Raw genomic sequence first — 144,179 nt, 5'->3', positions numbered from 1 at the left:
TAAAGTCCCAAGCTATTCAATCTCTCTCTGTAACTCAGCTTCTCAAGTCCCGCCAACATCCTTGTGAACCTTCTCTGCACTCTTTCAATCTTATTTACATCCTTCCTGTAACTAGGTGACCACAACTGTACACAATAATCCAAATTCGGCCTCACCAATGCCTTATTTAACCTTACCATAACACTCCAACTTTTATACTCGATACTCCGATTTATGAAGGCCAATGTACCAAAGGCACTCTTTACGACCCTATCCGCCTGTGACGTCACTTTTAGGGAATTCTGTACCTGTATTCCCAGATCCCTCTGTTCAACCGCACTCTTCAGAGTCCTACCATTTACCCTGTACGTTCTACTTTGGTTTGTCCTTCCAAAGTGCAATATCTCACACTTGTCTGCGTTAAATTCCATTTGCCATTTTTCAGCCCATTTTTCTAGTTGGTCCAAATCCCTCTGCAAGCTTTGAAAACCTTCCTCACTGTCCACTACACCTCCAATCTTTGTATCATCAGCAAACTTGCTGATCCAATTTACCACATTATCATCCAGATCTTTGATATAGATGACAAACAACAATCGACCCAACACCGATCCCTGCGGCACACCACTAGTAAGAAGTTGAACAACACCAGGTTAAAGTCGAACAGGTTTATTTGGTAGCAAAAGCCACACCTTGATGTCTGTGTCGATATGCGCGATCTTCTTGGAGATCCTCTCCACTTGGAGCCGGCAGTTTGCGGTGTCGATGGTAGTCATGATGTGGAGATGCCGGCGTTGGACTGGGGTAAACACAGTAAGAAGTTTAACAACACCAGGTTAAAGTCCAACAGGTTTATTTGGTAGCAAAAGCCACACCAAATAATCTCTCTCTGTAAGTCAGCTACCAAACTGAGCTACCAAATATACCTGTTGGACTTTAACCTGGTGTTGTTAAACTTCTTACTGTGTTTACCCCAGTCCAACGCCGGCATCTCCACATCATGCACACCACTAGTCACAGGCCTCCACTCAGAGATGCAATCCTCCACAACCACTCTCTGGCTTCTTCCATTGAGCCAGTATCTTATCCAATTTACTACCTCCCCATGTATACCTAGCGACTGAACCTTCCTAACTAACCTCCCATGAGGGACCTTGTCAAAGGCCTTGCTGAAATCCAGGTAGACAACTTCCACCGTCTTCCCTTCATCCACTTTCCTGGTAACCTCCTCGAAAAACTCTAATAGATTGGTCAAACATGACTTACCACGCACAAAGCCATGTTGACTCTCGCTAATAAGTCCCTGTCTATCCAAATATTTGTAGATCCTATCCCTTATCACATCTTCCAATAACTTGCCCACCACCGACGTCAAACTTACTGGCCGATAACATCCCGGATTTCTTTTGGAACCTTTTTTAAACAATGGAACAACATGAGCCACCCTCCAATCATCCGGCACCTCCCCCGTGAATACTGACATTTTAAATATGTCTGCCAGGGCCCCTGCAAGTTCAACACTAGCTTCCCTCAAGGTCCGTGGGAATACCCTGTCCGGTCCTGGGGATTTATCCACTCTGGTTTGCCTCAAGACAGCGAGCACCTCCTCCCCTTTAATCTGTAAAGGTTCCATGGCCTCCCTACCAGTTTGCCCTATTTCCGTAGACTCCATGCCCGTTTCGTCCGTAAATACGGATGCAAAAAAACCATTTAGTATCTCCCCCATCTCTTTTGGTTCCATACACAGTCCAACACTCTGGTCTTCAAGAGGACCAATTTTATCCCACACTATCCTTTTGCTCCGAACATACCTATAGAAGCTCTATAAAGTTTTTTTTTCCTGAAAATCCAGAATAACAACGTCTGTTACTTTTGTGGTTGTCAGTAAGTATGACATACCTGTTGTCCAACAATTTCAAATGCTAGAAGTTAGTTTTTTTTCATTTGTCTCTTTACATTTACCAATAACTTTAATCGTGATTGTGTGTCCTGCTTCAATCTTGTCAATATAACATCTAATATCTGTTGAGCACGTATCAGACTCTGTGGACTTCGAGGCACTCTCACAACGTTTATCATTCTCTCTCAATCCGCTTTTTTGTCTCTCACGTTCTGAAACTATTTCTCAATCTCTGCCACCTACCCGCCCCCCACCCCCACCCCACTGTAACCCTCTCACTCGTTGTGCCTGACTTCATTATTTTGCGCTGCTCCGTCTCTCAATATGATTCTCTCTCTTTCTCAATCCATTTTCTGCCCAACTCTCTCATCACGCACGCTTCGTCCTCATCATCAGCTCATAGAATGGCTACAATGGAGAAGGAGGCCATTTCCATTCCCACATCGCTGCCGTCTCTCTGCTGGACCAAATGCACTCTTCAACCCTGGCTCTGCGGATTTTGAATCTTGAGATAATGACCACCTTCACTTTCAATTACACCATGGAACCTGCCTCCTCTGTGCTTTCAGACAAATAATTCCAATTTATTTCTCGAATAAACCAAATATTTTCCTTGCTTTTGCTTATTCCTCTTTTGTCAATCCGCTTAATTGAAGATGCTTGCTCTTCTGCCCTCCTTTCCTCTCCTTCTCCACCCTTCTTTTATGATATCATATCCATCTTTCTCACTCTGTTAGATGCATGTGCGCAGAGGGTTACAAATTTCTCAGTTTAAGCTTTAGTTGCTTCATTAGTTATTTCCCTTTGTAAAGATTTGCCCTGACCGCAGTCACCAGGTTGTGATTCAGCAGGCAGTGCTTCTGGGTTTTAGTTGGATGTTCCGGGTACAAGCCCAACTCCAGGACAGATTATCCTTTAAATTCAGCTTCAGCTTAAACACGGATAAAACTGATTGATATTCAATTTGGTCATTCACTGGACTATCGGACACGATTCTCAAACGTAGGGAAATGGTTGTGTGAATATTTGGGAAAGAAATGGAAACTTGATGTGATTACCCATGGCAAGGTATGAGCAACGCAATGTCCCTGTTTGCTAAACATCATCACACTGAATGTCCTTACGGACAATATCTGTCATCAGTACTACTGCCTTCATGTTGTAACCAAGAGCTGCAAGCTTTTTCGAGATGCCATGAAGAAAGAATCGAATTGGTTTAAGATTGGCATCTCTGATGCTGTGGACTCCAGGTTGAAGCTGAAATGGATAATCTCGTTGGGAACTCCGGCTACAGACGAAACAAATGTTTTGGCCTTGACTTCCACACAGAGGAGGTGGGCACCACGTCATTGCTGATGGGGTTGAATGAGTAACCTTTATTTTTTGATTGGACACGACCACTAAAGTTGACCAGACTGCAGAACCTTGATCTGATCATTTTGCTGAGCTATCATGGATCTCCGCCTGCCACTTGCTGTTGAATTTAAATGCATTCCGTTATTCCGGCTTCATTCGCTTAGCACCTCATTTTTCCAGGCAAATCTGTGGCTGCTCCTGACTCCTTCTCCTGCACTTTTTATTAAACCGTGATTTATCACTTGACTTGGGGGTAATTGTTAAGTTAATGATGGCTTCACGGTGATGGCCCATTTTCAGACATGCTGGGCCTGCGGTTGCAGATACAAATTGAACAGAATTTTGGTGCTGATGTCCGACAGCATCATGATAATGTTTTGAGCTGCTGGACTTGTTCTAAATTAATCGCATTTTACACAGTATTATTGCCACAACACATAATTGAATGCAGGCACCGTGTAAAGTTGGGTCCTTGTCAACACAATGAGTCTGTGGTTATCACTTTTACGAATAATGGAATTGGGAGATGTTCAAGGGCAAACGTCACTGAGTACAGCAGACTTCTGCTGTGAACTGAATACAGCCGAGTTACCCCGGAAAAGTTTTCCCAGAAGATCCCACAGCTGCAGATGCGCTGCACAGACAATATGCACGAGAAATAAGAAAATGGAAGATTTGATAAACAAACGAGGACGTAGATAACATGGAAATTTGAATCATATAGCCATGAAGGCATACTGTTTTCATAACTGCATATGATCTTTGGACAAACAATAAGAGAATGTAACTGGTTAACTAAGCATGTAAACGTTGCAAAAGTGAAAAAAATCAACACTATTAACTGTAACTGTATAATCAATGAATTTGAACAATCGTTTACTGTTGATTAGTATGCCCAAATATATCGTATAATAAGTAATTCCTGATGCAATGTATCGATCAGGAAATCAACACATCCCAAATCTCACCAGGCTCCGGCACCTCCTATCTTTCAGAAAACACGTCACTATTTCCTTCATCCAGCCCACACCGCTATCCGTCCTGTGTTCCTGGCTGGCCTGCTGTTAATGTTCCCTCACTGCGCTCTAACTTATTGGACTGGATGGGCCGATCTGGATTCCTGTGTTGCAATGACATTGTGAATCTACATTTATTGGGACTTCAATTGCATCTCAGTTTTGGTTGGGCTGAACAACACTCATATGTACAGGAGTGGAATCAGTGTTGCTGTTCTTCAGAATGAAATATCTGTGTGTAAGAAATTCCATCCGGATCATTTGAGTTGTTATAAGCATTTGGTCATTTTGATCTGTTTCTCAGTTCGTTAAGTATTTTCCTGGGAAGTGGAACTGACTGAGGACCAGTTGCCATTCTGTCTGGCAGCCTTGAGCAATGTGTCAGAATCTGTCAGTAACTTATCAGCCCCAGCATAGTATCCAACATCTCACTGCCCGATTCTGCTGACAATACACAGTTTGCACCCAAATGTTGCTGGCTTCAATAAATAAACGCTGCTTTGTGGGTTACGGAATATGGGTGAAAGTGGACGTGAAAGACCAGGTCCTACGTTTGAGCCTATTTGATGATGAGCGTAATTTTAACTTACCTGGAGAGGTTAAAAGCGAAAGGTTTGCACATTTAACACTTACGAGCTGAATCGCCGCAATCTCCTTGTGGCAGTATGCGTGGACTGTGCACATACATTTCTTTTGAATGTGAGCACTTGGCAGGCTGGCAAACAGCAGCAGATCAGATTGTTCTCCACTCCAAGGAGAGGATAAACTAGCTGTCGGATAGGGCACTGGAGTTTCAGGTGGTAGAGGTTCAGAGAATGAGGGGTGCCCCATAATCACATGAATGAAATACCTCACCCTGTTGTTTGCCTCTTCCTCCAAAAAAGATATTGCCCTTCATGGCCTCACATCCCTTCCATTTCCTCCTAAAGAACAAAGGACATTTGAGTCCGACTTCAATGACTAATGTTTCCCTTCCCCCTGGAATATGCTGCAAAGGGACCAATCTGTTCGAGCTTTTTTTGTAATTACTATTATTCATTCATGGCATGTGGCTGTCGCTAGCTGGACCAACATTTATTATACATTGCTCTTTGGAAGCTGATGCTGAACAGCCTATTTGAACCACGGCAGACCATGTGGCGTACATGTACCTACAGTATTGATAGGCAGTGAATTCCTGCAATTGATCGAGCGACAGTGAAGTGAACGGCTTGATATTTTGCAGTGAGAAGGTTAATTCGCATGAAGGTGAATTGAAGCTGGCACCGGCCCCGTGTATGTCAGGACCTTTTCCTCGAACTGGCTTTGAAACGTGCAGTGTAAGGAGGCTGGATGACATCTTGCAGCTCATGTTGTAAATTTGATGTCACTGTGTTTCGGTCCTGGATGGTAGGATTTCTTGTGGCTGCGGTGTCACAGCCCTCACACTTTTCAAAGCTACAAACTTGAGTACATAATTTCAAACACTCTACCTAAAATTGGCTACACATTGAAAGATATAAAGGCCAATGTACTGCTCGACCTCCCGCCTAAGCCAAGGCAGAGCATCGTTCTCTCCAGAACACGTTGCCCAAATTTTAGTCGAGCGTTATTGATCGCAACTGGCTACAACTCATGGACTCACCAAAAGACTTGCGGGAGCAGACAGACTCAAGTTGTGAGCACAGTGCTGTTGTTAGATTGTAAAATGCGTGTAGCAGACATATGTCATGAATAATATATATTTGAGTGCATTGATAACCAGACGATCAGTTGGAAGATGTTCAGCCACACATGTATGTTGCACCATCCATTAAGCTTCAATGTATCCATGACCTGTCTCAACATAACGGTCTTTGTTCCATAATCCTCATTAACATTGAGTAGCAAATGTCTAATTATCTCAGCTTTCAAGTTTATCATCGACCTATGTTCATTGACATCTGGGAAGGTTTAACACTTCTAAAACTATGTCTCTGATAATGTTGTTTCCAATATGGCGCGACACTCCCGAGGCAGTAGAGATCATTCCAACCTATCCAACAATTCTCTAATATTTCGGAATATTGGCGATGCTTAAACAATGGGAAGAGTACGTTTGGCGTCCCGACATAAAACAATATTAGTTGGGCCCATTTTGCATAAATCTAACACCGAATGTCGAATTCTGGTTAATGCTAAGAGGTGGAGCACTAATATGTCCCAAATTCGCCCTTTGTTCCCTGCTGTGTTATTGTTCTTTCTCCATAAATCCACGTTACATCACTTTTACACTTAAATCAGTCGAAATGAACATCTGGACGACATTTTGAATATTTCATACATAGAAACATAGAACAATAGACAATAGGTGCAGGAGTTGGCCTTCGGCCCTTCAAGACTGCACCACCGTTCAATATGATCATGGATGATCATGCACTTTCAGTATCCCATCTCTGTGCTCTCTCCATTCTCCATGATCCCATTTAGCAATAAGGGACACGTCCAGCTCTTTCTTGGACATATTTAACGAAATGTCCCCAACAGCTTTCTGTAGTGGAGAATTCCACAGGTTCACAACTCTGAGGGCATACAAAGTTAATAATCATATAGATGAGCACCCGTTGGGTTAATCTTGGACACGTTGAAGGGGCAATCCATTAAAGGAGTCCAACATTAACTGGAATCAAGTCATTTTTAAAAAATAAATTTGGAGAGAAAGATCTTCGTAATGATTGATCTCGGGAAGGTTCACCAGCAGACTTTGTTGCATTTCAAATACGAATAAAACAAGGAAGGCACTAACCATTTTATCCATCTTCCTGCTTTCAAAATGTTATCAAGTTATCCTCACTTTCCTGCCATGTAAAAAGATCCTCCCCTCAATTAATAATCCAATACATCCTTTGAGGTGACGAGTGGATTTTTCCCCAATAACAATATAGGGAGCGTGTTCCAACTCACAACTCTGCAAAAAAAAACAAATCTTGCCATCTTCCATTTAATTCTTTAGACAATTTTGTACATCTGCACCTACTGGCTCGCTAATCTCCTGCTTCAGAACAACTTCAAGGGTCACTACTGGGCGAAGAGATCGGAAGCGCTCCCTGGTGTCCTTGGGCCAATAATGATCAATCTTCCAAGAAATCCTTTGCTATTTGTAGCACCTTACTCTGAGCAAATTAGTTGTCACATTTGCTATATTACAACACTGACATTCGTTAGACACAATATCACTAGATCAGATAACATTTTTAAGTTATGGTGAAATCTCGCTCTCATTCGTATTTATTTCTCTCTCTTGCAAATTTATATCTCAGTGGAAGAAGTAGAGACTGTCACTATGTTTTATGGTTAATTCAAATGTGCCTTGTGATTTGTACTGGAGTCTGTCTGCAAATAACACAGGGTGGTTTAACTGTAAACTGGTCTAAGGACGAGTCCAGTAATATGAATGTGAAGAATGATGCAGATATTTGCAATTGGTGACGAGGACATCAGACCCCAAAACACATGTTGACTTCAAGTTATAAAGAGCTGTACTGGAACCCAGCCCTTTATTTGTGAAATTGAAGACTGTTGTGATGAGAGATAGCACACACATATTTTCAATAATATAGACATTATGACAGTTCGGCCTGCATTTAAAACAGATGAATATTTGAGCATTTTATTCATCACACAACTTCGTCTGAGAGCTCGTGTTCATTTTGTACAGTGAACTCATTGCAGTATAGCATGTGGCTGCAGCATTCACCTGGCGGACCTTGAGGACGAAGGCCTAGGAAGGATCTCATTGTGGTTGATAAGATTGGGGAATAAACAGTGCAGATACTAAAACACTTGGGAGCTGCAGGTCACTTGCGGTTTTTTTTCTCAGGAGAAATGGATGTCCACTTAAGCTGCCGAATAGAATCATAGAATCCTACAGTGCCGAGAGGGACCATTCGGCCCATCGAGTCTGCACTGATCACAATCCCACCCAGGTCCTTTCCCTACAACCCTATGCATTTGTCCTCGCTAATCCCCCTGACACGCAGGGGGAATTTAGAATGACCAATCTACCTACCTATACACACACATCTTTGGGCTGTGGGAGGAAACCGGAGAACCCGGAGGAAACCCACGCAGACACGAGGAGAATGTGCAAACTCCACATAGACAGTGACCCGGCCGGAATTCGAACACGGATCCCTTGCGCTGTGAGACAGCCGTGTCGCCTTCCTGTCTGACGGAGGTTTCGACTCAGTAAGTAATGTTCCTGAATCTGAGCCTGAAGCTCGGCGTTCAAGACCCACACCAGGATATGTTATACTTGGATTCTGTTTATACTTGGACTTGCCAATATTATTTCAGACAGCCAAGATCGAGAAAGGTCGGGGTGTGTGTGTGTGTGCGCGCACGCACGGGGGGTGGACGTGGCTCTGAATTCTTGAAGTACAGCCAGGAGAACTTCTTGAGACAATGCATTGAAAGTGCCTCAAAATCCGGCATTGCAACGATATCAGCAAATGAAGCTGGCAGGTGATACATGTGCCAGATCGTCGATGTGAAACACAATATTGAAAAAAAATTGCAACAGTCCTAACCCAAAATAACGACTGGATGATCCATATTGGGCTCGTCTTGAAGTCTGTAGCATTAGAGATGAAGATCTACAGCCTAGTGGATTCATTCAACGAGTTATAATGATACAGCTGGGAGCTGGTGGAGACAGCCTGCAGGAAGCAGTAATGAAGAGGTAGATTGTCCCCACAGAGAGACAGTAAGATCGGTTTTCATATTCCGGGACAGCTCGTTCCTCATAGATTACAAAATAATTCCGCACGAGGTTTGTTCCATTCCTCACATTTGTACAGCCTTGTCCAACCACCTTTGGAAATATTACAGAGAGGATTTTCAACATGTTTGGGAGAAGTGCAATTTGAACCGGAATTACAGGGCTAATATGTCCTGGCGTGGGTCTTGAACACGGATGTTCAAGCTCTGATGCAGCAGCGCTACATACGTAACCAAGAACTCGGTTAGACAGAATGGCGAGTGGTGACAGGGCAGTACCGCTTCAGAGGGAAATAGTTAAAACAAAAACGGATTAAATGGTATTTATTTAATCCTCAGTCCAGAATAAGGCAGGGTGTGAGAAGCAGCGAAATATCGCATGACAAGAGAATGTGATGCTTAAGTTCATAGAAACTAAGGGCAGGAGTACATAATTCGTCCTTTCGATCCTGCTGTGCCATTGAATATGGTCATGGCTGATCGTCTATCTCAATGCGATAATCCAGCATTCTCCCCATTACCCATCATGTCATCAAACTCATTAAAAATATATAGGTTTGAATGCATTCGGTGACCTGGCCCCTACATTCTTTTGTGACAGTTAATTTCATAGATTCGTTACAATTTGAGGGAAGAAATATTTTTTCCTCAAATTTTAAATGGTCTGCCAGATATCCAGAGTCTGTGTACAGTCGTTTTAAATTCGACAGACAGAGAACGCATCTGGACTGCATTTAGTCTGGCTAAGCCTGTTAATGTTCTTTACTATACGTTTCAATCAGGCCTTCTGACGCCAGTCTAAACTTTAGTGAATGCCTGTCCGTTCGAAGAAATATCTCTTGATAGCACAGTCTGAACAAACACAAGTATCTGTCTTGTGAACTTCTGCTGCAGTCCACCTGTGGGAAGTAGATCATTTCTTAGGTAGAGTGACCAAATGTGGACGCAACACTCCAGCTGTGTTGTCATCAATATCCTGGATAACTGCAGTAAATCATCCGTATTCTGGACTCTTGCAATGAAGGCCAACTTACCATTTACCCACATAATACTGTGTGTTGCACCTGCGTCTCGACGTTTATTGAATGAGTCACATGGATAACCACATTGGTTTGCACAGCCGCAAACCACTCGATATCGCCATTTAAATAATGCTCTTCCTTTCTGTTTTTAAAACGGAAGTATAGGGGAAAGGATGGAGGAGCTGAGAGCTTCAATGTAAGGAGACGGGCACAAGCAGCAATTGCGATGGGCTCGGGGGGCGGGATGGTTGCTGAGAGGCTCTTTGCACAGGGTATATTTAAAATATGGAATGAGTTGTCTGAGGGACTGACAGCTGCTCTAGACATATTACAAGTTCCTTTACTCATTCGAAACAAATGAACGGCAGCGCCTATTCCAATTTGTCTGATGATCTATAGAGTCAAACTTTTATTTTCTGGATTGACTCAGCTTTCCATGTTTGTGAAACTGAGAATGTGCTATTTCATGTCATAACAGGCTCTCATCTTAGAAACAAAGGTACAGTTTCGGTAACAACTCTTTGTGACTTGATATTAACAATGTCTTTATGGGTCTTAGAAGATACAGGCTAATCTCGGTGTTTGCTTGGAAACAGATGACCCTGTCCCAAGTATAATTACATTCCTCCTTAATCACAGTGAATCAACATCAGTCATTCTTACAATTATTTGCATTAATAAAAGCGTGAATTATACCAGCGTGAATTATTCCAGGGTCTGGTATAATTGACACTCCCCAATTCCAATTACATTACATCGGAATTGCACTCCCAATCAGTAACACTCGTTCAAATCAAGAGAGAGAGAATCCGACAGATCAACAGAAAGACAGACGGGCAGACAGACAGGGGCAGAGGCAATAAGACAGGTTGATAAAATAAGGAAAGAGGGAATGAACGAAATGCCTATAATAGAGAGAATTACATCAAAGGAGGATGTATTTGTCGTAAAAACATTGAAACATGTTTCAGTGAAGTCAAAGGTCTGTTAGTGTAGAGACGAGAGTGCCTAGCAGGGAGTACGGTGAAACAGTAATGGCAGGAGTTGTTGGGGGTTATTCGGGACGCACAAAAGAAATTCATCCCAAGGAGGAGGAAACATGCTCAGGGGAGGACGAGGACAGCATGGAAGGAAATGAAAAAAGCATACAAAGTGGTGAGGATTTGTGGAAACCCAAAGGATTGGGAAGTCTTTAAAGGCGAGCAGAGGACAACTAAAAAGGTAATAAGGGTGTGAAGATAAAATATGAGTGTAAGCTAGCTGGTAATATAAAAGAAGAAAGGAAGAGTTTTTTCAATGTCGAAAAGGTAAGGGAGTGGCAAAAATGGAGAGTGGACCACTGGAAAATGAGGCTGGAGAAGAATTAATAGGAAACAAGGAAGTGGCAGAGCAACTGAATAGTTACTTTGCACCAGTCTTCACGGTGGAAGAAACCAGTGTGATGCCAGAGCTCCACGAGAATCAGAGGCCACAGTTGACTGTAGTGGCCATCACTAAAGTGAAGATTCTGGGGAAACTGAACGATCTGAACGTGTATATATCACCTGGACCGGATGGACTGCACCCTAGGTTTCTAAAAGTGATAGCTGAGGAAATGGTTGAGGCATTGGTGGTGATCTTTCAGGTATCACTGGAGTCAGGGTGGATCCCAGAGGACTGGACAGTAGCTAATTTAACTCCGCTGTTTAAGAAGAGAAGGAGGGAGCAGATGGGAAATTATGGACTGGTTAGCCTGACTTCGGTCATTTGCAAGATTTTAGAGTTCATTATTAAAGATGAGATCGTGGAGTACTTTGGAAGCGCATGACAAAACAGGACAGAGTCAAAACGGCTTCGTCAAGGGGTGGTCATGGCTGAGAAATCTGTTAGAGTTCCTTGAGGAGGTAACAAGGAAGTTAAATAAAGGCGAACCAGTGTACGAGATTTATTTAGATTTCCAGAAGTCCTCTGACAAGGTGCCATAGAGGAGACTGTTAAATAGGTTTAGCACCCATATTGTTAAGGGTAAGATCCTGGCATAAATATAGGATGGGCTGGCTGGCAAAAGGCAGAGGTTGGAGACAAAAGGGTCTTTTTCAGGATGACAAATGGCGACGAACCAGCCTCAGGAGTCGGTACTGGGACCGCAGATTTTTATAATGTACATTAAAAATCTGGGAGAAAGAACTGAAGGCACTGTTGCTAAGTTTGCAGATGATACAAAGATATATAGAGGGACAGATAGTATTGAGGAAGTGGAGGCGGGGGGGGGGGGGGTGGCGCGGGGCAGTGGGGGAGGTTGCAGAAGGACTTGGAAAGGCTAGGAGAATGGGTAAAGAACGGCAGATGGAATACAATGTGGAAAAGTGTGAGTATGCACATTGGAAAGACGAATGGAGGCACAGGCTATTTTCCAAATGGGGAAATCCTAAGGAAATCAGAAACACAAGGGGACTTGGGAATCCTTGTTCAAAATTCTCGTAAGGTTAACCTGCAGGTTCAGTCGGCAGTTCAGACGGCAAATGCATTGTTAGCATTCAAATTGAGAGGGCGAGAATAAAAGAGCAGGGTTGTAATTCTGAGGCGGTACAAGGCTCTGGTCGGACTCTATTTGGAGTATTGTGAGCAGTTTTGAGCTCCGTATCAAACAATATTTTGTACTTTGGGTACAAAATTGGCTTCTTGGATACAAAGTTGGCTTCTTGACAGAAGCCAGAGGATGGTTGTACAGAGTTGTTTTTCGAGAGGGGGGATTTAATAGTGGGAAATGAGGAAATGGCTGAAACTTAAAATAAGTTTTTTGTGTTGGTCTTCACGTTGGAAGACACAAATAGTTTACCAAATATTAACGATAGAGGGTTGGTAGGAGGAGAGGTACTCAATCCAGTTAAGGTTACCAGGCAGGCAGTGCTTGGTAGACTAACGTGACTGAAGGTGGACAAGTCCCCGGGCCCGGATGGAATGCATCCCAGGGTACTGAAAGAAATATCAGAGGTAATAGCGGATGCGTTAGTGGTTATTTATCAAAATTCGTTGGATTCTGGGGTAGTGCCGGCGGATTGGAAAACGGCTAATGTTACGCCGCTGTTTAAAAAAGGAAATAGACAAAAGGCGGGTAACTACAGGCCGGTTAGCTGAGCGTCTGTAGTTGGGAAAATGCTGGAATCCATCATTAAAGAAGAAATAGCAGGTCATCTGGATAAGAATGGTTCGATTAAGCAGACGCAGCATGGATTCATGAGGGGAACGTCGTGCTTGACGAACTTGTTGGATTATTATGAAGGTGTGACTAGTGCGGTTGACGGAGGGGAACCGGTGGATGCAGTGTTTTTGGATTTCCAAAAGGCCTTTGATAAGGTGCCTCACAAAAGGTTGCTGAAGAAGATTGGGTCACACGGAGTTGGGGGTAGGGTGTTAGCGTGGATTGGGGATTGGCTATCCGACAGGAAGCAGAGAGTTGGAATAAATGGGTGCTTTTCTGGTTGGCGGATGGTAACTAGTGGCGTGCCGCAGGGATCGGTACTGGGGCCTCAACTGTCTACCATTTACATAGACGATCTGGAGGAGGGGACTGAGTGCAGGGGAACAAAGTTTGCAGACAACACAAAGATAAGTCGAAAAGTAAATCGTGTGGAGGGCCGAGGTCTGCAGAGAGATTTGGACAGACTGAGTGAGTGGGCGAGGATCTGGTAGATGGAGTATAACCTTGACAAATGTGAGGTTATTCACTTTGGAGGAAATAATAGCAAATTGGATTATTATCTAAATGGAAAAAAATTACAACATGCTACTGTGCAAAGGGACCTGGGGGTCCTTGTGCATGAGACGCAAAAACCCACTCTGCAGGTGCAGCAGGTAATCAAGAAGGCAAATGGGATGTTGGCCTATATCGCAAGGGGGATAGAATATAAAAGCAGAGATGTCTTGCTGCATCTGTACAGGGCATTGGTGAGGCCGCAGCTGGAATACTGTGTGCAGTATTGGTCCCCTTATTTGAGGAAGGAAATATTGGCCTTGGAGGGAGTGCAGAGAATGTTCACCAGGTTGATACCAGAGATGAGGGGTGTTGATTATGAGGTGAGACTGAGCAGATTGGGTTTGGACTCGTTGGAATTCAGAAGGCTGAGGGGGGATCTGATAGAGACCTATAAGATAATGAAGTGGCTGGAAAGGGTAGAGGTGGAGAGATTAGAAACATAGAAAACTACAGCACAAAACAGGCCCTTCGGCCCCACAAGTTGTGACGAACATTTCCCTACCTTTTCGGCCCACCGATATCCCTCAATCCTATTAAGTCCCATGTACTCATCCAGGAGTCTCTTAAAATACCCTATTGAGTTTGCCTCCACCAGCACTGACGGCAGCCGATTCCACTCGCCCACCACCCTCTGTGTGAAAAACATCCCCCGAACATTTCCCCTATATCTACCCCCCAGCACCTTAAACCTGTGTCCTCTCGTAGCAGCCATTTCCACCCTAGGAAAAAGCCTCTGAGAGTCCACTCGATCTATGCCTCTCAACATCTTATCTACCTCTATTAGGTCTCCTCTCATCCTACGTCTCTCCAAGGAGAAAAGACCGAGCTCCCTCAGCCTATCCTCATAAGGCATGCCACTCAATCCAGGCAACCTCCTTGTGAATCTCCTCTGCACCCTTTCAATCTTTTCCACATCCTTCCTGTAATGAGGTGATCAGAACTGAGCATAGTACTCCAAGTGGGGTCTGACGAGGGTCTTATATAGCTGCACCATTATCCCCGGACTCCTAAACTCAATCCCTCGATTGATAAAGGCCAGCACACCATACGCCTTCTTAACCACCTCCTCCACCTGCGGGGTCGATTTTAGAGCTCTATGGACCCGGACCCCAAGGTCCTTCTGATCCTCTGCCGTACTAAGAGTCTTTCCCTTTATATCGTACTCCCCCAAAGGCCCCCCAACAGCCCAAGGGAAGTGGAAGAACGGATATGTCAGGAGATACAGGATAGTTGCAGGAAAAATAGGGTTGTTGTAGTGGGAGACTTCAATTTCCCTGGTATAGACTGTAAATCGCTGAGAGCAGGGACTCTGAATGGGGAGGAATTTGTAAAATGCGTACAGGAGGGTTCTTTGGAACAATATGTAGATAGCCCGACTAGAGAGGGGGCTATACTGGACCTCGTACTGGGCAATGGGCCCGGTCAGGTCTTCAAAGTTTCGGTAGGGGAACATGTGGCAAATAGTGACCACAATTCTGTTAGCTTTAGGATAGTGATGGAGAAGGATGAGTGGTGTCCCAAGGGTAAGGTGTTGGATTGGGGGAAGGCTAACTTTAGTGGGATTAGGCAGAAATTGGCAGCTCTTGATTGGGAGAGGCTGTTTGAGGGTAAATCCACATCTGGAATGTGGGAGTCTTTTAAGGAACAGTTGTTAGGGCTACAGGACAGGCATGTAAAAAAGAAGGGGAGGAAGGGTAGGATTCGAGAACCGTGGATAACCAGGGAAATTGAGGGATTGGTCAAAAAGAAAAGAGAGGCGTATGTTAGGTCCAGGCAGCTAAAAACGGAGGGAGCTCTGGAGGAGTACAAAGAAAGTAGGAAAGAACTGAAACGGGGAATTAGAAGGGCAAAAAGGGGTCACGAAATGTTCTTGGCAGACAGGTTCAAGGAGAATCCCAAGGCATTTTATTCATACGTTAGGAACAAAAGGGTTGTCAGGGAAAAAATCGGACCTCTCAGGGACCAAAGTGGGGAATTATGCTTGGAGCCCAAAGAAGTAGGGGAGATCCTAAATGAATACATTGCGACGGTATTCACAAAGGAGAGGGATGTGTTGACTGGGAGTGTCTCGGAGGGGAGTGTTGAACCGTTGGAGAAAATCTCCATTACAAAGGAGGAAGTGTTAGGTTTGTTAGAGAATATAAAGACTGACAAATCCCCAGGGCCTGATGGAATCTATCCAAGGCTGCTCAGGGAGACGAGAGATGAAATCGCTGGGCCTCTGACGCAAATCTTTGCCTCGTCACTGGACGCAGGTGAGGTCCCAGAGGATTGGAGGATAGCTAATGTGGTCCCGTTATTTAAGAAGGGTAGGAAGGATAACCCGGGTAATTATAGGCCAGTGAGCTTGACGTCTGTGGTGGGGAAGTTGTTGGAGAAGATTCTTAGAGATAGGATGTATGCACATTTAGAAAGGAATAAACTCATTAACGATAGTCAGCATGGTTTTGTGAGAGGGAGGTCATGCCTCACTAACCTGGTGGAGTTTTTTGAAGAAGTGACCAAAATGGTTGACGAGGGAAGGGCCGTGGATGTCGTCTATATGGACTTTAGTAAAGCGTTTGACAAAGTTCCTCATGGTCGGCTGGTGAAAAAGGTTGGATCTCATGGGAGAAAGGGGAAGGTGGCTAGATGGGTGGAGAACTGGCTTGGTCACAGAAGACAGAGGGTGGTAGTGGAAGGGTCTTTTCCGGCTGGAGACCTGTGACTAGTGGTGTTCCGCAGGGCTCTGTATTGGGACCTCTGCTGTTTGTGATTTATATAAATGATCTGGAAGAAGGTGCAACTGGGGTGATCAGTAAGTTTGCGGACGACACAAAATTGGCAGGACTTGCAGAAAGTGAGGAGCATTGTCAGAAGCTACAGAAGGATATAGATAGGCTGGAAATTTGGGCAAAGAAATGGCAGATGGAGTTCAATCCTGATAAATATGAAGTGATGCATTTTGGTAGAAATAATGTAGGGAGGAGCTATACGATAAATGGCAGAACCATAAAGGGTGTAGGTACGCAGAGGGACCTGGGTGTGCAAGTCCACAGATCCTTGAAAGTGACGTCACAGGTGGAGAAGGTGGTGAAGAAGGCAAATGGCATGCTTGCCTTTATAGGACGGGGCATAGAGTTTAAATGTTGGGGTCTGATGTTGCAGATGTATAGAACGTTGGTTCGGCCGCATTTGGAATACTGCGTCCAGTTCTGGTCGCCACACTACCAGAAGGACGTGGAGGCTTTCGAGAGAGTACAGAGGATGTTTACCAGGATGTTGCCTGGTATGGAGGGGCTTAGTTATGAGGAGAGATTGGGTAAACTGGGGTTGTTCTCCATGGAAAGACGGAGGATGAGGGGGGACTTAATAGAGGTGTTTAAAATTATGAAAGGCATAGATAGGGTGAACGGTGGGAAGCTTTTCCCCAGGTCGGTGGTGACGTTCACGAGGGGTCATAGGTTCAAGGTGAAGGGGGGAGGTTTAACACAGATATCAGGAGGACATATTTTACACAGAGGGTGGTGGGGGCCTGGAATGCGCTGCCAGGCAAGGTGGTGGAGGCGGACACACTGGGAACGTTTGAGACTTATCTAGACAGCCATATGAACGGAGTGGGAATGGAGGGATACAAAAGAATGGTCTAGTTTGGACCAGGGAGCGGCGCGGGCTTGGAGGGCCGAAGGGCCTGTTCCTGTGCTGTATTGTTCTTTGTTCTTTGTTCATCCCATTCGACTTGCCAAAATGGGCCACGAGGCATTTATCTGGGTTGAAGTCCATCTGCCACTTCTCCGCCCAGTCTTGCATCCTATCTATGTCCCTCTGTAACTTGTGACATCCCTCCAGACTATCCACAACCCCACCAACCTTCGTGTCGTCGGCAAACTTACCAACCCATCCCGCCACTTCCTCATCCAGGTCATTTATGAAAATGACAAACAGCAAGGGTCCCAGAACAGATCCCAGATCCCTGGGGCACACCACTGGTGACCGACCTCCAATTAGAAAAAGACCCATCTATACACACTCTCTGCCTCCTTTGGGCAAGCCAGTTCTGGATCCACAGGGTAGCAGCCCCTTGGATCCCATGCCCTCTCACTTTTTCGAGAAACCTTGCATGGGGGACCTTATCAAACGCCTTGCTACAATCCATATAAACCACATCTACTGCTTTCCCTTTGTCAATGTGTTTAGTCACATTTTCGAAGAACTCCACCAGGCTCGTAAGGCACGATCTGCCTTTGACAAAGCCATGCTTTCCACTTAGAGATGAAACTAGAACTCGAGGGCACAGCCTCAAAATAAAGGGGGGTCAGTTTAGGACAGAGTTGAGGAGGAACGTCTTCTCTCAGAGGGTGGTGAATCTCTGGAATTCTCTGCCCACTGAAGTGGTGGAGGCTACCTCGTTGAATATGTTTAAATCACGGATAGATGGATTCCTGATCGGTACGGGAATTAGGGGTTATGGGGATCAGGCGGGTAAGTGGAACTGATCCACTTCAGATCAGCCATCATCTTATTGAATGGCGGGGCAGGCTTGAGGGGCTAGATGGCCTACTCCTATTTCTTGAGTTCTTATGTTCTTAAAGTGCAGGCCTGTGACCAGCGGTGTGCTTCGGGGATCAGTGCTGGGCCCACTGTTATTTGTCATTTATATTAATGAATAGGTTGAAAATATCAGAGGCATGGTTAGGAAGTTTGCAGATGCCACCTGGATTCGTGGCAGTGAAGAAAGTTATCTTCAATTGCAAAGGGATCTTGATCAAATGGGCCAGTGGGCTGACGAATGGCAGATGGAGTTTAATTTAGACAAATGCAAGGTCATGCATTTTGGCAGATTGAACCACGGCAGGACTTACTCAGTAAATGGTAGGGCGTTGGGGAGAGTTACAGAACAAAGAGATGAAGGGGTGCATGTTCATAGCTCCTTGAAAGTGGATTCACAGGTGGACAGAGTGGTGAAGAAGGCATTCGACATGCTTGGTTTCATCGGTCAGAACATTGAATACAGGAGTTGGGATGTCTTGTTGCAGTTGTACAAGGCATTGGTAAGGCCACACTTGGAATACTGTGCGCAGTTCTGGTCACCCTATTATAGAAAGGATATTATTAAACTGGAAAGAGCGCAGAAACGATTTACCAGTATGCTACCGGGACTTGTTCGATTGAGTTATAAGGAGAGGCTGAATAGACTGCGACTTTTGTCTCTGGAGCATATGAGGCTGAGGGGTGAACTTATAGAGGTCTATAAAATAATGAGGAGCATAGACAAGGTAGATAGTCAATATCGTTTCCCAAAGGTAGTCAATATCTTTTCCCAAAGGTACTGCGAGGCTTGGAAAGAGTTCATGTGGACAGGATGTTTCCACTGATACGAAAAAAATAACGAGAACCAGAGGACAAAATCTCAGACTAAATCCTTTAGAACAGAGATGAGGCTGAATTTCTTCAGCCAGGCAGTGGCGAATCTGTGAAACTCTTTGCCGCAGAAGGCTGTGGAGGTCAGTTCATTGAGTGTCTTCAAGACGGAGATAAATATGTTCTTGATTAATAAGGGGATCATGGGGTTATGGGGAAAAGGCAGGAGAATGAGGATGAGAAATATATCAGCCATGATTGAATGGTGAAGCAGACTCGATGGGCCGAGTGGCCTAATTCTGCTCCGATGTCTTATGCCTTATGTGGGAAATGATACAGTCAATTGGCGCACAGCAGTCTGCCGCCAATAGGAATGTGATTCAGCTTCGGAAATCTGTGCTGGTTGTTTTGGAGAAGGGGTACACATTGCGCCATAACGTTAGGGTGAGCTCCACAACTCTTCTCCAAATAATGGCCTTTGGAGATTTTGGAAGGTGGGAGATTGGGGAACCAGTAGACACAGATCTTTTTCATTTTCAAAAGCAATAAATTGAAGGTAAACATGTTTGTTTTAACGAAAATATTTGCTTTTACCTCTGGGACTCCACTGCTGCAATGCCAATGAAAAAATAAATCATCAGTCTCTTTCAAATGCAGAATTTGATAATTTACGGAGGGCAGATTTGCCTGGCGAGGAATAACGGTCAAGGGGAATAGATGATAATTTTACAGCATTTTTAAAGAGTCACAATGGGCCCAATTACCTCTTATAACTCATGCAGTATTTTATTTTAAAATACAACTCAGTGTTCTGGTAAGGGTGTGTCAGACATCATTAGTATAACAACACCAGGTTAACGTCCAACAGGTTTATTTGGTAGCAAAAGCCACTAGCTTTCGGAACAGGCTGTCCCTTCGTCAGGTGGCTGGGAGTTCTGATCACAAACAGGGCACAAAGACACAAACTCACTTTACATGAATAATGATTGGAATGTGAGTCTTTACAGCTAATCAAGTCTTAAAGGTACAGACAGTGTGAGTGGAGGGAGCATAAAGCACAGGTTAAAGAGATGTGTATTGTCTCCAGACAGGACAGCTAGTGAGATTTTGCACATCCAGGCATGCTGTGGGGGGTACAGATAGTGTGACATGAACCCAATATCCCGGTTGAGGCTGTCCTCATGTGTGCGGAACCTGGCTATCAGTCTCTGCTCAGCGACTCTGCGCTGTCGTGTGTCGTGAAGGCCGCCATGGAGAATGCTTACCCGGAGATCAGAGGCTGAATGCCTGTGACGGCTGAAGTGCTCCCCAACAGGAAGAGAACAGCCTTGCCTGGTGATTGTCGAGCGGTGTTCACTCATCCGTTGTCGTAGCGTCTGCATGGTTTCCCCAATGTACCATGCCTGTTCCGAAAGCTAGTGGCTTTTGCTACCAAATAAACCTGTTGGACTTTAACCTAGTGTTGTGAGACTTCTTACTGTGTTTACCCCAGTCCAACGGCGGCATCTCCACATCAGACATCATTACTCAGACGTGTCCCACCAACTGATAAGTAACACAGTTGATACCAGTTAATTGTCGACTCAGTTACTGAAATGTCCTCACAACATTTACAAGTCGAAGACAAGCGGCGCCCTGTGTGTATGATTATTAACTACACAACACTCCCTACGTTCATAAAGAGAGCTCCGGTGTTCAGCTATCGCATTCTAATCCTGAGCTGATCATTGGAGAATGATAAAGCTGCTGCTTCTCGTAATAGCCTTCCTGGTGCTCATGCAGCCCATAGCTGCCGATGGAGGAGTGAGTGCATCACTTCGAATCGGAGGTTAGTCTATCACTCAGTGCAAAGTGTCTTTACATATTCAGATCGACACGAGATGGACATCAGCTGAGCAGCCCCGAGCTGACATTCAATTGGGTCACAGCTGCTAAGAATATGTGCGCTATCAGCTGACTTCTGTTATCAATGAAGTCTTGTTTTTATTTCCCAGGGCGCCGTTTGACATGTTCAGAAGCTGGAGCGAGATGCAGACTGAATGGCTGCAAAAGAAACGAGGTCCGATTGGAGGAAACATGCTTAAAGATATTGAAGTGCTGCAAGATTAAAGAGTGACCAAAACGAACAAGTCCCACAGCGACAGCCATCTGACACCGACTGTGATTTCTGTAATTTCTGGTTCTGTTACCTTATATAGTTCCCATGACCCACTGCTTTCTGAAACATGTGAATAAAACTAGCTTCATTGATCAAGGTCTCTTTTCCATGTCTCATTTCTGACTTGAATCGAAGCTTCAGCATATTGCCTGAGAGGGGAGGAAGGTCTGAAAGTGGCAAAGTAAATGAGACAACTTGTACTCCCAAAGTAATCACGATATATGATACATAATAGAAATTCAGTGCCACTGCACAGTTATGCACATTGCTTGAGTGTTGATCTCTCTCTCCCTTTCTCTCGCTCGTTCCCGTCCCACCACCACTCCTCTCGGTCTTTCTCTATCTCTCTCTATCTCTCTCTCCCTCTCTCCATTTTCTCTGAAAGAAGTCTCACAACGCCAGGCTCGAGTCCAAAAGCTGTGTTTGGAACCACGAGCTTTCAGAGTGCTGCTCCTTCATCTGTTCAGTGGAGGTTAATTCATCAACACGGCATGTGTAGGAAAATACACAATTTCAAGACAATCAGGCTGGATTGTGAACAGTGGTTGGGACGTGAGTCTTTACAGGCAATCGAATACATTCAGGTACAAAGAGTATGCGTGGAGAGAGGGAAAATCACAGGTTAAAGAGATGTGAATTGCCTCAAGCCTCGGGAGTTCGTAAGATTTTGCAAACCCAAGCAGTATGGTGGAGGTTACAAGTAGTTTGACAGGAATCCAAGATCCCGGTTGAGGCCATGCTCATTAAAGGCGGAATTTGTCGATCAGTTTCTGCTCAGTGATTCTGCGTTGTCATGTGTCTTGAAGGCCGTCTTGGAGAACACTTACCAGAAGATCGGAGGCTGAATGCCCTTGACTGCTGAAGTGCTCCCAGGCTGGAAGGGGACACTCCTATCTTGCAATTGCTTTGCAGCGTATGTTCGTCTGTTGTCCTCGCGTCTGCATGGTCTCGCCGAAGTACCACACATTGGGACCTGCCCTCCATTCTCTGTCTTCGTCACCCATAGTTTCTCTCTCCTATTTTATGTTGTTCCCCATTCCCCTCCCCTTTTTTCCCCCCTTCATGCGTCTATCTGTCTCTCTATTTCATTTGAATCTTGCTCTCCCTCCAGGCTCCATAACAATTTCTCCCCTACAAATAAATATTTCCTCAACTCTCCCTTACACACACGTCTCTTCCACACTCTCTCCTCTCTCCTACTTCCTCCCCACTCGTTATACACCCAACACTCTCCCTAACTCTCAAACCCTCCCCCTAACAAAGGTTAACGTTCGAAATCATTATTTTCCTTGTCCCTCGCATACCCTCCACTATCCCAATAATCGCTTTCATTCTGTCGAACAGTCCCTCGCGTATCTGTAACTCTGCCTTCCCTCTGCCTTACGTTTCCTTTTCCCTAAAGTTCCCGACTTTCTTTCTGTCACTCCACCTCCTGTTTCTAACACTCACTCGGATTTTTCTAATGCTTCTTTCCATCGCTTCAAACAATTGGTCACCTTTCTTAAACCCACCCTCCATTCTGCCCAGTGCCCTCTTACTAACACTTCCTCTCTTCTTCCTGACACTCCCTCAACTCTCTATAATACTGCCTCCTATCTCAGTAAAACTCACTCACCTCTCCCTAACGCACCTTCCCCTCTCGCTAACAGACCAGCGCTTATCATTGTGGCACAATTGCCGTCATCCATTACTTTTGAATGTTGCTATTTGAATGCAAGCATTTTCATTTTCTACGTCGGCTCAACGCCCCGTGGAATCTCAGAATAAGATCAAATGTGACACAGATAAAACTCCTGCTGCTTCACAGTAATCACCTTACTTTAGCTGATGAAAAAGCTGCAATTTTCCAACTAACACTGACTAGCTGATGCATTGAAGTTCAGCAATGCTTTTTAGAATAATTTGCAGTAACACCGGCACGAATTGCACATCGTATGGGAGAACGTCAATGCCCAAGTGTCACACTGGCTCGGTAACAACATTGATGACTAGCATGGCTCAGCTCTGAGAGAGAAAAAATTATATTAGACAGACTGGCCCAGCGCCAGGCTCTGAATAAATCCAGAAGAGGAGGAAACATCCATTTATTGTATTTTCCTTTCAAATCTCGCTTTTGCATCAATAATATGTCGATGATATTACTGCAAGTTGTGATTGGTACGGAGTATGTTCAGAGACAAAGTGTTGTCCGCACACTGAGGATATATTCTATCATGTTGTGTGATATTGCCATTGTGTCCAACAGAGTACAGTGGACATCCATGTGAGACCATGAGCCACATAAAGAAGCAACATTATTGCTTACAAATGCAAACTGTAATTTCATGCTCAGGCATATGGCTCGCACTCCAAATCCACTGTGAGTGTATATGCTCCAACTCTGGAATACAGGAAGATAGGTCACCAGCAATTTCTAGGGGACAGTTAACAATGTTCAAAATGTTGGGCCTAATAAGAGAGATGCACATTTTAGACAGGTATAAGGTATAAGCTGAATGTTTGCTGCTTGCACTGGGGTGATAAAACACAATTAAGACCTGTAAGTTGTAAAGGCCTCATGTGCAATATACGTGCACACACTGCCGAGTTGAACAAGCAACTGCTAACGTGAGGTTACAGTGGGAATATTGTGGTAACTTGCATATGTCAGAGTCACAAAGGATATTAAATGACGGCGATTCTGACATTGTGAAATTAGGAACGTCTGTAGATTTTTCTGGAGGTGAATATTTTGGTTTCGAAACATAACTCGCCTGACTGATATATCTCACGTACAACTTGTTACTCTGTCATGTTGCAAGCTGTCTGCAGGTGGCCACTTCTTATCAGTTCAATCAAACCTCTCGCAGAGAGAGTTAAATGGATATGATCATTACGCAAAGATAATTTAATGGAAGGGTCATTTATTTTTCTCTCACACAGGTTACCTACATTTTTTATATTCTGAACATTGGGTGATCGAACCTAACTAGTGAAAGGTAATTAACATTTTAGCATGATAGGAAGCACATCTGGCCGATTAGCCCCTGAATTAACGATTAGATTTGACCTGTGGTGAGAGATGGCTCTCGCTACAAAAAGCTGGAAGTAAAGCATGGTTCCTTGGAGATGAGAAATAGAGCATGTTAGGAAGCATCCGCAGGGATAGTTTCTTGACTGTGGAAAGTTAGGAACACGGAAGTATAGCATATAGACAAATAAATTGTTGTGACATTGGAGGGGGAATTTTTTAACCAGCTACTAAGGTTTAAGCAAAATATACAAGGCACTGACAATACTACCAGTAAAGAGTTAAATGATTCTTGAAGTGAATTTCAAAAGCTAATGAGACAAATGCTTTACACATGTATAAACGCAGTAATAGAATCAAACAAGTAATTACTTATTTTAAAACATTACTGAAATGCATTTTAAGTATTCTATGAATCATTGTTCATTTCAGCCAAGAGCAGGGTTCTGGCAAATGTGAAGCGTTCAGAACCAAAGGCCTTGGACTCCGAGCAGTTAGCAGAATTCTTAACAGAAATTTCTTGTGAGGAAACATATTTTTGCAATTTTATGAACAGGGACATTCATTGCCTAGGCATAGAATAGATACGTACCTGGAGCAGGAACACATGTCAATTGAAATTGGCAGTGAGCCGGTGGGAATTTTCACTTTTACCTCTATTATGAGAGCATATAGTTACTTAGCAATAGGGAAATGAGTTCAGCCAAGGCAGGAATTAGTGTCCAGGATGAATGGACAAATAAAATATCGTTATGCTGAATGATAAAATGCAATTGACTGTGGGATATGTCAGGTAATATTATTGAACAGTTTAGGCCTGTACCCTCAGGAAATAGAAGTACAAGGGGAGATCAAACTGAAGTATATGAGATGATGAAAGTTGTGGATAAAGTAGATGTGGAGCGAATGATTCCTCTTGAGGGAGATTCTGGGACAAGAGCTCATAGTCTTAGGATAAGGATAGCACATTTAAAACAGAGTTTAGGAGAAACCACTTCTCCCAAAGGCTTGTGAATCTGTCGAATTCGCTACCCCAACTTGCGGTGGATGCTGGGACAGTGAGTAAATTTAAGGATAAGTCAGATAGATTGTTAATTGGTAATGGGTTGAAGGGTTTTTCGGAGATTGCAGGATAAAGTGTATCATCAGCATATCAGCCATGATTGAATGGCGGAGCAGACTCGATGGGCCACAGGACCTAATGCTGCTCCTTTATCTTATGAACTTATGATATATGTAGACTGAATGTAATTGATTTAAAACTAATATGAGGTGTGAATGATCGATAAGAAAATCTATATATTATCAGTTTCTGGTTGTACACGTTAGGTTCATCGGAGAGGTTTTGCTGTTCAAATCCAGAACTTCTGAACCCTTTTGATGATCTCTACACGCAGCTGTCCATTATGCTTTCTTTTAAATAAATGTTACTTCTTCATGCAGTGATACTTGCCTGGCGAGCTTTGCATTATTTAAGTAAAACATAATTGGCCATCTCAAATTACCCCACAACAGAGATACAAAAATAACATTCCAACTATCATAGGTTCTTCAACATACACACAGCATCGGCAAAGTAGATTGGTAAAATGGTAGCCTGGGACTGTGAGCTAATTGAATATATTCGGGATAATTTCATTGCGCAAAGCAACCTCGAGCCAAACAGGGTGCTCCTCCATTCAAGGGACAGGAGCAGTTTCATCGCTCTCGCCGTAAATAATTCATCTGCACATCAGGTGTTACTGGACCAAAACTGGAAATGTGAAAAAATGTATGTTTCATTATAAGTTGTTGAGAAGTTACTCAGCAGATGCTCTGCTGCATTGTTTAATTCCAATGATACTGGCACTCTGTTTTCTGAATCATTCCAATAAAATAACATTCAACGCATTGAACACAGCCTTGCGTTGCACTTCTATGTCTTATTCTTCTACCACCATTTGTCATGGATGGAAGGGTGGTTGGAAAGCTTCAGGCCCATATTTGCATGTCGCAGCACCAGTATATCTCCCAAAAACAAACTGACATTCAATTTCCCAGCTTCATCGAGTAATACTCTGAGATTATCCTGAGAGACTGGCAGAACACATCCACCAGCCCTTGAGTGAATAGTGTCATGTAATGGTGCAGGACTGGCCCTGTGTCCCCTCAACCTTGACTCACGACCTATGATGCCTCAAGGCAGCTGATCTAACACAAGGAAGGAAAAGGCTTATTTGGCCTCAGCTATGACCAGCCCAGCTGATTCATACGTACTACATCCAAGCAATGTTAAATTGAGTTGGAGGAGCTACTTAAAGGAGCAGTACACAACGTGGGCACTGGTTGCCGCAGTTATACTCATCACCACGAGTGAATTGCCCACACAGACACCGACACACCCACAAAGTCATAAGACGTAGCAGCAGACGTTAGTCATTCGGTCCAGAGAATCTGTTCCAACATTCAGTGAGGTGGTATGATAAACATTAACTCCGCTATCCCGCCTTTTCCCCGTTTGATTCACTTACTAATTTTTTTTAAAAAACTGTCCATCTCTTGCTTGAAAATACTTAGCAATGTTAGTGGCAATGCATCCAGTAATATTTCCGCCTTTAATACCCTAGGATGCAGAGCATGAATCCCAGGGGATATATCGGCCGGTACGCATTTTGTTTTCCCCGAGTATTTTTTTTAGTCATGATGATTATTGTACAGAATTCCCTTCCCTCGTTTTATCCTTGAATATTTAATATATTTTTTGGAATGATATTCCTGTGTTGTTCCATGAACACAGAAAAAAATGTACTTATGTTGCTCCACTGCCATTGCCAATTGAGCACTTATTATTTCACCAGTGACATCCTGGAGTGTCCTTTGTCCTCCATGGAACTCTCATCCGTTTTATATATTCAGGTTCGGATACTCTTCCCTCTGGAGTGAGAGGCAACGTGAACATTTCAAGTTCCTTGTAGCTATTCTTCGGCACCTTAGATATATTTTGTTCGACTGAGAACAGCTTGTAAAATGTTCGACTGAGAACAGCTTGTAAAATGTTTCCCAGCCAAAGAGACACGTGTGAAGTGTAAGAACTGTTGCAAAGTAGGAAACATGGTCATGTTTAATTTTCTGTCGAAGTTGGAGAGTGCATTTCTGCTTGCAGCTCATGTAATATCGGAAGCAAATGCTTGTCACCCAACTCTTGTGACCTCTTTTCATGATCATGCAGATAGGTATCTCCCCACAGACCCCAGCATAAACAGTTCTATGATGCCCGCTGCCTGGACTATCCAAGGTCTCTGATCAGGTTCCATATGTACACCTTGAGCTTTCTATGACCTCAGTTGCGTTAAATGAGCGGCCCTAATTTAGGTGTATGGTGCAGAGTGTACGATCTGTAAATGCCTTGTTCCTGTTCCTCTGTTCCATCTCACTCGAATCCATGGCCGTGTCATCATCTGTCTAGATGCAAATGTCAGAAATCCCCTCACTGCGCCTCTGTGAATTTCACTCCTTCCAAAAATGCTGCATAAACTCCACTCGTTTGGAAAAACACTGGTCACCTTGCTCAATGTGCATGCATTTCATAACTCTCAATATTTATGAAAATGAGGTTCATGGAATCAGAAGGTCTGTATCAGCTCAAATAATATTTCTGACAACATTCTTCCAAATTATTTCACCTCCTTTCAGATGACTATTTATTTGAAATCAAAATCCGACAAACAAGACTACAGCTAAGTTTCAATACACGTTGAGCAATATTTCCCAATATTCCAATTATTTTGCAAATAATGACGAGTGCTTTGTTTTTTTTATTGTGGCAAACCTGTAGACAACAAAAGTAAGTGACTAATGTCTCACTGCAAAATCCGTTTTTTTCTTGCAACAAATTGAAACTTCCATATTAAATGAAATGGCCTTCCTTACCTTCCTACCTTAATATATGGCCTGATAAATTCCTGGAGTTAATCTAATTCAGTAATTACCGATGCATTTTACAAATTTTGTACTGCGCTCCTGTAATTTGTGGAGTCAACTATTGACTAATCTTACCGCGTTTGTGATTTCTACAAATTTAGAAATCTAAGCTTGTATCCACATTCCAAACCGTTGATGCAAGTTGTAAACAGAAAGGGATCCCAGCACTCGGTATACCAGGCTCAGATAGTGTGACGGCTAAGAGGAGAATACCTATATTTCCTAATGTATAACACCAATCCCCTGTCTATTGTCAGCTCAACACTCATGATTTCTTATTCTGGCCGTTTTACCTTTGCACTGTGAGCGTGTTTCCAAAAATCTCAACAAGAGCTTCAGGAACATTGGTCTCCATACACTCAACATAAACAACATCGTGGCTGCAGCCTTATTTTGCTTACCTTGTTTTCTTAATAAATGCTACATTTTTTCATCCTTAATTCCTATATTTTCTTCTTGGAATTCTCCTATCCTGTCATTCACACAGGATCTAGAAATACACTTTTTTTAATTCACTAGTTACACCTCTATTTGGATTTTGTATGGTGAAATCATTTTCCCATGAATGTGTCCGATCATGCACACGATTTCATACGTGTCATTTAGCTCATTCCTGCTCATATCCCGAATTTCACTTCTTCTAAGCTGATTACATTTCACATTTTCTGTGTACTGATGAGCGGTCACTGAACAGAATCTTTAACTCGCTTTCTAGTTCCTATTTCAGAGTTAAAGATTGGCTGTGTAAATCTTTTCTACTGCCTGCTATGAGGAGTTTTGGGCAATGCTTCTGTTTGGCTTAGTATTCTGCATTCCGTTGTGCAATGTTTTATACTCTAAAGGTCCGCACTAAAAACACACATCTGCCAGGTGTACCCTGCAGGCCGCAAACAGCAGCATTGTATCCCTGTATCAGGACTTCCTCTCCATGCAACATTTGGAGACTGATGTTTACTCTTTGTTCCTGCATAAACCTGGGATCAGGTAGACTTATAGTAATCAGGCGCACACAGAAGTGAACTACCTTAACTGGAACTGATGCCTTCTTCTTTGTGTGATGGCAGAAATCGAGTCTGGGACATACCACACGATAACATTTCTGTATGGTCATGCTTGACAACAATTTAACATCAGCAACCTTAAAGTACATTGTGTATCATTTCACAGCAATGCGTGAAATGCTTTCTGCTAAACCATTTCTGCCTCTATCAATTAAAGTAAGAAGTTTAACAACACCAGGTTAAAGTCCAACAGGTTTACTTGGTAGCAAAAGCCACACAAGCTTTCGGAGCTCCAAGCCCCTTCTTCGCCTGAATAAACCTGCTGGACTTTAACCTGGTGTTGTTAAACTTCTTACTGTGTTTACCCCAGTCCAACGCCGGCATCTCCACATCATGTCTATCAATTATGACAGTTGTACTACCATACAGCACTATGGGAAATATCTCAGTGTGAAGAGAGGGATTAAGGTTAACAAAGTCATTGTATGACCACACTTACAAATAATGCAGTGCAGCGAAGCATCTGCATTACTTACAAGTCTGTAAGCATCTGCCACAGACAGATTCTGGGGAATACATGATACAGTCCTCAGGAAGGATCAGCATTGGTCAGATACTCTCTGGACTCCTTCTAATAGACATGCAGGTCCTACAGCTAGAGTACATTCTGTGACCTGCTGCCTCCAATAATTCTTCCAACCGTGTTTCGAAAAAAACTGCAGATCAATTCATGGAGACTGGGTTGCATGATTTATTCAGCAAAAGTGGTCCATTCCTCTGAGATAAAGACAAAATATTTAGATGCTGAAATGTGAAACGAAAATGAAAAGATGCTTTAAAATCTCAGCAAGTCTGAGAGCATCTGTGCAGAGAGAATAGAGCCAGCATTCGGAGTCAGGAGGACTCTTCGTCAGAGCTGATGTCTATCCCTGTGTTTTCCCTCAGACGTTGGAGAATCATATAATCTGGACCCACTGTTCACACTGCAAATGAGCAACCTCTCCAAATTTTATGCAACTGTCGCATCACATATTTGCATGCCTATACTATCAGCGATTCAGCATTTTCTTATGAATGCCGATCAACAATTTTGGAATATTGGCTGTAAGGTATGATCATGTGATTTGGAAATAAAATGCGTTAATGCGGCCCTGCCGCTTTCTGGCATCCTTCACCCTCCAGTTTAAAATTGCGATGAAAAGAGCCAAAATGTAAATGCAACACAGAGCAGAGGTGATAAATGGAGCGAGTTTTATTGGCAAGATTGAGAATACAGATGGTCAGGGATAATTGGAAATTCAGAATCTAGCTGAGACTTAATTACACAGATTATAACCAGCATTCGTCTGTTCCTCAGACGTGGATAAGTCATGTCCATCTTCCATTTCTCTCTCATTCGGCCACGCACCACTTGAAAAATAACAAAACATTTCTGAGAAGTTTCAACTTCGTCTGATTCACATGGATGTCTTTGGCATATCGCACTTTCACCATCACAGTCTGGAAAAGCAAAATAATAACTATTATTGATGCTGTTGCACAGTACCCGCCACAGATCAAGACTGCTTTCACAGAATATATGGAATCTTGAAATGCTCACATTGCTCCAGGTTTGGTCTAACCAAGGCCTTAATTGAGCTTAACTGTTCATATTCCTTCAAGTGTGTGATCTAACCCTGGTAAATGGAAGACAAAGCAATGGATTGTACTCGTAATGCTGTCGTGCCCAGGAATATCGAGCCTAAAGAATAGAGTGTGTATCAGGATTTCCTTCAGCGATGTGTATTGAGCTCAAAACAGTGCTCAATGTATAATCTATTCTAAATATCTGGAGACCGGAACAGTGCACACTGCTTCCATATGGGCGGCACAGTGGCACAATGGTTAGCATTGCTGCCTCACAGCGACAGGGACCCGGGTTCGATTCCCGGCTCGGGTCACTGTCTGTGTGGGGTTCGCACGTTCTCCCCGTGTTTGCGTGGGTTTCCTCTGGGCGCTCCGGTTTCCTCCCAGACTCCAAAGATGTGGGGGTTAAGTGGACTGTCCATGCTAAATTGTCCGTTAGTGTCGGGGGGACTAGTTAGGATACATTTACGGGGATAGACTCTGGGTGGGATTGTGGATGGTGCAGACTCGACGGGCCAAATGACCTCCGTCTGCACTGTAGGTTTCTATGATTCTATGATATAGTTTACCTGAGATATCAGTATGCCAGGAATATGCAGCCTTCTTCTGTTGTATTCCAATGAAGCACGATGGGCACCAGAGCCATTTGGAATTGATACGGTGGTCTCAACATATGGGAACGGTACAAGTTGCCGTAAAGCAGTGTGATAAAAGCAAATACTCTGAGCTGGATAAACCCAAGTTGGGGACAGTTGAGTAATATTTGCTGAAAAAGATTGGTTTTGAAGTATGTATTACATGAGAAAGTGGACAGGTTTATCGATTGAATTCCCCCAATTTGGACACAGAGCAGAAGTGGTGGCAGCCACTGGTCGATTGGATAAACGCTTGGAATTTCTAGACCAGGATTGGAGGAGCACCGGTATCTCGAAGTGTTTTTGGGTTGGGAAAGTTAACAGTAGTAAGGCAAGGCCATGAAATAACTTGAAATCATGTTACACGATTACTACAATTTATAAATCTCGACGGAGTTTGGGGTAACTTACATCAAACGTGTAATGGTTTCAAGAAAGTTTGGAAACTGAGATTATGAGCTTGTCAATTGGAAATATTCAAAATGTTACTGAAACATGATGTGCAGAGAGGGATAACACACGCACCAATCCTGTTGTGATTAAATATTCGAACAGACTTGAAGGCATGAATGGTCTTCACCAGTTCCAATCGATGTTTCTGTGGATTGTTTACTGAGAACGGTATTGAACTCCGAATAAAAAAACTTGCACTGTCAACTCCATCGGCAGTGACGGGCTGCAGCAGCAACAGGATCCCCTGTAGCAACAAAAGAACTGCCTTCATTCTTTGCTGATCTCCCCAGTGAAATGATTGGCGCAAGGAGGCTCTTTAAGTGTCCGTACATATTTTTTACGTTAATCAGCACACACACAAAAGAGATTATTTGGAAACATTAATGGCGCCGTTTACTGAGATGAACAGACACTGGAAACAAAGTCTATAATTAATCCTCGGAGAGATTGAAGCGTGCAATAGTTGCCAAGTCAAGTTTAGAATAATTATCGACTATTCTGTCTGTTAGAATTATTCTGTAAAGAGAGCTGCAATAAAAGAGCCAAAGACATAGAGGCATAGAATGCAAAGAAATGTCCTTCAACCTTCCGGGTCTGCACATACAATAACGACCATTGAATTCACGCTAATCCCATTCTCCTGAAATTGTACCTTATTTTTGAATGGTGTATTTGAACTGCTTTACACTTGAGTTAAGAAAGCACACAAATGCCTCCACTGTCTCAGAAGTCGAAGGAGATTTGGCATGTCAGCTCCTGCTCTGCCCAAGACGGCAAGAAACGAAAAAAGTCGTGAATGTCGCCCAATCCTTTACACAAACCACCCTCCCATCCATCGATTCTGTCTACACTTCCCGCTGCCTCGGCAAAGCAACCAACATAATTATGGACCCCAAACACCCTGGACATACTCTCTTCACCTTCTTGCTATGGGAAAAAGATACAAAAGTCGAAGGTCACGTACCAACTGACTCAAGAACAGCTTCTTCCCTGCTGCCGTCAGACTTTTGAATGGACTTATCTTGCACTAATTTTATCTTTCTCTACACCCGAGGTATGACTGTAGCACTACATTCTGCACTTTCTCGTTTCCTTCTCTATCAACGGTATGCGTTGTCTGTATACTGTGCAGGAAACAACACGTTTCACTGTATGCTAATACACGTGACAATAAATCAAATCAAATCAAAAATCATGCAAATATGTTTCAAAGGTTGTAATGTTTCCAGACTCTCCACTATCTTCTCAGGCAGCTAATTCAAGATTCACAACACCTTGTAAGTGAAAAAGGGTTTTCTCAAATCTCCTCAGAAATTCCAGCACATTACCCCAAAAAGGATATGATTTCCAATTTGAACAAAGGACACTCAAAGAATGACACTGGTGACATAATAAGAATGCACTAGCAAATGACAGCGGAGAACAATTATTATTTTTCTTCTGTCTTCACGGGAGAGCACAAGAATATCAGTATGAAAATATTACATATTCAAGAAAGAAATGTGGGGCAGGAATTTAGTACAATAATGATCACTGGTGAAAAAAATGTACAGGGGTAAAACAAAAGAAACTATTTCAGGCAGATACATCCCCTGGCATGATGTTTTTCAAACTTGAATATTAAATGTGGAATCTGCAAATGTATTGATTGCACTGCCAGTAAGATCGCAAAGTATTTTTAAGCACGAGGTGGACTTTTTTAAATTAACAAGCAAATCGAATGGGGGAAAAGGCGGGATATTGTCCTTAATATTCATCATATCACATCGATCACCATCTCATTGAACGGCAGGATAAAATCCATGGAACGAATGAACAAAATTGGCTGCTACGTCTTATGGCCTTATGGGTTTCTTGGTGTCTGTGTGATTGATGCATTCGTGCTGATCAGCATATAACTGCAGCAACTGTGTACTGTTACTTTCAATATCCCTTCCAAATCATTTTAACATAACTTGGAAGTGGTACATGTGAATCAGCTGGGGTGGTGACAGCTGGGGCCAAGTACGCCTTCTCTTTTCTTGTGTTTGATCTGATGCTTCGAAGGATCATAGAGTCTGGGGTCAAAGCAGAGGGGACCCAGGATCCATCACGTACCATTAAATGTCACTGTTCACTCACCTGCTGGTCGCTCTATATTCTTGCTCGCAGGATAATCCCAGGAATAGTGCTCGAAGAACCTGGGAAATTGGTTGTAAGATTATTTTTGTTGGATATACTGCCGCTGCAACATGTCAATGCGGCTCTGACACATTCCAACTACCCTTCCATTCTTGACAAAATGGTGACAAAAAGATGTGACAAAATGCTGTGTTCAATGCTGTAACTTTTATTTTTTTGGACTAATTCAGAAAGCAGTGGGCCAGGTGACATTGAAACTGCACAACGTAGCGGAGTTTGCACTACACAACTTACAGATAGCGTCAGTCTGATTCTCAGACGGGTTCCGCAGAGGGCGCATTGCATATGCATATCTCATTCACCTTTGCAACATTTCCCTGGTACCCTCGACCTCATCATCCTGACATCAGCCTCTTCTGCAAATCCCTCCATTCTTGCCATATCCTGGAAAGAGTGAAACAAGTAATGTTCATTGATGCCACTCGTCAGTGCCCTCGAGATACCAGGTCTGCTTCGAATAAGAATATGAAGAATTGGGTTGTGCCCGATGTTCTCAATGTCGCCAACCGAGTCTTATAGACAGCTTCACAGTTTAAAGTTCTTAAAGTGTATTCTAAGCGAAGTAAATAGATCATGATCACCGGTCTTATGTCGTCTAACTTCGGAACACAATACACTGAACTATTCAACGTTTACTCAATGAATCCAAAAGAAATCAGAGCGAAATGTTATTTTTCACACTTTCTAATTATGGCCCAGCAACGCCTGATACGCAGAAGAACTGTTTACAACGATAATGATGAAACTGATACTGTGCTTTGAAGGGAGAAGAGTGGCCTGGAAGAAAAATACACTGAGTTACATGAGCCAATTTTCCAGATAGGTGACCAAATCGTTCTGAAAGAGTTTGCTATCAAAGACCATCTTGAAGTATAAGCAAGAGGAAGTGGTGAGCTTTGTGGAGGAAATTAAACAGTTGCAAATTGTAGATTTGTCAAACTCTTAGATTGCAAGGGAGGCTAGATTGTTGGGAACAAAAATATTTCGATTGAATTTTGGGCTGGATGTGATTAAAGAATTAAGGCAAGGCCATGGAGGGAATAGCAAATATGAGCTATGATTGACAGAATATATTAAGGCGCTGGGAGTGTCGGAAAAAATATTAAACATTCGAGTGAGGATTCGTGGAAACAGTCATTAAAGTTGAAGAGCCAAGATCGGTGGATGCAGTTAAGACACTTGCAGCCATGATCGAATCGAGTGGCAGCACAGATTTCAGGGGGCATTATATTTTGTCATGAGAAAGTTCCTCACTTGTAAGTACAATCCTCGCATTCACACCTCTCTCGGCAGTGATGGGCTGCAGCAGCACCGTGAAGAAAAACAGAAAATTTAGAGGCTTCCTCATTCTGCACTGAGCTTCTCAGATTCACAATCAACTGACTGGAACACCGATGCTCTTTATATAATCGCAGAGTATCACACAGTTAATAACCACACATACACGCACTGCGGACTGGCTCAAACATAGACAACTTATTTGGACATGTTTTAGATTTTGTTTACTAACTGAGATAAAGCGACACAGGAATCATATATATATATATATATATATATATATATATATATATATATATATATATATATATATATATATATATATATATAAATGTGTCTCCCGTGCCTGGTTTTCATAAATCCACAATCACTGTGAAGTGATTGAAAAAGTGCTGGTTGAGAGGAATTGTTCACAGCTTTAAAGAAAAATTATTTTGCAGGTAAGAGGAAAATCGGCCCAGCGTGTGCCCGCTGGCTCTTTGCTTACTGAGCCGAATGATGTCTCTGTTCCCTTTTCAAGAGCTCATTCATTATGTTCCCTTTGATTTGTCGGTGGAATTCCCATTGACAAAGTTAATATCGTATCTCTTCCATTATCCTTGCAGGCAGCAAGTCCAGATCACACTAAATCGTTGTGTTAAAGGTAAAATTCCTCAGCTAAATAAAAATGAGTTATTTTCACCTTGATTCCACTTCATTTTCATTATTTCGTGGGGTGTGGGCGTGGCCAAAAGAGACAGCATTTTGTGCACAGCAATGGTCCTGATGTGAGAGACTTGGTTACTTCACAAGGCGTTTGCAGGTAAACCAGGTTGATGTGTGCCCATAATTGCATTTAAACACATTTAGCAAACTGGACAGGTTACCATTAAGGGTAACAGTGAACTGGGTTGTTTTTTTCACGAAACCAACATTATTGCCATGGTTCACATTACGGAGATTACCTTTGAATTGAGGGTTGTATCGAATGAATTTTAAGTACACCAACTGTGATGGATTTTAAATCACATCCCAGGAGCATGAACCTAGAACCCTGGAAAGCTAATATACTGATACTCCCTAAACAACACCGTTCCCTGGTTAGCATAGTTGTAACCGAATATCCTACATTCAGAATCTGAAAACGTTGTCTGAAGAAGTGTTCAAGTGTTCTCCCCGTGGCCTTGGAACAGTATTCATCCATCTACCAACATCATTACAGAGATTCACTGCGCACTCTGCCATTGGTGTTTGTGGGAGTTCATAATAATAGCTACAATTCAACAAGATTCCAGCGTCTGTGCTCGCGGGCATGTGTTTGGGGCAGGAGGGCACTTAGCACTTACTGAAATAGATTTAGGGGATATGTATCTCCATGTCCTTTTTGTATTCCTCAATCTCTCTCTCCCAGTTTTTGTCATTGTCTGCCTCCTGTCTATCTCTCTCTCCCTCTTCTTTCCCTCTCTCTATCTATATCACCGTCTCTCCGCTTCCTGTCTAATTGTCACCATCTACAGTTTAAAGTGAATTGATAAAAGTTTTTATAGCCGAAAATGACACTCCAGGCTGGTATGTAGCTTGTGCTAGAGTCAGAATTGCTCAGAGGAGCTGCAGGACATTCTGAAGGGTGAACGACGAATGCATGTGGTTCACATCTGTACCAGCGACATAGAAGTCCTAAAAGTAGAATATAGCGGTTGGAAAGAAAGTTTAGAAGTTCGACCTCAAAGATAGTAATCTTATGATTACGACCAGCCTCGTGATATTCTGTCTGGAAGTAGCATGATATATTGCATGAATATGCAGCTAAAGGGGTAGTTTGAGGGGTAGGTTTCAGATTCCTGGGGCACTGGGACAGGCTCTGGGGAAATGCGACCAATATAAACAGGACCATTGATACTGGGCTGGACCAACACTAATGTCCGATGGAAGGATTTACTCGAGTGGTTTTGAAGGGTTTAAAATAAAATGTCAGGTGTATGGAAAAGGACGCAAGGAGTCACAGGAGGGAGAATCAACGATAAACATCAAAGACAGAAAGGGGAATAAGAAAACTGACCAGCAGAGGAAACAAGGTTCACTTACCAGATCTGTTACAATAGCGATGATCCATTCCCTGATCTTTGGCAACAATAACAGCTCAAGTGCCTGACCTGTTACCGGACTGCTGTATCGATCCCCTAATCTTTTACACCAATGGCAAGAACTGTCACTTCTATGTTCCCAATAGTGGCAACCACAGTCTCTAATCTCTTATCGTAGTGAAATACCTGATCCTTATTCTGTTTACAAAAGTAATAGAATCAGTCCTTGTACTTTTGCCATACTGACAGGCACAGTCCCGGTTCTGGCACCAGTGTCCGACAAAATCCCTGCACTGTCGTCAAAGTGACAGAACCCGTGGCAGGTCCTTCACTGCATTTTTGGTCTATGTGCTTGTTAGGTTACTTGGTGGCAGGAACAGGCGCTGATCTGATGCAATAGAAATAGACGGAGTCCTGCAGTATTACCAAGTTGACAGGCCCACTCCCTGTTCTTATACAACATTGCTGGTCCAAGTCCCTGTTCTGCTACCATAGTGACGGAACTATTCCCTGTCCTCTTATTGTATTACAGTAAGAAGTTTAACAACACCAGGTTAAAGTCCAAAAGGTTTATTTGGTAGCATATGATGTCATCATATAGTTGTTTCAGTGATTGTTCACCATGAGTCCAAAGGAAGAAAATGTCATCGATGTATCTACTGTATCGCATCGGTTGAAGGTCCTGCGCGGTGAAGAAGTCTTGTTCGAACCTGTGCATGAAGATGTTGGCATATTGAGGTGCGAATTTGGTCCCCATGGCTGTTCCGTGTGTCTGGATGAAGAGCTGGTTGTTGAAGGTGAAGACATTGTGGTCCAGGATCAAGCGGATGAGTTGTAAAATTGCACCTGGAAACTGGTAGTTGTCGACATTGAGCACTGAGGCCGTTGCAGCAATGCCATCATCGTGGGGGATGCTGGTGTAGTGTGCCGAGACATGCATAGTGACGAGGGTGCTCCTGGTTCAACTGATCCATGTGTGCCCAGTTTCTGTAGGAAGTCCGCAGTTTCTAGATGCAATTTTACAACTCATCCGTGAGATCCTCCACAGAAGATTCTGTGAGAGCGTTTCTATCCAGACTGGGGATCAGAGAGAGAAACATAACATGAATCACAGTAAATCACAAGTCCTTTAAATAATACCGTTAATAACAATAATAATGAATAGTGTGACACATTTAGAAAGCACAATTTGCATTTCTATAGAATGAGGAAATACTCTTAACGTTGAAAATGAAATATAAGTAGAATAAATTGGAAATGCTCAGCAGGTTAGGTAAATATTTGTTTCTATGTTTCTATGTTTTTTTTGTGAAGAAAGAAACAGGGTTTAAGTTTGAGCTTTCTTTGGAACTGCAAAATGACGGTGAATTGAGGGGTTTGAAGTGACAACAGTGGGTGGCTGTGGCAGAAATGAGGAAAGGACAAAATAGAATTACAGGATTGATTTAGTGACAATAAAACGAAGATGGGACCAGACCAAATCACAAGGTCCCCATTTCCTTAGTCGGAGTGGCTCGGGAGTGACATGGGATGGTCAGTGGTTTGGGAAAGCACTTTGTGGTGAGGATAGAGATAATGGCTGTGATTTTACCAGAATCCCTGAAGTCCCAACATGGAGATTGGAAATGGGGAGTGTGTCCGTGTAGGCAGGATAGGCAGAGTTATGAAGTTGATATTGTCACAGGTGGACAAGTAACAGCTGGCAGGCAGGGGGAGCTGTACACTCAGGCAGCGTGGGCAGGGGGCAGTCCCTGTTCAGGCAATGCCGGCACCATCTCCAAAACAGCCAGCAGGACTTTCAGCTCTGGAGGGGGCAAGGATGGAGCTCTGCTAACTGAATGAAGGGCTTAAATGACAGAATGCAGATCAAACGTTGCTCCTCAATTAATATTGCCTCGCTGGAGGGTCTCCTGCCAGCTGCTCGGGCTCGAATGGGGGTCCTGTTCCCTCAAGATGGGAGGAGATTATCCCATCGACACAGCCTGTCTGGAAGGAGATTGCTGAGGAGGTGCACATGTGTGAGAAAAGTGGTTGGAGTGTCGAAAAAGGACCAATGTCCTGATGTATTCTGGCAAGGTGAATAGCCTGCTGAGTCCAATAAAGAGTATAAAATAGAGATGAGTATTAGAATTTACTCGTCATAAGTCACATTTTGGCTCTATCGGGGAGGTGGTGGCATAATGGTATGTTACTGGACTGGTGCCCCATAGTAATGCTCTGGAGTCACAGATTCAATCCCGCCAATGTTAAAGGTAAAATTTGAATTCAATAAAAAATTTGAATTATTAATCTAATGATCAGGAAACCGTTGCCGACTGTCGGTTAACACCGTTTGGTTCACTGATGCCATTCCTTACCTGGTCTGGTCCACATGTGACTCCAGATCCACAACCACGAGGTTGACTATTAAATGTCCCGTCAGGGGCAATTAGGGATGAGCAACAAATGATGGCCCAGCCAGCGATGCCCACAGCACATTAACAAACAAGAAAGCACCATGCACACTCTTGTATTTAGCTTTGCTAAACATGTTTTCCCTTTCATAAAGTCATGTTGACCCTGATTGATCGTGCAATTATTTTCTAAGTGTTCTGTTATGACATCTTTCATTTCAAAATGATTGGATTTGCCCTGCTATTGCTATCTGTCGAACCGGTTTGTACTTTCCCTTTTTCCCTGAACATCCATTTTTAAATTGCAGAGTTACATTGTCACTTTCTAATCTACAGGAACATTTCCAGAATCTATAGAAGTTTGGACGATGACCATCAATGCATGTAGTATCTCTACAAACACCTCTTTCAACTCTCTGGAATGAAGATAATCAGGCATTAAGTCCCATTAATTTCCCAAGTGCAATTTTTTCCACTAATATAAACAACTGCCCTTTCCTCATTCACACCAGTCCATTGAAGCTCCATTATTTCTGGGACTTTTGAAACATTTTCCACGGTGAATGCAGACACAAAAGGGCTGAACTTTACAATAAAAAATCCAAGTCCAGGACGGGCATGAAAATGGGAGCGGATCAGATCCGTTTTCTGTGTGAGTTCAAATCTGCCATCATATGCACTCAGTGCATGAATAAACAGTAATGGTTTCTCACCTGGAGATGGAGGTGGACAGGGCTTATGTCATCTGAACGTTTACTCTCATATTCTATTTTTCTTCCTTGAAATCTTTCTTGGTCGCAGTAATATAGATAGCAAATTAAAATAAACCTTGCAGTTTATATTGACGACGGAAAAGATTTACTCGGATGCTAACAGGACTTGATGGTTTGAGTTATAAGGAGAGGCTGTATAGACTGGGACTTTTTTCTCTGGAGCGTAGGAGGCTGAGGAGTGGTCTTATAGAGATCTATAAAATAATGAGGGACACAGATCAGCGAGATAGTCAATATATTTTCCCAAACGTAAGGGAGTCTAAAACTAGAGGGCATAGGTGAAAGGGGAGAGATACAAAAGTGTCCAGAGGGGCAATTTTTTCACATATAGGGTGGTGAGTGTCTTGAACAAGCTGTCAGAAGTGGTAGTAGACGCGGGTAGAAAGTTGTCTTTAAAAAAACGTTTAGATAGTTACATGGATAAGTTGAGTACAGAGGGATATGGGCCAAATGCGGGGAATTGGGATGAACTTAGGGGTTTAAAAAAAGGGCGGCATGGACACGTTGGGTCGAAGGGCCTGTTTCCATGCTGTAAACCTTTATGACTCTATAATAGCCATGCATCTGTAATGTACTGATTTCAATTGAAGCAGCACAAATGAAGAGTGCTGAATAAGAGCTTCCCAGTGAAGAGGAACATAGAATTTCTACAAAGCAGAGGAATCCATTTGGCTCATTCTGTCTTCTCTAAATGAGAAACTTGCTAATTTCTATATTCCCACTTTCACCCCATGACTATCCGCTTACTTCAGAAAACAGTTTAGACCCATTAGAATGCTTCAATTGAACCTGCATTCAGGAGAATTTCAGCACTGTAGTTTACATTCCACCTACTGTTGTGTGAAATAGTTATAATTATCTCATAATTGTTTCTAGCAACTATTTTAAATGGATTCCTCCCCCATCCCCTTCTCCCACCCCGCTTCTCCCCACCCCCCGCCTCCCTGCTACCCTCCCCCCCTGCCTCCTCCCCTCCCCCCCCCGCTCCCCCTGCCCCCCTCCCCCTGCCCTCCCTCCCTGAAATGTTCCGCTACTTTATCCAACCGAAATTCCTTACCAAAAATGCAGCACATCATCGAGCTGACATCTGACTTACAAACATTCAACCCAAACTCTTCACTCTTCTAAACATTGCCACCATTAATGACATTAGATCTTTGATTTTTTTAACAACACTTGGAAGCTTTCCTTCATAGGCTCTGCTCTTAACCCCCTTTTGATATGTACCCTTTATTTTACACACTCTCCCATGTTATTCCTAACAAAATGAATTGAAATTCACATATCACCTGTCCACTCATTCCTACAAAGTGTCTCCGACCTCTGAAGTAGCAAATATTATCCTATCATAAAACACAAAAACTAAATCGCGCAGGTGACTATTCGCCCCCTCTAGTCAATACCGACCCTCTGACAGTGCATCTTACCAGGCTCTATCTCTCTCCCCACGATTTTGACAAATGGGCAAATGGTTTCCTGGAACGGTCGAGTGTAGGACGGAGACAGAATCCAACCTAATACGTGTGGCTGAGGCCATCCTGAAAGAAAAGCATGTGGACCAGGTGGGGGCCTTGAACTCACAGTTGGTTCCGGAGCTAACGATGACAAGTGGGCCGAGAACCGAGGAGAGCCCTCGCAGACCGGCAAGCCTTGCCTCTCCATCCCCCGTTGTTAGGGTCACGGAGTCTGAAGTGCACACTGCAGATGAAGCCGCGGATACTCCTCTGCCGCCGGAGGAAGATGGCAATGAGAATGCTGGCGCTCGCGCTGTACGAGATAAGCACCTGTACATACATTTGTGCCATGTTGGATACCGATTTGGAGTAACCGGACCCAGCGTTGAAACGACGCAAGAAACACATGAGGCGCATGAACCGCCAAGATTCCTCGGATTTGGGGGGGGGGGGGTGGAGAGGTGTAATGAATTCAACAAGGTACATGAGGTTGTACTCTCGAAGCATGAACTCCCTGATTGAGGTAATGAATGCCTGTCCAACCAGGAAGCCACCCCTGCGTAGAAAGATGGGAGTGTCAGGACTTCTGACAGTCTGGAGTCTTACTGTGTTCCAGAAAGACGCGAGGAGTGGAATAGAGTTTGTAAATAAAGGCAATCTAGTAAAGGGACACCGGCCTCTGAGGAGTTATTTCGGTAAGAAGTTTAACAACACCAGGTTAAAGTCCAACAGGTTTGTTTGGTAGCAAAAGCTCCGTGTGGCTTTTGCTACCAAATAAACCTGTTGGACTTTAACCTGGTGTTGTTAAACTTCTTACTGTGTTTACCCCAGTCCAACGCCGGCATCTCCACATCATGAGTTATTTCGGAACATACTTCATGTACTATGTCTGGCGATAAAATGGTGAATGCAACAGCGGAGTTTCCTGCTGCAAAATTCGATCCCTGTCAATATTGATCAATATTTACACTTCAGCAGCCGGTTCCCGAAAGCAGACGTGGGAGTTACTGAACGTGTCTGAGGCTCACAAAGAGCAGCGGCTGCAGTAGCTATGAGCCGCCAGCAGATGGTGGTATCACTTTAATCACAAGAGACGGCAGAGAGTCCTGAGTAAATTGAATCCTGTTGTTCACTGCACTCAAAGCATGCTGGGGTCGAGGGCTCCGGCACTCGACCTTGATCGTTAATCACCAAAACATTACATACAATTTTCACTGCCTTTCTGACATAGAACCAGGGCATTCGGTGAAATTACTCTGCTGGTGTGTCTGTTCTGCAGATGTCCCAGTGCACCTTAATAGAAAAACAAAATACTGCGGAGGCTGGAAAACAGAAAATACCACCTTAGTTCATTAAAGCTTGGCAGCATATCCTGTTCATCTCTCCCTCATGCATTGATTTATTGAACCTCACCATTTTCTTTGTTAGGAAATGGCTCCTGAATTTGTTGGGGGGGTTTGTTGTGATTGTTTTTGTTTTCATTCACACTTGCAGTCTCCTCCATGAGTGAAAACATCTTCTCTGCTCCAATTAAAAACTTACATCATTTTAAAAGTCCTTCTCAGCTCACTCCTTAATTTTTTTTATTTTCTATCGAGAAGAAGCATCAAACTGCCCGCTCGCTCCTGCTATTATTAGATAACACAAAAATGCTGAAACATTTGGACACAGTGAGACCTCAACCCCTGGACGAAACGTATTTAACAAATAAATAATTGATCAGTTGTCTGCATTCCTGAAATGAACATTTATTGCCATCTCCTGGTTGCCCTCTGAGAAAGTAATAAGATTAAGAATACATTCTCTGGACTAGAGTCAGAACATTAATTATAGTCCAGAGTTCTGGGCTCAGTCTCTGACCAAACAGAGAGATCCCCGGGTGTGGATTAACTCAACACCGGTTAGCAACAAAAATACTTCGTATCTCTCACCTGCAATGTATAAAAGCATTTTTTCAAGTAAAACGTTTTATATCTGAGCACGTGGGAAGTTTACCCACACCTACCTATCTACAGATAATGGATCTCCACTCTGGGACCCAGGTACAATTTGTCAGACCAGCTCACTGACAATGTAAGATTTCATTCTCTGATGATAACCTTTCACAGGGGAGGTATCAACTGGGCCAGAGCATTGTGACTAGTGCATGAAAATTGCTGGGTCTCGAACCTGAGGACGATGGATCCTTCAAGTCAGCAGCTCAGTGGAGTCTTCAGCAAGGAAACAGTTTCTCCCCCGATCTCAGCTCAGGACTCGGTGAAAGCTGCTCCCACAATCTCAAATAGGATAAAGTGAGAGTTATTCTCACAGTGGTAGACCTGTCTGAGTTTCACCTCCTAAACTATGTCTAGAAGTGAATAATCTTTTTTGACTGAATTGTCTGATAACACCCAGTTCCCACTGAGTCTGAGTTAACATCAACCCTGAATTCAAATCCCCACAAGCTCCAGTGTGAATGAATTGGGACTTCCTGGTCAAATCTGGAGAGAACAAGTCCGTTAGCAAATCATCCGCTGGTAATGTTTATTTAGCTCAATAAAATAATTATCATAATTTTAGCAAGGAGCATACACATAACCAATAAAAATAGTTGTAGTCAGGGTCACTCAGAAATATTAATCAGATACAATTAATAGACAGGTAGGTAGCACAATGAATCAGAGAGGGTGTCAGCTAGAATTCGTGATAAGGAATAAGTGGGTGCCAGTGGCTGCATTTCTGGTGTACGTGAAAACCTATAAAAATAATTTATTTTCTTCCTAACACCTGTTCCTTCCACTATATAATGTATCAATTTCTGATCACTCTTTCGTGATGAATTTGACATTTCTGAGTTGTGATTTTTTTTAGATTAAACCGTAGAGTCTTATCCCTCTGTCCTTTGATCAGTCAGCCTGTGCTCCCAGGTGATATCTGACAGCGGTTCAACTTTCTTGTGTGAGCTTGTTGTTCTAATCCGCTCATTCATGATTACAAATTGCTTCCTATTCTTGATGTCTTAAGTCTGATTAATATTTTCAAGTATTGTGGAGGTTTGTCCCCTTCTCAGGCCGGAAAAGACTTCGCACAAATCATTGCTGTGGATCGAGTTTATTGACAGCAAGTAAGGGTAAGTTGATTCAGTTTTTAGTTTCACAGCTTTCTTACTGAGTGAAATTAGAAAAACATTGAGACTTTCAGTCTAATTCCCCAGTTGCACAATCTACTGGAACCTCCCCAACAGGACACACTCTCTGGGTCAGGCGTTCTTTGGGCGCTTGTCCCTTTTGGAGAGTGGGATCCATCCCAGCTGAACAGACCCTGTCTCCATCCTGAACTCGCGCCATGTTCACTTCCCAGCAGGGTGACTGGGCGCTGATACTGAGCACGAACCCTGGATGTATTACGCAAAAACATAGGAAGACTGGGTATAATTGTCAGTGTCACACAGACTGTTTTTTTTTCTGTCTGTATATTTGCCCAGTGCCCAAATGGGGAGCTTACAACCCCAGATATCCAGCACTAGCAGGGCTGTGGAGCTGGGCGGATGAGTCTTATGACTCTTTCACTGAGTCTCTGTTTATCAATTGTTCCAAGAATCAGAGCAGCAATGTTTACAGAACAGGCCCTTCGGCCCACGATGTTGTGCCGAGCTTTATCTGAAACCAAGATCAAGCTATCCCACTCCCTATAATTCTGGTGTGCTCTATGTGCCTATCCAATAACCGCTTAAATGTTCCTAAAGTGTCTGACTCCACTATCACTGCAGGCAGTCCATTCCACACCCCAGTTTGTCAACTGAAATATTCAGCGAATGCCAGCAGCAATGTTTAAAAATTGAAATGCTCACTGAATAAGAGCAGCAATGCTTAAAAATTGAGACGTTCTGAGAATGAGAGCAGCGACGTTTATAAATTGAACTGTTCCCAGAATGAGAGCAGCAATCATTATGCATTGAAATGTTCAGGGAGCAAAAGTAGGAATGTTAATAAGTTCCACCCTCAGTCCTGGTCTGAATCCCTGCAGCGACTTCAGCTCATCTCTTCCATTTAAGCTGAATTGATTCCATTCCAGCCTGAAACAGATTCAAGATAAAACATGAAATAAACGGATTGAACAAGTGTAAATAAAAGGAGAATGGAGTTGATGGGATAAATCTTCAGAAGCTGATATGGGGACCTTGTTGACATCTTGACACACAGATCGATTTGGGCATTGTCCCAGCGGTTCAAATTTCTAATGGGGAATTTCTCGGCTGCTCAGCACGCTGTGTGAATGTCTGAGATACATTCGGGTATGTGTGACTGATGATTTCTTTTCAGTGGGCGCTGACCCTGAATGCGAAACGCGCTCCTGCCCACTGTGGTTTCGAGAGCACAATTTCACACTGGCTGGTCCAAAAACAGAATGAGGATTGCTAGAGTGGGCACGAAAATGGGATAAAAGTGAGGGTGTGGGGCTGCCGCTTCTACTGTGCTGCTCTGGGTTGGGGGTATGGGGAGGGTGGGTGGCAGCCGCTGCACAGCTGTCTGAGGGAGCAGCAGAAGTGTGAAATATTAATAGCTATGCAGTAACCATGCAGTCAGAGTCCAGGCAAAACATTCAAATACAAACTTCAGTCCCCAGGCACATTTTTTAAAAATTGCATTTCAGCCTAGACACTTCATTCCCCCTCCTCCACCCCATCAAGGTTGAACCAAGAAAGTAAAGGTTGCCTGGCCCCTCGGTTGAACGTCAACTGTATCGAAAGTAGATGGGCCTTGACAAATTGCATTCAATTGGCCTTTTTTGGGCTGAATTGCCGTCTTTATTGACAACAAGTGTGATTCTTGTTCCTATTTAACGAACGAAGCTTTGTGCTACTGTGCGATGATGGTGAAATCCACACCCCACATCTTTTCACCCAATTGCAGGAACTTTCAGGGTGGGTGGCCGCCCGCACGAGCAAATTCAAATTCTGGCCCAGGGATAGATTGGTGGCACGGTGGTTAGTAGTGCTGCCTCACAGCGCCAGGGGCCTAGGTTCGAATCCCGGCTTGGGTAACTGCCTGTGTGGAGTTTGCACGTTCTTTCCGTGTCTGTGCGGGTTTCCTCTGGGTGGTGCTGTTTCCTCCCACAGTCCAAAGATGTGCAGCTTGGCTGATTGGCCGTGCTAAATTGATTCTAGTGTCAAGGAGGATTAACAGGGTAAATGTGTGAGGTTACAGGACTAAGGCCTGGGTGGGATTGTGGTCGGTGCAGACCTGATGGGCCGAATGGCCTCATTCTGTACCGATTGTAGATCTGTATGATTCTAGATCTGTAGAACTTACCTAGATAGTGACACAGGAAATGTTCGTCAGTGTAAAACCTAAATAAATCCATAATCCGAGTCCCTAACCAGCCCAAATCTGCCTGACTAGCACCCCTCCCCCGCGCCCCACGGCTACCCCTAATCCACTTCAACTACCTCCTCCAACCCTACTTACTTCTGATACCCTGCAACTACCACCATGACCAAATAAAACCACACCACCAGTCCACCCTTCATCCACCTCAACTAGCCGTCCTCTAACCAACGACCTAACTGCACTTTCTATCTGACTGCAACCACGCCTATGTTGATGATCCAATTCCTTGATGATCTAATATGACCCATAACCCCACACTTAAATACCCAACCAGCCTCCTACCAATGAAAATCACCCCGTCAACATCCCCCAACACAACCACCCGAATGCAAGTGAATAGTCTCCTGACCAGGGACTATCTGCACACTGCCCTCACTTTCACCCAACTCACCATCCAAGATTTTGCAACTACCACACTGGCCATCTCGTCATCCGTCAACTTACCATTCACCCACTTACCTTCCTCACCCACCCTATCAACAAACCGCTTCCTTCAACCATCAAATAACATTCATTAATCTGACCATTTTGCAGCCACTGCTGTAAATAGGATCAATGCTTTTTCTTCTCCGCCTCTACTCTGCTCTGATGGAGCTCCCCGGGGTCAGTGTGCTGTAAATAGGGTGTATTCTCTCTCTTCCCCGACTCTACTCTGCTCTGATGGAGCTCCCTGGCGTCACTGTGCTGTAAATAGGGTGTATTCTCTCTCTTCTCCGACTCTACTCTGCTCTGATGGAGCTCCCCGGGGTCACTGATGTAAATAGGGTGTATTCTCTCTCTTCTCCGACTCTACTCTGCTCTGATGGAGCTCCCCGGGGTCACTGTGCTGTAAATAGGGTGTATTCTCTCTCTTCTCCGACTCTACTCTGCTCTGATGGAGCTCCCCGGGGTCACTGCTGTAAATAGGGTGTATTCTCTCTCGTCTCCGCCTCTACTCTGCTCTGATGAAGCTCCCGGGGTCACTGTGCTGTAAATAGGGTGTATTCTCTCTCTTCTCCGACTCTACTCTGCTCTGATGGAGCTCCCCGGGGTCACTGTTGTGTAAATAGGGTGTATTCTCTCTCGTCTCCGCCTCTACTCTGCTCTGATGGAGCTCCTGGCGTCACTGTTGTGTAAATAGGGAGTGTGCTCTCTCTTCCCCGACTCTACTCTGCTTTGGAGGAGCTACCCGGGGTCACTGTGCTCTAAAGAGGGTGTATTCTCTCTCTTCCCCGACTCTACTCTGCTCCGATGGAGCTCCCCGGGGTTATGTGCTGCAAGTACGGTGTGTGCCCTCTCCTCCCTAACTCTACTCTGCTCCAGTGGATCTACACAGTAAGACGTTTAACAACACCAGGTTAAAGTCCAACAGGTTTATTTGGTAGCAAAAGCCACAGCAGCTTTCGGAGCTCTAAGCCCCTACTTCAGGTGAGTGGGAATTCTGTTCACAAACAGAGCTTATAAAGACACAGACTCAATTTATATGAATAATGGTTGGAATGCGAATACTTACAACTAATCAAGTCTTTAAGAAACAAAACAATGTGAGTGGAGAGAGCATCAAGACAGGCTAAAAAGATGTGTATTGTCTCCAGACAAGACAGCCAGTGAAACTCTGCAGGTCCACGCAACTGTGGGAGTTACAAATAGTGTGACATGAACCCAATATCCCGGTTGATGCTGTCCTCGTGTGTGCGGAACTTGGCTATCAGTTTCTGCTCAGCGACTCTGCGCTGTCGTGTAAATAGGGTGTATTCTCTCTCTTCTCCGACTCTACTCTGCTCTGATGGAACTCCCCGGGGTCACTGCTGTAAATAGGGTAGCACAGCGCAGAGTCGCTGAGCAGAAACTGATAGCCAAGTTCCGCACACACGAGGACGGCCTCAACCGGGATATTGGATTCATGTAACACTATTTGTAACTCCCACAGTTGCGTGGACCTGCAGAGTTTCACTGGCTATCTTGTCTGGAGACAATACACATCTCTTTACCCTGTCTTGATGGTCCCTCCACTCACATTGTTTGGTTTCTTAAAGACTTGATTATTTGTAAGTATTCGCATTCCAACTATTATTCATGTAAATTGAGTCTGTGTCTTTATAAGCTCTGTTTGTGAACAGAATTCCCACTCACCTGAAGAAGGGGCTTAGAGCTCCGAAAGCTTGTGTGGCTTTTGCTACCAAATAAACCTGTTGGACTTTAACCTGGTGTTGTTAAACTTCTTACTGTGTTTACCCCACTTCAACGCCGGCATCTCCACACCAATGGATCTACTCAGGGTCATTGTGCTGTAAATATGGTGTCTACTCTCTTTTCTCCCACCTGATTTGATTTGACTCTGCTCTAATGGAGTTCCCCAGCGTCTCTGTGCAGGAGATCTTGAGTGGGAAATGGAGCAGTTTCAGATTGGGAGAATGTTCATGCACAGCGGCAATCTGCTTTGAAAGTTCAGGTCGATTTACATTTTAAAATCCAATTTAAATTTTAATGATTATTTTAAATAACATAAACTCACCCAATCAGTTGTAGACTCCTGCAATTCTGTATGAGGCGGCAGAGTGGAGGGACAGATTGGTCTGTGAATGAGTTTGATCCCAGGTTCAGAATCTTCAGTGACTCATTTGTGCTGAGAGCGGAGGCGAGATCCTCAGTGCAAGAATCTGTGAGAGCGTTTCTATACAGACTGGGGATCAGAGAGAGAGAGAAACATAACATGAATCAGAGTAAATCACAAGTCATTTAAATAATACTGTTAATAACAAAAATAATGAATATTGTGACACATTTGAAAAGCACAATTTGCATTTCTATAGAATGAGGAAATACTCTTAATGTTGAAAATGAAACATCAGTAGTATTAACTGGAAATGCTCAGCAGGTAAATACTGGTGAAGAAAGAAACAGGTTGAAAGTTTGAGCGTTCATTGGAATTGGGAAATGACAGTGAATTGAGGGGTTTGAAGTGACAACGGTGGGTGGCTGTGGCAGAAATGAAGAAAGGACAACATGGAATTACAGGAGTGATTTAGTGACAAAAAAGTGATGATGGGACCAGACCAAATCACAAGGTTCCCATTTCCTTAGTCGGAGTGGCTCGGGAGGGACATGGGATGGTCAGTGGTTTGGGAATGCAGTTTGTGGTGAGGTTGAAGATAATGGCTGTGATTTTACCAGAAGCTCTGAAATCCCAACATGGGGAGTGTGTCCGTGTGGGCAGGATAGGCAGAGCTATGAAGGTGATACTGTCACAGGTGGACAAGTAACAGTTGGCAGGCAGAGGAGCTGTCCACTCAGGCAGCGTGGGCAGGTGGCAGTCCCGGTTCAGACAATGGCAGCACCACCTCCAAGACAGCCAGCAGGAGTTTCAGCTCTGGAGGGGGCAAGGATGGAGCTCTGCTAACTGAATGAAGGGCGTAAATGACAGAATGCAGATCAAACGTTGCCCCTCAATTAATATTGCCTCGCTGGAGGGTCTCCTGCCAGCTGCTCGGGCTCGAATGGAGGTCCTGTTCCCTCAAGATGGGAGGAGATTATCCCATCGACACAGCCTGGCTGGAAGGAGATTGCTGAGGAGGTGCACATGTGTGAGAAAAGTGGTTGCAGTGCGGAAAAAGGATCAATGTCCTGATGTATTCTGACAAGGTGAATACCCTGCTGAGTACAATAACGAGTATTAAATATCGATGAGTATTTCAATTTAATCGTCATAAGTCACATTTTGGTTCTATCGGGGGAGGTGGTGGCATAATGGTATGTTACTGGACTGGTGCCCCATAGTAATGCTCTGGAGTCACAGATTCAACCCTGCCACTGTTAAAGGTGAAATGTGAATTCAATACAACATTTGAATTAACACTCTAATGATCACGAAGCCGTTGTCGATAGTCGTTCAACACTATTTGGTTCACTGATGCCTTTCCTTACCTGGTCTGGCCCACATGTGACTCCAGATCCACAACCGCGAGGTTGACTATTAAATGTCCGGTCAGCGGCAATTAGGGATGAGCAACAAATGCTGGCCCAGCCAGCGACGGCCACATCACATTAACAAACAAGAAAGCACCATCCAAATTATTGTATTCAAAATCCATTGCGTAACTGAGATTCAGGAAAAATGCTCCGGAGGCCTCATTGAGGGGCTTCGAGGGTCACATTCATCCCTTCGTCAACACGTTGGACAACCATGGGCTTGTACACGTGTTAGACGTGTGCGTAACAATTGAAATTTGTGTTTGGAAAGAAAGCAAAGAACACAAGGGAACGAGCCAAGAAGACTGGAGACGTCCAGATTTTGCCATCCTTACACCAAAGGATGATGAGTTGCTGGATCAAGAAAGCTTGGGGGCACAGCGGACAATCGCTGCTGGTGAGATGGTTGTGGAGCTGAGAGTGAATGGCCTAATGAATGGGTACAGGTAGCCTCTTGTGAGGAGAAGTAATAGTTTTTGTGTGTCCAGCACTGGTCACAAAGAGCAGTCTGAAGGATGTTTTGTAATAATAACAGAATAACTAGGAGTAGCAATAGGCCATTCAGCCCCTCGTTTCAGATCCATCATTCGATCGCTTATTGGCTGATCTTACTGTGGTTCACACTTCGTTTCCTAATTGTCCCCTATAAACTTTGATACCCTTGTCAATCCGAAATCTATCTTAACTCAGTCTTGAACATATTCAGTGACCCTGCAAAAACACTTTGAAAATGAAAAAAAAAACATGCATAAGTTCCCCCTTATCCATTCTGCTGGTTACATCCCTCCGAACATCCAACAGCTTTCATAACGTCATGTTAACCCTGACTGATCCTGCAATTGTTTCCTAAGTGTTCTGGTATGACATCTTTCATTTCAGAAGTATAGGATTTGCCCTGCTATTGCTATCAGTCGAACCGGTTTGTAATTTCCATTTTTCTCTGAACATCCATTTTTAAATTGCAGAGTTACATTGTCACTTTCTAATCTACAGGAATATTTCCAGAATCTATAGAAGTTTGGACGATGACCATCAATGCATGTAGTATCTCTACAAACAGCTCTTTCAACTCTCTGGAATGAAGATAATCAGGCATTAAGTCCCATTAATTTCCCGAGTGCAATTTTTCCACTAATATAAACAACTGCCCTTTCCTCATTCACACCAGTCCATTGAAGCTCCATTATTTCTGGGACTTTTAAAACATTTTCCACGGTGAATGCAGACACAAAAGGGCTGAACTTTACAATACAAAATCCAAGTCCAGGACGGGCATGAAAATGGGAGCGGATCAGATCCGTTTTCTGTGTGAGTTCAAATCTGCCATCATCTGCACTCAGTGCATGAATAAACAGTAATGGTTTCTCACCTGTAGATGGAGGTGGACAGGGCTTATGTCATCTGAACGTTGGCTGAGAGCAGGGAAGGCCGTCATTGTGCATGCGCAGGTCTCAAGCATCACAAATCTGTCACTCAGTCTATGCTGCTCTCAGCCAGCCTGAATGGCTGAAACACCGCCTCCCCCCCTCCCCCCCCCCCCCCCCACCCCCGCCATTCCCCACCTACTGCGATGGCACGCGACCAATCATGACCCCACGACCCACCGGGAACAGTACCCTTTCACTTCTCTCCCCCCATGATCGGCCACCCATCTTAACCCTCCCTCACCCCTTAATAGGGTGCCTGACTCCCCCCAACACGATCGCTGGTCCAAGCCCCACCCATGGCCATTCCTGATTGACCCCCTCTCTCTACCACCAATCCCAATGCAGAATACACAGCGGTTCCGCCCTCCCTCCATCTCACAGATCCCAATGCAGAGTGCACAGCGTGTCCCCACGCCCCACCCAACGACTGATGGCGCCCAACCTCGCCGGTCTGCCCCTGCCCCCTTGAAACAGACTGCCGCCTGGTGGACATTGCAAGGTTGTCAGGTTGGTGGTGCCAAGCTGGTACGTCCAAAATGGCACCCCCCCCCCCCCTCCGCGCTCCTTGTCCCCGGCGGCCCCAGGGGACTCAATGGTTTCCACTTCTGCCGGCGTGGGCATCATGCTGGTCACCATTGGTGGGGACTAGCTTTGTTTCTCACCGGAGACAAACTCTCGTCTGAGGGTCACAGAGGAAAATGACCCCGGATATTTTCTTCCTAGACTCATTAATTCAAGGAAAATGAGGTTTAAATGTTATTTTTTTAAAAATCAACCCTGTTCCAGAAATGGCTGATCACGCTGGATATCTGGTACTGATAAGATCGCGAGAGGCGCGAAATCGGGAGTGAACCTTACTTTTCTGCCCTGTCAGCATCTTACCGGCTCGGCCCATGCATCGGCCGGTGCGGCACAACGGTGAAATCGCCCCCCAAAGTAAGTACTTGAGTCTCTCCTATTACTTTATTCGTTTTATACATTTTACTGACTTCGTTTGTGTTGGATCCACATTTGTTTGCGCGAATCTTTTGATATTTATGTTTGTATAAAATCTTTCAGAGTTTGTTTTTAATGTTTCTCACTCGTTTACTCTCATATTCTATTTTTCCTTCCTTGAACTTTCTCTTGCTCCACCCTTGCAGAATTCTCAGCCTTATGATTTTAGCATATCTTCTTTTCATCTAACACAATCCTTGATTTTATTCATCACCATTGGTGGGAACACTTCTGTTGATTTTCATCACATTAAATCAATGTATTTTTGTTGAAAACGCTACACCTTTTACGTACCTCAATGGGAATTCGGATCAATGTGAACTTAGGATATTTTTTTTCGACACAGACACTTTAATTGGCTAAGCTGTCGCAATGCTAACGTGCTATTTGTGCTCCGGATCACTTGCTGAACTGCTTAACAACTTTTAGTCATTGACGTGGCAGGACACCCAGATCCCTTTGTATCAGAGAGTTGCCATCTCTCTCCATTCAATTGTCTAATGCTTTTCTATTCTTCCTGACAAAGTGGACAAGCTCCACCTTCTCACCTTAAAGTCCTTCAGCTAATATTTTTTCACATTAACTTAAATAATCCACAAAGGGATTTCGTCAAGTTATAGCCTCTTGATTCTTTACTTTCCTATCGTTGTATTATCAGTAAATCTTGCTGCACAAATTCGGCCATTTCTTCCAATTCATTGTACAGATAGTAAATATTTGAGGCCCCAGCACTCTCCCCTGAGGTACTCCATTAGCACCAGCTTTGCCAAAATGAAAATCATCCATTTTACACAATACTCTGCTTGTTGCTAGTTTATGGGGAAAATGGTGATATACTGTCAATGTCACTGGACTAGTAATCCAGAGCTTGCGGGTAACGCTCTGAGGATCCGGGTTTGAACGCCATCATGGCAGATGGCGAAATTTGAATTCAATGAAAATCACGAGTTAAAAAGTCGAATTTTCGTCATAAAAAACCTTGATATACTAATGTCCTTTAGGGAAGGCAATCTGCATCATGATTCACAAATATTAGGACTCCTAAAATTCGCTCTATAATGGTCAAACAAACCATTCAGTTCAATTAAACTGGTCCAGCCAATCCACATCACAGTCCAACCACATCCACTGAATAAAATTAAACAATTCTCTATCAATCATGTACAGTAACCATTGATGTGCCACCTTACTGAATACCATGCATTAATCTAAGTTAAGCACACCTACAGGTTCTCCTTGTTTGTTATTTCCTCAAATATATCAAATAGTTCAGTCAAACATGATTTCAATTTCACGTGTTGACTGCATGATTGAATTATCATTTTCTACACTCTGTTCTCAAACATCCCCTTTGAGAGGCGATGGGCTCAGAAAACTATATTTTTTCCTGCTCTCTGTCTCCTTTCTTCCTTGAATAGAGGTGTTTGATTTTTGATTTTCCAAACCACTGGGACCTTGCCAGAATCTAGGGAATTTTGGAAGATCATAACGAATGCATCTACTATCTCTGCAGCCACTTGTGTTAAGACCCTAGTGATAAACTTGTCAAGTTTCAGTTCTAATTGTATTCTGAGTAGGTTTTTCCAGCCGAATGGTTGTGTTTTACGTTTTTACTCCCCATTTACCTCCTGTTTTTCAAATATTCTTGCGATGTTTTCTTTGTATGCTACAGTGAATGAAGGCCCAACATTCCTGTTAACTCTTCTCGTAATTATTTGTTTCCCATTATTAGAAACATAGAAAAGAGGACGATTAGAATATTTGAACCTTTGAGCCTGCCCCACTTGTCAATATGATCAAGAGGATCATATTCACAAGTGGGGCAAGAGGATCAATATGATCATGGTCAATATTAGACTCTTTAAACTAGATTTTTATTGAATCAAATTTCACCACTGGCCATGGTGGGATTTGAACCAACGTATCCGGAGCATTATCCCACGTCTCTGAATTACCAGTCCGCGGACAATGATACTATAGCACGGGCATTTCATTTCCCAGAGGTCAGAGCGAGAAATAACAGGAACCAGAGTAAATGCAGTTTTCCTTATTAATAACTGACACCAACAGTAATGACATCGCTTATTTATACGAATACAAAATATATTCAGTTATTCTAAGTAGAATCTTAAACAGTATGATACTTACTCCAGTTTCTGTATTTTACATTCCAGTTTCTTCAGAGCCATAGACAGTCGGTTCACTCCTAAATTTCCCAGTTTATCACCCAGATTCAGATCTATCAGTGACTGGTTTGTCGTGAGAGCAGAGGCAAGGTCGTTGGCACAAGAATCTGTGAGACTGTTGCTATGGAGACTGGAAATCAGAGAGTTAATAGTAACGGGATCAGTGAACTTCCAGCTTCGTTAAGAATACCATTATTAAAAATAGTGATGTACATTACATCGTGAGACATTCGGGAAACAGACTTCACTTAATAGAGGACAAAATACTATTGATGCTGAAATTCTGAAATATAAGAGCAATATGCTGGGAACTCTCAGCATGTCATGCAGTATCTGTGAAGTGAGGAACAGAGTTAGTTTCAGTTCAATTAGCTTTCATTGGAGTTCAATTAGCTTTCCGTAGTGCTTGGAAATAGCAGGGAATTATGTTGTTTTAAGTCACAGGGAACTGGGGATGGATGGATGACGAGGAAAGATCAAAATGGAAGCGCAGGAGTAATTAAATGTCAAAAACGATGTTTTTCTTTATTCATTTGTGGGTTTCCTCCAGGTGGTCCGGTTTCCTCCCACAGTTCAAAGATGTGTGGGTTAGGTTGATTGACCATGCTAAATTGACCCTAATATCCGGGGGATTAGCAGAGTAAGCATGCGGGACTACGGGAATAGGGCCTGGGTGGGATAGTGGTCAGTACAGACTCGATGGGCCGAATGACCTCCTTCTGTACTCTAGGGATTCTATGATTCTATGGCATGGGCATCACTGGCTGGCCAGTATTAATTGCACATCTCCAGTTGCCCTTTTAAGACAGTTGAGCGTCAATAAAATTGTTGTAGCTCTGGAGTCACATGTCGGCCAGACCAGGTGAGGGTGAGAGATTTCCTTCCCTAAAGGACATTGATGAAATAGAAAAGTACAGGATCCCCACGTCCTTACCCTGAGTCACTCGGGAGGGAGATTGGATAAGCGGTGGCCCCGGAGTGATGCGATGCGGTTGAAGATGATGTTTGAAAAACGTTTTTCACGCTGCCAGTGGTTGGGGTCTGGAATGCACAGCCAGGAACTGTGGTGGAGGCAGATTGAATCGGGGGAATTAGATAAATATTTCAATAGAAGCAATGTTTAAGGAAACGAGGAAAAGGCAGGATAAGGATACAATTCATCATGTTCGTTTAGAGAACTGGTGCAGACAAGATGGGCCAAATGACGTCCTTTGGCACCGTAACAATTTCATGACGGTAAAAGCTTGAGATTCACCGATATTTCAGGGACACAACATAGCAAGCGTGGTAGAATGGGTGGCGGTGGATCTCTATAGACCCCCATAGCAGATATGTGGATCAAACCCTCGATATTAGCGTCATTCTTCATCACACTCCAGACACCGAAATGACTGAACTAGCCAACTCCACACTTTAACCAGAACCGGTACTTTAGTATCTGAGAGGCGAGGATGCCATTCTCTCCAGCAGCACAAGCAGAATCATAGAATTGTTGCGGAGCAGAAGGAGGACATTCAGCCAATGGTGTCTGCACAGAATCTATGAATGAGCAGTTCACTAAGTGTCATTCCCCCACCTTCCCTTCATAACCCTGCACATTCTTGCTTTTTTCAGGCAACAATCCAATTCCCTTTGGTAGGCTTCAGTTGAACGTGTCTCCACCACACTCACAGACAGAGCATTCCAGATCTTAATCATTCACTGCAGGGCAAGTCCCGTTTCAGGCAATACTGACAACATATTTAAGGGCAGCCAGCAGCGCTTTCAACGGCAGCAGCTCTAGAGGGATCAGTGAGGGAGCCCTGGTAACCCAACAAAGGACTGACATGGCAGGAGACGATAAAACTTCAATTCAAAGATACATCCATGGGAAGTCCTCCTCAAGGCTGCACGGGTTCAGAGTGAGGTCCAGTTCCCTCAGGAGATGATCTGCCATGTCAACCCAAGCAGGCCTGGGTGGAGATTGCCAAGACCTGAGCAGATATGAGGTATGTGTTTGCAGTGAGGCAGAAACATCAATAACCTTGTGGTGATGTGGCTCCTTTGAGGAGCGATCTTTTCAAGGTCACGATCGGGTCGGTCCCGAAGGAGTGGCTGGACGGGAAGCTGAGCCAATCGGGAGCAAAGGCACGCGTCCTGGGATGGGGAGGAGCCTCAGTCGAAGCCAGGGAGGAGGAGAGTGTAGTCGTGTATTGCGGTTACGTCAGGCCCTATGTAAAAAATATTATTTCTAACCAGTAATTACTTGACGCCACAATGATGTCACCTCCGATATTACTACACTAGCGATGAGGTAAAATATTCTTATTCATCAGGAGGTTGCAGTGCGCAGCTAGAGTGGGAGGAGAGTGAGGGTCGAAGCTAAGAAGAGACATTTACAATGCCTTTCATCGGAACGATTGAGCCATTTTCCATCATTGGAAAACTGGGGACAGCATATCAAAAGGGTGCATTATTCCTTTGCCGCTAATGAGATCGTTGTGGAGGAAAAGCAAAAGGTGATACTGCTCACAGTTTGTGTCCAACACATTTCAGGTTAGTGAGGTATCCAACATCGCCTGATATTAGTCATAAGTCTTTTGACGAGATCGTCGAAATGGTGAAAGATTATTTTAACCCTCGACTTCCTGTTGAGGCAGCAATTTCATTTTGCATTCCAGCAGCCAACGGAGACTCTCTCCAGTCTGATTGATAGATTGAGAGGGTTGGCAGAGTACTGCGGAGTCTGCACCTTCTCCCCGTGTCTGCGTGTGTTTCCTCCGGGTTCCTCCCATAGTCTAAGATGTGCTGGTTAGGTGTACTGGCCATGCTAAATTCTCCCTCAGTGTATCCGAACATGCACCGGAGTGTGATGACTGGGGGATTTTCACAGTAACTTCATTGCAGCGTTAATGTATGCCTACTAGTGATACTAATCAATAAACATTAGCCTTAAACTTTAAAATTTGATGACCAAATGCTAAACTAGCAGCGGGCTTTAAGTACACAAATTTCGATTTCAGTCGCGCCAACTAGCAGCTCGAGTTGGATGAAGATTCCCAGCAATTAGTTCCTATCAGCGCCCACAAAGAGATAAACAGTACACATGTTTACCCTTTGGAGTCTCATCAGCCAGTACTATTTTCCATCGTAAAAAGAAACAATTATTGCTGGGAATTCCTCAAGTAGTGGTGTTCCGGGATGATGTCCTAATTACGGGAGCACGCCCTGCAGAGAACAGGGCAAACTTAGAGGCAGTTCTCAATGGTCCGTTTGAAATGAGAGAAAATGTATTCTCCAGGCAGATGAAATTACAGATCTCGATTTCAGGATAGACACCAAATGTCTGTATCCTTTGGAGGATATCGTTGAACCCTTAAGAATGTAACCATGGCTTAAAAATATATCGGAGTTAAAATCCTTCACAGGAATGGTGAATTATTACGACAGATTCTTAGAAAACGTGTATAGAAGTTCAGCACCACTTCAGCTTTCGATGAAGCAACAGTGCTGGAAATGGGAAGAAGCAGAAAAAGAGGCATTTTCAAAATTAAACAAAGCCTTACAGTGTCATCGACACATTTTTATCCAACCAAACCATTAGTATTTAGCTGTGATGCATCACAATCCGACGTGGGAGCAGTCTTATCCCACACGATGTCAGGTGTAACAGAGAGCCAAATCCCATTTTTGCCACGAACGTTATCAACTGAAAAATGTGTACGTAGATTGACAAAGAAGCATGGCGGTAATTCATGCAGTGAAGGAAATTCATCTATATATATTTGGTAGCCATTTCCACATAGCATCAGATCACAAATAATTGACGGGTTTATACCAAAAAGATAAACCAGTGCCAACAATTCCGTCTGTGAGGCTGCAGAGATGGGGCATATTGCTATCTGCGTACAGCTAGTCTTTCCAGCATAGGCCCGGGACGTAAATACCGAATAGGGACATGCTCGGCCACCTCCCTATGCCACAGGCTGTGCCGTCAACATCTGTACCACAAGCAATACTGTCAGTGCTGCGCCGAATAGAAACCTTACCGGTCTCAACTACTCATATAAATATTTGGACCAAAAGGGGCCCGGTGTTATCAAAAGTAAAGAGGATTGTGTCACAAGGATGACGTTCCGATAAGTCAGAGCAAATCAGACCATACCTGTAGCAGAGGATGGCGAAAACAAGTCAGGATTGGCGTGTTTTTGTTTTGGGCAGGCTCGTGTTATAGTGCCACAAGGGCGACAGCTATTATTACACGAATTGCATGACACAAGCACTGGACAAAGTAGGATGAAATCACTCGCTTGAAGTTATAATTTGTGGCCAGGCATCGATAAATCGAAAGAATAGCCAGCCAGTGCATGAGGTGTGAAGACCAGGAGTCATTGCCACCACTAACAAATATACATACATGGGAGTGGTTGGGACAGTCGTCGTCAAGACTGCATGCACAATTCACAGGACAGTTCATGGGGCTTATTTCATTGTGGTTGATGCTCATTCTGAAAAACTGGATCAGACTTCTTGCCGAAGTACATGGTCGCCACATAAAAAAGCATATGGATCATCTGAGGAAGAGAGTGGCAGGGATACGGGAACCCAGCAGGTGTGTCCTGTGGTGGACTTGCGTTTGCCAGTTGCTGATACAGCGATTAGTGTTTTTAATGTAGAGCCGAGGCAACCAACAGTTTCCAAAGCAGACGCGGCAGCCGCTACTGAGGATGGTAACTGGTCCCACAACACCAGGTTAAAGTCCAACAGGTTGTGGAGATGCTGGCGTTGGACTGGTACAGGCTGCTGGTGGGCACATCATGGCTACTGAGGAGGTTGTCCATCCCGGATTGATGCATTTGCATTGTGCGTCTCCACCCAGATTCTTTACTGACCAAAGGACCCAGTACCGAGTTGCGACAAATCTCCAGAGTCTGGAAGTCTCCAGATCAAGTCACTTTGTGATGAGTTTTCTCTGGGATGTTTCTGGTGTAATCTTGTGTCATGCAAGCCTATGTTTCATGATGCAACTTCTGGTCCATTCACAGGCGGTCTCAGGAGTTTGTGGTTTTGGTGGGAGGGTGGTGCGAGGGAAGGTGCGTGGCTCCTTTAAGGGGGCGATATTTTGAGTATTGGGCTTGATACTATGGAGAGGCCAGGCGGGAAGCTGAGCCAAATGGGAGCATGGTGGCACGTTCTGGGACGGGGAGAAACCTCCGTTGGAGCCAGGGAGTAGAAGAGAGTAATTATGTTAGACACTTAGCTTATATATTTATGCCTATTAATGTTAACGAATCATTCATTGTGAAGAACACAAATTCCCTTTACTTCAATATATACCTGATGACTTTATTATATAACTGATCTGTTCTGACAAGATGAGTGAAGCAGCTTATAGAATTTAATGTGAGGCATTTGTGGTCAGATCTGAATGGAAGTGAAATTGGTAGGAAGGTTAACCCCAACCAGACTCTGGCAATATCCAGCCATCTGCATGGACTGTCCGAGACAAGTCAGCCTCGCTGTGGAGGGTCTCAATCAGTCAGAGGTACACTGTCAGGATGAAGCGGTCGCGTGCAGGTGGCATCCCTGTTGAGACATGATGGACAGTCAGGCTGCAACCAGCCTAGCCTAGTGTGCGTCTTTAATGGGTGAGTAACAATGGAAAGTTATGCGTGTGTACAAGCGAGCGCACAACGTCAGGGAATGAACTAAATATGGTGGTAGCGTTCAGGTCTTGCCACCCTTGCGTCCATATAAGGCAGCTGAGAGACCTGGAGACAGACTGGGAAATTGCTGACAATAAGAAGGGCTGTGGGGCTGACAGTGAGTGTTCGAATGGATGGACACAGGAGGCCCTCTAGTGAGCACAAAACGTACAGCATGTGTGTCCATCACTGGTCACAAGGAACAGCCTGAAGGACGTGTTGGATTATACATCGTCTCTATTCAGTCTTCTTTCTCTCACAAACCAAGGTCTGTGCGACTGGATGACAGTTGTACCCCTCTGAGCAGGTGAAGAAGTCCTCAGAGGGTACACCCGTCACATTCTTCCCCCAAACTTTCGGCACAAAAATGTGTGGGATTGACATCCCATTGCCTTGGGATCAGAGAGAGAAATCACAGGAGTCAGCGAAAATGCAGTTTTTGGTATATGAGTTCCGATCCCTGGGATGTCATAGATTATTACAGCACAGGGAGAGGCCCTTTGGCCCCATCTCCCAAGAGACTCCCCCAATTGCCCTGACTGCTTGAATACAACCCCCCAGACTACACCCCAACTCGCTGACTCATACTCACACTGTACTGTCTACACCCCTCTGCCTAAATGCACCCTGAACTCTGCAAAACTGCAGTCATGGTTCCTTACGTTAAACTTTCCTGCCCGTGACTGAAGGGCTCTCGAACCCTCTGCGCTACACATTCCTACCTGACCCGATTCAGAAGATGGGGCGAGAAAGATAAGGCCGCATTTGAACGTCAATAGCTGGGTGTGGAGTGACAATCTGACTGATTGTCTCTGCACAGCTCTATCCCTGACACTGACAACAATGATGTGGAGATGCCGGCGTTGGACTGGGGTAAACACAGTAAGACGTCAAACAACACCAGGTTAAATTCCAACCTGTTGGACTTTAATCTGGTGTTGTAAGACTTCTTACAGATAATAATGGACTGTGTTTATTTATTATTCTAATAATAGGGTGTGCAATATACCATTAGGTATCTCATTATTGTTTTAAAAAAATGTCACGGAGTTTGACATTTACCTCAGTTTCTGTATTTTACAGTTTGGATTCCTCAGAGCCGCAGACAGTAGTTTCACTCCTGAATCTCCCAGTGCATTCTCACCCAGGTTCAGATCCCTCAGGGAGGGGCTTGTACTGAGAGCGGAGGAGAGATCCGCAGCACAAGAGTCTGTGAGAGCGTTTTTTTCCAGCCTGCAGAATCAGAGAAAGGAAAAAATCTGGAATTAGTGTAAACCTCAGCGTTCTTAAGAATAAGATTATTAACAATAATAAAATACAGCGTGAGGCATTCAAGAAACAGTTCAGTTCATACAGCAAGCAAGATACTATTGATGCTGTAAATCTGAAATATATATTTATGTGCTTATGGAAGAGAGCACACACAACATCAGGGAATACACCAAGAGTGGCTGTGTCCAGGCCGTGTTTTCCTTATGTCAATGGAAGATGATGTGGAGATGCCGGCATTGGACTGGGGTAAACACAGTAAGAAGTTTAACAACACCAGGTTAAAGTCCAACAGGTTTATTTGGTAGCAAAAGCCACACAAGCTTTCGGAGCTCTAAGCCCCTTCTTCAGGTGAGTGGGAATTCTGTTCACAAACAGAGCTTATAAAGACACAGACTCAATTTGCATGAATAATGGTTGGAATGCGAATACTTACAACTAATCAAGTCTTTAAGAAAGAAAACAATGTGAGTGGAGAGAGCATCAAGACAGGCTAAAAAGATGTGTATTGTCTCCAGACAAGACAGCCAGTGAAACTCTGCAGGTCTAGGCAACTGTGGGGGTTACAAACAGTGTGACATGAACCCAATATCCCGGTTGAGGCCATCCTCATGTGTGCGGAACTTGGCTATCAGTTTCTGCTCAGCGACTCTGCGCTGTCGTGTGTCGCGAAGGCCGCCTTGGAGAACGCTTACCCGAATATCAGAGGCCGAATGCCCGTGACCGCTGAAGTGCTCCCCAACAGGAAGAGAACAGTCTTGCCTGGTGATTGTCGAGCGGTGTTCATTCATCCGTTGTCGCAGCGTCTGCATAGTTTCCCCAATGTACCATGCCTCGGGACATCCTTTCTTGCAGCGTATCAGGTAGACAACGTTGGCCGAATTGCAAGAGTATGTACCGTGTACCTGGTGGATGGTGTTCTCACGTGAGATGATGGCATCTGTGTCGATGATCCGGCACGTCTTGCAGAGGTTGCTGTGGCATGGTTGTGCAGTGTCATGGTCACTGTTCTCCTGAAGGCTGGATAGTTTGCTGCGGACAATGGTCTGTTTGAGGTTGTGCGGTTGTTTGAAGGCAAGAAGTGGGGGTGTGGGGATGGGTTGTTTGAAGGCAAGAAGTGGGGGTGTGGGGATGATCTCTACTGCCTCCCGAAGATACACAAGGCAAACACACCCGGCCGTCCCATCGTATCGGGCAATGGGACCCTGTGCGAGAACCTCTCCAGCTATGTCGAGGGCATCTTGAAACCCATTGTACAAAGAACCCCGAGCTTTTGTCGCGACGCGACGGACTTCCTACAGAAACTCGGCACACATGGAGCAGTTGAACCAGGAGCGCTCCTTGCCACAATGGATGTCTCGGCACTCTACACCAGCATCCCCCATGACGATGGCATTGCTGCAACGGCCTCAGTGCTCATCGCCAACAACTGCCAGTTTCCAGATGCAATTTTACATCTCATTCGCTTCATCCTGGACCACAATATCTTCACCTTCAACAACCAGTTCTTCATCCAGACACACGGAACAGCCATGGGGACCAAATTCGCACCTCAATGTGCCAATATCTTCATGCACAGGTTCGAACAAGACTTCTTCACCGCACAGGACCTTCAACCGATGCTATACACTAGATACATCGATGACATTTTCTTCCTTTGGACTCATGTTGAACAATCACTGAAACAACTCTATGATGACATCAACAAGTTCCATCCCACCATCAGACTCACCATGGACTACTCTCCGGAATCGGTTGCATTCTTGGACACACGCATCTCCATTAAGGACGGTCACCTCAGCACCTCACTGTACCGCAAGCCCACGGATAACCTCACGATGCTCCACTTCTCCAGCTTCCACCCTAAATACGTTAAAGAAGCCATCCCCTACGGACAAGCCCTCCGCATACACAGGATCTGCTCGGATGAGGAGGATCGCAACAGACACCTCCAGACGCTGAAAGATGCCCTCATAAGAACAGGATATGGCGCTTGACTCATTGATCAACAGTTCCAACGCGCCACAGCGAAAAACCGCACTGACCTCCTCAGAAGACAAACACGGGACACAGTGGACAGAGGACCCTTCGTTGTCCAGTACTTCCCCGGAGCGGAGAAGCTACGGCATCTCCTCCGGACCCTTCAACATGTCATTGATGAAGACGAACATCTCGCCAAGGCCATCCCCACACCCCCACTTCTTGCCTTCAAACAACCGCACAACCTCAAACAGACCATTGTCCGCAGGAAACTACCCAGCCTTCAGGAGAACAGTGACCATGACACCACACAACCCTGTCACAGCAACCTCTGCAAGATGTGCCGGATCATCGACACAGATGCCATCATCTCACGTGAGAACACCATCCACCAGGTACACGGTACATACTCTTGCAATTCGGCCAACGTTGTCTACCTGGTACGCTGCAAGAAAGGATGTCCCGAGGCATGGTACATTGGGGAAACTATGCAGGCGCTGCGACAACGGATGAATGAACACCGCTCGACAATCACCAGGCAAGACTGTTCTCTTCCTGTTGGGGAGCACTTCAGCAGTCACGGGCATTCGGCCTCTGATATTCGGGTAAGCATTCTCCAAGGCGGCCTTCGCGACACACGACAGCGCAGAGTCGCTGAGCAGAAACTGATAGCCAAGTTCCGCACACACGAGGACGGCCTCAACCAGGATATTGGGTTCATGTCACACTATTTGTAACCCCCACAGTTGCCTAGACCTGCAGAGTTTCACTGGCTGTCTTGTCTGGAGACAATACACATCCTTTTAGCCTGTCTTGATGCTCTCTCCACTCACATTGTTTTCTTTCTTAAAGACTTGATTAGTTGTAAGTATTCGCATTCCAACCATTATTCATGTAAATTGAGTTTGTGTCTTTATATGCTCTGTTTGTAAACAGAATTCCCACTCACCTGAAGAAGGGGCTTAGAGCTCCGAAAGCTTGTGTGGCTTTTGCTACCAAATAAACCTGTTGGACTTTAACCTGGTGTTGTTAAACTTCTTACAATGGAAGATGAGTCAGTGATCCATAGTCATAGAGCAATGCAGCACGGAAACAGGCCCTTCGGCCAGACCAGTTCATACCGACCAGGTGCCCTCCCAGCTAGTCCCAATTGTCTGCATTTAGGCCACATCCCTCTAATCCTTTCCCATGCACGTACTTATCCAAGTGCTGTTTAAATGTTGCTATTGAACCTGCCTCAACAACTTGTTCGTGCAGCTCATTCCTTATACGCAGCACGCTCTGCGTGAAGAAGTTGCCCCTCAGTTCCCATTTAATTCTTTCCCCTCTCACCTTAAACCTATGCTCTTTAGTTTTCAATTCTCCTACCCTTGGAAAAAAAGGCTATGCGTTCATCCTATCTCTGCCCATCATGATTTTACACAACTCAATAAGGTCACCCCTCATTCTCTTACGTTTCAAGGAAAAAAGCCCTAACCTTGCCAACCGCTACCTATAACGCAGGACCACTCGTCTTGTCAACGTCCTCGTAAATTTTATTTCCACTCTTTCCACTTTATCAACGTCTTTCCTGTAATATTGCGACCACTGCAGTACAATGCAGTGCGGCCTCACTAACGACTTATAGAACTGTAACATAATGTCCCAACTCCTCTACTCACTGCCCTGACTGATGAAGGCCAGTATGCTAAACTCCTTCTTCACCATTGTTTACCTGTGACGCCGATTTCAATGAACTATGTCCTTGTACTCCCAGGTCCTTCTGTCCATCAACATTCCTCCCGTTCACGTATAACTCTTACCCTGGATTGACTTTCCAAAATGCAATACCTTACACTTTCTTGTCGTGAAATCCATTTGCCAATCCTCAGCCCGCTTCCCTCGCTGATTAACATCGCCCTGTAATTTTTGATTATGCTTATCGGTATTAACAATACTTTCTAATTGAGTGTCATCTGCAGACGTACAAACCATGCCCTGTATATTCACATCCAAATCATTTACATAAATTACGAATAATAACGGTCCCAACACCGAACCCAGGCACACCACTAGTCATAAGCCTTATGTCCGACAAACAACTTTTGACCATTACCCTGTGCTTCCTACCATCGTGCCAATATTGGACCCAATTTGCTAGCTTCCCCTCACTCCCATGGGACCTAACCTTACAGACTAGCCTGCCATGCGAGACCTTTTGAAAGGCCTTGCTAAAGTCCATATAAACAAAATCTGCTGCCCCACCCTCATCCATCCTCTTGGTTACCTCTTCGGAAAAGTCTACAAGATTTGTCAGAAATGACTTCCTATACACAAAGCCATGCTGACTATCCGGAATCAGACCTTGGCTATCCAAATGTTGATAGGTCTCAGAATTCCCTCCAGTAACTCACCCACCACTGATGTCAGGCTCACCGGCCTGTAATTCCCTGGCTTGTCTTTGCTATCCTTCTTAAACAACGGAACTACATTAACCATCCTGCAGTCTTCCAGAACTTCACGAGTGGAAAGAACAGAGGCAAATACCTCTGCAAGGTCTTCTGAATTTTTTCCCTAACCTGCCACAAAACCTGAGGATGCACTTAATCAGGCTCAGGGGATTTATCCACCTTAATGCGCTTTAAGACTGCAAATGCCTCCTCCTTAATAGTGCTGCAGCTGGGATACGTGGAAACTGGATGGGCAATCGTTGATCATGAGATGGGTTGTAGATCCCAGATAGACTAAGTAGCTGAACACATGGGCACAGCAGAGACACTGACGAATCCAAATTCTGGTGAATGTGTGCTCACCATTGTTCAGATGGAGTTTCAGGTTAGCAACTTTCTGAAGGACATGTTGGAATGTTGATCCCTCTCCAACATTCTTCCGTCTCTCTCACAAATCAACAGCTGTTCTAGACAGGAGACAGATGTCCACCTCGGAAGAGTTGGACGGAAGCACAGAGTGGAATCTCGTATTATTCCCCCATAACCTCTACTGCAGCAGATCATGCCTCGTACGATTAGCAGATGGTTCACAATCTGGCAATACAGGACAGCACAGAGAAACGCGAGCTGATGGAGGCAGTAATAGCTGAATTCACTCACACTCTCGAGGAGACAGGGCATTGCCACCTTCAGGAAGATGAAATGTGGCTGGAGTCTTGAACAACGCAGCAGATACTGGAGCTGCAGCGTAAGGTATTTTAACATCCCGTGGAGTTTACAAAGGCTGTGTGTATCCATACACAAAGGATGATGGAGTCAATCCAGGCCAGCAGTGTTACCAGTTTTCATGAATGAGCACAAATGCCATTCCCCATCGAGAGAGTGATGACCTCATGGAGAGTTACATCCAGCATATCATCCACAGGAAATACACATGAACCTGCATGTTCTCACCACCTCAATAAACTCTGCAGAGCAATGGCTGGGAGAGTCACTGTCTGTGTGGAGTTTGCACATTCTCCTCGTGTCTGCGTGGGTTTCCTCCGGGTGCTCCGGTTTCCTCCCACAGTCCAAAGATGTGCGGGTTAGATTGATTGGCCAGGTTAAAAATTGCCCCTTAGAGTCCTGAGATGCGTAGGTTCGAGGGATTAGTGGGTAAATATGTGGGGGTAGGGGTAGGGCCTGGGTGGGATTGTGGTCGGTGCAGACTCGATGGGCCGAATGGCCTCCTTCTGCACTGAAGGGTTTCTATGAATTTCTATGAGAGAGGTAAATTGTGCCTGATGTTACTGTCAGGTCCTCTGACCCATCAAATGAGCATTGAGGGTCCAGTTTGCCCTGAATGTATGGAGGAGCAGCTGCCTGCAGCATCTCGGACACTTTTCAGGATGCCTCTGGTGTGCTCCGCTCTGACCATGACACCAACACTTCACAAAGCTGCGATGACAGAGACAACTCCAGTTTCTGTACAGAAGGTCCGCAGTCTGCCGGACTCTTCCCTGACTCAGGCAACAAGGAGGACAACAGCCACGTCATTGGGGGATCCCTTCTCTGTTCTATGGGGTTCCTTATCTTGCAGCGTCTGGTAAACATCCATATCCTCATTATAGAAGAGTCATTACACTCAACGACATCCCCATCTTTCAAATCTTCTCCCCTTGTCCATTCAGGTTCTAGTGAGCACAGCACAGTACCAGAACATTCAAGACATTCGATGAGTATATTGAAGGGCTCCACTCGATTAATCCAGGCAGGAACACGTTAACTTCAGAAATCCTCTGGCCTGTTCAATTGTGTCTCAAGTTGCCCTGTAGTAGCTGCTGTACCTATCCGCTGTGACTCTGTTTAGGTTACACACAGACACAATTACCCATCTCTTCAGTGGGTAGCGCTTGTCTTTCTTAATGCTTTCATGAGATGATGGAGTCATTGGCAAAACCAAATCTTGTAGGCAATGATTACCCTCGAGAATCATAGTTTCCCTACAGTGCAGAAGGAGGCCACTGGGCTCACCGAATCTGCACTGACCACAATCCCATCCAGGCCCTACTCCCGTAAACCCACACATTTACACTGCTGATCACCTGTCACTAGTGTCAATTTAGCATTGCCAATCAATATAACCCACACTTTATTGGACTTCAGGAGTAAACCTTAGTACCCGGAGGAAACCCAGTCAGACATGGTGAGAATGTGTAAACTCCACAGAGACAATGATCCGATGCTGGAATTGAATCCGGGTCCCTGGCGTTTTGAGGCAGCAGTGCTAACCACTGTGCGACTGTGCCATTCCAAATGGTGGTGAGTCCTACTGGAGTTGAAAGCAAGCGGAGAGGTTTCCGTCACACTGCTGAGTGTGCCTTCTGGGCGGTGGACATGCATTTGGAACACAGGAGAAAAGTTATTTGTTCCTGAATTTCCAGAATCTTAGCTCCTCTTGGAACCATAGTTTTTACATTTCAGTGTTTGGTCAAGGGTTACAGTGAGATCCCTACCACCCAGGATGTTCATGCTGGGGGTGAGGGGAGGAGGAGGGGGCTGGATTTCAGAAATGGCAACGCCATTGAACGTTGAGGGGGTGGTGGTTTGATTCCCTCTTGCTGATAATTGGCTGATACTTGTGCAGGGAATCAGTTCTGAATTTTGCTCCGTCCTTGCTGATATGGACATGGACAACTTCAGTCTCTGAGGTATTGTGATTAGTACTGAGCATTGTGCATTCATCAGTGAACACCCTCACTTCTGACCTCATGATGGAAGGAAGGTCATTGATCAAAAGCTGGAGGTGGTTGAGGTGAGGACATTATCCTGAGGAACTCATGCAGTGATGTTCACAAAGCATTGGAAGAATGACACTGTTCTGATGAACAAGAGTACACAGATGTGACAGTAATTCGCGAGATTGGATTTGCCCTGCGTATTTCCGCATTGTGAGGTAGATACAGTGTTTTAGCTGTACTGGAACATCTTGGCTAGGTGAAGGCCTAGTTCTGGAGCGTGGGTCGTGAGCTCTTGCTCACAGGGTACAGTGCCTTCAATCATTTCTTCATATCGCAAAGTTAATTGGCTGAATTTTGGCATCTGTAATTTTCAGCGTCTCAGTAGGAGGCTGAGATTAACCATCCACTCTGTACTTCTGGCTGACGATGGCTGCTAATTGTTCAGTCTCGTCGTTTGCACTGATGTTCTGGGCTCCCTGATCAGTGGCAATGTTGATATTTGTAACATGTTAGAGGCACGTGTATCATTACTGGCATGTCGAACAACATTCATGAAAAGATGCGGCAGGACTGCAGAAGTTTGATCTCAGCCATGGTTTTGGTATGATTGAGCTCGGTCTATGATATGTTGTTTCGGCTGTTTGGTATGCAAATGGCCATGTGCTGTAAACGTCTGCAGTTTCACACCTCATTTTCAGATATATCCAAGTCTAAGTTATTCAAATACGAAAAGAAACATAGTCGCACCAACACTGCACTTACAGTTCGGGAACACCACTGCATGCTACACCCATTGAAGAACGACGTCACCACTACTGTCTGTTTCCTGTAGCCTAGATTACTTCATAATCCATGCTACCTCTTTTATTTCAGCTTGGCTGGCAAACCTGTGCGTCTATTAATAATGGATAGCGTTTTAAATAACACAAATACTGAGAGTAACGGTTCTTTTAGTATCATCATTTGCATGAACAACACTGTCCATTGTTAATTGGAACATAATTCACACTATGCTGTTCTGTGAAAATTGTCATTGACAGGTGAGCCAAACATTTGTGCTCCTGGGTTGTAAGCTCTGGAATTCCCATCCGAATCCTCTCCACCTTGATCTCTCCCCTCTGTTTTAAGAAGATCCTTAAGCTCCATCCAACAGAAATTTGTGCTGTGACTCACAGAATTCAATGTAGTTTGTTCAATGCTTTTCCAATGTAGAGCAGTTTTCGATTTTCAAGCAAAATTAAAAGCTTACAGACGTAACCATCTATCATCTGAATGACTAATTCAACTAAATTCAACGTGTGACATGGTATATATTGGAATTGAATAAATATTTAAGTGTTCTCCACATCTCTTTATTCTGTTGCATAATTTCAATTGAATATTTCAAGTATTCACTCCTGAATCTTGCAGTGTATTATAACTCAGGTTCAGACCCATCAGTGACCGGCTTGTAATAAGAGGAGAGGTGAGAACATCTGAGGCTCCCTCCGGCCTGGAGATCAGACAGAAAATAATTACAGGAACAAAATTAATTCCGTGTTTTTTTTTACCTATAACACTCGGACTGAGAGTAAGGATAATATGCCGTGTTTATTAAAGACACTATTACTGATACTAAAAGTAATTTAGAGTGTCAGACAGCCAGTTATTCTAAGCACAATCTCTCACAGTCTGGTACTTACTGCAGTTTCTGTATTTTACAGTCTGGATTCCTCAGAGCGGCAGATAGTCGTTTCACTCCTGAATCTTCCAAATTATTGTTACTCAGACTAAATGGAGAGAGAGAGGAATGCATTAAAATCAGCTGAATTTTCACCAGCAAAAAATGAGCGTGATTAATATTTGAATCAGAAACTTTGCTCCAGTGGGGAACTGATTAAAGTTACAATATTATGCCTCGCTGGATTTTCCTTTCAATTAAATGGAAAAGAAAATAGTGAACAGTGAAAATTGATGAACAACTGGTGAAAACCACTTTCATCCCACTCAAAATGTATTTTTGGTTGAATTGTCGATGGGATATGGGTATCACTGGCGAGACCAGCATTTATTGCCCACTGCTATTTGCCCTTGACAAGGTGAGGGTATTTAGTTTTGGTCAATAAATGCTGGCCTAATCTGCGATGCCTTCATCCCGTGAACTAACCAATTTAAAAGAAAAATGTCCTTTATTCTGGTCTTAATTCCTGATTATCAGAACAACCCTCCTGAATCTCAATGACTGTTCCTGCCAAGTTTCCAGGAATTTAAATCATTTTTGCTTTTACTTAAATCCGGGATTTCATGCAAAAGTATAATTTTCTGAGAATTAAATGATAAAGTGGAGATTCCCTGTACTTTGTAACTCGTTACATTCTATTAATCTGTGCAACACCTCGGAGTGAGTTATGTTGAGAAAGTGTGCGAACTGCTGCTGTAAAATTCATCCCACTGGATTTTAGACAAGGAATGTTTATTCTCCCATAACAAAGTTGAAATATCCCTGTCCTCTTAGTTTCTATGGGAGGGGTGTTCACCACTTTATTCCCCATGAAACAGGATTTGCATTTTCGGCAGGTACGGCTGCTTTCTTTTTATTTCTGAAATTGCCGGGACTTCCCTCCTCCCGCAAGATCCACACATAGGGAAATGAATATTGGAAAATCTTGTTACATCTCACTGACAGTTTTAGTGGAGACATTCCACTGCGTGTGAGAATCAGTCCGTGGAACAGATTCCTGGTCATTCTTCCCGGTTGTCCAGTGTGTGCCTTTATCCTGGGTATAATTGGGTAATGGAGAAGTTTGTGTCTTTAAAACAGCAGCTATTTTCCTAATTCAGGAAATTCAGGTTTCCTCGGATCAGATCTGAGCTCTGCACCCCTACCATTTTCAATCGTGAATTTTAGTGGATGAGAAAACAACAGCAGGAGTTCTGCGTAAATATCTCCATACTCATGATGGAGTAGACAAACACATCAGTGTAAAAGCATTTCAAACGATCTTCAGCCATGATGTGCGAGTGGCTGACCCATACAGAGGTCCCCAGCATCACACATACCAGTCTTCAGTGAAGTCAGTTCACTCCAATGGATGTCAATAAATAGCTGAAGGCACTAAATAAGGCAAAGATAATGGGTATTGACAACGTTCCGTAATTGTATTGAGGATTTCTGCTCCAGAAGTTGCCATATCCCTGTACGAGTGCAGGTACAGCATTGGCAATTATCCGATCATGTGGAAAATTGTCCAGCTATGTCCTCTACAGAAAAATAATCACCACTCTGTCTATTCTCGATCATCAGCAAAGTAATGGAAGGCGTCATCGAGACAACTACTAAGTGGTAGGTAATTGGCAACAATCTGCTCGCTGACTCTGAGCTTGTGTTCCGTCAGGGCCAGTCAGCCCCCTACCTCATTTCAGCTTTAATGCAACTAAGGAGAGTAGTGCTGAACTCAGGAGGTGAAGCAAGAGTGACTGTCATTGACATCAAGGCAGCATTTTATCCCAGTGCGGCATCAATGAGCCCGTGAAAAAATGAGTCAGTGGTAATGAGGGGGGAAACTATCTGCCACTTAGTCTAATACCAGAACAAAGGAAGATAGTTGTATTTGTTGGAGGACAGTCATCTCATCTTTAGGACCTCGCTGTTGGAGTTCCTCAGAGGAGTACCCTTGGCACAACCATCTCCAACTGCTTCATCAATAACATTCCCTCTATCATGAAGTGAGAGGTTTTCAGGTGAGGCAATGGTGTAGTGGTATTATCACGGGACTGGCAATCCGGAGACGCAGGGTGAAGACCTATATTCGAATACCACCGTGGCAGATGGTGAAATTTGAATTCAATTAAAATATCTCGAATTAAAAGTCCAGTGATGACCATGAAACATTTGTCAATTGTCGTAAAAACCTCTCTGGCTTACTAGTGTCCTTCAGGGAAGGAAATCTGCCGTCCTTACCTGGTCTGGGCTACATATGATGCCAGACCCACGGCAATGTGGTTGATTCTTATATGCCGTCTGAAATGTAGGACATGTAGGGATGGGCAATAAGTGCTGGCCCTGCCAGCGATGCCCATATCCTGCAAAAAATAATAAAAATTTTCGACAATCAGCACCATTCCCAACTCATCAGGATATGGAACAAGCATTGGACAATACTCAGGGACGGGCTGACAATTGAGAGGCAATCACTCAGTCACTCGGACTAACAATTGAGAGGCAATCTCTCAGAATAGACTGAGGGTTCGGAACCGGGTCAGAAACTGGAAGGTATATTATTAAGTTAGCATAAACCCAAACGTTATTTGTTTTGGGCATTAGTGCGAGCATGAGGTAGTTTCTTTAAAAAAAAACTTTCTTTAACAACAGTTAAAATTTAGAATTAGCTTAACATTTATGAATTGACATACTTAAACACGACGCCTTATAATTCTTAGCAGCTAACTATCTCTATCGTTTCAATTTAAGCAATTTCCCCACAGACATATCTCCTTCTTCAGAATCAATTGGAGCAAGAACATATAGCTCATGTGGACAAAGATCCAAATAGACACTTGTTTTCTGACACACATACAGCAATCTCGAGAGAAAGGAATAAATACAAACAGCAGAAATTCAGAGAATGAGATCTATTTTCGAGCAGGTCCCAGTCTCTAATCTTCAGAGGGAGAAAGAGCTACTTCTTGCCACCGCTTCTAGGAAACAACTGAGCTTGTTTGCCCTCTGTGAGGTTAGACCCTCCCAGTCACGCGAATTTTCGGGTCGATCAATCTAATCAAGCCCTAATCTGCAAACGCCAGAGGAAAAGACTAAACTACAAAACAAAACTGCATTAGCCCAGCAAATAGGAACAATTATGCTTCTGCAGGTTCAACATGGGCTGCCGGTTACAAAGAAAGCGGCATCAATAATGGAACCAAGTGCTAAAAAAAACTCCTGCACTATAAAAGTGACACAAATACATTTCTCGATGTCATAGTGTTGTCACACGAAGAGAGAATCCAACGATCTCATTTGACATTGACATTTTCATTGTCCTGAATGCCCCACCATCATTATCGGTGTTATCATGACCAGAAACTGACCAGCCATTTCTATACTGTGGCTTCAGGAGCAGGTTAGATGCCAGGAATCCAGCGGGGGTTAATTTTCCTCCCGATTTCCAAAGGACCAATAAAGATGCTTGCCAACATCTAGCACAATGCATCTCCCTTGACTGTTACTTTACACAAAACCTTCAACATTTACTCCTCCTGGCACAGATGTATAATGCAAGCAGTGTGTACCATCTACAAGGTGCCAAACAGAAACTCACCACGGACCGTTCGACAACACCATCTAAAACCATGAAAGCATTGCATTGCTGGAGAGAGAGCCATGTCCCAGAGTGTTCAAGGACAGAATCAACTTGTCTAGATATAAGGGGAACAAAGTGCAGTTGCTGTGCTTGATGAGATCTATAAACCGCCAACGAGTGGAAATAATGTTGTGGAACAAAGCTAAGTTACAGAGAGATGCAAACAAATTTCATAAGTGCAATAGGGGATTTCAATTAACCAAATGTTATACAGAGGGAAACAACATTCCTAATGTTTGCTGGAGAGTTTTGCACAGCAGCAGATATCAGAAGGACGTATTTTACACAGAGGGTGGTGGGGCCTGGAATGCGCTGCCAGGCAAGGTGGTGGAGGCGGGGACACTGGGAACGTTTAAGACTTATCTAGACAGCCATATGAACGGAGTGGGAATGGAGGGATACTAAATAATGGTCTAGTTTGGACCAGGGAGCGGCACGGGCTTGGAGGGCCGAAGGGCCTGTTCCTGTGCTGTATTGTTCTTTGTTCTGTTCTTTGTTCTTGTTTTCATTATCCCAAGAAGGAATGCCCTGATTGCAAAGGGCAATGGGAAATCTAGAGCTCGAATAATTCACCAGGGGGGAGCTGACTTCATTGGGACAAGAACTGAGCTGGACTGGAGCGACTGGAACGAATACTTAGAAGGGAAATCCGTAGATAAACAATGGGCTACTTTAAAAAGAAATGAGTTGGGCATAGTCAAAATATATTATTTCACAGGGGAAAGGTGGGACAAAGAAATCCAGAGTTCATTGGATGAAAATGAAGATAGAAATTAAGAAAACAAAGAAAGGGTTTATTTTTGACAGGTGTCAGGTGCAAACATACAATTGAGGTTGAATTCAGAGTGTTCAGAGCGGAAGTGAAAAATTATATTGAAGAAATGAAGAAGGATTTTGAGAAAAGACTGACAGCCAAGATAAAGGAGATTTCCCTGTTACAAATAAGAAGTTGTATGATTGGGAATGTGTTCTGTGGGGTCTATGGTTCAAGGTAACACAAGCTATTAATTAAGATGGCAAAATTAGATTTTGAGTTGATAGAACTACAGCTTAGATCTGCTGATCAGCATAGCGACACAGAACAAGTGTTTACTCAGCCATGTTTGGTAACAATGGAAGGTGGGGCGGATTTCACATTGAAATTTTAAAAGTTGAGCTCCTGCAATAAAGGTAATTACATGTAAATTCTAAACAGGTAATTTCAGATAAGGGAAGATCAAAAATGAAGACAGCATATCAGAGCCAAATTCGCCCTATGCAGGGAATCATTTTCAGATCGCAGCCCACACATCAGGAAGCTGTATCCACTCTCACAAAACTTCTGTCTGGAGAAAGTCAATTTTGAGAAAGTAGTTGTCCCTACTCCAATTCAGAGGGTATTGCAGATTACTGGTAACTATTGGCAACAACTTATGGGAAGAACTTAGCTGAACAATGGGCAATCTTTAAAAAATAGTTCAGGTATCGTCGAAGTATCTTCCCTTTAAAGGGAAAGGTCGGGCAAACAAATCCAGACTCCTTGCATCAAAAACCACCCATTGCTGGATTTTGTATGTAGTTTTAAAAGTTAAAATTTAACTAGGAATTCAGTAATATATAAGAATTGGAACCATGTAAATGTAAATATATTTTGGATAACCATTCATTTCTGTTATTTAACTGACTTTCTTGTTGTGCATTTTACTGTGTAATAAATATTTGCTTTGTTTAAAATAATCACAAAAGAGTCTGAGACATTCTTCACTGGTCTTCACATCTTTCCTCACATTAAACAAATTGTAAAAATGCACTTAAGAGTAAGAATTGAAACCTTCTGGGTTTTGCAAAGCCGAAGAAATTAATATTAGCTATGCTCTTAGCAGCGAATGTATTCTGTAAGCATATAAATAGGAGAGGCTGGTAAACAGACAGGAAATACTTTTTAGGGAGCTAAGAGGGAAGGTACAAATGGAGGCGGGGTGAGGTTTTAAATTAATACATAACATCACCCTTTAACAATGATCTACATGTTGCCCAGGGCATGGTGACAGAGAAGGAAATGTCGTCACTAGGATGGCTCAAAATTGATGAGGAGAAATTGTTTGACATACTGTCTGTAATTATAGTTGAGAAGGTACCAGGGCCAGATAAGATGCATCCAAGCATATTGAAGGATACTAGAGTGGCCAAAGCTGGGACACTGAAGAAAATGTTCCAGCCCTACTGAAAGTAAGGAGAGGGTTCAGAGGACTGTCGAATTGCAAACAGGATAATTCCAACATCGAGAGACCAGGCAGATTAAAATCAGGAGCAGAGAACTTTCGAGAAACAACTATTCAGGATAGAATTAGTAACATGGACAAATATGGGCTAATTCTGAAGAACCAACATGTATTTCTAAAGAGGAAATCATGTTTAACTGATATACTGGACCTTTTTGAAGAAGTAACAGCAGAGTTGATGAGGGTAATGCTGCTGACGTGGATTGCATAGGCTTTCAAAAGTCATTCCATACAATTCCACACAACAGAATTGTGAGGAAAGTTCTTGGAATAAAATAGCAAGGTGCAGAATAAAAACAGTTGAATAAGCAATGAGTAATGATCAATGGAATTTTTCAGGTCGGAAAAGGTTTTGTTGTGAAGCTCCCCAGGGTTTGCTAATCGACCCATTTTGCTGCTATGTAGTAATGATATAAATCTATGGAGTGCAGAGAGCAATTTCAAAGTTTATGGATTTCCAGAAAGTTGAAAGCATTGTTAACTGTAAGGATGAAAGTGTAGACCTTCAAAACGGGCTTAGACAAGCTGGTGAAATGGGCAGATATTTGGCAGATGAATTTTAAAGCAGAGAGGATTGAGGTGATGCATTGTTTTAGGATGCACATGAACAAACAATACAGCGTAAGAGGAAGAATTCTGAAAAGGAGTGCAGAAGCAGGGGGACCTGTAAGTCTACATGCATAGATCATTGGAGTTAGTAGGGAAGGTGTAAGCAAAAGTTAATGAAGCATGCCGTATCCTGGGCTTTACTGTTATGTTATAACCCCTGTTTAAGTGCTATATCTCTGTGGACATTAGAAATATAGCATAAGTTTAATTTTTTAAGCTCACTTCGTGTTTCTGTATGTGTGCACTAATAAAGGATTCCAACTTTAGTTCAGCATTTTGTTAAGCAAGGCTGCTATCTGCCCACTCCACAAGATAGCCTATGTCCGTTTTGAAGGTCAACACTTTCATCCTTACAGTTAACAATGCTTTCAATTTTCTGGCAATCCATAAATTTTTTAAATTGCCCTCGACACTCCATAGATTAGTATATATCAGCAAAAGGAGTCCATTACCAAACACTGGGGAGCATCACAACAAAACGTTTTCCGATCTGAACAATTCCATTGATCATTATTCATTGCTTATTCAACTATTTTTATTCTGCACCTTGCTATTTTATTCCAGGAAATTTCCTCACAATTCTGTTGTGTGGAACTGTATCGAATGACTTTTGAAAGTCTATGTAATCCACGTCAGCAGCATTACCCTCATCATCCCTGCTGTTACTTCTTCAAAAAGGTCCAGTACATCAGTTAAACACGGTTCCCCCTTTAGAAATACATGTTGGTTCTTCAGAATTAACCCATATTTGTCCCTGTTACTAATCCTATCCTGAATAGTTGTTTCTAGAAATTTCTCTGCCACTGATTTTAATTTGCCTGGTCTATAGATGTGTGTGAGTTTTGCTTTCACTTTAAACTGTGCCTGCATTGTAACTAAATATTTAAGACATAAGAAACAGTCATTGAGGTCAGAAAAACTAAGCATCTGCTTGTAACCACAGGCCCACACTGAAGGATAGAAGCTTTTGTGCTCAATCGGAAACAAGTAGCCCATGCAGAAAGACCACAGAGACTGCCGGTACATGCCTGACAATACAGCCATGTAGAAAGAAGTCCCAAGAGCTAACTAGCAGTAACAAAGCAGGGAAATAACAGAGGAGTGCCAGGAAAAATGAAGGCAAAGGGAGAGACAACCAAAATCTAATGAAGGTTCTGCTTAGTGAAGTTAAAGAGGAGGACAGAGAGAGGCACTCAGTAAAAGATAGAGCTGAGTGGTGCAAACCGGGTAAAGTTAGCGAACGAGAATTCAGAAAAAGAAACAGAGAAACATAGAAAACTACAGCACAAAACAGGCCCTTCGGCCCCGCAAGTTGTGCCAAACATATCCCTACCTTTTAGGCCTACAGATAACCCTCCATCCTATTAAGTCCCATATACTCATCCAGAAGTCTCTTAAAAGACCCTATTGAGTTTGCCTCCACCACCACTGACGGCAGCCAATTCCACTCGTCCACCACCCTGTGTGAAAAACTTCCCCCTAACATTTCCCCTGTACCTACCCCGCCCCCACCCCCCCCCCCCCCCCCAAGCACCTTAAACCTGTGTCCTCACGTAGCAGCCATTTCCACCCTGGGAAAAAGCCTCTGAGAGTCCACCCGATCTATGCCTCTCAACATCTTATACACCTCTATTAGGTCTCCTCTCATCCTACGTTTCTCCAAGGAGAAAAGACCGAGCTCCCTCAGCCAATCCTCATAAGGCATGCCACTCAATCCAGGCAATATCCTTGCAAATCGCCTCTGCACCCTTTCAATCTTTTCCACATCCTTCCTGGAATGAGCCGACCAGAACTGAGCACAGTACTCCAAGTCGGGTCTGACGAAGGTCTTATATAGCTGCATCATTATCCCCGGACTCCTAAACTCAATCCCTCGATTGATAAAGGCCAGCACACCATACGCCTTCTTAACCACCTCCTCCACCTGCGGGGCCGATTTTAGAGTCCTATGGACCCGGACCCCAAGGTCCTTCTGATCCTCTACGGTACTAAGAGTATTTCCCTTTATATTGTACTCCTTCATCCCATTTGACCTGCCAAAATGGACCACTCCGCATTTATCTGGGTTGAAGTCCATCTGCCACTTCTGCGCCCAGCCTTGCATCCTATCTATGTCCCTCTGTAACTTCTGACATCCCTCCAGACTATCCACAACCTGACCAACCTTCGTGTCGTTGGCAAACTTACCAACCCATCCCTCCACTTCCTCATCCAGGTCATTTATGAAAATGACAAACAGCAAGGGTCCCAGAACAGATCGCTGGGGCACACCACTGGTGACCGACCTCCATTTAGAAAAAGAACCCATCTGTACACACTCTCTGTCTCCTTTGGGCAAGCCAGTTCTGGATCCACAGGGCAGCTGCAACTTGGATCCCATGCCCTCTCACCTTTTCGCGAAGACTTGCATGGGGGACCTTATCGAACGACTTGCTAAAATCCATACAAACCACATCTACCGGTTTCCCTTCGTCAATGTGTTTAGTCACATTTTCGAAGAACTCCACCAGACTTGTAAGGCACGATCTACCTTTGACAAAGCCATGCTGAGTATTCTTGAGCATACTAAACCTCTCTAAATGCTCATAAATCTTGTCCCTCAGGATCTTCTCCATCAGCTTACCAACCACTGAGGTTAGACTCACCGGTCGGTAATTTCCTGGGTTATCCCTATTCCCCTTCTTGAAAATAGGAACCACATCCGCAATCCTCCAGCACCTTTCCCGTCTCCATCGACGACGCAAATATCATCGGCAGAGGCTCTGCAATCTCTTCCCTCGTCTCCCACAGTAACTTGGGGTACATCCCATCCGGACCTGGCGACTTATCTATCTTGATGCCATTCAAAGATTCCAGTACAACTTCTTTGTTAAAGTCCACATACTCAATCTTTTCAGTCCACCACAAGCCCACAGTACATCCACCCATGTCCTTCTCCTCTGTGAAAACCGAGGCAAAATACTCATTAAGCACCTCTGCCATTTCTACTGGTTCCGTACTGATTTTCCCGCCTTCACCTTTTATAGGCCCTATTCCTTCACTTCTCATCCTTTTACTCTTCACATATTTATAGAACGCCTTAGGGTTTTCCTTCATTCTACTTGCCAAGGCCTTCTCGTGACACCGTCTGGCTCTCCTAATTTCCTTCTTTAGTCCCTTCCTACAAGCCGTATACTCATCTAGATCCTGATCTTCGCCAATTACTCTGAATCTTTTGTACGCTTTCCATCTGAAGTAATCATAAGGTTGTTGACAACTTCATACAGCCTGTGAAGCAATGGTGTTCTGTGGCATTGATGGGTCTGTGGAAGCTTAATGGACGAGGCAAACCACAACAGAGAAATAGTGAAAGGACAGTTATGGATCCTGGAGGTAATTTCTTGGTGAAGGCACCTGAGAAAGCGCTGGTAGGGAAAATATTCCAAAGCGTGTTTTTCAAGGGTAGAGTTTGGACACATGCGTGTTGAAGTCAGAGTTCTAGTGAGAGTAGTTTGCTGACATTGTGACAACTATCTCGGTGGTTGATGAGGAATCCACTGAAGTTTCTTTAGGTGGTATCTGTCACTTGGTTTGAAAGTGTGTGGTGTCGTACCACAGTTGGCATGTTGGTCTACAACAATTGCGTGCTTCCTATGAACATGAGTTCTGGTCACCTCACTATAAGAAGGATGTGGAAGCGCTGGAGAGAGTGCAGAGGAGATTTACCAGGATGCTGCCTGGTTTGGAGTGTCGGTCTTATGAGGAAAGGTTGAGGGAGCTGGGGCTGTTCTCTCTGGAGCGGAGGAGATTGAGGGGAGACTTAATAGAGGTTTATAAAATGATGAAGGGGATAGATCGAGTGAACGTTCAAAGACTATTTCCTCGGGTGGATGGAGCTATTACAAGGGGGCATAACTATAGGGCTCATGGTGGGAGATATAGGAAGGATATCAGAGGTAGGTTCTTCACGCAGAGAGTGGTTGGGGTGTGGAATGGACTGCCTGCAGTGATAGTGGAGTCAGACACTTTAGGAACATTTAAGCGGTTATTGGATAGGCACATGGAGCACACCAGGATGGTAGGGAGTGGGATAGCTTGATCTTGGTTTCAGATGAAGGTCGGCACAACATCGTGGGCCGAAGGGCCTGTTCTGTGCTGTACTGTTCTATGTTCTATGTTCTATGTTCTAACATTAAGGTATACGTTCTACACTGTAACTTGTGTTATCCTTACAAATTTGCGTACATTTTATAAAATAACTGAGGTGAAGTAAAAAGGTATTATAGTGAAATTTTCTTGTTTAATAAAGGTGTTCATCTTTTGTTAAAGATTAAGAAGCAGAGCTGTGATTTTGTTCCTCAAGATCTCTAAACAGCAAAATAAAAGTTATGATCCTTTGAGCCAAATTTCAGCTCTTCGACCTGACTGTCCAGCTGGAATCATGACATTATCAACAGCGGCTTATTTTACAAAAACAAGGAGGTTATTTTGATAAAAGGCATTATTTAGACCTCAGCTGGTGTATTGTTTATAGTTCTGGGTGCCTCACTTTCGGAAGGAGGTGAATGCATTGGAGAGAGAGCAGGGGAAGTTTACACAAATAGTTCCAGGGATGGGAAACTTCAGTAACAAGGATGGGTTTGATAGTTTCGGACTCTTTTCTTTGGAGAGAAGAAGGCTAAGGAGATTTGATAGACATGTTCAGAATCATGAGAGCGACAGGGCAGATAATGAGAAACTGGTGCCACTTGGAAAAGGATCAAGAACAACATTTAAATTGATTTGCAAAGAAAGCAAAATGGTTCAGCTCTGAAAGGCACCGCCTGCAAAGGAAGAGGAAACAGGTTTAATCGAGGCAATGACGAGGGCATTCAATGATTATTTGAACAGAAAACAAATCTGCAGAGATATGGAAAAAATCGGGAGAAGGGCACAGTGTCAGAATGCTCATTTGAGAGCAGATGAAGACATAATGGTTGTATGACCTCCTTCTGTAACTGTACTAAATCTATGATTCTAAGATATGGACTACAGCGGTTCAAGAAGTCAGCTTCTCAATGGCATTTAAGAATGGACAATAAAAGTTGATCTCGTCCATATCACTCGAATCAATAAAAATATATATACTTGGATATATTTTAAATAATTAGACCTGAAAATCCGTTGCGACAAAATAAAAAAAGTTAAGATACTCCACGTTCGCCAGCCGAAACCATCTGATTAATAATGATGCAACATTTCATTGTTTTAGTCTGTCACTGTGTCCAATAAGAAGTCTCACAATACCAGGTTAAAGTCCAACAGGTGTATTTCGTAGCAAATACCATGAGCTTTCGGAGCGATGCCCCTTCGTCAGATGGAGTAGTTATCTGTTCTCCAACATTGCACAGACAATATCACTAGCTGTTCTGTCTGGAGACAATACACATCTCTTTAACCTGTGTTTAATGTTCCCACATTATTTGTACCTTTTAAGACCTGGCTGGCTGTAGAGACTTGCATTCTAATTAGTATTCTGTAACTTGATTTCTGTGTCTGTGCAATGTTGGAGAACAGATAACTACTCCATCTGACGAAGGGGCATCGCTCCGAAACCTTATGGCATTTGCTACCAAATAAACCTGTTGGACTTTAACCTGGTATTGTGAGACTTCTTACTGTGCTTACCCCAGTCCAACGCCGGCATCTCCACATCATGACTGTGTCCAATGACATGACACAGGACGACAAAGTCAATCGTTGTCAGGAGCAATCAATGAAAGTGTTTCCACAGATCCCACTGTATTCCAAGCCAGTGTTTTATTCGGAGACTCAATCAGGTAGTGGAATGGGTTCAGGGGATTCCTTTTTCAAGTTTCACTCTGTCTCCAATCTGCCCTTCAACAAACTTCTTTACGCAGTCAATCACGATATCATTTGTGATCGGTACAGCGTATATTTTGTGTGTTAATTTTAACGATTTTTACCTTCATGTGTTTATTATGTTTAGAATCTCAATATTTTGTTATTTTAATTAGTTGGCAATAATTTAGTCTATCTTAATTGCAATACTTAATCTCTTCGAGTTATCATTAAGTCTATAATTTTTTTTAGCAAGGGCATCATTCTTATTTTCCACCTTGCATTTTTACGTTCATCTTATTTTGTCAAGTTGTTTTCTGATTGTCCATCTTTGCTCCAACTGGAAGGTATTTGTGTCACATAATAAATGATTCAACCATACAAAAATTGAATATGTGACCAAACAAGCACTTACCTCAAATCCTGTCATTTGTGCAGAATGTATCCAAGCCGCTGCAGTCCTTCACATCGAATGTCGCAGTTCTGTAGTTCGAGGTGTTTTATTGTATCACAGAGTCCAATGACATAAGACAGGACCGCAAAGTCAATCGGGGTCAGTCGCAATCCACTAAATGAAAATGTTTCCACAGATCCCACTGTGTTCCGAGCCAGTATTTTATTCTGAGACTCAAACAGGTAGTGGACTGTGTTCAGGAGCTTCCTCTTCCCAGTTTCAGTCTCTGTGTCTCCAATCTGCCCTTCAACCTTCTCCTTCACCCAGTCAATCACTCGGCAGGTTGTTTGATGAAGAAATGGACCCAGAAACTCCACCAGGGGTCGAGCTGACTGTGCGGAGGAGAGACCAGCAACAAAACGGAGAAATATCTCAAATCGCCCATCTTCCTCACTGTGGGCTTCACTGAGGAGTTTCCCGACCTCCCCGGGATCTGGAGTCAGGAATTGTGTGAGTGCAGCTACAAACTCTTGGATGGTGAGGTGTGGGAATGTGTAAACCACACTCTGGGCAGAATAATCTCTCTCCAAAAGTTCCATCAGGAACCCAGACAGGAACTGGGAAGGTTGTAGATTGTACTCAATCAAATCTTCATCTCTAAACACAATCTTCTTCTTGGAGACTCCTGTGAAGGCCATCCCACCAAGCTTCAGTAACACATCACGGGGGTTTTCAATCTCTCGGCCATGGTTTTTCAGAATGTTGTAAATATAGTAGGAATATAGTTGGGTGATGGTCTTGGGAACTTGCTGCCGTTTCCTGTCGCTTTGTGTAAAGAAGGGACCCAGTGACAGACCGAGGATCCAGCAGTAGGAAGGGTTGTAACACATGGTGTACAGGATCTCGTTCTCCTCCACGTGTTTGATAACAGCTGCTGCCACCGTCTGATCTTCAAAAAACTTGTTGAAATATTCCTTCTGTTCATTCCCAACAAATCCCAGGATTTCAGCCCAGACTCTGATCTCAGCCTTTTCTAATAAACGCAATGCAGTGGGGCGGCTGGTCACTAACACTGAACATCCTGGGAGCAGCTTGTGCTGTATTAAACTGTATACAATGTCAGACACTTCACACCAGCATTCGGGATCTGTGCACATGTACTGAGGTTCTGTATTCCTCCGATTGTCGGCAAAATCAATCCTGTCCCTGAATTCATCCAAACCATCGAATATAAACAGCAATCCCTCTGGGTTCTTCCAGAGCTCTCCCAGAATATTCCCAAAGTAGGGATACTGATCCAAAATCAGATTCCTCAGGTTTATTCTACAGTTAATAGTGTTCAAATCCCGGAATTTAAAACTGAAAACAAATTGAAAGTGTGGGTATATTTTCCCAGTGGCCCAGTCATAAATAATCTTTTGTATCATTGTTGTTTTTCCAATTCCCGGGACTCCGCTCACTGCTGCTGAACTCCCAGATTTGGATTTTCTCTGGGAAAAGCTGCTCTGGAACAATTGATCAGTTCGGATTTTTTCCAGTTCTTTCCGCAGATCTTTCTCTCTCCATTCTTCATGGTCTCGGCCTCTTGCCAGCAGTTCATGTTCGACAAGTGTCCGATCTCGAACAGCGGAAATAATTGTTAGCTCAGCGTATCGATCAACCAGCTGGAAAATCTTAACCTTCTCCTTTATGAGGATAGTGTTCACTCTCAGTGTTTCAGTTTGTACCCGGAGTGTCTCCTTGTGTTTCTGTTGGAGATCTTCAATAAGAACGGAGAGAAAGTTAGTTCTATTGGCATTTTACAAACATCCCGGTAAAATTGACCAATCCATAAAATATTGCAGGCAATAGTTCAGTTCCAACTTAGATTTTTGTACAACTGGCTTTTACAACGAATGGCCCATGGGCCAAATTCAGCCCCTGAACTGTGTGTATTCAGTCCAATAAATATGGCCGGAAAGCTCAGCTCTGCAGAAGTCAACTCTGATCCCAGCACCTTCTCCCTTTCTGCCTCCATAGATCTGCAACTTTTTTCCGCAATCTTCTCTTTTTAAGTAATTTGTCATGTAACAGCATTAGGCCACAAATGAAGAAAATATGGGGAGAAAGGAGGCTGTGATTGGAGAAGCAGGAAAGTGTTGACAACTCCACTTTCCTATTTCAGTTTGAAGCTTACAGAGCTCGTATCACGACAGCGAATAGCAGAGTTCAGGTCAGGGCAGAGAAAGGGCGAGAATCCTGAGGAATACTTACTGCGCGTGAGTGGGGTGTTTGTGTGTGCATATATATGTGTGAGTGAGTGCACAGAGAGAGAGAGAGGAGAGAGAGAGATGGAGAAAGACAGAAACAGAGTGTGTGAGAGAGGGTGTGTGAGATTATGTGAGAGTGACAGAGAAGGAGAAAAACTGACAGAGGATGTGTGGGAGGGAACATGAGAGTGAAAAATTCCCTGAGACTGTGGGTGTTAAACAGAATGCGATAATAACAGAGGAAAGGTTGAGGGATAAAGAGAGTGAGACTGTGTTGGGGAGAATGACAGAGGAAGCGATGAAGAGGGAGATAGTGTGCGTGAGAAAAAGCGAGAGGATAATATTGTGAGAGTGAGCAGGTGAGAGTGAGAATGTCTATGTCTGTAAGGTAAAGAGAGAAAATGTAACAGCGAAACACACAGCGTGTGTGGAAGAGAGTGCGTGTGAGAGGAAGAATAAGGGTGTTGTGGATGTCGATAAGAAAGAGATTGTGAGAGTATGTGAGAAGGATGTGACAGGAAGACAATGCGAGAGATTATGTGACAGAGATTTTGTGTGTGACTGAGTGACGATGAGTCTGAGAATGTGTGTATGAGTGCATGTGTGTGAATCTCTGTGAGGGATAGAGTGTGAGAGTGTGCGCGCAAGTGAGTGACAGTGAGTATGAGAATGTGTATGTGAGAACATGTGTATAACTGTGTATGTGGGTCAGCGTGTGTGTGTGAGGGAGAGAGAGTGTACTGTGACAGAAATTGTGCAATAGTTTGTGAGACAGGGTCCATGGGATAGTTTTTCAAAAATCATTTACGGAATCGGGATGTCACTGGCTAGGGTAGCATATATTGCCCGTCCCCGATTGCCTTTGCGACTCTGGTGATGAGCTGCCTTCTTGAACTCAATGCACCGTAGAGCACGTATTTCGGGCTATGGGAGAAAAAAGGAGCACCCGGAGGAAAACCATGCAGGCGCAAGGAGAACGTGCAGACTCCACATAGACAGTAACCCAAACCAGGAATCGAACCCGTTGTGAGACGGCATAGGGGGAGCAGCTGGAAAATGCAACGTTAAAACAGAGGTTTAGTGAAGCAAAACTGGAAACTGACATATGACCTCAGAAGTTGAACGAAATAATGATATGCAAGTGTTACAGGTGAGTCACTTTCATACACACTGTGAGAAGGACGATAATGAGAAAGAGAGCTGTGATAGAGGGATGCAGCAAACAAGAATTTGGGGAGATAGTGCAGAAATATAGTAAATTCGAGGCAACTGTGAAGTGAAACACAGAACAGTCAAAAATTGTCTAACCACACAACGTGTCAGACGGAAATCGAGGCAAACATAGAGTGATAAATTGGTGTCTATATTCTCAGCTCAAATGGTATGATGTGCAGTTTTGAGAACCATGGGGTGGATGGAATCAGTGATAAATTGAATTTGCTACTGTCACCTGTGGTGGGTTGTTATGCACATTTGGGAATATGGAGCTGGATGAAGACAGCGACAGGGACGGAGTTATGGTGCGTATTTGGTGAAACCATCAGGTCCAATTGCACCCATGATCACGACCCTCACATGGACTGCAAAGAAACCCAAGGGACCATTTGCACCAAAACAAATAAGTGAGCAAGTGATTGCGCGATGTTACAGAACTGGGAGGGGAAGGAACTATGTCCCTACACATAGAACATAGAACAGTACAGCACAGAACAGGCCCTTTGGCCCACGATGTTGTGCCGAGCTTTATCTGAAACCAAGATCAAGCTATCCCACTCCCTATCATCCTGGTGTGCTCCATGTGCCTATCCAAAAACCGCTTAAATGTTTGTAAAGTGTCTGACTCCACTATCACTGCAGGCAGTCCATTCCACACCCCAACCACTCTCTGCGTAAAGAACCTACCTCTGATATCCGTCCTGTATCTCCCACCACGAACCCTATAGTTATGCCCCCTTGTGATTGCTCCATCCACCCGAGGAAATAGTCTTTGAACGTTCACTCTATCTATCCCCTTCATCATTTTATACACCTCTATTAAGTCTCCCCTCAGCCTCCTCCGCTCCAGAGAGAACAGCCCGAGCTCCCTCAACCTTTCCTCATATAACCTACCCTCCAAACCAGGCAGCGTCCTGGTAAATCTCCTCTGCACTCTTCCCAGCGCTTCCACATCCTTCTTATAGTGAGGTGAACAGAACTGCACACAATATTCCAAATGTGGTCTCACCAAGGTGCTGTACAGTTGCAGCATAACCCCACGGCTCTTAAACTCCAACCCCCTGTTAATAAAAGCTAACACACTATAGGCCTTCTTCACAGCTCTATCCACTTGACTGGCAACCTTTAGAGATCTGTGGATATGGACCCCAAGATCTCTCTGTTCCTCCACAGTCTTCAGAACCCTACCTTTGACCCTGTAATCCACATTTAAATTTGTCCTACCAAAATGAATCACCTCACATTTATCAGGGTTAAACTCCATTTGCCATTTTTCAGCCCAGCTTTGCATCCTATCTATGTCTCTTTGCAGCCTACAACAGCCCTCCACCTCATCCACTACTCCACCAATCTTGGTGTCATCAGCAAATTTACTGATCCACCCTTCAGCCCCCTCCTCGAAGTCATTAATAAAAATCACAAAGAGCAGAGGACCAAGCACTGATCCCTGTGGCACACCACTAGCAACCTGCCTCCAATCCGAAAATTTTCCATCGACCACCACCCTCTGTCTTCGGTCAGACAGCCAGTTACCTATCCAATCGGCCAACTTTCCCTCTATCCCACACCTCCTCACTTTCATCATAAGCCGACCATGGGGGACCTTATCAAACGCCTTACTAAAATCCATGTATATGACATCAACTGCCCTACCTTCATCAACACACTTAGTTACCTCCTCAAAAAATTCTATCAAATTTGTGAGGCACGACTTGCCCTTCACGAATCCGTGCTGACTATCTCGGATTAATCCGCATCTTTCTAAATGGTCGTAAATCCCATCCCTAAGGACCCTTTCCATCAATTTACCAACCAGCGAAGTAAGACTAACCGGTCTATAATTACCAGGGTCATTTCTATTCCCTTTCTTAAACAGAGGAACAACATTCGCCATTCTCCAGTCCTCTGGCACCATCCCCGTGGAGAGCGAGGACCCAAAGATCAACGCCAAAGGCTCTGCAATCTCATCCCTTGCCTCCCACAGAATCCTAGGATACATTTCATCAGGCCCAGGGGACTTATCGACCTTCAGCTTATTCAAAACTGCCAGGACATCCTCCCTCCGAACATCTATTTCCTCCAGCCTATTAGCCTGTAACACCTTCTCTTCCTCAAAAACATGGCCCCTCTCCTTGGTGAACACTGAAGAAAAGTATTCATTCATCACCTCGCCTATCTCTACTGACTCCATAAACAAGTTCCCACTACTGTCCTTGACCGGCCCTAACCTCACCCTGGTCATTCTTTTATTCCTCACATAAGAGTAAAAAGCCTTGGGGTTTTCCTTGATCCGACCCGCCAAGGACTTCTCATGTCCCCTCCTAGCTCTCCGAAGCCCCTTTTTCAGCTCATTCCTTGCTAACTTGTAACCCTCAATCGAGCCATCTGAACCTTGTTTCCTCATCCCTACATAAGCTTCCCTCTTCCTTTTCACAAGACATTCCACCTCTTTTGTGAACCATGGTTCCCTCACTCGGCCATTTCCTCCCTGCCTGACAGGAACATACCTATCAAGGGCATCCAGTATTTGTTCCTTGAAAAAGTTCCACTTTTCATTAGTTCCTTTCTCTGACAGTTTCTGTTCCCAACTTATGCCACCTAATTCTTGCCTAATCGCATCACAATTACCCCTCACCGAATTGTAAGCCTTGCCCTGCCGTACGGCCCTATCCCTCTCCATTGCAATAACAAAAGACACCGAATTGTGGTCACTATCTCCAAATTGCTCTCCCACAACCAAATCTAACACTTGGCCCGGTTCATTTCCCAGTACCAAATCCAATGTGGCCTCACCTCTCGTCGGCCCATCCACATATTGTGTCAGGAAACCCTCCCGCACACACTGCACAAAAACTGCCCCATCCAAACTATTTGACCTACAAAGGTTCCAATCAATATTTGGAAAGTTAAAGTCCCCCATGACAACTACCCTGTGACCCCCACACATATCCATAATCTGCTTAGCAATTTCTTCCTCCACATCTCTATTACTATTTGGGGGCCTATAGTAAACTCCTAGCAACGTGACCGCTCCTTTCCTATTTCCAACTTCAGCCCATATTACCTCAGTGTGCAGATCCCCCACGAAGTGCCTTTTCGCAGCCGTTAAACTATCCTTGATTAACAATGCCACTCCTCCACCTCTTTTACCAGCTTCCCTACACTTAGTGAAACATCTATACCCCGGAACGTCCAACAACCATTCCTGTCCTTGTTCTACCCACGTCTCCGTAATGGCCACAACATCGTAGTCCCAAGTACCAATCCACGCCCCAAGTTCATCTACCTTGTTCCGGATGCTCCTTGCATTGAAGTAGACACACTTCAACCCACCTTCCTGTCTACCAGTACCCACCCTTGACCCTGATACCTTCCCCAATACCTCACCACCCTCACTGACTTCTGGACTACAACTCCCTTTCCCACTCCCCTGACAAATTAGTTTAAACCCCCTGGAAACATCACCTGGAAATGTTGTAAATAAATTGGCAAGAGGCAAATGCAAGCGGAGGTTCATACTGATCCGCTGCTGTGCTGTAAATTGGTGGGAGGCTCAGGTCAAAGATAAAACATATCACGCCTGTATAGATAAGCTAACTAACAATCTGGAAAAAAGGCTTTGAATCACAGCATTCTGAATGCACATTTAAAACACAATGTGCGTTGAAAAGGAAACTTTTGTTTGAGTAAGTTTCTGTGTTGTGTGACAGGTCCGTGTGATTTTTCTTGCCAGCGAATCTGTGCCTCCTGTCTGTGGCATTGAATTGTGCTGGTTAACCCTCTGAGATTTGGTTCCATTAGCTGGTTTAAAGTTTCTCGGTAAATGCATGCTGTTGTATGTTGAAATAGGTTGAGTAAGGAGAGGATAACTGTGATAAAATGATACAGGAGTTTTTAAAGCACCTGCTTTGTTTTGGCGGGAGAGTGGTGATGATGGGACAATAAATATAATTATTTACACTTTGGTTTAACTTCAAAGCCTATCAATGGCTTAGAGAGATTGACTGTTAAACCAGAAAGGCATTGTTTATAATTTCTTCAGAATTTACCTTTAGCTTGGAGGATAATTGCAGTTTCTGTAGAAAGAAGAATGATGACTCCTGTCTGAATTTATTCCCTTATTTTATTTTAATATTCTATTTTCAGTTATAAATCGTTAACAATGAATGAAAGCAAAGTTTAATGCTGTGCAGAGGATATGTGAATGCAAGGCATTCATGCTCGATGAGTCTGTATGTCCAATAAAACACTGGTATGGATTTTTCTTTGCTGTCTTGGTAGCTTTAATGTTTTGTTTCCCTTAATTACGATTTTGTAATAAGAGTTTCAATAAACAGTTTATAATCAAATGTGGGTCATGAGCAGAATGAAAAATGAAATTTAAAACCAGGCAAAACTTTGAAATTCCTTAATCCTGGGCACGGTTGCTGATAACTTATTTGTATTTTTTTTAAAATGGGCAGTAATGATGTAACTACTTCTGAAAATTTTAGTTCTTTTTTCATTTCCAACGAGCAAAAACTTAACAATTCTCTGTTTAAATTTATTGCACATCTCATATACGGATTGCGATTTTTTATTTAGAGCAGATTTTATCTTTCAGTTTTTCTCAAATAGACAGATATATCTGGACTGTATTAACTAACTTGGCTCCAAGCCAAATGTATATTTTGTGTTTTTTTCAAATATATATCTCATGAAGCACAAGACAATAAGGAAGTCGACCAGCTTCAAGACTTCAAGATTGTTTATCACAACATAATGATAATTGGGGATGTAAAGGCTTTGTCTTTTTGTAGAAAAGGTGAACACATTTAAACTAATTTGTTACCCTTCGAATTAAAGAATTTGTGCTTAAATTCACTTAACTTCCATTTCAACTCAGGCACTGCTGCAACTGATAATTTAACCCTTCTCTTAAAACTGCCATCCCTGTATATTTAACTGTTTAAATAAATTGATTGTATGGATATTAGCAACTCGTATTTAAGAAGTTATATCCTGTTTAAGAGGCTAATAAACATTTTTTTAAATTGTTTTTCAGAAAAAAGGAGTAATATGATTTAGTCTATATGTTTCTTTTGAGTTTCAAGACCTTTTTGTTGTTCGAAAAGTGATGAGTTAAACATATTCTCAGCTTACGGTCAATTTGAATCTTGGCCTCAATTTCTAAAGGTAATATGAAGTTTTTTGTGTGTTATGCATACGGAGTAATGTTAATGTAAACTCAGCTAACATATACAGAGGCATGAAAAATATGTTGCTGAAGTTATACTTAATTAAATGCTAATATGTTAGAAATTAATGACTGTAAAGTAATTTTACAATAACACTTTAGGGCTGTTATGTGTAGAGGAATGAGGTGATCTGCAGATAGGAAGATAAAGTTAAATATTGGGAATGACAATGAAGTTGCAACAGATGATAAGATTTTTCCATCATTTAATTGTCTGCAGTTATGGAATGGAATTCAAAACCTTAAAAGAATAAAATACAGAGTTTGTGCCAATCACGCTATTCATGAACTAAAGGAAAAATAGTTAATGAAGGGAAAGCTGGTGGGTACCACATTAGCTGAATTCTATCAAACAGACAAGATAATTGCTTGCTCCTTCCCCACATGCCAATGTGCCACCCCTATTCAAAAAGGGATGGAGGCAAAAAGCAGGTAGCTATCGGCCGAATAGCCTAACATCTATTGTGGAAAAAGATTGGAATCAATTATGATGGAAGCAATAGCAGCACATTTGTAAAATTATAATCTAATTAAACAGCATTACCATGGCTTCATGAAAGGGAAATATGTCTGACTAATTGATTAGACTTTTTCGAGGAACTCTCAACCAGAGTGGAGAGAGGGGAAGCAGTAGATGTGATGCATTAGGACTTCCAGAAGGCGTTTTACAAGGTACGTCAAAAAAGTTCAAGATATTAGATATGAGCCCATGATGTTTGAGGCAGTGTATTGGCATGGATCGAGGACTGGCTAATGGGCAGGAAACCGCGAGTGGCATAAAGCGTTCCCTTTCAGGTTGGTGACCTATAAACAGTGGGTTTACACAGGGATCAGTGCGGGACTGCAAATCTTTACAATATATAATAATGACTTGGATGAAGGAAATTAATGTTTTGTAGCCAAATTTACAGACAATACAAAAATAGGTGGAAAGGCAAGTTGCAAGATGGATTCAAATAACCTATAAATATTTTATTGTAAGCTAAGTAAGTGGGCAAAAAGTTGGCAAATGGAGCATAATTTGAGAAAATGTGAAGTCAGAACATAGAACAGTACAGCACAGAACAGGCCCTTCGGCCCACGATGTTGTACCGAGCTTTATCTGAAATCAAGATCAAGCTATCCCACTCCCTATCATCCTGGTGTGCTCCATGTGCCTATCCAATAACCGCTTAAATGTTCCGAATGTGCCTGACTCCACTATCACTGCAGGCAGTCCATTCCACACCCCAACCACTCTCTGTGTAAAGAACCTACCTCGGACATCCTTCCTATATCTCCCACCATTAACACTATAGTTATGCCCCCTTGTAATAGCTCCATCCACCCGAGGAAATAGTCTTTGAACGTTCACTCTATCTATCCCCTTCATCATTTTATAAACCTCTATTAAGTCTCCCCTCAACCTCCTCCGCTCCAGAGAGAACAGCCCGAGCTCTGTCAACCTTTCCTCATGAGACCTACCCTCCAGACCAGGCAGCATCCTGGTAAATCTCCTTTGCACTCTTTCCAGCGCTTCCACATCCTTCTTATAGTGAGGTGACCAGAACTGCACACAATATTCCAAATGTAGTCTCACCAAGGTCCTGTACAGTTGCAGCATAACCCCATGGCTCTTAAACTCCAACCCCCTGTTCATAAAAGCTAACACACTATATGCCTTCTTCACAGCTCTATCCACTTGAGAGGCAACCTTTAGAGATCTGTGGATATGGACCCCAAGATCTCTCTGTTCCTCCACAGTCGTCAGAACCCTACCTTTGACCCTGTAATCCACATTTAAATTCGTCCTACCAAAATGAATCACCTCACATTTATCAGGGTTGAACTCCATTTGCCATGTTTCAGCCCAGCTTTGCATCCTATCTATGTCTCTTTGCAGCCTACAACAGCCCTCCACCTCATCCACGACTCCACCAATCTTGGTGTCATCAGCAAATTTACTTATCCACCCTTCAGCCCCTTCCTCTAAGTCATTAATAAAAATCACAAATAGCAGAGGACGAAGCACTGATCCCTGTGGCACTCCGCTAGCAACCTGCCTCCAGTCCGAAAATTTTCCATCCACCACCACCCTCTGTCTTTGATCAGATAGCTGGTTACCTATCCAATCGGCCAACTTTCACTCTATCCCATACAAGTCGTTCATTTTGGAAGGGAGAACAAAAGAAAAGCGTATTATTTCAATGGAGAAAAACTGCAGTAAGTCACAAGACAAAGTACCTTGGTGGTACTTGAGCACGACGCACAGACATCTGGCACATAGGTGCAGCAGGTAATCAGGAAATCTACTGGAATGTTGGCCGTTATTTCAATGGTGTTGGAGTACGAGTAGGGAAGTCGTGTTGCAAGGGTTGGTGAGACCACATCTGGAGTACTGTGAACATTTTTGGTCCCCTTATTTAAGGAATATATGATTTCATTCACAGCATTTCACAGAACTCCTGGAGGAATTGTCTTATGAAGAAACGTTAAGCAGGTTGGGACTCTACTCATTGGAATTTAGAAGAATGAGAACTCATTTCATTGAGACAGACAGGATTCTTAAGGGGCTTGTCAGGCTAAATGCTGAGGGAATGTTTCCAGTCATGGGAGACTCTAGGCCAAGAATGCATAGACTTTGAATAAAGGGACGCTAATTAAAGACTCTTCTTCCATAGGGCTGAGAGTCTTTGGAACTCTTTTCCAAAGAGAGCTGTGGCGGAAGAATTATTGCGTAGTTTTAAGGCTGAGAACCACATTTTTGATCAGCAAGGGAATCAAGGGTCAGGCCCATGGAGCTGAACAACCTACGTCTGTATGTTTTTCTTATGGTCTCATGATCTTATGAGGGGCAGCACGGTGGCACAGTAGTTAGCACTGCTGCCTCACAGCACCAGGGATCCGGGTTCGATTCCCGGCTTGGGTCACTGTGTGCGTGGAGTTTGCACATTCTCCCTGTGTCTGCGTGAGTTTCCTCTGGGTGCTCCAGTTTCCTTTCACAGTCCAAATATGCGGGTGAAGTGGATTGGCCTTGCTAAATTGCCAATTAGTGTCAGGGTGCGTAACTAGTGTAAGTGCATGGGGAAATGGGGAGAGGACCTGGGTGGGATTGAGGTCGGTGCAGACTCGATGGGGCGAATGGCCTCCTTCTGCACTGTAGGATTCTATGATCTATGATGTATGATCTTGTATATCCCAGCGTAAAAGCCTTGTGTGGATTTAAAACAGACAAACATCTGAACTGTACAATGGAAATCCGAACCCTCGATATTGACAGTGTCCAAGTTCCTGATAAGGGAAACGGGGAATATTGTATTACCACCTCATTGAAAGAATAGGAATATGGCTGTGAGAGTTTTTCCCATTGCTAACACCATCCTTTGCTTTAAAGCCCAGATCCCATCATGCTGAGGCCACCTCAAGCTGGTCGACAGAGATAAACTGGAAGAAAACATTCATAATGTCACTGAAGAATCAAGCAGTACTTTGGGCAATTACGTTGATAAGTGTGAAACTAACATTGTAATTTTACAAAAAGACTGGCAATGGATCAAGAAACAAATACAATTCACCAAACGATTGCCCAAGTCATTCAAGAAAGAGGGGAAACCAGGCAAGTGATTGCAGCAACAAACGGAACCAACTGGTGAGAGGAATTTTGGAATTGGGGTGCGAAAGTACAAATACATCAATGGATAAGAATTACTTTGCATGTTGCAATTATTGTTGTAGTTTCGACGCTAAAGTAACAAATGCATACTTTGATCATTTGAATTCCGGAGAGATGAAATGGAAAATAAGTTAGAAACGTAATTGTACATAAGAAAGCCCGAACTACTGATCGATATACTTCGAATGTAACATGACATGGATTTGAGTATCTGCTTAAACAGGGTGTGGACGGAGAAAGAACGGCTACAACAATGACTTAACAAGAATAATGTCAACAGTGACTGGAAAAAGGGTATTCTCGCTGGGAGAGAAGCATGCTGGGATTTTTATTCAACATGTAGATTAAAACCAGGTACCGGTCCGAAAGAGACTGTGGTCTGGGAGCTGTGTTCTGAAATTCCTGTATTGGCCCAGATAAGGGAAGTTGTTTCCATTAACAGAAACACTGCGTCTCTGATTTATATAGCTGTAATGTATGGGATATATAAAATGAACTAAGCGTAAAGGCGTCTTTCAAAAGTAATTTCAGTGGATGTTCGAGCCATGCGATCGGTTTCTGGTTACACAATTAGCTGGATGACAGATAATCTTCCGGAGGCGAATGAAGAATTGTGGATAAAAAGCCATGTGAGTCCTTTGTTTGGCAGCGATAACTCAAAGAGACCGACCATCGCAAGTAGACTTGTACCCTGAAGGATGCTTCAGAGAAGGGGAAAATAGATTCTACATCGAGGATATTTAATGGCCAATGCTCTCCTCAACTGGGTAGTATCTATTTTCAGTTAAATAGTTAAAGTTGACGTTCAGTTAAAGTTAAAGTGCAGTTTAAGAGTTAAAGTTCAATTGAAAGTTGATGTTCAGTTAGTTCAAGTAGAGTGAAGATTTAATGAGTTGCAACTGTTCATTTGAATTGGTACGAGAAGTGTAAAATGAAGCAATAATTGAATTGCTGTTCTTGTTTGCCTCATTAAATGAAATGCTTGGAATGCGTTTCTATTAAAGCTGCACGACAAGAGTGAGGTTTGATGAGGCGCAATTGTGCTCCAATTCGCTCATGCTCAAAGGGGGACTAACAGCGAAAGGCCTGCAGAGCATGATGGGAAAAAGGTCAACTTTGCACAAACAGGAGAACTGCTGCAGTTAAGGAACACGAGCAATAAACAGAGGCCGTCAGAATCTATAATTGGGTAATAGCGGCAAGACAAGAGCATTTTACGGGACAAGTGGATCCTTATTACCTTAATGAGAGAGAGTGTGCGAGCGAGAGCGAGTGAGCAGAATGTGTGGGTGTGAATTAGAAGTGGTGAGAAACATAGTATGAAAAACGATGTGAGAGAATGAACATGAGAAAGTAAGTTTGAGAGAGAGAGATAATCTGAGAGAGAGGTAATGAAGGTGTGAGGGAAAGTGTGAAAGAGTGAGTGAGAGAGTTTGAAAGTGTGTGAATGGGTGTGAGATGGAGGATGTGATCGAGAGAGTGACTGAATGAGTTATGGAGTGAGAGAGTGTGAGAGAAAGTGATGGAGACTGTGAAGGAATCAACAGAAGAATGTATGTGCGCAAGAGAGGATCTGTGTGCCAGAATGTACGTGATTGCCAGAGTGGAAGTATGTACGAGTGAAGGTGCGTGTGCAGACAGGATGTGTGCCAGAGGGAAGGTGTGTGCCGGAAAGAGGATTCATGTAATAGAAAGGATGTGTGTGCCAGAAGATCTGAGAGGGGGGGAAGCGCGCGATCGGGGGGGAAGCGCGCGATCGGGGGGGAAGCGCGCGATCGGGGGGGATGCGCGCGATCGGGGGGGATGCGCGCGATCGGGGGGGATGCGCGCGATCGGGGCGGATGCGCGCGATCGGGGGGGATGCGCGCGATCAGGGGGGATGCGCGCGATAGGGGGGGATGCGCGCGATAGGGGGGGATGCGCGCGATAGGGGGGGATGCGCGCGATAGGGGGGGATGCGCGCGATAGGGGGGGATGCGCGCGATAGGGGGGGATGCGCGCGATAGGGGGGATGCGCGCGATAGGGGGGGGTGCGCGCGATAGGGGGGGATGCGCGCGATAGGGGGGGATGCGCGCGATAGGGGGGGATGCGCGCGATAGGGGGGATGCGCGCGATAGGGGGGGAAGCGCGCGATAGGGGGGGATGCGCGCGATAGGGGGGGATGCGCGCGATAGGGGGGGATGCGCGCGATAGGGGGGGATGCGCGCGATAGGGGGGGTGCGCGCGATAGGGGGGGATGCGCGCGATAGGGGGGGATGCGCGCGATAGGGGGGATGCGCGCGATAGGGGGGGATGCGCGCGATAGGGGGGGATGCGCGCGATAGGGGGGGATGCGCGCGATAGGGGGGGATGCGCGCGATAGGGGGGATGCGCGCGATAGGGGGGGATGCGCGCGATAGGGGGGGATGCGCGCGATAGGGGGGGATGCGCGCGATAGGGGGGGATGCGCGCGATAGGGGGGATGCGCGCGATAGGGGGGGATGCGCGCGATAGGGGGGGATGCCGCGATAGGGGGGATGCGCGCGATAGGGGGGATGCGCGCGATAGGGGGGGATGCGCGCGATAGGGGGGGATGCGCGCGATAGGGGGATGCGCGCGATAGGGGGGGATGCGCGCGATAGGGGGGGATGCGCGCGATAGGGGGGGATGCGCGCGATAGGGGGGGATGCGCGCGATAGGGGGGGATGCGCGCGATGGGGGGGATGCGCGCGATAGGCGGGGATGCGCGCGATAGGGGGGATGCGCGCGATAGGGGGGGATGCGCGCGATAGGGGGGTGCGCGCGATAGGGGGGTGCGCGCGATAGGGAGGGTGCGCGCGATAGGGAGGGTGCGCGCGATAGGGAGGGTGCGCGCGATAGGGAGGGTGCGCGCGATAGGGAGGGTGCGCGCGATAGGGAGGGTGCGCGCGATAGGGAGGGTGCGCGCGATAGCGAGGGTGCGCGCGATAGGGAGGGTGCGCGCGATAGGGAGGGTGCGCGCGATAGGGAGGGTGCGCGCGATAGGGAGGGTGCGCGCGATAGGGAGGGTGCGCGCGATAGGGAGGGTGCGCGCGATAGGGAGGGTGCGCGCGATAGGGAGGGTGCGCGCGATAGGGAGGGTGCGCGCGATAGGGAGGGTGCGCGCGATAGGGAGGGTGCACGCGATAGGGAGGGTGCGCGCGATAGGGAGGGTGCGCGCGATAGGGAGGGTGCGCGCGATAGGGATGGTGCGCGCGATAGGGAGGGTGCGCGCGATAGGGAGAGTGCGCGCGATAGGGAGGGTGCGCGCGATAGGGAGGGTGCGCGCGATAGGGAGGGTGCGCGCGATAGGGAGGGTGCGCGCGATAGGGAGGGTGCACGCGATAGGGAGGTTGCGCGCGATAGGGAGGGTGCGCGCGATAGGGAGGGTGCGCGCGATAGGGAGGGTGCGCGCGATAGGGAGGGTGCGCGCGATAGGGAGGGTGCGCGCGATAGGGAGGCTGCGCGCGATAGGGAGGGTGCGCGCGATAGGGAGGGTGCGCGCGATAGGGAGGGTGCGCGCGATAGGGAGGGTGCGCGCGATAGGGAGGGTGCGTGCGATAGGGAGGGTGCGCGCGATAGGGAGGGTGCGCGCGATAGTGAGGGTGCGCGCGATAGGGAGGGTGCGCGCGATAGGGAGGGTGCGCGTGATAGGGAGGGTGCGCGCGATATGGAGGGTGCGCGCGATAGGGAGGGTGCGCGCGATAGGGAGGGTGCGCGCGATAGGGAGGGTGCGCGCGATAGGGAGGGTGTGCGCGATAGGGAGGGTGCGCGCGATAGGGAGGGTGCGCGCGATATGGAGGGTGCGCGCGATAGGGAGGGTGCGCGCGATAGGGAGGGTGCGCGCGATAGGGAGGGTGCGCGCGATAGGGAGGGTGCGCGCGATAGGGAGGGTGCGCGCGATAGGAGAGGGTGCGCGCGATAGGAGAGGGTGCGCGCGCCAGGAGAGGGTGCGCGCGATAGGAGAGGTTGCGCGCGCCAGGAGAGGATGCGCGCGCCAGGAGAGGATGCGCGCGCCAGGAGGGGATGCGCGCGCCAGGAGAGGATGCGCGCGCCAGGAGAGGATGCGCGCGCCAGGAGAGGATGCGCGCGCCAGGAGAGGATGCGCGCGCCAGGAGAGGATGCGCGCGCCAGGAGAGGATGCGCGCGCCAGGAGAGGATGCGCGCGCCAGGAGAGGATGCGCGCGCCAGGAGAGGATGCGCGCGCCAGGAGAGGATGCGCGCCAGGAGAGGATGCGCGCGCCAGGAGAGGATGCGCGCGCCAGGAGAGGATGCGCGCGCCAGGAGAGGATGCGCGCGCCAGGAGAGGATGCGCGCGCCAGGAGAGGATGCGCGCGCCAGGAGAGGATGCGCGCGCCAGGAGAGGATGCGCGCGCCAGGAGAGGATGCGCGCGCCAGGAGAGGATGCGCGCGCCAGGAGAGGATGCGCGCGCCAGGAGAGGATGCGCGCGCCAGGAGAGGATGCGCGCGCCAGGAGAGGATGCGCGCGCCAGGAGAGGATGCGCGCTCCAGGAGAGGATGCGCGCGCCAGGAGAGGATGCGCGCGCCAGGAGAGGATGCGCGCGCCAGGAGAGGATGCGCGCGCCAGGAGAGGATGCGCGCGCCAGGAGAGGATGCGCGCGCCAGGAGAGGATGCGCGCGCCAGGAGAGGATGCGCGCGCCAGGAGAGGATGCGCGCGCCAGGAGAGGATGCGCGCGCCAGGAGAGGATGCGCGCGCCAGGAGAGGATGCGCGCGCCAGGAGAGGATGCGCGCGCCAGGAGAGGATGCGCGCGCCAGGAGAGGATGCGCGCGCCAGGAGAGGATGCGCGCGCCAGGAGAGGATGCGCGCGCCAGGAGAGGATGCGCGCGCCAGGAGAGGATGCGCGCGCCAGGAGAGGATGCGCGCGCCAGGAGAGGATGCGTGCGCCAGGAGAGGATGCGCGCGCCAGGAGAGGATGCGCGCGCCAGGAGAGGATGCGTGCGCCAGGAGAGGATGCGTGCGCCAGGAGAGGATGCGTGCGCCAGGAGAGGATGCGTGCGCCAGGAGAGGATGCGTGCGCCAGGAGAGGATGCGTGCGCCAGGAGAGGATGCGTGCGCCAGGAGAGGATGCGTGCGCCAGGAGAGGATGCGTGCGCCAGGAGAGGATGCGTGCGCCAGGAGAGGATGCGTGTGCCAGGAGAGGATGCGTGTGCCAGGAGAGGATGCGTGTGCCAGGAGAGGGTATGTGTGATAGAGAGGATGTGTGTGCCAGGAGAGGGTGTGTGTGCCAGGAGAGGGTGTGTGTGCCAGGAGAGGGTGTGTGTGCCAGGAGAGGGTGTGTGTGCCAGGAGAGGGTGTGTGTGCCAGGAGAGGGTGTGTGTGCCAGGAGAGGGTGTGTGTGCCAGGAGAGGGTGTGTGTGCCAGGAGAGGATGTGTGTGATAGAGAGGATGTGTGTGCCAGGAGAGGGTGTGTGTGCCAGGAGAGGATGTGTGTGATAGAGAGGATGTGTGTGATGGAGAAGATGTGTGTGATGGAGAGGGTGTGTGTGCCAGGAGAGGATGTGTGTGCCAGGAGAGAATGTGTGTGCCAGGAGAGGATGTGTGTGCCAGGAGAGGATGTGTGTGCCAGGAGAGGATGTGTGTGCCAGGAGAGGATGTGTGATTGATAGAGAGGATGTTTGCGGGAGAGGATTTGTGCGACAAAGCTGATGTGAGATATAATGCAAGACATGAAGCATTTTTTTGTGGAGTGGAGTTTGGAAACTTGCAAATGACAAGCATCTGAGCGGATTCGGAGGAGAAATAGCAAACGGTATCGTGTGTGCTGATGAGACCATCATAGTTTCCTGCAATTGTACATTGTCATTCGTGTTATTCTTAGAACGTGTGTATATTGGGTGACCTAAAGGAGGAGTAAAGGTGTATTTTATTGTAATCCATTTTTCATTGTTTAATAAATGTTCCTTTCTTGTTGCTAAAACTAAGTAGTGGTTCTGTGACTCTGTCAGTCTATGCTTATTTTTTTTTCTTTTTAAAAGTTGCAATCCTTTGAGCCAGAGTTTAATTCTGGGATCATCCCATCCCGTTATAACATCGACTGGAATTGTTACAGAAGTGGGGACCTGCCTGGAATTTCAAAACGTCGAGAAAGGGTAATTGGATTCTTAGTAAAAATTCAGTGGAAATTTTCACACATGGAAGGCCAGTTACTGGATGCTGAACGGTAAAATTATTTTGGTGTTTATTGTACCACAGTTGAAATGCGAAATCCCGTTGGAAATTGCTAAGACGTTCCTGAAAATGGAAGGTGTAACACTGATGGGTTTACAGAAAGTAACTAAGACTTAGTTAACTGAATTGGCAGATAATTTGGAATGAGAGTGACTTGTAGGGGAAAGGAAAGGAGGAATTATTGAAAGTCTCGCGAATCATTTAAAATTGCAAGGGTTGTCTGACAGACCAAGTTCTTCAAAAAGGAGGGAAATTGGACACAAGAGGGAGCTGGAGAAATTAATCGCTGCCGACTGCGTATTGCTCTGTTCATGCCGAACAAAGATCCATCGCCATCCAGTTATTAAATAACCTCCAAACAAATACCACTTATAGATATAGACACAAGAGCCAAACTATGAGACAGAAGAGAGAAGAATGCAAAGTGTTTAAGGAAGATTGAAACAAAGTGAGAATTCGCCACCCCTCTCCGCATGGCAGCATCAGGGCTGCCTGAGCACCACATGCGGTATTGAGAAGTCTGAGCTGAACCCCATGCTGATCGATCTGAGAAAAGTCAGGTATGGAAAGGTCTGGTCTGAGCACTTTCCTGAACTGAGAACATTCAGAAATTCTGTAAATGAGGTCCTTGAGAAAAACATTAATTCAATCTCAGAACTGGAACTGTCAGCGGGTTTTCAAAGCAGTTACTGGAGTCTGAGAACAGAATTAGAAAGTTTGAGGATAACAACATAAGCAACGACAAACTACTCTTTCATTTACTCTATCAAAATAGGCATTTAGAGGACAGATACGAGTACCTCGAAAAATTCAGGAGACAGAATCCCCTGTGAATTTATGGGGTGCCAGAAAACTAAGGCGGGGACATTATCCATTTGGTCAAAAGCTCTTTCAATGACCTAGATAAACTGCCAGTCGATGTTCTACTACAACTAGAGCGGGTTCATAGATCGCTGCAGCAAAAGCTGTTGAATACTAATGCACCCCTGAGATAATCGGTGGTAAAATCGCTCAGATTCCGGACACAACAATAGATTCTCACCAAGGCTTGAGGTGAGAAAAATCTCCAATTGAAAGGAAGGCGATTCATGCTCGATAACGATGACTCGCCACATCTGGAGTGGTAAACATGTGAATATACAGCTATTAAAAAGCAGCTTAGGGAGAAAAGCCTAAAGTTTCAAAACATTACCCGGTGAGGCTGAGAGTCCACCTCAAGGATGCAAGCAAATCCTTTTCATCTGCATTGGAGGCTGCAGAGGGTTTGCAACATCTGGGCATCAGTGCGAGCCGATTGGAGGGTAAGCAGCTAGAGCGAACCTTGCACCACATCGCATGTTATTTGCTGATATTATTTTCCAAGAGGCAGAGATTTATTTTTTATACGCACTTTGCTTTATTCAGTGATGTTCAGAAAGTTTTAGCCAGTTCACATAACGGGTGGGGATATGAACACTTTGATGGGCGGGGTGGAGCAGTCTCAGCTGACCGTATCCATGGACACGGCTGCGCTTGTTTAGACGGGAGAGTTAACTCATGTGGCTTATCACCAATGGAGCTGTAGGCTTCAGAGTCGGAACATCTGCTCTGGAGAATTATAGTTATGAGACTCAAGTAGACATTTGATGGGTTGAATAGCGAGCCACTTTTGTTGGTTTGAGCACATTTGGTTTTCAGCACTTGGAAATGGATCAAATTTGCAGTTAAACTTTTTATGTGTATAGTTTTTATCACAGTACTCCCAAGTAAACCATGTAAAAGCCATTGCATTGGCAGTACATTTTTCTTTCTTTTTCTCCTTTCCCCTCTCTCAATGCTTTCTTCTCTGATATCAGGCTACTTGCCGAGCTGGATACTCCGGTCAGATCAATTAAATGCAGATTATTATGGATGTGTTCAAGGTAATTAGCTAGAATGTAAAACCTCAAGGGAAAAATGCTCTCTGAGCTGAAACATCAAAGCTGCAAAATTGCATTTTTAAAGGAAACACATTTGTCAGATAAAGAACATAGTAGCTGGGCAGATCTTGGGCAAACCAGGTCTTCTTTTCCTCTCACCCATCAGGGGGAATAAGGGGTTTAACAATCTTATTTCACAGACTGGTGAAATTTTGTGTCCACTCACAACATACGGACAATGAAGGCAAATTCGTATTGCATAACGGAACAGGAGAAGGCACGGAACTGTCATTCATGTGCCCCAAATGAGAATGACCCACAATTCATGAAGCTAATCTTCAATCTTATCTCAGCTAAAAGTACAGGATTGTCCTTATTGGGTGAGATTCGAATTGTGTTCTGTCCCAAATGGGAGACTGGCTCTCAGCATCATCAAACCCGTGCTCCAATATAAGCAAATCACTGAGCAATCATGTTACTGAAGCTGGGCTGCTGGACATATGGAAGCTTCTGCACCCGAGTAACAGAGACTTTATATTTTACTCCGAAACTCACTGCTGTCACTCTCGCATTGACTATTTATTTACAATTGAGTCAGAGTCTCATAGAATCATTGACAGTGACTTTCTCGCTATAACTCTCTCTGATCATAAGTCCATAGGCTTGTGACCTGGGTCAAAAATCTACTGCAAAGAGATGGCATTTGAATGCATCTTTCTTAAATGATGATGAGAAAATAATTACAACGTTGTCTATAACTTAATACTGTCCTTGACCCTATGAAACAGCGTGAAGGAACATTTAAGGGGCCGCATCATATCATTTACTTGTTCCAAAAGGAAGAAGAATAAATTAAAGTGATCAAATGCAAAAAGGTAATTCATAATTTAGAACAGCAACACAATAAGCAGCACGCATTAGCTTTGATGGTCACCCTCACAAAGGCACGCCGAGCTCTCGATACTTGGCTTTCAGAACAAGTTGAAGGGTGTTTATGAATTGCAAAACAGAGACATTACGAGCATGTTAACAAGGCGAGCCTTGATAGTGGGGAAGGAAGCCACCAGGTCCATCGAGTCTGTACCGACTCTCCGACAGAACATCCCACCCAAGCACTTTCCCGCAACTCCACATATTTACCCCCGCTAATCCCCCTAAATGGATTAGTTAACTGAGGATTTGAACTATTTAAAGAATAAACTTGAAAAAACAAACTTGGCGACGGTTCAGTGAAGTTCAGGCATTCAAAGTATTTATGGACTATGGTGGAAAATACACAGAACAAGAAAATGAGGTTCTGGTAATTTAGAGTTGGTTAAGTGAAAAAATATAAAGCACAACAGACGAAAGATGATTGGGAAAAACAGGAATGCAGTGTGAAGGTTGTGATGCGATGAGCCATGGACTTGTTCAATGGTGGAGCAGCTTAGAGGGACCGAGAGGTCAACATTTGCTCCTAATGTGTATGGTCGGATGAATTGCAAACTTGAACCTGTGCAGAACAGATGAGGATGGACGACAAATTCAAACAATATTTAACCCTGATTCCGAGACTTCGATTTTCTGATTTCCAAATTCTGACAACTAACTATTCAGACTCTGAGAAGTGAAATAATTAGTTTGCAATCTTCACTGTCATCACTTACCTTTTAGGTTACTGGGTACTTCCGATAAACCTTGTGGGATGTTCATGTAAACAAATGCATCAGGACCTGATTAAAGGAATTACAATCATGAAATCAGCTATGTGCAAGATCAGAAAAATCTGCAATGTTTAATTCACTGTGCGATTTTACTGTACCAAGTGTCGGTAATTCTCTCAGTATTTTCTCCAACTTTGGTAACCCACGGTGCATTTCCACAAAGGATTCCCACATCACCCTGAGAGCCCGAGAGCCTTTCTCTATAACCAGATTTAGGAGAAGTTTGGAACAGTCCGCGAGGTTCCCACTGTCTGCGATTTCATTTACTTTCTGTAAAGAATAATAAGGAGCGTATTGAAAAACCAAGTGAAAGGTAAGCACTGGGAATGAGAAGGAAAGGATCTGTTCAGGGATTTCCCAGGTGTTTTGAGGACAGGAGGCAGTCCCTGGACTGGGTCCTGATCCATTCTGAACACTGAATAAAGATCACATTTTTATTCCGTCCTTAATTCAAACGACATATGAATAAACCAAATTTATAATTTAAAATAATTTTCAAAGAGAGTGAGAAATCCCAGAGAACCAGCAATAATTTCAATGAGATTAATTCCATCTGAACTTCCGTGCCCAACATGACATCAGATTACTGTGAGACTATAGGTTTCACTTTTTTATTATGTTGTGGCAGTGTATCATGTAAATGGCAAACACCGCTGCCATGTGTGTCGATAGTGGAGGGCGTGAATGCTGATGTTGGTGAGATGGGGTGTCAATCAGGTGGCTGTTTTGTCCGGGATGCTGTCGTGCGTCTTGAAAGTTGTTGGAACTGCGCACATCCAGGCAACTGGAGACGATTCCATCACACTCTGACTGTGCCTTTTAGACGATGAATAGATCTTGGGGAGTGAGGAAGTGAGTCACTCTCCACAGAATCTCCAGAATCTGACCTGCTCTCGTCACCAGTATTTTGTGCCTGGTACAATTCCGGTTCAGGTCAGCTGCACACACACACCACCCCCCCACCCCCAGCATCGTGATAGTGGGGGATTCAATGATTGTAATGAAATTCAATCGCCAAGGAGGGAGGGGTGGAATCTCTTTTGATGGCATTTGTAATTGCCTGGCATTTTTGTAGCACGAACGTTACTTGGCATATCGCAGCCCAGGCCTGACTGGTGTCCAGGTTTTCTTGCATATGTGCACCAATTGCTTCGGCATCTGTGGAGTTACAAATTGTGCTGAAAATAGTGCAATCGTCAGCAAACACCCCACATCTGAGATTAAGTTATAACTACGATCACTGATGCGTCTTTCTCTTGCCAGAATATTGCCATGGCCCAAAGCATTTACAGTTTACATTTATTTCGGTTATTTCATGATATCATTTGGAGTGAACTGAATTAGCTAAGGACTGACATCTGTGATGACAGGGACCTCAATAGACAGTCACAATAGATCATGTACTGGCTACTAAAACAGAAAAGGCTGGAAAATCTCAGCAGGTCTGACAGCATCTGTGGGGAGAGAATAGAGCCAAAATTTCGTGCCCAGATAATCCTTCGTCAGAGCTCTGATGAAGGGTCATCTAGACTCGAAACGTTGGCTCTATTCTCTCCTCACAGGTGCTGTCAGACCTGCTGAGATTTTCCGGGGTTTTCAGTTTTTGTTTCACATTGCAGCATCCGCACTATTTTGCTTTAATTCTTTCTTTCAGCTCCTGCGTTCTTCTGGCTAATAATGTTTGCCAATGTTTCAGCTTTATCTTTTGTACTGGAATGTTCAGACATACTGAAACATATTTCATTAAGGACGTGGATATTTGGGGCGCCTAATACTCCAGATGGTTAGTTAATAAATCACACCAGCCATGGTCGAATCCGGCAGGGATGCAGAGCTTTGGATCCGATTCACTAGTTTTCGGGTCACTTCCCTCATGCTTGTTCTGCTGTTTGCTGTAAAAGCATTCCCGCGTTGAACCTTCACCAGTTTGACACCTGTTGTTGAGGTACCCCCGGCGCTATCAATGGCATCCCCTCCTTCACTGTTCATTCACTAGGACTGATACACTGGCAATAGCAGAGCAGATGATATGCTGGGCCGTTAAGGTCGAATACAATTCTGCTGCTCCTACTGATTGATCACACTGTCTAATGGCTGCGCAGTTTTGACTCAACTGATCTGTACAAAACCTATCACATTTAACTCGTTGGTAAATCCACACAACACCTGAAGGTAAGTCAGGACTTTGCCTCCTAATGGAAAGTTTGTTGGTCACTCCGACAACTTTGACCATGTGCATCTGGAACAGACAGCCTGATCAGGAGGAGGTCAAATAAGTTAAACCTTTTGTTGATTCACTCACCGCCTGCCGCAGACCCAGTGCAGCAGCTATGCCCTTTAGGACGTTGCTAGCTCATTCAATGGTGGCGCTACTGAGCATGACTTGTTGATGGATATTTCAGTCCCCACCCAGAGTATATTTCCTGCCCTTGCCATCCTCAGTGCTTCCTCCAAACAGTGTGTTACATGGAGGAGCACTTGTTCATCAGATAGTGGACATGGGAGGATGAAACCAGCAGGCAATTTCATTGCCACGCTTCCAACCGGATTAATGAGACTTCAGGGAGTTCAGACTCAATGTTGAGGACATCCAGGGCAATCCGTTCCCCACTGGATGTCTTGTTGGTCTTTCCTGTCAGCGGGACAGGTCATACCCAACAATGATGATGGTTGTATTTGGGACATAGTCTGCAAGTATGATGTTGAGAGGTTCATTGTTTCAGGGAACTGGTTGACTAGTCAGTGGGATAGCTTTCCGAATCTTAGCACTGGCCCCACATGATGAAATTTGTAGGGTCGACAGGGTTGGGAATGTAATTGTAATTTCCGGGTGAATCATTCGGTTTCAATACTTTTAGACTTTGCAGCCATTTAATAAAGCTGAGTTGCCTGTTAGACTCTTCAAGACGTAAGATGTTGAAGCCATTGAAAGGGTGCAGAGGAGATTTACAAGGATGTTGCCTGGATTGGGGGGCATGCCTTGAGGATAGGTTGAGGGAGCTTGGTCTCTTCTCCCTGGAGAGACGCAGGATGAGAGGTGACCTGATAGAGGTTTACAAGATGTTGAGAGGTCTGGATAGGGTAGACTCTCAGAGGCTATTTCCAAGGGCTGAAATGGTTGCTACGAGAGGACACAGGTTTAAGGTGCTGGGGGGTAGGTACAGAGGAGATGTCAGGGGTAAGTTTTTCACTCAGAGGGTGGTGGGTGAGTGGAATCGGCTGACGTCGGTGGTGGTGGAGGCAAACTCGTTGGGGTCTTTTAAGAGACTTCTGGATGAGTACATGGGATTTAATGGGATTGAGGGCTATAGATAGGCCTAGAGGTAGGGATATGATCAGCGCAACTTGTGGGCCGAAGGGCCTGTTTGTGCTGTGGCTTTCTATGTTCTCTGTTCTATGTAATCACACTGTTTTAGAGCTGGGGTCACACGTAGTCCAGGCAAGGACAGCAGATCTCAGTCTACAAACAACATTATTGATTGGTATGGGTTTTTACATCAATGGATAATGTTTTCATGGTCAGCATTACCGAAACTAGATTTCAATTCAAGATGCATTAGTTGATTTTCATTTCCAAACTCTTCCATACTGGTTATTTGAAAGCATGTGCCCACAGTATTGGCCCGGATCTATGCATTATTAGTCAACGCCGTTATCTACATTGAGGAAGGGATGTGGTGGTAATTTGGCAACAAGTGCAGGTTAGAGGCTGCGAATTCTGCAAGGGTGACCTGTGCATATGTAGAAACGTGGAAACCAGGAGCAGAAGAAGAACATTTATCCTCCGATCATGCTCCGCCATTCATTGAGATCATAGCTGACCATCTATCACAATGATGTGGAGATGCTGGCGTTGGACTGGGGTAAACACAGTCAGAAGTCTCAACACCAGGTTAAATTTCAACAGGTTTATTTGGTAGCAAATGGCTTTCGTAGCTAGTGGTTTTTGCTACCAAATAAACCTGTTGGACTTTAACCTGGTGTTGTGAGACTTCTTACTGCATCTATCTCAATGCCATATTCTCGCCTTCTATCCGTATCTTTTAAAAATGCATCTCTTTCTTGAATATATTCAGTGACTTGGCCTCCAGAACCTTCAATGCCAGATAATTCCACAGGTCCACTACCCTTTAAGTAAAAAAAAATCTCCTCCTCTCCTAAATAGTCTCCCGTATCCTGAGACTGTGCCCCCTGGTTCTAGATTCCCCAACCATGGAAAACTGTAGTCTGTCCAGTGCTGTTAGACTTGTATACATTTCAATCAGATCTCCTCTCATCCTTCTGAACTGTAGTGAAACTGGCAAACTTGAACAAATCCCCCCTCTTCGGACAGTGCGGCCAACTCTTGTGTCAGCCTCCGCTATATTTTCTCTATGGCAAATATATCCTTTCAAACCTGCACGCAATACGACAGCTGTGGTCTTGCCAAGGCGCTGTACAGCTGCAGATGGACATGTCTAATTATGATCAGAAGTCCTTTTGCAATGAAGGCAACATTCCATTTACCTTCCCAGTTGCTTGAGGCATCTGCCTGTGCACTTTCACTGATTGGTGTACAAGGACACCCAGATCCCTCTGGCTGTTTACCCTTCCGATTATTTCACCATTTGAATAATACTCTCCTGTTTTTCCACACCACAGTGTATAATCTTACATTTAGTGGCATTCTACTGCATCTGCCACTCAATCATCTGCTCACCCACTCACCTTGTCCAAACCACTTTGACAACTCCTTGTATCCTCCATTCCCTTAATCCCACCCAGTATTGTTTCATCAGTAAATTTGAAACTGTTACATTTGGTTTCCTCATCCTGATCATTTATATGTTTTGAGAAAGGCTGGGTGTGAAGCCCTGATACCGGTGGTACCGGACAAGTCACTGCTGCCATTTATTCTCACGCTCTTTTTCTTGTGTATAAATCAATTTGGATCCACACTAACAAATTATCCCCTAACCCAGCTGCTTTAATTTTGCCCACTGACTTATGAGGAATCATATCAAAAGCCTTCTGAAAGCACAAAAGCGATTCTTCTACTGGTTCTCTCTTAACTATTCTACTAATTACATCCTCAGAAAAGTCCTGTCGATTTTTAAAGCATTATTTGCCTTTTATAAACCCATGCTGGCTTTTTTCGTTCCCGTTAATGTTTTCGAACCAGTTTTTAAAATTTTTCTGGCAACTTCCCCACGACTGATGTCCGGCTAATTGGTGTGTAACGCTCTTTTTTCTCTTCCTACATTATTAAATAGTGGGATTACATTTACAACCCTCAATTCTGTAGGAACCGCTTCAGGGGCTCATATCATTTTGGACAATGACCACCAGTGCATCCAATATTTTCAGAGCCAGTTCCTTTAATACTCAGATGTCGAGTATCAGGTGCTGGTGATTTGCCGCTCTTTAAACCCATTAATATTCCCATCACATTTTTCTTACAAATACAGATTTCGTTCAATTCCGTATATTCATTTGGTTCCCTAACATATTTGGAAGTTGCTTTTTTCTTTTCTGTGCCCTCTTTTGTGACGACAGAATGAAAGTTTATGTTCAATTCTTCTGCCATTTCTTTATTTTCCATTGCAAATGTCCTTGCTTCTGATAAGAAGGGACCTCCATTGTCTTTATTTATTTTTTTCTCTTCGCATATTTACTGAGGCTTTTACTGTTCGTTTCTACTTGTCTGCAATTTTAATCTCATAATCTAATTCCTGCGCTGGATCATTTTTTAATCGTCTTTTGCTGAATTCAAAACATTTCCCATCATCAGCCTTGCTGCCTTTCTATGCCAATTTTATATGGCTCCACGTTGGTTTTAATATTATCCCTAATTTATTGAATAAGCCACGTTTGAGCCACATTTCATCAGGTTTTTTTGCGCCAGACAGGAAGTCAGCATTATTGTAATTCATGAAAACGTTGTTTAAAAAATAAACCATTTCTTATCCACCATCAACCACGTTAGTAAGGTTCCACCATCTATCCTTGATAATTCGCTTCACATACACTCTTAATTTCATTTGTTTAGATTCAGAGCCCTAGTTTCAGATTCAAATATTTAACTCTCGAACTTAATGAAACATTCTGTCATTTAATAGGTGCTCTTCTCCAAGGGAACGGCACAGGATTGTGAATTAATCCTTCATTACTCGTTGCACAGTATCTGGTTTAGAATAGCCTGTTCGCTGGTTGGCTCCTCAATGCATTTGTCTAAGAAGAACACTCCAGGAATGCCTCCTCTACTATACCATTGCTAATTTGGTTTGTCCAATCTACGTGTAAATTTAAGTCATCCATGATTTCAGTTGGACCCTTATTGCATGAATTCTGGATTTCGTGTTTAACACCTTAACTTCTACACCCCACATAGGCTGCAGCATTGCATGATGTCAGATCATCAACACCGTCAATTAGGAATAAATAAATAAATCCTGGCCTGGATGGTGACACGCACATCCAGGAAAGTATAAATTAAAGAAAGAGAAGCTCAACTTGTTGATGCTGGGGATTGAGGAGAAAGGGGTAAGGAACTTTACCTGGTTGTATGCAGTTTTAACATTTCAATGTTAAGTTGTCATGCAGTCAAAACAAGGATGTTACCAGAGTTGAGCAATTATTGTTAATGTGAGAATTTGTGAATGTTGGAATAATTCCACTCGGGCGGAGCAGAATATGGGATGTGTTGGTGCAAGTTTTCAAGATGCTGAAAGCAAGAAATGAAATCAATGTACAGCAACAATGGGGAGCAGTTGGGTTTTTCGTTCCCAAAATTTTCATTTGTGTCCCTTTTCCAGTTTTTGTTTGACACATTTCCATCATTCCAACTCTTTTGTGTTTTAAGCTGCTTTTCTCCCACCTGCCTTTGTTACCTCTCACTCTACTTTTCTCACTGCCACTAACACCATTTTCTTTTTTTTTCAGAATTATACCCAAACCGTTTCCTTTTCACAGATGCTGACAGATCCTTTGGCTATTTTCACCTCTGCAGATCGTTTTGAGATCACAATACTTGCTATGTGTCTCCTTTTCTTTCCTATTTTCCAGTTTCCTTCCTGTCAAATTCTACAAAGATCTTGTTGCATTCATTATCATTAGTAGCGTGGGAATAAAATTATGTGGTATTGTGTATTTAACAACGAAATACTGATTTGAATCAGTGAGATAATCCTTCCTCCTCCTGCAATCAGATCTTTTCTTTTTTGGGACGCAGAAGTTAGGATTACACTCAACCACAAGAGTGAGGAGGATTACATTTTTGGAAGTGCTGTCTTTCAGATGAGACGTTTACACAAGGTACAATCTGCCCATTGCAGTGGATGAAAAATGTCGCACAGCACCATTTTAGAAAAGAGTCAGAGTTATGCCCCAATCAACATCGTAAGAAGATACATTATATGTTCATTATCACATTGTTACCCATGGGAATTTGATGTCTGAAAATTGCCTGACATGTTTCCTATAATACAACGACAGCAACTCAAAACTACTTCATTGAAAACAAGGAGTTTGGAGATGCTTGGTCGACATGAAAAACAATTTTTAAACACAAAATATTTTTATACGATTGTGTGATTGAAGATGCCTCAGTACAAAATAATTATTGAAGGAGGCAGTTGGATGAAGGGGCTAGATGAGTAGCTATTGGGTACACCGGACCTATCTTTCACCCATTGTACTTCAAGGTGGGAGAGGCATAGGCTTTGGACGTTCTGTTAAGGGAGTGTTAGTGATTTGGTATAGTGCATCTTTTACGAGGTGCACATGCTGACATTGTGACGTGGGAGGAAATATTTTTAAGAACAAATTCCATGCAAATCAAGTGGGCAGCTTTATTCTAGATAGTGTTTAGCTGCTTAGATAATGTTGGACACAATGATCCATGATTGTGAAGTGTATTCCCTCACGTTGCCCATTTTTGTCTTCTGGATTATTTGCAGACTTTGGGAATTTAGGAAGTGAGCCTTGCAGCAAATTCCCAGCCTCTGACTCTTCTCGTTGAGTTTGTTTTCAATTGTAACTCATGGTTGTTGAAGGGGGTTTCCGCAATGGTCATGTGACTTAGTGTCAAACAGGGATGGAGTTGTGTGGCAGGAATATCACTGACCATTTACTAGACTGGATATTGTCCAGCTCTGATATCTGAGGAGTTACAGATTAAGTTGTACATTTTAAAATCAATACTAAAACACCTCCACTTCTGACCAATTGATAGCAGATAGGTCATAAGAACATAAGAAATAGGAGCAGGAGTAGGCCATCTAGCCTCTCGAGCCTGCCCCGCCATTCAATAAGATCATGGCTGATCTGACGTGGATCAGTACCACTTACCCGCCTGATCCCCATAACACTTAATTCCCTTACCGATCAGGAATTCATCCATCCGCGCTTTAAACATATTCAGCGAGGTAGCCTCCACCACCTCAGTGGGCAGAGAATTCCAGAGATTCACCACCCTCTGGGAGAAGAAGTTCCTCCTCAACTCTGTCTTAAACCGACCCCCCTTTATTTTGAGGCTGTGTCCTCTAGTTTTAACTTCCTTACTAAGTGGAAAGAATCTCTCCGCCTCCACCCTATCCAGCCCCCGCATTATCTTATAAGTCTCCATAAGATCCCCCCTCATCCTTCTAAACTCCAACGAGTACAAACCCAATCTCCTCAGCCTCTCCTCATAATCCAAACCCCTCATCTCCGGTATCAACCTGGTGAACCTTCTCTGCACTCCCTCCAATGCCAATATATCCTTCCTCATATAAGGGGACCAATACTGCACACAGTATTCCAGCTGCGGCCTCACCAATGCCCTGTACAGGTGCATCAAGACATCCCTGCTTTTATATTCTATCCCCCTCGCAATATAGGCCAACATCCCATTTGCCTTCTTGATCACCTGTTGTACCTGCAGACTGGGCTTTTGCGTCTCATGCACAAGGACCCCCAGGTCCCTTTGCACGGTAGCATGTTTTAATTTGTTTCCATTGAGATCGTAATCCCATTTGTTATTATTTCCTCCAAAGTGTATAACCTCGCATTTCTCAACGTTATACTCCATTTGCCATATCCTCGCCCACTCACTCAGCCTGTCCAAATCTCTCTGCAGATCTTCTCCGTCCTCCACACGATTCACTTTTCCACTTATCTTTGTGTCGTCTGCAAACTTCGTTACCCTACACTCCGTCCCCTCCTCCAGATCATCTATATAAATGGTAAACAGTTGCGGCCCGAGTACCGATCCCTGCGGCACGCCACTAGTTACCTTCCTCCAACCAGAAAAACACCCATTTATTCCGACTCTTTGCTTCCTGTCGGATAGCCAGTCCCCAATCCACTTTAACACACTACCCCCAACTCCGTGTGCCCTAATCTTCTTCAGCAGCCTTTTATGGGGCACCTTATCAAACGCCTTTTGGAAATCCAAAAACACCGCATCCACCGGTTCTCCTCCATCAACCGCCCTCGTCACATCTTCATAAAAATCCAACATGTTCGTCAAGCACGACTTTCCCCTCATGAATCCATGCTGCGTCTGATTGATCGAACCATTTCTATCCAGATGCCCTGCTATCTCCTCTTTAGTAATGGATTCCAGCATTTTCCCTACTACAGACGTTAAGCTGACCGGCCTATAGTTACCCGCCTTTTGTCTCCTTCCTTTTTTAAACTGCGGCGTAACATTAGCCGTTTTCCAATCAACCGGCACTACCCCAGAATGCAACGAGTTTTGATAAATAATCACTAACGCATCCACTATTACCTCTGACATTTCTTTCAATACCCTGGGATGCATTCCATCCGGACCCGGGGACTTGTCCACCTTCAGTCCCATTAGTCTACCCAGCACTGCCTCTCTGGTAACATTAATCGTATTAAGTATTTCTCCTGCTGCCAACCCTCTATCGTTAATATTTGGCAAACTATTTGTGTCCTCCACCGTGAAGACCGACACAAAAAACTTATTTAAAGACTCAGCCATATCCTCATTTCCCACTATTAACTCCCCCCTCTCGTCCTCCAAGGGTCCAACATTCGCTCTAGCCACTCTATTCCTTTTTATATATTTATAAAAACGTTTACTATCATTTTTATATTAATTGCGAGCCTAGCTTCATAGTCTATCCTTCCTTTCTTTATCGCTTTCTTAGTCTCTCTTTGTTGTTTCTTAAATTTTTCCCAATCACTTGTTTCTCCACTATTTTTGGCCACTCTGTACGCAGCTGTTTTTATTTTAATACTCTCCTTTATTTCCTTCGTTATCCACGGCTGGTTCTCCCTTTTCTTACAATCCTTGTTTTTTGCTGGAATATATTTTTGCTGAGAACTGAAAAGGATCTTAAAAATCCTCCACTGTTCCTCAGCTATCCTACCTGCCAGCCTGCTCTCCCAGTCGACCTTAGCCAATTCATCCCTCATCCTATCATATTTCCCTCATGAAACAGCTGGAGATATTTTCAGAGAACACAGGACGTTGAGGAACTCTAGTATCAGGGCCATGGGTCTGCCATGAATGACCTCGAACAATCATGACTATCATTGTGCTAGGTATGACTGCAGCCATTGCAGAGATTTAGCGCAGTTCCCATTCATTTCTATCGCCTTAGCGTTCCATGACAGAGTTCAATCAAATAATGTTGTGACGTCAGAGGCAGACACTCGTGTTGGTCCATGAATGGACCAAGGGTTTAATGAGATCAGGAGGCAAGTGATACTGGCAGTACCTAAAAGGAACTTCAATTATCATGTTATTAAATGCTTAAAGTGTATTTATTCATGTTACATAGAGGCTTGCATTAAGAATGCAATGTTGTGACCGAGGAAATCCCGTCGTTGTCACGCTCCAGCACCTGTTCAGGTACATTAAGGGAGAATTTCACATGGTCAATGCACCTAACCATCACGTCTTTCAGACTGTCGGAGGAAAGCTGAACACCCGACGGAAACGCACACAAAAACTCGGCAGCACGGTTCCAAAGTAGTTAGCAGTGCTGCCTCATAGCGCCACGGACCTGGTTCAATTTCCGGCTTGGGTCACTGTGTGGAATCTGCACAGTCTCCCAGTGTCTGCGTGGGTTTCTTCCGGGTGCTCTGGTTAGGTGCATTGGCCATGCTAAATTCACCCTCAGTGTTCCCGAAAAGGCGCTGGAGTATGGCAACTGGGGGATATTCACAGTCACATCTTTGCAGAGTTAATGCAAGCCTACTTTTCACAATAATAAATAAACTTTAAAATGTGGAGAACATGCAGACACCACGTAGAAAATGACTCAAACCAGGAATCGAACCCGGGTTCCCAGCGCTATGAGGCAGTAATGCTAACCACTGTGCCACTTTGCCGTCCCATACTGCAAAGTATCTGCAACTTTAAGTCACTGGTAATTACTCATTTTATCTCTGCCACTTAGTGGGAGGAGGCTTGTGGGGTGCAAATTTTCCATATGGATTTGTCCTGTTTTGGGCAAATGGGATAGACATTTTTTTACACGTTGTTGGGTGTATTCCATGTTGCCAGCATTGTAGCTGTATTGGAACAGTTGTCTTTTTAGGAGAGCAGCAAGAGAGACCATGGCTTCTTATTGTTCAGCAAATTATTCTTCCTCTAATTTCATCAGGTCTGCGATGTGAAAATGGACAAAATCACTAAACCCACTATATCCTGGACTTACATGACTTTCTTTCACACCAATATGATCGCATGCTGTAAACATCAGATAGAGTCTCGCCACTCCTTCAATCGCCTGTTCTAGTCTGTCCCGGTAGAATTTGGTCAACAGCAACAGTTGGTCATCTTCACAGTTTGTCAAGAACTCAGTGATTTTAGAGTTTGGATCTGTGAACAGAAATTGGAAAAAAAATGAAACACAATGAGTTCCTATATAGGCTGTTTTAATTTCCCGTAAACTTAAAACAACCCACTGAAATGTCATGTGAGCCATGTTATCAACTATCTTTCAGAAAACATTCGTGATATTTATCTCATTTGTGAATAAAACCCATATATCCAGCTGACCTCCAAATCACTTCATACCCCTGGTTAGTAAGAAGCAATTCACGTTAAATTACCAATATCAATTACCTTTTTTGCAGGAAATGTTTTTGCGTTTAGAAGCATTTTCCAATTTCATTCCGGAAAGGTTTTGCCTTTATTTTAACTGCAATCGCCACAGCCGGGACTGGTCGATTCAGGAGCTTGTCTCGCTTGTAACATAACTTCTATCCCTACATGCTCTTGTTCTCTGGACATAAAATCCAACATTAAATTGTTTGTTTTACTTTTTGCTCCCTTTTCACGATATTTTAACAATCTATATTCAGGGATTCTCAAGGTTCTGTAGAGCTTCCAAGTTTCTAGGTTTTCCACATTTGGAAAGGGCCCTGTTCTATCCCTTATTGAAAGTGAAGGACCTGATATTGGCCTGCATTTTAATCTATTTGCCACAAATGTGCCAGTTCACTTAATTTACTGATATTTCTTTGCATATTGCCAGCTGTACTGACTACGATGTTTCAATAACTTTGTGTCATAATCAGTTTTATATATCCAATTTTTTATTCCATCATCGAGGCTGTCAATAAATTTGGTTAGTAATTGTGAGCCTAACACAGATGCTTCTGGAACACAGCAAGTTGCATCCTGACAGTCAGCCTAAATGTCCATTTACCTCATCTCTATCCCTTGCTTTTCCACCAATTTTACAATGAGGTCAAAAATGTGCCTTCAATTGCATGACAGACATTTTAAGAAACTCTGTCCAAATGCCTGCTGGATGTCTATGTAAGCAATGCCTATCGACATGCACTAGACATTGCTTTCAGCACAACTTCATTGTATCAGCTTTACTGGTTTATAATTTGCTGCTGCTATATTCTTCTCTGTTCCTTGTGTGAACTGCAGGTTCATGAATGAGGTCTGGATTCATTAACAGGACGTTGAAAACTTGGGAGTGTTTTCTGAACCTACCATTGTCCAATGTCAATCTTTTTGAAGATATTGGATGTACTCCGCTGTTGAAACCTTCAGCCATTTTTGTGACAGGTGTTTTCGATTCTGGTGCTCTGAAATAAACAAATCCACAGCAGGGTTAATTGGAAACTGTGAAGTGAAAATGCCTTGTTTGTATCTTTAAGCAGCAACGTGATTTCCAAATTTTATATGGGGACGATCTTTTGATATTTACAATCTCACAAACACCATGTAGATATATATAACTGGTAGATCTGACGGTGACCCCACCACCTTGGTACTGTTGGTACTGCCTCTTCAAAAAATCATCTTGATCTCATTTGCCCTTGAAAATCCCTGGCCCATGTCCAGCCTCCCTTTTCTCCAAAACACATGACCATAATTTTACCTGCTAAATGTAGACACAACTTTCTTGGAGCTTGTTTGAATACATCTAACTAGGTTTCCACCTATGCCACAATACTGAAACAGCTCTTATCAAAGTCAAACATTACATTCTAGCAGAAATAAAATGGTCAGTGAAGTATCTTCAGCCGACTCTACGTCTCTGAAGCCTTTGGCACAGTTGATCACATGATCATCCTCTTCACTGCCTTCCAGCTGGGTGGAAATTATCCCTGTCTTTTTGCTTATCCAGTAAATCGCAGAGCACATATCACTGGCATTGGTTTATCTTCCCTATCCCATTCTCTGGAGTCCCACCAGTGGGCTATCTGTTTCTCATAAATATATTGCTTGTCAGCAAATTTAAAAAAGTGTTACACATGCAAGATGATCTTACTAACTGCCCTGAAACTTGCTTCTTGTATCCTAACTTGCACCATGTCTCATTAACCCTATATCCTTGTACACCATCTGGAACCTCAATCGAGCTTTTCAAATATATCCACTGACTCACACGTCCCAGCCAGATATTATAGTCCAGCCTTAGATGTTGGCAATATTTCCGCACTCCTGAAAGTTTGACCAGCCCTTATTTGGATTCTTCGACACATGGGCCCCTTGCCTTCAGCTGCCAAGAGACTACACTCTGGAATACTCATCCCAAACATTTTCCAGCCTGTGGAACCCTTTCTTTAATTAAGAGCTATGGATCTGAACAAACTGGTTTAGCATTGGGAGATATAGTGGCAGAGTGGCTAGCACTAATGTCTCACATCTCCAAGGACCTGCCTTCGATTCCCGGCTTGGTCACTGTCTGTGTGGAGTTTGCACATTCTCCCCGTATCATTGTGGGTTTCCTCAGGCTGCTCCGGTTTCCTCCCACAGTCCAAAGATGTGTGGCTTAGGTTGATTAGTCATGCAAGATTGTCCCTTAGTGTGGCGGGATGTGTTAGTTAGAGTGATTAATGGGGTAACTGCGTGGGGTTGTGGGGATAAGTCCAAGATGCGATTGTTGTCGGTGCAAACTCGATGGGCTGAGTGGCCTCTTTCTGCACTGTGGGGTTTCTATTATTTCTGTGAGGTTTCTGGGTGTCCTTCCTTGTACTACTTACCTTGGGATATGGCATCAAGTAGGTAGACTATCAGGAGAAAATTGAAACTTCAAAACACAATCTCTGTAAAGAGATTCAATCTCTATCCCAGACCTTGCAATGCCCTCCAGGGAAGGAATTTCTCGCTCGTGCCGGTGGACATGGCACGCTCCCCTTCCAGGGAAACCAGCAGTAAACCTGGCCACAGAAAATGAGTAAATTATCTGAAGGAGAACCCTATCGAATCTGGTCTTCCTGGAGCCAGTAATAGCCTACAAGGCCAAAGCAGGAACGGGAGGGGCTTCCCTCCTGTTACCGCACATCCTCCCCATCTTCACTTCCACCACTCCCCCCTTCGCTTCATCTACTGTGGGTGCACCGAGATCGGAAACAGGGGGCAGAACTGCAAAAATTAAGTTCCATGCTTTTCAGAAAATGTGTGTAGTCAAGGAGAACTTCCCGTAAAAGTGTTCCATGGAATCCTAAATGCCTCAAATGAAGCAAGAACTGCGAATGTGTGTGAACAGAAGCAACTGACAGCTCTAAGTGATTGCTCCTTGCAACATCCCTCCAACGCAAGTCCACATGGTGAGGAAGATTCCGATATTTTGAACCCTCAACCTGGGATTGTGTCTGTCTGAATGATAACGATGAGCTCTACCCTCCTCGGGTTGGGCACTGTCTGAGCTCAATCACTACATCTTGCCTAGTTAACAAACTTTCTGATCTCACTGGCTCCATCTACCCAGGGTCACATAATGTCTGATCTCACTGACTCCATCCTCCCCGGGTTAAACACTATCTGGTCTCACTGATTCCATCCTCCCCGGGTTACACACTGTCTGATCTCACTGACTCCATCCTCCCCGGGTTACACACTGTCTGATCTCACTGACTCCATCCTCCCCGGGTTACACACTGTCTGATGTCACTGACTCCATCCTCCCCGGGTTACACACCGTCTGATATTTCACTACTTTCCCCATGTTTCTGTCCCGGGTCTGTTCACATTTTGGGTGAAAAGTGGAAATTGGCTATTTGCTCTCCGAGCTGAGGATAGATGTACAGAAACAGCGTGTGTTTGAAAAATGTAACAGTAACAGGATGTATACTCAGTGTTATAATGCTGTGCCTATTCAGACTAGAATCACCCAGAAACACTCAGTTTTGATGCTGTCTGTATTCAGACTAGAATCACCCTGATATAATCTGTAATAATGCTGTCCGTATTCAGACCAGAATCTGCACGGTGCAACAGTGGTTAGCACCGCTGCCTCACAGTGCCAGGGACCAGAGTTCAATTCCCAGCTTGGGTCACCGTCTGGGTGGAATTTGCACATTCTTCCCATGTCCACGTGGGTTTACTCCAGGCGCTCCGGTTTCCTCCCACAATCCAAAGATGTGCGGGTGAGGTGCATTGGCCATGCTAAATTGCCCCTTAGTGTCAGAGGGACTGGCTGGGATACATGCATGGGGTTGTGGGGATAGGGCCCGGGTGGGATAGTGGTCAGTGCAGACTCGATGGGCCAAATAGCCTCCTTCTGCACTGTAGGATTCTATGATTCTATAATCACCCAAACATACTCTGTTATAATGCTCTCTGTATTCAGAGCACAATCGCCCAGATATATTCAGTGTTGATGCTGCGTCAGAAGCTTTTTCCCCAGGGTGGAAGAATCAGTTACTAGGGGCTATGGGTTTTAGGTGCGAGGGGCTGGGTTTAAAAGAAATGTACGAGGCAAGTTTTTTTGCACAGGTGGTGGGTGCCTGGAACTCGCTACCAGGGGATGGAGTTGAAGTGGATACGACAGTGACTTTCAAGGTTTATTCACCAAAGAGAAGGACTTGGTGGATGATGAGTCTGGGAAAGGATGTGTAGATAGTTTGAGTCATGTTGAGATCAAAGAGGAGGTGGTATTGGGGTTCTTGAGAAACATTAAGGTAGACAAGTCCCCAGGGCCTGATGGGATATACCCCAGAATACTGAGAGAAGCAAGAGAGGAAATTGCTGGGGCCTTGAGAGATATCTTTGTATCCTCAATGGCTACAGGGGAGGTCCCAGAGGATTGGAGAATAGCCAATGTTTCTCCTTTGTTTAAGAAGGGTAGCAAGAATAATCCAGGTAATTACAGGCCAGTGAGCCTTACATGAGTGGTAGGGAAATTATTGGAGAGGATTCTTCGAGACAGGATTTATTCCACTTGGAAATAAGTGGACATATTAGTGCAGGCAACATGGTTTTGTGAAGGGGAGGTCGTGTCTCACGAACTTGATCGAGTTTTTCGAGGAAGTGATGAAGATGATTGATGAGGGGAGGGCAGTGGATGTTGTCGACATAGACTTCAGTAAGGCCTTGGACAAGGTCCCTCATGGCAGATTGGTGCAGAAGGTGAAGTTGCATGTGATCAGAGGTGAGCTGGCAAGGTGGATACAAAACTGGCTTGGTCAAAGAAGACAGAGGGTAGCAGTGGAAAGGTGCGTTTCTGAATGGAGGGCTGTGACAAGTGGTGTTCCTCAGGGATCAGTGCTGGGACCTTTGCTGTTTGTAATTTATAAATGATTTGGAGGAAATTGTAACTGGAGTGATGAGTAAGTTTGCGGATGACACAAAGGTAGGTGGATTTGCGGATAGGGATGAGGACCATCAGAGGATACAGCAGGATATAGATCAGTTGGAGACTTGGGCAGAGAGATGGCAGATGGAGGTTAATCCGGACAAATGTGAGGTAATGCATTTTGGAAGGTCTAACACAGATAGGAAATATACAATAAATGGCAGAACCATGAGGAGTATTGATAGGCAAAGGGATCTGCGTGTACAGGTACACAGGTCACAAAGTGGCAATGCAAGTGGAGAAGGTAGTCCTGAAGGCATATGGCATGCTTGCCTTCATCAGCCAGGGTATTGAGTTTAAAAATTGGCAAGTCATGTTGACGCTTTACAGAACCCGAGTGAGGCTGCACTCGGAATATCGTGTTCAATTCTGGTCGCCACACTACCAGAGGATGTGGAGGCTTTGGAGAGGGAACAGAAAAGATATACCAGCATGTTGCCTGGTATGGAGGGCATTAGCTATGAAGAGAGGTTGGAGAAACTTGATTTGTTCTCACTGGAGTGATGGACGTTGAGGGGAGACCTGATAGAAGTCTACAAGATTATAAGAGGCATGGACAGAGTGGATAGTCAGAAGCTTTTTCCATGTGTGGAAGAGTCAATTACGAGGGGGCATAGGTTTAAGGTGCGAGGGGCAAGGTTTGAGAGAGATGTACGAGGCAGATGTTTTACACAGAGTGGTGGTTGCGTGGAACTCGTTGCTGGGGGAGGTAGTGGAAGCGGATACGGTAGTGACTTTTAAGGGGCGTCTTGATAAATCCATGAATGAGATGGGAATAGAGGGATATAGTCCCCGGAAGCGTAGGGGGTTTTAGTTAAGTCGGGCAGCATGGCCGGTGCAGTCTTGGAGGGTCGAAGGGCCTGTTCCTGCGCTGTAATTTTTTGTTCTTTGTGCGTCTTGACAAATACATGAATAGGATGGGGATAGAGGTATATGGCCCCCAGAAGAGCAGTTTTTTTTAAGTTCAGACAGCATGGTCGGTGCAAGCTTGTAGGGCACTCTGGTCATGCGCATGCATAGTGCTGGACATGATGGTCCGTGCACATCCGTTAACACCAAGGCCGGGGCTTCGATGCTTCCCCTTCTCTGATTGATGGATCTCGGTGTCAATCACCCTCCCTTAAACAGCGAGGAAGCTCAGTCTCATTCTGGTCACTGACTGACACAAAACAAAATCCAGAAAATATGAGACAAAAACAGAACAGAAAAATAAGAGAAAGAAACAGGTAACAGTTCAGGCGGAGAGAGAGAGAGAACAGTTCAAAGAGGAAAGTTTTAAACGGAAATTGATAAAGCCTCATCTTTTCATTGTCCTTGTGCCAAGATCCATTGGTGTCCATGGCACCAAGGAGTTCCTCCCTCCTTTCCTTCCAAACACCTTGTGACTGACTCCCTCCCTCTCTCTTCAATCTTCCCCATTCACTTTTCCCATTCTCCACTGCTCTGACCAATTGTGTGGGACAATATTACTTTTCATTGATCAGACTCTGTTCCAACATCAGCAGGAGTTAATTGAGGAACCTCACCCCATCAAGGAACCACACCAGGGATTTACAAACTTACAGGAAGAGGAGTAAGTGAACATTCATTTTCATTCAATGAGATGATTATTCACCCGTTCCTGAACACAATCTACCAGGTTGATAATTCACCGAACATCCACTGCTCAGTTTGCTGAAAATTATCAATTTCAGAAACCATAAATTTGCACAATTTGTTTTTTCTAACCACTCAAAACCACAATTGGTTCCCACCTCCACCTCTCACTCCCTCTCTCCCTTTCCCTTCTTCTCTCACCTTTTCCCTCTCCCTATTCTCCCTCCAAGGGGTGCAGCAGCTGCTGACACAGGAAAACCTTCTGTTCTTTGCTAAAATGAGGAGGGACATTTCTGCAAGGTGACTGAGACTGTGGAGCGCTGGCATGCGAGGGAAAAGCTCAGAGATTGAAATGCCAGTGAAATTCTGCATCTTGCAACATGCATCTTAACAAAATAGACCAGATCAACAAAGGGATAACTTCAAATGTGGCTTCTTAAAAATGAGCAGAATCTCAAAGAAAACTTAAACAAAGCAAAATACGATGAAATGAGTTCAAACACACTCTGGTCCTCTCCACCAGGTAAGGAAAGCTTTTATGTTTCAGGGAGATATCGCATTCTCCCATTCTAGGCACACCTGGCAGGGAACATAGCTGCCAGATCACTGATGACAAGGCGACTATGGCAGGGAGGACCTAGAAACTACCATTATCACAAAAGAGGTATGTTGGGCAAACTAATGGGTTAAAGGCAGACAAGTATCCTGGCCCTGATGGAATGCATCGCAGGGTACTAAAACAGATGGTGGGGAAAATAGCAAATGCATTATGTGGTCGGGAAAATGCTTGAATCTATCAAGGAAGAAATAGTGAGACATCTGGATAGAAATTGTCCCATTGGAAAAATGCAGCATGGGTTCATGAAAGACAGGTCATGTTTGACTAAGATGGTGGTATTTTTTGAGAACATTACATGCTCAGTGGACAGTGTGGAACCTGTGGATGTGATGTATTTGGATTTCCAGAAAACATTTGACAAGGTGCCGCACCAAAGGCTGCTGCATGAGATAAAGGTGTGCGGTGTTACGGGTAATGAAATGGATAGAGGATTGGTTAACTAACAGAAAGAAAAGAGTGTGGGTAAATGGGTGTTTTTCTGGTTGGCGATCAGTGACTAGTGATGTGCCTCAGGGATCAGTGTTGGGACTGCAATTGTTTACGATTTACATTGATGATTTGGAGTTGGGGACCGTGCAGTGTGTCAAAATTCACAGCTGACACCATGATGAGTGGCAGAGCAAAGTGCACAGAGGACGCTGAAAGTCTGCAAAGGAATATAGATAGCCTAAGTGAGTGGACGAGTGTCTGGCAGATGGAGTACAATGTTGGTAAATGTGAGGTCATCCATTTGGATAGGAATAACTGCAAAATGGACTATTGTTTAAATGGTAAAAAATTGGAGCATGCTGCTGTGCAGAGGGACCTGGGTGTCCTTATGCAAGGATCACTAGCAGTTGGTTTGCAGGTGCAGCAGGTAATTAAGGCAAATAAAATTTTGTCTTTCATTGCTGGAGGGATGGAGTTTAAAAACAATGAGATTACGTTGCAGCTGTATAAGGTGCTGGTGAGGCCACACCTAGAACACTGTACAGTTTTGGTCTCCTTACTTGAGAAAAGACATATTGACAGGACGCAGAGGAGATTCACTAGGTTGATTCCAGAGTTGAGAGGGTTGGCTTATGAGGATAGACTGAGTAGACTGGGGCTGTATTCACTGGAATTCTGAAGAATGATCTTATAGAAACATATAAGATTATGAAGAGAACAGATAAGATAGAAGCAGGGAAGTTGGTTCCACTGGCAGGTGAAACTAGAACTACGGGGCATGGCCTGAAAATAAGGGCAGCAGATTTAGGACTGAGTTGAGGAGAAAGTCCTTCACACAAAGCGTTGTGAATCTGTGGAATTCCCTGCCCGGTGAAGCAGTTGAGGCCAACTCATTGAGTGTTTTTAAGGCAGGGATAGATACATTTCTGAATAAAAGGAATTAAGGGCTATGGTGAGTGGGTGAGTAAATTCAGCTGAGACCACAAAAAGATCAGCCATGATCTTATTGAATGGTGGAACAGGCTCGAGGGGCCAGATGGTCTATTCCTGATCCTAGTTCTCATGTTCTTATAGCTGCAGTCGATGGGTAACTGGACGACCCACTCAAACTCCCGTTGCCTGGACCTAGATTAGCCCACCTACCTGACATCAAAAGAAGATTCAACAGGAGTGTTAGAAATGTTTCAATTACTGTATTTTCATCAACACATTCATGAAGTTCACAAACTATCTGATCTCAGAGGCTCCATCCTCCCTGGGTTACACACTGTCTGATTGCACTGACTCCACACTCTCCAGGTTAGACACGATCATCTCACTGGCTCCATCCTCCCTGGGATATGCACTGTCTGATCTCACTGCCTCCATCCTCCCCAGGTAATACACCGTCTGATCTCAATGGCTCCATCCTCCCCGGATGACACACTGTCTGATCTCGCTGACTCCATCCTCCCTGGGATATGCACTGTCTGATCTCACTGCCTCCATCCTCCCCAGGTAATACACCGTCTGATCTCAATGGCTCCATCCTCCCCGGATGACACACTGTCTGATCTCGCTGACTCCATCCTCCCTGGGATATGCACTGTCTGATCTCACTGCCTCCATCCTCCCCAGGTAATACACCGTCTGATCTCACTGCCTCCATCCTCCCCGGATGACACACTGTCTGATCTCGCTGACTCCATCTTCGGCAGAAAGAAAGTGGAAATTCCCTATTTTTAAACAAGCTCTTTACAATACAGGCAAAAATGCCATTTTCCTTCTTAACACCTCATAGAATCCCTACTGTGCAGAAGGAGGCCATTCAGTCTACCCAGTCTGCACCAATCACAATCCCACCCATCCTTGTCACCCCACATATTTGCCCTGCTGATCCCTTTGACACGAAGGGGCAATTTAGCATGACCAATCAACAGAACCTGCACATCTTTGGAGTGTGGGAAGGAACTGGAGGACTTGGAGGAAACCCATGCAGACCCGAGGAGAATGTACAAATTCCGCACAGACAGTCACACAAGCCGGGAATCGAACCTGGTTCCTCGGTGCTATGAGACAGCAGTGTTATAACCATTGTACCAGCTGTATCTGAGGTCATCATTGCAGATTAGAGAGCAGCTTCCTCGATGGTCAACTGATGGAATGCGACTGGGCCGGATGGGGTACGGGAACAAGCACTCAGATCATGCTCAGATCAGCTGGTGGGGGTATTCGCAGACATTTTCAACATGTCCTTACAACAATCTAAGGTCCCTATCTGCTTAAAGAAAACGACCATTATCCCAATACCAAAGAAAAGCTTTGCAGCATGCTTAATGACTATTATTCAGTGGCTCTGACATCCATCATTATGAAGTATTTCGAAAGGCGAGTCATGGCATTCATCAATTCCAGCCTCCCAACTGCGTGGATCACAACAGTTCGCCTCCCACCACAACTGGTCCACAGCAAACCCCATCACCCTGGCCCTGCACTCAACGCTGGAACACTAGATAACAAATACACCTATATCAGACTCTTATTTATTGACGACAGCTCAGCCTCCAAAAACATTATTCCGACAAAACTCATCTCCAAACTCAGTTGCCTGGGCCTCGGCTCCTCCCCCTGCGACTGGATCCTGAACTTCTTAACCAAGAGACCACAATCAGTAAGGATAGGCAACAACACCTTCTCCACGATCTTCATCAACACCAGTGCCCCAGAAGGCTGTGTTCTCGGCCCCGACTATATTCCTTATACACTTATGACTGTGTGGCCAAATTCGCCTCCAACTCGATTTTTAAGTTTGCCAATGACACCACCGCAGTGGGTTGGATCTCAATGACAAGACTGAGTACAGGAATGAGATAGAAAATCTGGTGAACTGGTGCGGCAACAATAATCTCTCCCTCAATGTCAACAAAATGAAGGAGATTGTCATTGACTTCAGGAAGCGTAGAGGAGAACGTGCCGCTGTCTACAGCAACCTGGGCAAGTAGAAAGGATCCTGAGGTTCAATTTTTCATGTGTCCAGATCAGCAACAACCTGTCCTGGTTCCCTCTGCCGACACTATAGTTAAGAAAGCCCCACCAATGCCTCATCAGAAGACGAAGGAAATTTGGCATGTCAGTTACAATTCTCACCAACTTTTACAATTGCACCACAGAAAGCATTCTTTCTGGTTGTATCAAAGTTTGGTTTGGCTCCTGCTCTGCCTAAGACCACAAGAAACTTCAAAAGGTCGTGAATAAAGCCGAATCCATCACGCAAACCAGCCTCCTATCCATTGACTCTGCCTACACTTCCTGCTGCCTCGGCAAAGCAGCCAGCACAATTAAGGACCCCACTGCACCCCAGACATTCTCTCTTCCACCTTCTTCCCTCGGGAAAAAGATACAAAAGACTGAGGTAATGCACCAACCGACTCAAGAACAGCTTCATCCCTGCTGCCATGACTTTTGAATGGACATTGCTTTAAATTGATCTTTCTCTGCACCCAAGCTATGCCTTTAACACGGCATTCTGCACCCTTTCATTTCCTTCTCTATGAACGGTATGCTTTGTCTGTATGGTGCACAAGAAACAATACTTTTCACTGTATGTTAATACATGTGACAATAATAAATCAAATCAAAACCTTGTTGCCCCTTGATGGACATGCCAGCTAACGTTTCGTGATTCATGTAATGAAATACCTGGATCTCTCTGTACTTTACTCACCTGCAGTCTGTCTCCTTTTAGACAACAATCTGCCTTTTGATTCCACCTACTTGAAGTGCATGACTTCACACTTGCCCACATTAAATTCCACTTGCCAAGTTTTCACCTAGTCACCCAGTCTATCTGTATCCGTTTGCAGCATCACAATATCCTCATCACAACATGCCCTTCCAACTAACTTGGTATCATCGGCAAATTTGGAAACCTTACATTCTGTTCCTTCTGCCAGGTCACAAAACAATTGTCAGCCAAGAACTGATCCCTTCGGTGCTGCACTAGTTATACCTTTCCAGTCTGAAAAGGAGCCATTTATTCCAACTTTGTTTTCTGCGTGTCAGCTTTCAATCCACGCTAACACACTTCCTCCAATTCCATGAGCTTTACCGTGATGCGCCATCCTGTTATGGATCACCTTGTCAAATGCTCATACAGGGCCCAGACTGAATTAACTGAGAGAGATCCGTTGCTGTGTTTACTCATACAATTTAAATGGTATTTACACGGACAAGGCCGAGATTGTAATAACAGATCTTTCTATGAAATATAGAATCATCCAATTCCTGCAGTGCAGGAGGAGGCCATTTGGTCCATCCAGTCTGCACCAACCACAATCCCACCCAGACCCTATCCCCGTGTTTACCCTGCTAATCCACCTGACACTGAGGAGCAACTTAGCATGGACAGTGCCCCTATGCAGCTGATGTTTGGAGAGTGTGAGAAAAGCCCCGCAAACACGGGGAGAATGTGCAGACTCCACACAGACAGTGAGCCAAGGCCGACAAAGTCAGTGAGGTGAAAGTTGCGCAGTAGAAGCCCAGACAGGGCAAAAGAGCGGGGAGGGGATTTCCATGAGGCACAAACATTGTGGGTACCAGTTCTTTTCTCTCTCTTTAGAGATAGAGTTTGGGATTTGGGGCTGCTGTGGCAATACACGTGTTGCACTTTGAATGTGCACATATCCTCGTTTTCAATCAAGCTCTCAGTCAATTTCCGTGCATTTGCTGAATGTGCGGCTGTAAAAGCAATTTAGTTTCATGATCTCATACAGGGCCCAGACTGAATTAACTAAAAGAGATCTGTTGCTGCGTTTACTCATACAAGCACTAGATTGTAAGAACATAAGAACATAAGAAATAGGAGCAGGAGTAGGCCATCTAGCCCCTCGAGCCTGCCCCGCCATTCAACAAGATCATGGCTGATCTGAAGTGGATCAGTTCCACTTACCCGCCTGATCCCTATAACCCCTAATTCTCTTACCGATCAGGCATCCATCTATCCGTGATTTAAACATATTCAACGAGGTAGCCTCCACCACTTCAGTGAGCAGAGAATTCCAGAGATTCACCACCCTCAGTGAAGAAGTTCCTCCTCAACTCTGTCCTAAACTGACCCCCCTTTATTTTGAGGCTGTGCCCTCTAGTTCTAGTTTCCTTTCTAAGTGGAAAGAATCTTTCCATCTCTACCCTTCATTATCTTATAGGTCTCTATAACATTCCCCCCTCAGCCTTCTAAATTCCAACGAATACAAACCCAATCTGCTCAGTCTCTCCTCATAATCAACACCCCTCATCTCTGGTATCAACCTGGTGAACCTTCTCTGCACTCCCTCCAAGGCCAATATATCCTTCCGCAAATAAGGGGACCAATGCTGCACACAGTATTCCAGCTGCGGCCTCACCAATGCCCTGTACAGATGCAGCAAGACATCTCTGCTTTTATATTCTATCTCCCTTGCGATATAGGCCAACATCCCATTTGCCTTCTTGATCACCTGTTGTACCTGCAGACTGGGTTTTTGCGTCTCATGCACAAGGACCCCCAGGTCACTCTGCACAGCAGCATGTTGTAATTTCTTTCCATTTAGATAATAATCCAATTTGCTATTATTTCTTCCAAAGTGAATAACGTCGCATTTGTTAACGTTATACTCCATCTGCCAGATCCTCGCCCACTCACTCAGCCTGTCCAAATCTCTCTGCAGACCTTCTACGCCGTCCACACGATTCACTTTTCCACTTATCTTTGTGTCGTCTGCAAACTTCGTTACCCTACACTCAGCCCCCTCCTCCAGATCGTCTATATAAATGGTAAATAGTTGAGGCCCCAGTACCAATCCCTGCGGCACACCACTAGTTACCAACTGCCAACCAGAAAAGCACCCATTTATTCCGACTCTCTGCTTCCTGTCGGATAGTCAATCCCCAATCCACGCTAACATCCTACCCCCAACTCCATGTGACCCAATCTTCTTCAGCAACCTTTTGTGAGGCACCTTATCAAACGCCTTTTGGAAATCCAAAAACACGGCATCCACCGGTTCCCCTCCGTCAACCGCACTATTCACATCTTCATAAAAATCCAACAAGTTCGTCAAGCAGAATCCATGCTGCGTCTGCTTAATCGAACTGTAATAATTTAGATGGTGCTGTACAGTGTTTACACAGACAAGGCCTCAATTGTAATAACAGATCTTTCTATGAAACATTGAATCATCCATTTGCTGCAGTGCAGGAGGAGGCCATTTGGTCCATCCAGTCTGTACCGCCCACAATCCCACCCAGACCCTATCCCCGTGTTTACCCTGCTCATCCCCCTGACACTGAGCAGCAACTGAGCCTGGCCAGTGCCCCCTGTGCTGCTGATGTTTGGAGAGTGTGAGGAAAGGGCCGCAGACACGGGGAGAATGTGCAGACTCCACACAGACAGTGAGCCAAGGCCGGGAATTGAAGCCGGCTCCCTGGCGCTGTGAGACCGCAGCACGAACCACTGAGCCACCGCGCCGCCCACAATGTAACTGACCGTCCCTCCTCTGTTAATATGATACAAAGACAGGCTGTATTTACACAGGAAACCGACATTTTAATCCTCAAGCTGAATGTTGTTGGAGTTGAAACTTTTTCTGGGCCGTTAATTCCTCCCCGTGATTCACAAACCCGGAAATACCCGGATACGGAGCGAAAAAACCGCAGTGCGCCTGCGCGCAGTAGGAAGCGGACCGCACCCTCCCGGAGTGAAGTTCGCGCAGGCTCACTCCGGTCGGCGGCCGCTGCTTTTCGGCTCGCCGATTGGTCAGATCCCGGTCACGTGCTGTGAGCGGCAGTGACTTCAGACCCCCCTCTCCAGCCGCGCGCAGAAACCGTTAACGGCCGTTCCCACGTGACCACGAGCCGCTCTCACTGAGTGGGCGGGACCTCATTGCGTCATCATTCAGATTTACATACAGCATGGAAACAGGCCCTTCAGCCCAACTTTTGGCCCATATTTGGCCCATATCCCTCTAGACCCATCTAACTAAATGCTTTTTAAAAGACAATTGTCCCCACCTCTACTACTCCCTCTGGCAGCTCGTTCCAGACACTCACCACCCTCTGTGTGAAATAATTGCTCCTCTCACCTTCAACCTCTGCCCTCTAAGGTTTAGACTCCCCGACCTTTGGGAAAATACATGAACTATCCAGCTGATCTGTGCCCTCATTATTTTATCGACCTCTATAAGATCACCCCTCAGCCTCCTACGCTCCAAAGAAAAAAGTCCCAGTCTATCCAACTCCTCCTTCGAACACAATCCATCAAGTCCCGGTAGCATCCCAGTAAATATTTTCTGCACTCTTTCTAGTTTAATAATATCCTTTCTATAATAGGGTGACCAGAACTGTACACAGTATTCCAAGTGGGGCCTTACCAATGTCTTGTATAACTTCAACAAGACGTCCCAACTCCTGTATTCAATGTTCTGACCAATGAAACCAGGCATGCCAAATGCCTTCCTCACCACTCTGTCCACCTGTGACTCCACTTTCAAGGAGCCATGAACCCGTACCCGAGATCTCTTTGTTCTGTAACTCTCCCCAACACCCTACCATTAACTGAGTAAGTCCTGCCCTGGATCAATCTACCAAAATGCATCACCTCGCATTTGTCCAAATTAAACTCCATCTGCCATTCGTCAGCCCACTGGCCCAATTGATCAAGATCCCATTGCAATCCGAGATAACCTTCTTCACTGTCCACTGTGCGACCAATCTTGGTGTCATCTGCAAACTTACCAACCATGCCTCCTATATTCTCATCCAAATCATTAATATAAATGACAAATAACAGTGGACCCAGCACTGATCCCAGGGGACACCGCTGGTCACAGGCCTCCAGTTTGAAAAACAACACTGGACAACCATTCACTGGCTTCTGTCATCAAGCCAATTTTGTATCCATTTAACTACCTCACCCTGGGGCCCATGATGTAGGTTGTGCAACAACCTGCCATGTGGTACCTTGTCAAAAGTCTCATTGATTCATTGCACAATCCATCACTGCACCCTCATTCTCCATTGGTCCATTCTGCTGTCCATCAGCTGAACACAGCCAATAGGAAGCCGCTCCAGCAGAATGATTGACAGCCAGTGTGGGTGGAGTCGGGCAGATTGTGATGAAGCAGCGACTCGCTGTGGATTCGCTGCCATTCCAGCCAGCAAGAGGCAGCAAGGGCGGCACCTTCCGTCCCCAAGCGCAGCATTCGCACCATCCCACTTTCAACCCCAGCACCACATACAGCTTCTTGTTGTTTCTTCCATTGGCAGCACCCCCGGGTGCTCTTGGTGCTCCCGTTCCAGCACCTTTCCTCTTAATGATGGGGGATTGAGGCTCTCATAGCCCAGAATAAACATCCAGCAACACCGACAACTCCCAGCTTCCGCACATTTACCGCTGTAACTCCAGGTGCTTTCTACTCGTCGTCCCTCTCTGGACAAGTTGCACACCCTGCCTCATAACCGGATCATTCCGGGTAACTGGTTAGCGGTTACCGGAACTTTATCTTCTTGTGTGAAATGCATTGTCTGCACATTCCAGCGGGAACATCTTTATCTCCAGGCAAAGGCAGCCTTGACAGAGCATCCGCATTGCCGTGTTTCTCTGACTGACAGCACCAACACCCACCTCTGCAATCAAACTGCTGCCATGGACGGGATCCCAGTGAATGGTCCAAGGATGGAAGATAAAATATAGGAATTATGAATGGGAGTCAGTAATTCAGCCCTTCGAGCTCCGTCACAACATCATCATGGCAGAGCTTTTAATTTCTTGATGCAAAGACGATGCCTAAGCCTTCTTTTTCCACCCGAGTAAACTTTTCCTCAGCTTTCGTCAATGATCTAGAAGCGAATACTATGGATCTTCCTCTCCGTTTGACATAACGTGAGACAGGACAACCCCAATCCCATTGGGCGAGGCGTCGCATTTAAGGTGCAGGGGTAACTTTGGGTTAAATTGAACTCGCATTTCCAATCTCTTCAAAGCCTGCTTTAGCACCAGAGAAGCCTCCTATTTTTAATTCACTTCCACGGATCTCCTTTCACCAGCAACTGGAGCATCAGTTTCAATGTTGTCGCCAGATCCGGAATGAGCTTGTCATAGTAATTGATTATGTGGTGATATAAACAGGGCCTAGTTTTAAGGCTGATAAAATTGGATATCCTAAATTAAAGAATTGAGCACATTGAAATCAAACACAGTCAAACCGCAGGCAGGCCAATTGTACAATACACAAATGTGTCTGGGCCTGACCCATCAACCACCCATCAAAGATGGGGTATCCTCTTGTTTTAAGTTGGTAATTTAAGGGTTAATAGTGTTATTTAATTAACTTGTTGAATCTTTACTTGTGTTTGTCCTTGTCCACCTTGCAAATAAGGGCACCGGGGTAAAACCTTGGAGTAAGTAAACTGGTTGAAAGTATCTGAGATTAACAGGTACAACAATTAGACCCAAAAATCACCTGAATTGGGACACATTGTCTGGTCTTGGGGCTTTCATGATGACCTCCATCTTGGGCCTTGTGCAATCCATTTCATGACCCAGGCATTCAATGGAGTCCTTGAAGAACTCATATTTCTCTCTTGATTTGCAGGCCGTGCTCCTGCAACCTCTAAGGTATTCTCCAAGTACTGGGAAAATAGTCGAATCCATGAGCAAGATCTCATCCAGGTAAGTCTGGATTCTTGTCATTCCACACAGGATTTGGCCTTCTAATCGAGATAAGGGCGCATGTAATCAAGATGGGGGCATTCCAAACTGAAATTAGGGGCACTTGTGATTCACCTGGGCACTCCTCATTGACAGGAGCACTGCGAGCTGATATGCGGGCACTCAGAATTGAAACTGTCACTGCTCTAAATCTAAATGGGAGCACACCTAATCGGGATAGAAGTCTCTCTTATTCGAGATACGGCGTGCTCCCAATCGAGATGGGGGGGGGGGCACTGCTAACAGCGATGGGGGGAGCGGTCACTGCTAACGGTGACGGGGGCGGGGGGGGCACTGCTAACGGTGACGGGGGGAGGGGGGCACTGCTAACGGTGGCGGGGGGGGGGCACTGCTGACGGGGGGAGGGGGGCACTGCTAACGGTGACGGCGGGGCACTGCTAACGGCGACGGGGAGGGGGGCACTGCCAATGGCGATGGGGGGGGGACTGCTAATTGAATTTGTCCCTGCTCCAAATATAAATAGGAGGCTCCCCGAACTGATATAGAAGGCTCCATCATTCGAGATACGGGGCACTCCTAATCGAGGGAGGGACAGACCTAATCGAGGTAGGCAGCGTTCCTAATTGACCGGGGACACTCAGAAATGACGGGGGGCACTCCTCACTGAAATAGTCACTGGTCCAAATCTAAACAGGGGGGCATTCCTAATCGAGATAGAAGGCTCCCTTATTGCAGATCGGGACACTCCAAATCAAGATGGGACACTCCTAATCGTTAGAGGGTCACTCGCAATCGAGATAGGGGGCACTCCAAATTGAGATAGTTGGGACTTCAAATCGAGCTAGAGGGAACTACTAATTGACACGGGCACTCCTGTGAACCTGGCACTGAACCCAGCCAGGCCTGTGACACTGAATCCTAAAGAACAGAGTGAATCCAGCCAGGCCTGTGGGACTGTATCTCAAGCGACAGACAGAACCCAGCAATGCCTGTGACACTGAATCTCGAAGGATAGAGTGATCCCAGCCAGGCTTGTGACACTGAATCTCAAAGGACACAGTGAACACAGCCAGGCCTGTGAGACTGAATCTGAAAGGACAGAGTGAATCCAGCGAGGCCACTGTTCGACCACCCCTAAGCCTCCTATGCTCCAGGAGAAAATGTCCCAGTCTTTGCAGCCTCTGCTTATAACTCAAACCATCAAGACCCTGCAGTATCCCAGTAGTTCCTTTCTGCACACTTCCTAGTTTAATAATATCCTTTGTATTATAGGGTGACCAGAACAGTACACAGTATTCCAAGTGTGGCCTTACCCAATGTCTTGTACAACTTCAACATGATGTCCCAAATCCCATTCAGTATTCTGACCAATGAAACCAAGCATGTGGAATGCCTTCTTCACCACTCTATCCACTGTGACTCCACTTTCAAGGAGCTATGAATCTGTACCCCTAGATCTCTGTTCTATAACTCTCACCAATGCCCTACCACTAACTAAGTAGTGCGCTGGTTCGATCTACCAAAGTGCATTGCCTTGCGTTTATCTAAATTAAACTCCATCCACCATTCATCAGCCCACTCGATCAAATGATCAAGATCCCGTTGCAATCCGAGATAACTTTCTTCACTGTCCACTATGCCACAAATCCTGGTGTCATCTGCAAAATTACTAACCATGCCTCTTAAATTCTCATCTAAATTATTAATATAAATTACAAATAGCAGGGGACCCAGCACCGATCCCTGAGGCTGGTCACAGGCCTCCAGTTTGAAAATAGAACAACCCTCGACAACCACCTTCTGTCTTCTGTCATCAACCAATTTTGTATCCATTTGGCCACCTCATCCTGGATCCCATGAGATTTAACCAAATCCGGTCTAGTTTTGCTTTTAAATGTTTACATTTTTAAACACTGAAACCTCTTGCCCTTGTTGGGAATATCAGTGCGGTTTGAGAAAAGCAAACACTGATCCGACACTCAACACCCCCCAACACAGGACTGAGCAGAGAGTGTGAAATGTGAGTGGTGTGAGTGTGGATTATCTTTTATAAGTGGATAAGAAACACTCCTCCATTTTCAAATCTTTACCTTGCTTATGGAGTGTCTCGGACTCCCCTGACACTCACTATCCATCCGAATTAATCTCTATTCCTCACTGTGTAACTGTTACTCTCTGCATTGCTCCCTCTCCCTATCTCTCTGTTACTCTGCATCGCTCCATCTCTCTCTCTTCCTCTCCCTCTCTATCCCTCTCATCCACCATGTTGTTTACCGTTAAGGAGTCTAAACACGGAGAATTCAAAGACTCTTTCTGTTTCTGTCTTGGCAGAATTAGCAACATGAGTGCAAATTTCAAGATTGGATTCACACAATACAGACAGAATGGTATTTATATAATGGCTTCTGCAAATGCTGGTGAGCTCAGTACATGTGGTAGCTTAATGTTACAATAAGATAGAATCTGTATTCAGACAACTGTTACTCTCTGCATTGCTCTCTCTCATTCTCCCGACCTCTCTGTTACTCTGTATCTCTTCCTCTCTCTCTCTATCCATCTCATCCACCATGTTGTTTATCATTAAGGGGACTAATCTCGGAGAATTCAAACACTCTTTCTGTTTCTGTTTTGGCAGAATTAGCAATATTAGTGGATATTTCAAGACTGGATTCACACAATACAGACAGAACGCTGGTGAGCTCAGTACACGTGGTACCTGAATGTTACAATAAGATAGAATCTGTATTCAGACAACTGTCACCCCACAGGCTCCAAACTTCACCGTGTTAATTGGATTTGATTTGATTGATTTGTATTGGGATGCAGTGAAAAGTATTGTTTCTTGTGCGCTATACAGACAAAACATACCGTTCATAGAGTACACAGGGGAGAAGGAGAGGAAAGGGTGCAGAATATAGTGTTGCAGTTACCGATAGTGTGTAGTGAAAGATCAGCTTAATATATGGTAGGTCCATTCAGAAGTTGACATTCTCCCCAAGCACTAAAGCTTTCCACAAAGCAAGGCTCACAAATTCAACACCAGTTTCCTTTGTCCGCTCTCCCATCATGCTGTGTTCGGAGTCTCTGATCGATGCTGAGGGCCTAGTATTTGAGGCTCTGAGCTGAACCCACAATCTGTCTGATTCTGAGAGAAGATTACTGCCCACTCATATATATACCCTTGAAATATATCTGTTGTGTACAGAGTCACTTCTTTTTTCCCTGTGTCTGCTACCCTTAAAGAACTACGGAATAATCTTTAAACATCTGTATTATCACAGAACAGGGCCAACATGGGGGAATCTAGTATAGGGAGGGCACAGTTTAAAATTCATACAGCTCCCATTAAAGATGGAGATGAGGAGGAATAATGTGTTCTCTCAGGGGGTGGTTAGTGTTTAGAAGTCAAAGTTAAAATTCATTTATTGGTCACAAGTCAGTCTTACATCAACACTGCAATGAAGTTACTGTGAAATTCCTCTAGTTGGCGCCTGTTCGGATCAATGCACCGAACCAGCACGTCTTTCAGAATATGGGAGGAAACCGGAGCACCCGGAGGAAACCCACGCAGACACGGGGAGAACATGCAAACTCCGCACAGACAGTGACCCAAGCCGGGTATCAAATCCAGGTCCTCGGCGCTGTGAAGCAGCAGTGCTAACCACTTTCCCCAGAGAGTGAGTTGAGCATTATGGGGAGACAGGCAGCAAAGTAGAGTTCAGGCCACAGTCAGATCAGCCATGATCTTATCAATGGGAGGAGCAGAATGGCCCACTTCTGCTCCTATTTGTTGTGTTCTGCGTGGTACTTTAAAAGGCCATTGTACTCAGCATTGCAGGAACTCTGCCGAACACACTCTATCTCAATCACTTCCTCTCCCTCTCTGTGACTCTCACTCCATTCCTTTCCTTCTCTCTCTCTGTTACTCTCTCTCTATCTTGTTGTAGGGAAAAGTCCCTTGTACCAGTGCATTCAAGGAAGTTGAGTCGCAAGGCAAGGTTCAAAGCGTTTTTCTTTCATGTACAATTACTGGGAACCCAGGGAGACCCCTGTAGCCAGCTTAGAAACAGTGCTTGGCCACGTTGATCTCAATAGTTATACATTTGCTCTGGATATTTATAGGAATCCAAATTCGAGCGGGAACATTTGCTCATACATTTTTACAATATTTATAAAATGGCCTGTCTGGTCAGGAGGTTCCCGGAGAGACTTGTCAATTTGCATCTGTATGGTGTGTGTCCGTGTTAATGGGACTGCCTGTTCTTGCCCCGGTGTTTTAATGTGTTTCCCATTATCCTCTCGATGTGTCCCCTTATCTAAATTGACCTCTACTGTTTTGTGTCTGCATTCTATGCTTGCGAGATTAGGTGTTAATGTCATTTTGTCCTGCTGTGTGTAGGGGGATTTAATCTAATCTCTTATTCTTTTTATCCTGGTTTATTAAGTTTCTCTGCCTGCCTTGGCCATTTTATTCCTGTAATATTTTAATGACAGTCCGGTTATGCCATATAACCCACTCCAGGCCTTGACTCGCAGATATCCCGATCTTCTGGCCAAGGGCCGGTTTAAAATGCAGCTTCGTGCTGTTACTGGGCAGAATAAGGATCTTTTGTCAGCTTTGAAATTAAAGGTTTCTCAGCTGTGCAGAGGGGGATTTAAACGAATGTCCATTCGGGTGTTCCCCTCTGCATTGTGGGCACGTTATGAATGGTGCCAATCAGTCCAATAAATGAATATGTTTAATGAGGTGAGTATTGATGAGATAATAAAAATATGGCTTTTGGAAAATGGCCTCCTTCAGCCCATCCTCTCGTCCAGGGGGTCCCATTCATGGCTGACCGCCCCATGGACGATCTTCAGAGGTACAGTGACTTGTACAGATGTTGTCCTTGCCGTTGTTCCTCTTCCTCTGTGGTGTGGTTAAATTCTTGCACCTGGATACTGGCAGTGGGTAGCATTCTTGATGCAATATTTGCACATATCACTTTAATACAGGTTAGGCCCAGGCGGAGTGTGAACAGGATGGCTACTACTAAAATTAATCCCTTCATAATGTATGCTCCCCAAACTGTGTTAAACAGCCACCCTAACCACCCATCAGTCCCTGTAAATCCCTGTTTAAAGCTATCCAATTGCTTTTGTATCCCGGACATGGATGCTGTTATGTTTAATGTCTCGTCGTGTACATATGTGATGCATTTTCCTTTATGATGGTGCATACCCCTCCTTGTCTGGCTAGCTGATAGTCTACTGCATATCTCGCTTGCTGTGTGTATAGTCTGAGTTCTGCGAGTTCTTGGTCAATTGCACCCAGTGCTTGGAGGGTGTTGTTTCCTAAGATGGTAAGTCCACATATGAAGAAATTCCTATTACTGGCACTGATCACCCCTGCGGTGCCCCCTAGGGATAGTGTCCCCAGAAATTCATACCCCAAAGAAGATCCTAGTGTGACAGGGGCCTGCCAGTCTTGACCCACACTTGACCCTGACTGCACAGAGCTGTGCTGAGGTGCTTCATGGGAGTGGGGCAATTCTGTCTGAACTTAGCTCCTGTAACTAAATACACTGGAACTACTGAATTAGAACGCAGCTAACTGTGCACTGGAACATCAGAATGCAGTTAGCTGTTACTAGAACATCAGAACTGAAGTGGATGGCCTCACACTGACTATTCATAGATTTGCAGGTTTTTTTTGTGCTGTAGCTTTACCAACTCACTGAGTCTCTCTGTGTTCCTGATTTCTAAGAATTAAATACAGTCAAATTCTAATTCAATTACAGCTAGTAGGTCAGGAAACTTAAACAGAGAAACATAGAAAACTACAGCACAAAACAGGCCCTTCGGCCCCACAAGTTGTGCCGAACATATCCCTACCTTTTAGGCCTACCTATAATCCTCCATCCTATTAAGTCCCATGTACTCATCCAGGAGTTTCTTAAAAGACCCTATTGAGTTTGCCTCCACCACCACTGACGGCAGCCGATTCCACTCGCCCACCACCCTCTGTGTGAAAAACTTCCCACTAACATTTCCCCTGTACCTACCCCCCAGCACCGTGAACCTGTGTCCTCTCGTAGCAGACATTTCCACCCTGGGAAAAAGCCTCTGAGAGTTCACCCGATCTATGCCTCTCAACATCTTACATCCCTCTATTAGGTCTCCTCTCATCCTACGTCTCTCCAAGGAGAAAAGACCGAGCTCCCTCAGCCTATCCTCATAAGGCATGCCACTCAATCCAGGCAACATCCTTGTAAATCTCCTCTGCACCCTTTCAATCTTTTCCACATCCTTCCCATAGTGAGGCGACCAGAATTGAGCACAGTACTCCAAGTGGGGTCTGACGAGGGTCTTATATAGCTGCATCATTATCCCCGGACTCCTAAACTCAATCCCTCGATTGATAAAGGCCAGCACACCATACGCCTTCTTAACCACCTCCTCCACCTGCGGGGCCAATTTTAGAGTCCTATGGACCCGGACCCCAAGGTCCTTCTGATCCTCCACAGTACTAAGAGTCTTTCCCTTAATATTGTACTCCTTCATCCAATTTGACCTGCCAAAATGGATCACGATGCATTTATCTGTGTTGAAGTCCATCTGCCACTTCTCCGCCCAGTCTTGCATCCTATCTATGTCCCTCTGTAACTTCTGACATCCCTCCAGACTATCCACAAGCCCACCAACCTTCGTGTCGTCGGTAAACTTACCAACCCATCCCTCCGCTTCCTCATCCAGGTCATTTATGAAAATGACAAACAGCAAGGGTCCCAGAACAGATCCCTGGGGCACACCACTGGTGACCGACCTCCATTTAGAAAAAGACCCATCCATACACACTCTCTGCCTCCTTTGGGCAAGCCAGTTCTGGATCCACAGGGCAGCAGCCCCTTGGATCCCATGCCCTCTCACTTTTTCTAGAAGCCTTGCATGGGGGACCTTATCGAACGCCTTGCTAAAATCCATATAAACCACATCTACCGCTTTCCCTTTGTCAATGTGTTTAGTCACATTTTCGAAGAACTCCACCAGGCTCGTAAGGCACGATCTGCCTTTGACAAAGCCATGCTGAGTATTCTTGAGCATACTAAACCTCTCCAAATGCTCATAAATCTTGTCCCTCAGGATCTTCTCCATCAGCTTTCCAACCACTGAGGTTAGACTCACCGGTCGGTAATTTCCTGGGCTATCCCTATTCCCGTTCTTGAAAATAGGAACCACATCCGCAATCCTCCAATCCTCCGGCACCTCTCCCGTCTCCATCGACAATGCAAAGATCATCGCCAGAGGCTCTGCAATCTCTTCCCTCGCCTCCCACAGTAACCTGGAGTACATTCCATCCGGACCCGGCGACTTATCTATCTTGATGCCATTCAAAGATTCCAGCACAACCTCTGTGTTAAAGTCCACATACTCAATCTATTCAGTCCACCGCAAGCCCACAGTACATCCACCCATGTCCTTCTCCTCTGTGAAAACCGAGACAAAATTCTCATTAAGCACCTCTGCCATTTCTACTGGTTCCGTACTGATTTTCCCGCCTTCACGTTTTATAGGCCCTATACCTTCATGTCTCATCCTTTTACTCTTCACATATTTATAGAATGCCTTAGGGTGTTAAAGTATGAGCTAAAATAAAAGTTCTGATGAAGGGTCATCCTGACTCAAAACTTTGGCTCGATTCTCTCTTTTCATTTGGAGGCCCACACTGTCTGTAATTTACACACAGTAAAACAACAACCTGAGTTGTTGTCTTGTCCTGCCAGGTGGATGCAGGAGAACCAGTGGGACTCGCCCAACAGAGATGGAGAGCTGGAAGCAGTGTTAGAGAGCACACTGCTCTCACCTGTCTTACTGTTATCAATTTGACATTACAATTGATATTTAATCTCGTGGATCCGATCTAGAATCCTCAGCATATTGGATCAGGTTATAAATCAGTAATTTCCAAATATGTACATATAAAACCACTCGATAGCAAATCTCTTGTTCAGAGATTTTGGTTGAACCCAGAATAAAACTATCAGTAAGTTTAGAGGCTTGATTCTATAAATGGCACAGGATGGACCATTGCAAGTGTTTTTGCCAAACTATGGTTTCTAAAGTTTGCCCTTTGAAACCGATTATCTGATCACTCTCTGAATAAAAATGTTGCACCATCTG

General features: G+C 44.7%; 1 protein-coding gene across 1 annotated transcript; it reads right to left on the bottom strand.

Annotated features, from left to right (window-relative positions):
• Positions 1-45,872: 45,872 nt before the first annotated feature.
• Positions 45,873-134,942, bottom strand: LOC144482161 (NACHT, LRR and PYD domains-containing protein 3-like). The gene is made up of 11 exons (XM_078201375.1): positions 134,740-134,942; positions 119,598-119,692; positions 118,303-118,466; positions 106,744-106,915; positions 106,589-106,654; positions 84,524-86,261; positions 71,762-71,848; positions 62,744-62,914; positions 55,960-56,127; positions 49,935-50,102; positions 45,873-46,125 (listed from the first exon to the last, which is right to left on the bottom strand). The coding sequence occupies exons 1-6, from the start codon at positions 134,802-134,804 to the stop codon at positions 84,535-84,537; spliced, it is 2,289 nt and encodes a 762-aa protein (XP_078057501.1). The 5' UTR covers positions 134,805-134,942; the 3' UTR covers positions 45,873-46,125; positions 49,935-50,102; positions 55,960-56,127; positions 62,744-62,914; positions 71,762-71,848; positions 84,524-84,534.
• Positions 134,943-144,179: the final 9,237 nt, after the last annotated feature.

Source organism: Mustelus asterias, assembly GCF_964213995.1.
Source record: "Mustelus asterias chromosome 26 unlocalized genomic scaffold, sMusAst1.hap1.1 SUPER_26_unloc_5, whole genome shotgun sequence".
NCBI classification, from domain to species: domain Eukaryota; kingdom Metazoa; phylum Chordata; class Chondrichthyes; order Carcharhiniformes; family Triakidae; genus Mustelus; species Mustelus asterias.
The sequence above is the reverse complement of the archived record's forward strand: the minus strand, read 5'-3'. Positions and strand labels throughout refer to the sequence as shown.

What these genes read in the sequence shown, in the direction of transcription:
- LOC144482161 (XM_078201375.1), bottom strand. Translation starts at nt 134,804, where the DNA reads ATGAGGCAGGGTGTGCAACTTGTCCAGAGAGGGACGACGAGTAGAAAG. An exon ending in TTGGTGTGAAAGAAAGTCAT is followed by an intron (nt 106,916 to 118,302) that starts GTAAGTCCAGGA and finishes TATTCTTTACAG; the next exon opens with AAAGTAAATGAAATCGCAGA. An exon ending in GAGAGAATTACCGACACTTG is followed by an intron (nt 106,655 to 106,743) that starts GTACAGTAAAAT and finishes TCCTTTAATCAG; the next exon opens with GTCCTGATGCATTTGTTTAC.